This window comes from Mobula birostris, chromosome 7 (assembly GCF_030028105.1).
Source record: "Mobula birostris isolate sMobBir1 chromosome 7, sMobBir1.hap1, whole genome shotgun sequence".
Taxonomy (NCBI): domain Eukaryota; kingdom Metazoa; phylum Chordata; class Chondrichthyes; order Myliobatiformes; family Myliobatidae; genus Mobula; species Mobula birostris.
Genome location: NC_092376.1, coordinates 138316005 through 138460183, shown reverse-complemented (window position 1 = coordinate 138460183; position 144179 = coordinate 138316005). Strand labels below are relative to the sequence as shown.

The 144179-nt window shown below is 42.3% G+C and overlaps 1 protein-coding gene across 2 annotated transcripts; it reads left to right on the top strand.

The window, feature by feature from the left end:
• Positions 1-27007: 27007 nt before the first annotated feature.
• Positions 27008-76428, top strand: LOC140200452 (uncharacterized). 2 transcript variants are annotated; one of them, XM_072263800.1, is made up of 11 exons: positions 27012-27155; positions 55152-55208; positions 59717-59794; positions 59970-60050; positions 64657-64761; positions 71105-71173; positions 72724-72825; positions 73066-73102; positions 73225-73292; positions 73379-73472; positions 74594-76424. In XM_072263800.1, the coding sequence occupies exons 1-10, from the start codon at positions 27104-27106 to the stop codon at positions 73459-73461; spliced, it is 732 nt and encodes a 243-aa protein (XP_072119901.1). In that variant the 5' UTR covers positions 27012-27103; the 3' UTR covers positions 73462-73472; positions 74594-76424. The 2 variants fall into 2 exon arrangements, with proteins under 2 accessions (XP_072119902.1, XP_072119901.1); XM_072263801.1 differs by lacking the exon at positions 59970-60050 and having other exon boundaries at positions 27008-27155; positions 74594-76428.
• Positions 76429-144179: the final 67751 nt, after the last annotated feature.

Genomic DNA, 144179 nt, shown 5'->3' with positions numbered 1-144179 from the left:
TCTGTGTGGTATCTCAGTTGTACAGCAGCTGATAGGAAAGCACTTCAGTCGGTCGTCTCTAGCGCACAGAAGATCATCGGGACACAGCTCCCAGCCCTGGAGGACACCTACAGCTCTCGCTGCCTAAGGAAAGCTACAAGCATCTGTAAGGACAATACACACCCATGCAATCATCTGTTTGAACTTCTTCCATCTAGCAGATGTTATAAGATTTTCTATGTCCGCACTTTCAGACTGAAAGATAGCTTTTTCCCCAGAGCTATAATTGCTCTAAACCAATCGATCAAGCATCATCCATAAATTTGATATATTGCTACTTTAATAGTGGATTTATGGCTGTCATGCATCTGAGTTGCGCTTTTGTACTGCTGGACATTGCTTGTACTGGCTGGTTACTTGATTTTATTTATTCTTTATTTATTTTATTTGTTGTTTTATAGCATTGAGTATGAGAGTTGCAAACTCATTTTCGCTGTATTGGTGCATGACAAATTGTACTATGCAATGACAATAAAGATATTTCATTTTCATTCATTTTCATTTTCATATTTACAAAGTGTAGATGCTTTGTAAACTACAAAGTCTTTGAAACTACATGCAAAATTCACGCCTTCTGATTCACATTGTTCCAAATTAAATTCACAATACATTTTCAAGGAACAGAAGACTGGGTAGCCAAAGTCATTTGCAAAATGTAAATGACCTAAACCCAAAAATCACTCTAACACCTAGCACCAGTAAAGATAATTAACAATGCATAATTCTCCACTATGTTAAAGTCAGGATAGGATAATCTATCCTCTAATTATTCATCTGACTTGCTGTACTTCTCTAATATTCCAACATTTGTAACATCAATTGATCCTTTGTGATTTAGTTTTAGATAATGAAGTACAGTTATATATAAATATCATGTGCCTCTTCATGGATATGAAATACTGGGCATATGAGCACTGGGGAAACCAATGCACCTATTGATCAAATAATGTTGAATATTTCAAATTTTATATTTTTAACCATCAATTGAATACCCAATCCAGATACTATATGTACTTTGTGTTTAACAAAATGCTGTTGATATGTGGAGTTACAAATAATTGCAAATGCTAAATCTGGAATGAAAAACACATTGCTCAAGGAACTTAGCTAGTCAGTTGGCATCTGTAGAGCAAAGGGGTGGTCAATATTTTAGTTCAAGATCCTCTTGTGTCACAGCCTAGTGGAGGGTGTTGACGAGAAGCATTGACCATTCCTCTGACTGTAGATGCTGCCCAATCCACTGAGTTTGCAATTGATTTATAGTTGGAATAGAAAAATCTAGAAATTGTTATATATTTGATAATTATCCATTTTGATGCTAGATTTAATATGTTTTGAAAATGAAGGGTTACTAATCTGTACAGAGGTACCACAGAACATGCTAGAATTAGAAATGTTCTTTATGTGTTTGTTTTTGTTGGCTGGTCATGCACCACAAATCAAGGTTTTAATAATAAGTGTATTTTAATCTATATCGGTAAATTAAAAACTACGTCAATGGCTACCTTCTAAATTAGTAAATCATCTCTTATAAAGCCAAAATTGGCACTATTGTATAACACCAATATATCTATATCTAAAGTTTACTTTGAATTTTGATATTTTAAAATTTATGAGACTTTTGCTACTTAATCATATTTCTAATTTAATCACATCTTTCTTATAACAGGGTGACCAAAACTGTACACAGTGCTCCAAGTGCTGCCTCACCAATGACTTGGTGCAATATGATGTCATAACTCCTGTAGTCAGTGCCCTGACTGATGAAGGCTAGCTTGCTAAATGCCTTTTTCCCCCACTGTATCTACCTCTTTCAATGAACTATGCACTTATGCTTGTGGGTACCTGTATTCCAGGAGTTTAAGGAGATTTAATATGTCACCACAAACTTCCAAATATCTATAGATATACAACAGTGAGGATTTGGTTTGATTGTATCACAGCTTAGTAAGGAGCTTCCAGTGCACAGGATTTCAGGAGGCTACAGAGGGTTATAGACTTGACCAATTCCATCACGGCCACTACCCTCCTCATCATTGAGGACACTCTCAAGCAGCAGTAGCTCAAAAAGGCGACATCCATCATTAAGGACCTGCACCATCGACAATATGCCTTCTTCTTGTTACTGCCATCAGGTACAGTAGCCTAAAAACCCATAATCAATGGTTCAGGTACAGCTTCTTCCTTTCCACCATCAGATTTCTGAATGGTCCACGAACTCATGAACATATTCTCATTATCCTTTTTTATGCACTATTTAGTTTTGCAATTTATATTTTTATGTTTTTGCACTGTGCTTGCTATGTGTTTTAACTCCAAAATATAAAATTAATTCAAAGAAAACAAGGAGCCGGGATTGTGAGTCTAACTTCGTCTTTACTTTTAAGTGAGGCATACATTTATCATGTGGTAGTGCCAAGACATACGCAATTCACGTATTTTTACATAGACGATAATGAATTTTGTAAGTAAAAAATAAATGCTTAATCAAACAATATATATGTATATTTACAAACACAAGAAAGTCAGCAGATCCTGGAAATCCAAAGCAACACATACAAAATGCTGGAGGAACTCAGGTCAGGCAGCATCTATGGAAATGAATAAACAGTTAACTTTTCAGGCTGAGGCGCTTTTCCAGGACAGAGAAGGAAGGGGGAAGACACTAGAATAAAAGGGTGGAGAGGGGAAGGAGGCTAGCTAGAAGGTAATAGGTGAAACCAGGTGGGTGGGAAAGCTGAAGGGCTGGAGTGGAAGGAATCTGATAGGAGAGGCGAGTGGACCAGAGGAGATAGGGAAGGAGGAGGGGACCCAGGGGAAAGTGATATGTAGGTGAGGAGAGGTGAAATATCAGTGTGGGGAATAAAGGAAGTGGGGGGGGGCAGGTGGAAGTTTTTCTTACTGGAAGGAGAAATCAATATTCATGTCATCATGCTGGAGGCCACCTTAACAGAACATAAGGTGTTGCTCTTCCACCCTGAGTGTGGCCTCATCTTGGCAGATGAGGAAGGCTTGGAATGACATATCAGAACAGGAATAGGGATTGGAATTAAAATGTTTGACCACCGTGAATGTCCACTTCCTGCAGATGGAGTGGGGGTGTTCAGTGAAGCAGTCCCCCAAATATGATGGGTCTCACCAGTGTAGAGGAGACCACGTGAGGGGCACCTGACACAATAGAAAACACCAGAAGATTTGCAGGTGAAGAGCTGCCTCACCTGGAAGTTCTGAGGCCTTGAATGGAGGTGAGGGAGGTGGTGTAAGGACAGATATTGCACTAAGGCCGCTTGCAGTAGTAAGTGCCTGGAGGGAGATTAGTGGGGAAGGATAAATGGACAAGGGGATTATAGGAGGAGAAATCGCTGTGGAAAGCAGATGGTGGTGGTGGTGGGGGGTAAAGATATGTTTAGTGGTAGGATCCCTTAGGAGATGGTGGAAGTTGCAGAAGGTAACGTGTTGGATGTGGAGGCTGGTGGGGTGTAGGTAAGGATAAAAGGAACTCTATCGCTGATATGGTGACAGGAAGGTAAGGTGAGAACAGATGTTCAGGAAATGGAGATGATGCAGATTAGAGCAGTATCTATGATGGAGGGAGGGAGGGACACCCTCCCCCCCCCCCCCCCCGTTCTTTGAAGAAGGAGACATCTCTGATGTCCTGAAATGGAAAGTTAGTTGTTTCTGGGAATAGATGTGACAGAGGTGAAGGAACTGATGTAGATGGTCAGGAAATGGAAGGTTACAAGATTTCACAGATATTGCTGACAGTCCTTTCTGCTTAGCTATTATCTTCAACTGAATATAGAATGCACATCAACTATATACACAGTATATGATAAAGTACAACTACTATACAGACATCCACAGCATAGTAGATTTTAAATTGTCCCATTCAGGCCAAAAGATTTAATCGCTGTGGAGGATCTCTTACTCTTGTGGGATAACTTCTTTCCTCGCAAGGGAGGTCATTCTGCTTATTAGGTGAGTTTCGTGACTGGAAACAATCTCAGGTTCTGGGGCTTCATCTGCGGTAATTGTAGGAGTTGACTTCGAGCCCTCAGGAAGTGGTTATGACAGTTCTCTACACCTCTCTTTTCCTTGCTTTTTCTTCTTTTAGCTTGTGCGCCTTGATCTTGGGAAGGTGCATTTAGGTCACTGGAATATTCTCTTATTCTATTGCTCTCATTATGATCTGATCTCTACTCTTGGTTTCCACATCCACCACATCACCTGATGAATCCTCTGTTTTCGTATCTCCATTGACTCCTTTCTTCCTGGCTTTCCGTTCATCCATCTGTGCTTTGGTCTTTGTATTTACTTTTACAGTGGCTTTTGTCTGCCACTTGAAGTTCATTCAATAACTTTAATGCAGGCCCAGTAGATTCTGGTTCTTTATGCTCCCAAAGGCCGAATCCCGCAACTTTCCTGAAGCTCCTTGAACTCTTTTCTAGCTTAAAACCAAGCCACATTTTGTATGTAAATTCCTGATTAGCATATCAGAAGCTTTCTCAGATATTTCCTACAAAAATTGCTGTGGTCAGTTTACTGCTTTCGTCACTTTCACGATTTCTCTGAGCAGCATGGTCCTTCCTTGGTCCAATGTGCTTTGCAAGCAGAAGCATACCTGTCTGCCCTCTTGATGGGCAATGGTTCATGGTGTACATCACAGAGACAGTTGTGGCATCATCCAGTACCACTCTTAATTCGCTTTCAGTTGACTCTGTTGCAGGAGATGCAGCATGCAAATGGTGCATGGATCTCCAATCAAGGCACAGTTTTCTCAGCCACTCATACCCCTACAATGCTGGCCCTCCTGTTTTTACCACATACAAGTCCAACGTAGCTTAGTAGATGTTGACTTTCATTGTTAGAAATGTCATTCCCACAGGAGTTACTTTTCTCCAGTATAGGTTCTTAGTTGGATATCTTCAAGCTTCAGTTTAGTGGCTTTGAAATGCTTTTCAGACTCATTTTAGTGGAATGACTGAAACAGCTGAGCCAGTGTCTACTTCTATTTTAACTAATTTGTCATTCACTTCTTGTGTAAGCCATATTGTTTGTCTCTTAGTTTTCACATTGTGAATCATAAGGCCACTCAGTCCTCTGTCACTCTTACCATTTTCTAATTTTTCATCAACAGTATGCAGATTTGTGCTTTTTTTAAACTGCAACTTGACATTTTATCTTTTTTTCTTCCCTGTGCCGTCCATTTATTTTTGTCTGTCCGACATGCTCTTTGTATGTGTCCTACTTTATTGCATTTATTGCGAGTTTTGCCTTAAAATCTGCATTGGTCTGGTGTACTTGAGCCCCTGCGACAACAGTAACACAATTTCTTCGGCCAGGCAATCTAGACGCTGCAATTTTGTTCACGCTGATTTTCATTCTCGACTGCAACTCAATTGCGTTTCTGTCTGCTGTTTCCATTGATACAGGAAGGTCAACCCATAATGTTAATTTAAAACCACACATGAATCAGAATATGATATACCATACGATGTGGTTACAATTATTTTACAGAATAGACAGATATACCTTAAATACAGTATACAAACAATATATACACATTGTTTAAACATCCCCATTACCATGTATGGCAGGAAAGGCACAAAAAAGCCAACCCATTGTAAGAATGTACCAGGAGGAAGACGTTGAAGTACGCACATTCAGTGCAATGACATCACAATCACAAGATAATGTTTATGTCTGTGTGTAAATGAGCATATATGCAGAAAGTGTTTACCAAGTGCTCTCCATCATATCACCACCCCCTTCTCCTGCGGCGATGATGTTCACCAGCCAAGACAGGTTGTCTGCAGGAACATTTCCTTACCCTGCTTTATGACGGACACAGAACGTGATGGGTTGGAGCACCAGGTACCACTGTGTCACCCTTGCATTACAGTCCCTCATTGTCTGAATCCAAAAGGCCTACAAAGTCATGCCGGCAATGGTGCCATGAGAAAGATGCTGGTTCTCCTGCCTCTGTTGATATTTGTACAGATGAAATACCTGTTGAAGATGACTCAGAACGAGTTGTGAAGGCCTAGAACAGGTCTGGGAAGGTTGACCTCTCCCATCTCAATGGCCTTCAACCAGTGGAGCTGCAGGCAGTGTTTGCTGACTTTCCACAGCTTGTCCAGCCAAGACTAGGGTTGATGAACGTCTTAAAATATTCCATCAATATCACACCCGACCAGGGTTCAGTACGCCAACACTGCTGTAGAGCGCCAGAGCTACTTGTAGGGGCCCTGGAGGATGAAATTTGGATGGTCCAATGGCCGATGGACCAGGTGCTTCAAGGCTGTGAGGATTGCATTGCGGCCAATCTTGATGGCATGGTTGTTTACAGCCAGACATGTTCAGAGCACCTGGACCATCTGCACAAGATTCTGGGGAATATTCATGCTGCCCATCTCACTCTCAATCTACAAAAATGTGAGTGGGCAAAAAGGCAAACCATATACCTTGACTACTAGCTGGGACATGGAGAGGTTCGAGGACAAGTAGGCAAGGCAGAGGTGATCCACAACATTTCTCAAACTTGCACCAAGAAAGACGTGAAGTTCTTCCTGGATCTGGTAGGGAGGTATTGCAGGTTCATTCACCAATTCGCTGCTGTGGCCATAACAGGGTGATTTATCTTACTGAGAAGTTTGTAAGAAACCCAGTGCCTTGGATAAGTGAGTGTGAAAATGCTTTTCAAGCCCTTGAAGCTCACGTAATTTCTTCAGAGCCCAGACTTTAACAAGCAGTGATCTCTGTGTGTGTGTGTGTGTGTGTGTGTCTACTTAGGAACCCATGGACTTTTCTATTTTCTGCTTTTTTTTTAACTCAAGCACATGCTGCACTGATTTTTATTCAACCCGACTGCTTTTCGCTGTGCTTTTTCTCAAACGTCTTGCTGTGCTTCAACTGGCATGTAACCATTTCGGGTTCATTTAAGACTTCCTCGTTGCCACTGTTATATATTTTTAATTCCAAAAGATAAAATTAATTATAAGGAAATAAGGAACCAGGAATGTGAGTCTAATTTAGTCTTTACTTTTATGGGAGATACATACATATTAACAACAAAGAATGCTTAATCAAACAATGTATTTACAAGATTACTAAAATATTAAATACACAACAGTACTTCTACCTTAAAACAACCAATCTTTCATCATTTGTCTGTAATAATAAGTATGATTCTGATTCTTATAACAAACAGATTCGGATTATGGTTAAAGAAGAGGCAAATGGAACACAGTGTGGAGAAGTGAATGACCTTGCACTTCAGCAGAAGATATAAAGGCATAGACTGTTCTCTAAATGGGGAGTGAATTCAACATTTGGAGGTGACGAATTCCTTAAAGGTTACCTTGCAGTCTGAGTCAGAGGTAAGGAATTCAAGGAAGCGGATCAGAATATAAGAGCAAGAGTGTAATGCTGAAGTCTCATCGGAATTAGTCAGCACACATTTGGAGTATTACGAGCAATTTTCTCATATCTCAGAGAGGATGTGCTGGCGTTGGAGAGGGTCCAGAGGAGGTGTATGAGAATGATGCTGGAAATGAAAGGGTTAATGTATGATGTCACCAGACCTGAGCTTGCTGGAGTTACCCAGAGACCAGAGGGCAAAGCCTCAGAATAGAGGGAAATCCCTTTAAACAGAGTTGAGGGGGAATTTCATTAGCCAGAAGGTGGTCAATTTGTGAAATTCATTGCCACAGATGGGTGTGAAGGTCAAGTGATTGGATATCTTTAAATCAGAGGTTTTATAAGTTCTGATTAGTGAGGGTGTCAAAGGTTATGGGGAGAAGGCAAGAGAATGGGGTTGTGAGGGAATTAAAGCAGCCATGATTAAATGCTGGAGCATGCTCCAAGAGCCAAGTGGTCTAATTCTGCTCCTATCACTTACACTGTCCTAACACTGACCAGTGCAACATTCCGCTAGTCACTGGTCTGCATTCTAAGAAACAAGCTTCAACCAACACCCTCTGCTTTCTCCCTCTGAGCCAATTTTGTGTTCACCTATGGATTGCTCTCCATGGATTCCATAGCACCTACCTTCCAGACCAGCCTACCATGTGAGGCCTTGTCAAAGACCTTGCTAAAGTGCAAACAGATAATATCCACTGCTCTACCCTCATCTATCCTTATGCTTACCTTTTAAAAGAACTCCAAAAAAAGTTTAGATTCGAATCTCCATGCTTAAGCCACATTGTTTCCACCTAATCAGACTCTGTCTATCTAATTGCTGGTTGATTCTGTCCCTCTAAATTCACTCCAATAGTTTTCCCATCACTGATATCAGGTGACCTGTCTTTAGCTCCTTGGTTTGTCCTTGTTGGTGTACTTAAACAATGAAACAACATTAGCCACCTTCCAGTCTTTAGGAATTTCACTACTAGCTAACGATGAATCAAATACTTCGGCAAAGGCCTCTACAATTCCTTTTCTAGCTTCCTACAAAGTCTGAGGATGTACTCAGTCAGGCCCTTTGGATTTATCTACCTTAATGCATTGTTAGGCTCCAAATCATTCCATGGGCATGGATGGTTGTCTGTGTACATGTGATATCCGTAGCAACCAGTTTTTAAACTGCAAAAGTCTGTTTGTCCAGCAACACTTGGTTAATATTTAACCACTGAAAGTTATGTCTGTAAGAGTCAGATTTCTTGTGAAGTGTGATAATGCAAGGGGAGTGTATCAACATTCCAGCCATTACTATTTCCAGAAGCAGACCAAATGAATGAGTTTTAAATTTGATTTTGCCTTTCAGGTAAATTAGATAAATGTTGCAACAGTTACATTAAAGATTTGAGTTATCCGTTAGATATTAAGTAGCATTGTTAAGCACCTGTAAAATGAATTGGTTGGAATCTGCTGTACTTCAGTACCTATGATTGCACGGAGAATTAACTAGTAGCTGTTTGTGTACACAAAAAATACTCTACAGATGCTGGGGTCAAAGCAACACTCACAACACACTGGAGGAACTCAGCAGATCAGGCAGCATCCGTGGGCACGATCAGTCAACGTTTTGGGCCAGAACCCTTCGTCAGGACTGAAGAGGGAAGGGGCAGAGGCCCTATAAAGAAGGTAGAGAGAGGGTGGGAAGGAGAAGGCTGGTAGATGCCAGGTGAAAAGCCAGTAAGAGGAAAGATAAAGGGGTGAGGGAAGGGGAGCAGAGAGGGGATAGGCAGGAAAGGTGAAGAAGGAATAGGGGAAAGCTCAATGGGTAGTAGAAGGAGGTGGAAACATGAGGGAGGTGATAGGTAGCTGGGGGAGGGGGCAGAGTGAAACTGGGATGGGGAAAGGGAGGGGGAGGGATTTACCGGAAGTTGGAGAATTCTATGTTCATGACAAGGGGCTGGAGACTACCCAGACGGTATATGAGGTGTTGCTCCTCCAACCTGAGTTTAGCCTCATCATGGCAGTAGAGGAGGCCATGTATGAACATATCCAAATGGGAATGGGAAGCAGAGTTGAAGTGGGTGGCAACCGGAAGATCCTGTCTGTTGTGGCGGGTGGAGCGGAGGTGCTCGACGAAGCGTTCCCCCAATCTGCGTCGGGTTTCACCGATGTAGAGGAGGCCGCACCGGGAGCACCGGATGCAATAGATGACCCCAATAGACTCACAAGTGAGGTGTTGCTTCACCTGGAAGGACTGTTTGGGGCCCTGAATGGTGGCAAGAGAGGAGGTGTAGGGATAGGTGTAGCACTTATGCTTACAGGGACGTCCCTCCCCACGGATCCCCCATCCGGCACTTATCCCTGTAAGCGTAAGTGCTGCACCTGTCCCTACACCTCCTCTCTTGCCACCATTCAGGGCCCCAAACAGTCCTTCCAGGTGAGGCAACACTTCACTTGTGAGTCTGTTGGGGTCATCTATTGCATCCAGTGCTCCCGGTGCGGCCTCCTCTACATCGGTGAAACTGACGCAGATTGGGGGACCGCTTCGTCGAGCACCTCCACTCCGTCCACCACAACAGACAGGATCTTCCGGTTGCCACCCACTTCAACTCTGCTTCATATTCCCATTTGGATATGTCCATACATGGCCTCCTCTACTGCCATGATGAGGCTAAACTCAGGTTGGAGGAGCAACACCTCATATACCGTCTAGGTAGAGTCTCCAGCCCCTTGGCATGAATATTGAGTTCTCTAACTTCCAGTAATTCCCTCCCCCTCCCTTCCCCCATCCCAGTTTCACTCTGCCCCCTCCCCCAGCTGCCTATCACCTCCCTCATGGTTCCACCTCCTTCTACTACCCATTGTGCTTTCCCCTATTCCTTCTTCACCTTTCCTGCCTATCCCCTCTCTGCTCCCCCCCCCACCCCTTTATCTTTCCCCTTACTGGTTTTTCACCTGGCACCTACCAGTCTTCTCCCTTCCTCCCCCCCACCTTTTTTATAGGGCCTCTGCCCCTTCCCTCTACAGTCCTGACGAAGGGTTCCGGCCCGAAACGTTGACTGATTGTTTCCAGAGATGATGCCCGACCTGCTGAGTTCCTCCAGTGTGTTGTGAGTGTAGCTGTTTGTGTAAATTTGTCTACAGTAATAGAGATTTAAAAATTATTTTCCTTCTTGTTTTTCTAAAAATACCTATAAATTTTAGTTGTATCAGTTAAAGGCTTGGTCATTGGGCCCATGTGGAAAATTCTGCTAATTTGTTGATCAAATTATGAAGGATTTCTTCACATTTGTGTCTAGTCATACGCAAGGACAAGCTTCATTGTTAATGCTGAGTCAGAATCCAGAAGTAGAATAGTGAAGGGAGTGACAGGCATAGACTCATTGACATAACTTGATAAAGTGAACATTTTCCTGTGATTGCCTCAGAATATTTTAAGAGTTCAGCTTGAAGTAACAGAATCAAAAACGTGTTATGTGTAAATTGACGTTGTTTCCTTGTTCATTAGTTTATTCTATCTGGACATTGATATCATAATGGACTTAGACAGGAAATTGATTAACTTAAAAAAATGAGTTTATTTAGCTTGCCGGTACTTATTATTTCAGACAGTATGTTGTGTCTCACAGTTGTCTGGTAAGGAAATTGCATCTTTTCCGCGAGGCTAATGTAGATGGAATTTGCATTACTGATTCAAATGTTTTTTTAGTGAGTTTTATGTCGTCTTCATAGATGTAGGCACCATGGATTGATTCTCACAAATTATAATATTGTTATATAAAATACATTTTCATTGAAGTTCCTATCAGCCTAACCATCAACAAATTATTGGTCCATGGGCATACCCATATAAATTTAACAATGTTGCTTTTATTCACAAGACATTGCTCTGCAGGGCTGGGCCAAGTAATTTTTCTGTTCCCTAGTTCTTCTTTTGAAGCCTTCTACAAATGCATCGCCTACAGGAAATGTATGTCATGTTGTTAATAATATCAATAATTCTCAAATGTAATTTATTGTTAACTATTAATTAATAATATTAATTTTGAACATTTTTACAAATATTTCAACTGGCAATCTATTCACTAAGCAACAGAAGCAACACTTCTGCTATTGTATGAAACTTCCTGCCTCCTATGTCGGAAATCTCACCAACAGTCCATTGTTCTGTAAGCCTTTGTTGAATATTTGGTTTACCAGAGTTCACTAGATAGTTTGTTAATGTTAACTTAAGTAACATAGTTATTAATAATCATAAGTGTTACATTGTCTAGTATCATTAATACTTTTCACTAATGAACAGATACAACAATGTCAATATATCTCATTTATAAACCATTGAAACAGCATTAATGTCATAACGTCTATATCAATATCCTTACAAATTCATTCTAATAAATTGTATCTTTTAATTAGAAGTACAACTTTTCCAATTGATAAATTGAATTATACTTGACATTGTACCACTTCTTAATCTGAGGTATTTGCTCCCAAGTCTTACTTCTTCTCTTATAATATCAGCTTTATTACCCGTGTTTCTTCTGTACTCTATCCAATCCATTGTGTTATGTTTTTAAAGGATTAGGTATTTAAACATATTTATGATAATAGATACTGACTAATCCAGTGTCCCTTAGCTATATTAGAAATGTTCATTAATGAAAAATATTGATGTTATTAATATCTAACACTTATCTTGTGCCTAGCTGCTGCTCTGTTAAATGAAAACCTTGAAACTAATATTAAAAAAAACTTGGTCCATCACTGTGCTGAAACTTTAATCTACACTGCCATCACAAGTAAATGTTATTATTTCAATCCAGACATCATACATTATCTGAAATATAACTCACACCAGTTAAATAAACTACTGCCTTAGCTGATATTAATTGATTTCCTTTCTAAGTGTGTTAGGGTCTATTTCACATGGGGATACTACCCCGAATCAAAATCCTACAATTACACAAGAGGCAGAGACGGAAAAGACTAAGATCGAAAGTTGCACAGCAGATGGAATTTGATTCCAACAAGTGCAAAGTGATACATTTTGAGAAGCCAAATAGTTAGATCATGTACAGTAAGTATAGGCTGCAAAAGAATGTTGAGGAACATTTCTGTTTAAGATTATTGTTGCAAGATGGCACCAGTGAACAATGCAGTCAAAGCGATGTCCTGCTGACAGTTCACAAATCTACTTCTTTCATTTCTTCTTTCAAATGTGACTTTACCACTAAGCAGCATGTGGTCAGAAACTGTGATTTACATGTTGATATGGTTTGGGGACGATTGAGCAATCTAGCGATTTCCTGTCTCCAGGGGAGTTTGGTGACATTTGGAGTTAACTCTGCAGCCTGGAGAAGGAGCGCCAGCCCATGATCAACACCATTGCTTTTCTCCAGTTGTGGCATTGAGCAAGGTTGAACTTGACAAAGACAAGAGCGGAGGACAGGAAGGTGTCTAGTGCTGTCTGCCTGCGTTTGACTGGTCTTCCTCTCCTTGCACTATCGGAAGGATGTAGGTGTACTGTACACAGTGCAGAGGACATTCACAAAGTTGTTGCCTGGATTGAAGACTTGAGATATGGGCAGAGTTTGGATCGGTTGAGTTTGTTTTCCTAAGGTGGAGGAGGATGAGAATGAAAGAACATAAATCTATAAACAGTGCAGATAGGGTAGGTTCTTAGAATCTTTTTACCATGGTAGGATTTTCCAGCATAAGGTGAAAGGAAGGATATTTGGATCACAGTACAGCATGGGAGCAGTGTCTTTGGCCCTAACTGAACATGGTGACAAATTAAATTCATCTCTTCTTGTGATCGATATCCCTCCATACCCTGCATATTCACATGTCTATTTAAAAACCCCTCAAACACCACCCACATATGTTTCCATCACCACAACCCCCACCAACAGTTCACTCCAGTCCCCTACCACCCTGTCAAAAAAAAATTGCCCCATGCATAGAAAACATAGAAAATAGGTGCAGGAGTAGACCATTCGGCCCTTCGAGCCTGCTCTGCCATTCAGTATGATCATGGCTGATCATCCAACTCAGAACCCTGTACCAGTCTTCCCTCCATACCCCCTGATCCCTGTTTTAATCTTTCTCCCTGTCACCTTAAAGCCATCTCTACCTATTGGAAAAATTCTATCTACCCTATCTATGCTTCTCATAATAATGTAAGCCTATCTGATCTCCCTTCAGCCTCTCCTTATAGCTAACATCCTCCTATCTAGGCAATATCCTGATAAACCTCTTCTCCACCCCCTTCAAAGCCTCCACATCCTTCCTGTAATGGAGTAACTAAAACTGCAAGAGTACACTAAATGTAGCTGAACCAAAGTTCTCTGGAACTGCAACGTGACTTCCTAACTCTTCTATTCAATGAAGGCAAGCATGCCATATGATTTCTTTACCACTATTTACTTGTGTTGCCACTTTCAAAGAGGTATGGACTTGGATCCCAAGATCCTTCTGCACATCAGTGCTGTTAAGGGTTCTGCCATTAACTGTAAACTTTCCAGTTACATTTGTCTTCAAAGTGAATGCTTGACACTTACCCAGATTAAACTCCATCAGCCATTTCTCCATCCATATCTCCAACTGATCTATCTTCTGCTGTATCCTTTGATGACCTGCTTCACTGTCCATGACTCCACCAAGTTTTGTCACTTGTATGCTTACCAGCCAATTTATCTTCATTGTCATCCAAATTGTATAGTACAAGCAACACTGATCACAGGCCTTCAGCTAGAATAACACTCTTCCACCTCTACTCTCTTTATTCAATGGGCAAGCAAATTTTGAATCTAAAATACAAGGTTTTCATGGATCCCATGCGCTTTAATCTTTTCAATCAGCCTACGATGAGAGAACTTATCAGATGCCTTACTAAAATCTATATAGAGCATAGGCACTTCCCTAGCCGCGATCATCTTTGTGACTTCTTGAAAAAAAACACAAGTATATGTAAAACATAACATGACTTGTACAGTGCCATGCTGACTGTCCCTAGTTATCCTATGCATTTGCAAATGAAGCTAAATTGTGGGAGGTGGGAGGAAGTAATCAACAGCTTGGAAAAGTATGGATAAAGTAAAATGGAAGGAGAGTGCAGGAGAGGTTGCTGAAGCCTCCAGAATAAAGAATAAGACAAAAAGTATAGAGGGGGAAGAATTTAACTTTAGGCAACATGGAGATAAAATTGAAAAGAATGGTGTTAAATCAGGACTGAAGGTGTTATACAGGTTTCCCCCGCCATCTGAAGGTAGAGCGTTCCTATGAAACAGTTTGTAAGCTGAAATGTCGTAAAGCGAAGAAGCAATTACTATTTATTTATATGGGAAAATTTTGTGAGCGCTCGCAGACCCAAAAATAATCTACCAAATCATGCCAAATAACACATAAAATCTAAAATAACAGTAACATATAGTAGAAGCAGGAATGATATGATAAATACACAGCCTATATAAAGTAGAAATACTTTGCCACAATCAATACTGAACTGTTCGCTGAAGCAAAAGTCTCACGCAAGCGCTCCTGGCAGAAAATTTCATGCAAGCGCTGTTGGCAAAAACACGGCGCAAGCGCTCTCCAGTAACCTTTAAGCTATGAAGCTGCCAAATCATATCAAATAACACATAAAAATACACAGTGATATAAAGTAGAAATAATGTATGTACAATGTAGTATCACTTACAGGAATTGGGAAGACAGCTTGCCGAGCAAACTGATGATGGTGTGTTAGACCGAGTCGTTGCAGGTTGACTGGTGCAGTGGCCCTCACGCTCCGGGCCACCGAGCGATACATTGCCGCGAGGCACGCAGTGGTAGCCAGGAGGCACACAGCACATCTTTAAGAAAAAAGCCGAAATAAACATGCTAATTAATTAGGTGCTGCCCAGCACGTAATTGTCGGCCCAGATCAGTGCCGATTGCTGATTGCATCGCCTTTGATCTGGGCCGACATTTACATGTGGGGTGGCACCTAATTAATTAGCATGCTTATTTTGGCTTTTTTCTTAAAGATGTGCTGTGTGCCTCCCGGCTACTGCTGCATTCTCCGCAAATCGGTACAGTATCTGTCCGCGGCCTGGGTGTTGGGGTGGTGGGACACTGGGGTGTCATCTCGTTGTCTGTTTCCATTAGAGCAGGCAGCTCATCTTCTCCTATGACTGCCCGCCTCGATGTCGAAGGGCGAGGTTCGTCGTCTGCTGTGGCTGATGTGGAAGACTTGCTTGACTGCTGAGCCTCGCCCATTTTTCTATCATACAGTTCTTTGTAAGGACTCAAACCATCCTGCAAATATCCCCTAAACCGACGTACCCTTTCAAAATTAAAGTCGTACTTTATCATTGCAGCGAAAATCTCACGTAGTTGCTTCAATTTCGCTACTGCATTCGATTTCGATTGTTATCCTTTCCTCTTCCAATTGCATCAGCTCTTCATCTATCAGGTCTTGGTCATGGGATGCCAGAACCTCTTCAACGTCATCTTCATCAGCTTCCACAAGCCAAACTCACTTAGTCCTTACTTCTTTCACCATGATCAAAACGTTTAATTATGTCTAGTTCTACGCTAAGTGTAACACCCTTATGAGCTCTTTTAGGCTTTTCTGACACCATAGAACTCATCTTGCAAACGGCTGCTCACAGGCACGTGTTTAAGCAATACCGTTCCGAATCCGAGGGAGAGTGGCTGCCTTTTATTGCGCGCTGATTTTTTTTGCGTGCTGAATTTCTTTTCGCGCGCTGAATTTTTTTTCGTAACAGTGAAAACACCTTCTGAAAGCGAAAACAGGGTACTAATGTAGGTCTTTCGTAACAGTGAGGTTTCATAAAGCGAACGTTTCACGGCTTGGAGCAGCAGCAAACAGCCAGTTATACTCAACCGGACACAAGACAACAAAAACAAACAATAACAGACAATACGTATCTTGACACGGAGAAGCTCATGAAGACGGTTCCTTACTCTTGGTGGCTCGGAATGAACTTAGATGCACTGCTGAGGTGATGAACCAGCAGCGAGTAGATGTAAGCCAGAGTTTTTATGCTGCCGGTTTGAATGAGGATCAGGTGCCCTAATCAAGGAGCCCAGTGGAACACAGGGAAAAGGAAATTAACTGAAGTGAGGGGAAAATGGACCGGACCGTATCAAGATGATCTTTCAGCGCTGTTAGAGATTGGCATCACTGAGTCATGGTTGAAAGAAGATCACAGTAGGGTCTTAACAAACAAGGATACATATTGTATCAAAAGAACAGGCAAGTAGGCAGAGGGGATGGGGTGGCTCTGTTCACAAAAAAATGAAATCAAATTCTTCCTAAGAAGTGACAGAGGATTAGAAGATATAGGGCCCTTGTAGGTACATTTGAAAAAATGCAAAGGTAGAAAGACCCTGATGAGAGCTAAGTATATACTGTCCTCTGAATAGTAGCCAGGATGTGGGGTGCAAATTACAAAGGAAGATAGAAAAGGCATGTCAGAAGGGGAATGTTATGATGGACATGGGAGATTTTAAATGCAAAAAACAGATTGGGAAAATCAGGTTGGTGGTGGATCCCAAGAGAAGGAATTTGTAGAATGCCTACAAAGTGGCTTTTTAAAGCAGTTTGTGGTTGAGCCCACAAGGGAAAAGGTATCTCTGGATTGTGTCTCGTATAATGAACCAGATTTGATTAGGGAGCTTTGGGAATTCAGAAAGCAGAGGTGCAAAGGGATTTGTGAGTTCTAGTTTCTTTGAGGAGAAAGTTTTTTTTACACAAAGTGGTTGATAACTGGAGCATTGTCAGAGCAAGTGATGGAGTCAGATACAATCTCTATGTTTAAGAGACTTTTAGATAGGCAAGGCATTGAAACAGGTCTCTTAAACAAACGTCCTTTGTGCAGGTAAAGGGAATTAGCATCCATGGGCAAAAAAGGTCTGCATGCGTGTGGTGGGTCAAAGAACCTGTTTCATAGTGATAAGACCCAGTAACAGTATTTGCTTTGCCTCCTGCTTGAGTACAGTCCCTGCACAGACCAAGAGCAACGACTACTGAAATGAAATTACTTTGGTGGATTGATACAAAAATAAAGTATCTTTTCATCTTTAGCAAAGGAAAAATCTTTGGTCATTTTCCTAGGAGGGCAGCTACAGGGAATGTTGCAATCTTTACAGCATGATGATGGATGGCACAATGTAAGCTGTCAATACTCTTCTATCACACGCCTCCAGCGCAGGAAAGCACAGATCAGATACTGAGTACAGCTCTCTCTGCATTGTCCAGTTAAACACTCCCAAGGTAGGGACAACCCTGCTCTGTGATATCATTCCTAAATATGAAATCCTTTTCTCCCCTTCATTCCTTTGTGGAGATTCAGAAAAAGCTGTCAGTGAGTGAATGGAGATTTTCCTGCAGTTTGAGAAAAACAGAGTTTGTAAAGGAAGATGTGTCCTATAAAACAGCTTTAGAATCCCTAATATTTAGCGCTAATCTTTTGTTCCACAGGATGTCAGCTGGGGATAAATGTTTGAGTAGCTTTTACATCTTGACGAAGAATGGTAAGGTTCATGTAAAGGTCATGGAATGCACACTGTCCCTCGACTAGTACTTATAAAATTATATAACAGGATAACAAAAAAAGGATCAGCCATGATTGAATGGCGAAGCAGACTTGATGGGCCAAATGGCTTAATTCTGCTTCGGTGCCTTATGGTCTTATGGCCAAATCAACAAGTTAGATAACCATCTGATTCTAATGTTTGCCGATATACACCAAAATATAGTATAATCTCACTATTAGATGTGAGTACATGTTTTCTGCATCCAGAAGCTTATATATATAGTTCATAATGTGAGTTTTTTTTCACTGTCAGAGATTAAGCCATTAATAAGCTGCTGGTGAATTCCACACATTACATGGTTGAATTGTATTCTGAGAGTCAGTCAGGCTTGGAAATGCTGTAGCCAGCGGCTTTTAAAGTCCTTGTGCACCTGCAGTTGTGACCAAATGAACTGGCTTTGCTGATTCAGTGATCCGATTTCCATGTGCAATACTGGGTGTTCAAAGCCATAACTGGCTGAGAGTATGATGGTTTCAATAATTGCAGTGGGGTATTCAGTCTGTTAAAGTAATCAGTCATGTGAAGTCTCTGGAAGGCATCTTGTCAAGTTAAAAGTGATCTATAGTAAAGAAGTATAGTGTTTTATTAATATTGACTCTGAAACAGGATTTTTTGAATACTGTGACTGCAGAGCACTCTCAAATTTTTTCGCCTGAATGATGTACTTTATTTAGTTTTAATGAATTGATGCAGAAATATTTCATGTTTGTACTATCCAGCACTCAATGGGTAATCCAGCACAAAGAGTAATTCCTGGGCTTCTCCATCTACTAAAGTAAAGTACTGATACCTAAACTATCATATACTAATCGCTATATGTTGCATTTCAGGATTACACTGTTGTTGCATTACTCAATTAGAAATTCATATCACAGGTAAACATATATACTTTCACAAGCATACTTTGCAGCTTTAGCTATGTTTCTAGTTAAGTTTCAAAGAGGAAAATTCATGTGAGTAATTATAGTGGCTTTCTTCCTATCACTGAGCTTGATCTGTCAAGGTCACTCACAAATGGACGTTGCCGAATTTCTCAAGATTGGCTCAGGTAAAAATCGATAACGAGCTTTCAGGCTGCTTTGGACTTCTGTTGGGACCTCCCATCTGTCGGGAATAGAAACCTGCGCATAGTCACAACTGCAGTATGTAGACTTTGTTATAGGAAATGTGGAGTTAAGGCCATTGTTAGATAACCTTTGACCTTAAGGGTGGAGCATGGGGCTATGAGCTACTTATTTCTCATGCAAATGTTTCTCTCTCTATCCTATGATTTCCAGGGAATACATCAGGGAATAAAAGCTTAGTTTTTGTCATGGCTCCTTGCATATTATCCTTGATGTTGAATATTAATAACGTAGCAAACCCTCTCTAATCTGTTTTTTTATTGTCTTCCATGGCTCTAGCATTCCCAAGGGTGAAGATAGATGGAAGAGAAGGATTTAAAATCATGAGGAATTTGTATATACTGTATTACCAGCAAAGAACCACTGAATCCATTTCACTTCTCAGATGTTACACCACTGCCTTGATGTTGATGGCATTTAAAACACTTCCCCATGTATCTTAATAATACATTGTGTCATTTTGCCTCTCAAATTTTCAAGCTGAGTTTCAAACTCTACCACAGCCTAGATGAAATACAGTATATTAGACTAAAGTTAAAAAGAAAAACAGTCCACCAATGACTTTAATTCTGTATACTTAGTTATTTATTTACTAACATATAAAGTTTCTTTCACCCTATCACTCTATCTAACCCCTTTTGATTGTATATATCTCAATTATATCTCAGGTACACCTATAGACCTGCCCATTAATGCAAATATCTAGTCACCAATTATGTGGCAGCAACTCAATGTAGACATAGTCAGGGGGTTCAGTTGTTGTTTAGACCAAATATCGGAATGTGAAAGAAGTTTCATATAAACGACTTTGATCCAGACAGACAGAATGATTTGATTATCTCAGAAATTGGTGCCAGACAGAATGATTTGATTATCTCAGAAATTGCCGATGTTTTGGGGTTTTCATGCACAACAGTCTCTAGAGTGTACAGAGAATGGTGCGAAAACAAACAAAAATAATCCAGTGAGTAGCATTTCTGTGGGCCAAGATGCCTTGTTAATGCAAGAAGTCAGACGAGAATGGCCAGACTGGTGCAAACTGACAGGAGGGTGACAGTAACTCAAATAATCACACATTTCAACAGCAGTTTGCAGAAGAGCGTTTCTGAATGCACAACACATTAAATCTTGAAATGGATGGGCTACAGCAGCAGAAGACCAGAAACATATGGAAATACACTCAGAGATCATTTTATTATGTACCGCCTGTATCTAATAAAGTGGCCACTCAGTGTAACTTATCAATTTTTCATGATTTTGTTATGTTGATGTGCTTATTAATTTCACTTTCACTACCTCTACTTCCTTAAACTTCTTGAAGTTTTAGGGAGGACTTCCGGGTCACCAAGAGAGTGGCAGCGTAAGAAAAGGTCTCTCGACAAAAAAGAACGTAAACTGCCCCAAATTCGAAATTAGACAAATATTTAGTATTGTATAACTATATTAATAAAAGGGGCAAGGATGGAGTCTAAGTACAAGAATAAAAAGTCCGCTCAGAAGGCTGATAAATATAAAAAGACGCAGCAAAATGAGGGGCCTAGCTCCCCCCACGGCAAGCCAGGACGGAGATAATGTGGAAGAATCAGTGAATCTGACTTTGATTCTTAGAGAGATTCATGATTTCTGACAAGATATCAACTAACAGCTGGAAGATATTAAAGGAGAAATAGGAAAAACTAATCTGAGGTTAGATGAAGCCGAAGCGAGGATTGTAGGGACTGAGGAGAAGCTGCAAAACGCAGAGAAAGTGATAGCAGAAATGCTGAAGCTACGACAGCAGCTCCAGTGGAAGTTAATATACCAAGAAAGCCACTCAAGAAGGGAAAATGTGAGGATCTATGGAGTTCCCGAAGGAGCTGAAGGTAAACCCGGACTGGTGATTCCCTTCGTGGAGAAGCTGCTTAGAGAGAACCTTGAAATACCAGATGCAAAAGACCTACAGATAGAAAGGGCCCACCACGCATTGGCACCACAAACCCTGGCAGTTGCCCAGCCCAGATCGATTGTAGTCAGATTTCTCAGTTACAGAACGAAGGAAGAAGTGCTTAAACTGGCATGACAAAAGAAAGGCTTTATGTGGAACAACTGTAAAATAAGTTTAGACCACGATTACGCACCAGGGATCCTTGCCAGACGGAAGGAATATGTGGAAACACAGAGGGTCCTGATGGAAAACAACATCAGATTTCAGACCCTGTATCCAGCTCGGCTAAGAGTCTTTTGCGACGAAGGGACAAAAACCAACGCTACAGTGGAAGAGGCAACATTGGATCTGGCGGTTCAGGGACTACCCATAAAAGTTATCACCCAACTGGAGTCGTTACTGGAGAAGATTCGGCGGTGGACATGGCAGCCAGTGCGGCGAGGACACTCCACTCGAACCAGAGTGTCAAGCTATAAGGAAAAGCTGCAAGTATTCAGACATGAACATACAGAGAGTGTAGAATAATTGAGAAATGTCTGAAAAGAGTAAATCGTACTTAAAGGTAAAATGAAAGCTGATAATTGGAAATAATCTAGATGGAATAACTTGAACGATAGCAATATGGTCGAGACATAAAAAGGAGAGAATCCTCTATGGCTGTTCACACTGCGGGGAGCCCTCTAACACAGACTGGAAATGGGGGTTATCCCTCTGAACTGAGGCGGGTCAGTGCTCAGGCCTCACTGTTGGAAGTTGGGAAAATTTTTCAAATGTTCTATGTTCAAAAATGCCCAGGGTTTGGTTTTATGTTCTGGTTTACTCTTGAGAAGGGATTGCTTACTGTTGGTGTAGAAAAGGAGAGTGTTGTTTTCTAATAGAGAAAAATGCAAATTGAATTGGTAAAAATAATTTCCTATAATGTAAATGGAGCTTTGAATCCAATTAAGAGAAATAAGATTATGTCTAAATTGAAAAAAGAGAGGGCACAAATAGCTTTCCTTCAGGAAACGCACATGAGCCAATCCAAACATGCAAAATTAAAAAGAATGGGCTTCAAGCATGTATTTTATTCATCATATAAATTGGGCCACAAAAGAGGAGTAGCTACTTTAATATCAAGTGCTCTTAATTATGAACATATTTCTGAGACTAAAGACAAGAATGGACGACTTGTAAAAATTACAAGAAGAACAGAAGGTACTGAAATAACATTGTTGAATATTTATGCTCCACCAGGTTGTGAAAGGACAAATATAGACACATTTTTGACCCTAATGGTCAGCTCTCAAGGGGTGGTAATCTGCGGAGGGGATTTTAATATTAGGTTAAACCCTGCATTAGATTCTTCAAGAACAGTTATTCAGGATAAACCTCTGACTAGGAAAGTGAATTCATAGATGGAAGTGCTGGGAATTATATATGTATGGAGGGAATTACACCCCCCTAGTAAAGACTATACGCATTATTCTTTCCCTCATTCAGCGTATTCAAGGATAGACTTTTTGTTATATTTAACATAGATAGATTCAGGATAAAAGAGTGTAATATTGCAGTAATTTATCTGTCGGACCATAGTCCAGTCTCTATGTCTCTAGTTCTGGAAAGGAAAATGAGGAAAACACTATGGAGGTTAAATTCACATATACTCAATAACCCGAAAGTAATGGAGAAATTAAGGGGAGAAATCAAAGAATACTTAAACCATAATGACACGGGAGAAACATCACCAGTGATGCTACGGGATATATAGAAATCTGTACTGAGAGGGAAAATTATTTCCATTACTACCCACATGAAAAAACTCAATGCACAAAAATTAGCAGACCTTCAAGGAAAATTAAAACAACTTCAAGTTGTAAGATAGCAACAAAATTAGTTCTAATTTAAAAAAGGAAATTCCGAAAGTGAAAAGTGAAATTGATGATATATACACATTAGAAACTCAAAGAAACTTCCTTTACCTGAGACAAAGGAATTATGAAGTAGGAGGAAAATCAGCTAGATTATTAGCATATAAATTACATAAACAACAAGCAGACAATACAATAAAGAATCTAAAAACAAAGCTTGTAGAGAATACAATGGGGAATATTCAAAAGAGTTTTGAAACATATTATCGAGAGCTGTACTCTCAACCCCGGGCCTCCAATGAGCCCTATATAGACACTTTTCTGAATTCTTTAGATCTACCCAAGCTCACAGATTTACAAAACGAACGCCTATTAGAACCAGTAACTCCCAAAGAACTAAATGTGGCCATCTCTAGATTAAAGGCCGGGAAGTCTCCAGGCTCTGATGGGTTTACCTCAGAGTGGTACAAATTGATAAAGTCACAGTTAGTTCCATTATTACTTAACACCTTTAATTGGATATTACAGAGAGGAGAAATTCCACGAGAGAGGCTATTATCTCAGTTATTCCTGAAGAAGGTAAAGATAAACTAGAATGTGGTAATTACTGGCCAGTCAGTGTTCTTAATTTGGACTACAAATTATTTACATCTATATTAGCTCATAGACTGGAAAGCTTCTACCTGGCTTCATCCACTTAGACCAGACTGGATTCATTCAGCAAAGACAAACTCAGGACAACATAAGGAGAACTTTACACATACTAGAACAGGTTATTAAGAATGGGACAGAGACAATGGTGGTGGGAATAGATGCTAAGAAAGCTTTTGATTCAGTTAGATGGGTATTCCTATACATTGTATTAGGAAGGTTCAGCTTTCAAGAGAAGTTTACTTAAGTAATCCAGACTTTATATGACAACCCTACAGATCGAATTAAGATAAAATAGGGACCTCTTTGACTCTTTTATTTTAGAGAGAGGAACTAGACAGGGATGCCCAATTTCTCCTCTCCTCTTTGCACTATACATTAAACCTCTTGCCAAACTAATAAGACAGAGCAAAATTGTAAAAGGTATCAAGGTGGCAGGGATTGAACAGAAGGTGGCACTATTCACAGATGACATTTTAGTCTATCTGAGTGAACCAGAAAAATCATTTATAGGATTGTTTACACTGTTGGATGAGTTCGGGAATATATCAGGTTACAAAATTAATGTAAAGAAAACGTAGGTTTTGTACTTAAATTATACAGCATCCAAAAAACTGCAGGATACATATGATCTTAAGTGGGAAGCTAAATGATTAAAATATTTAGGAATAACCCTGCCAAAAGATCTTTCAACATTGTCACAGGTAAATTATGGGCCAGAGATAAAAGCAGATATACATAGGTGGAATCTTATCCCCTTGTTAAGTTTAAATTCAAGGATAAAAATGAATATTCTCCCTCGATTACCTTACCTTCTCCGGACTTTACCTGTGGAGGTGGACGATAATCAATTCAGGGAATGGGACAAATGGATTTCCCACTTTATCTGGCAAGGAAAGAAACCTAGAATCCGATTTAACACCTTACAGTTAGGAAAGGAAGGAGGAGGTTTGGCACTTCCTTGCTTGAGAAATTATTTTTATGCTTCACAGATAACCCCTCTGTTATATTGGTGCAATAGGGAATATAAGGCTAGATGGAAGGAAATAGAATTTGGATTGATTGACAGTTTTCCTCTGCAGGTCTCAATAGCGGACAAAGGATTAATGGCCCAATTGGAAAAGATTAAAAACAGCTGGATAAATCTCACATTAAAAGTATGGCAGAAGGTGGCTAATTCATGTGGAATCAATAACATATTAAAACTTTTCAGATGGTGTGCTTATGATGCCGAATTTCTTCCCAGCAGAGGAGATAGAAGATTTGAACTGTGGATAAAGAAAGGTCTTACAACCTACCTCTCATTCACACATAAAAGGTTATTACAAAGTTTTCAATCCCTGCAGGACAAACATGGGCTAGAACACAATGACTTTTTTTGGGTACCTTCAAGTACAACATCATGTTAACCAGAGTTGTAGATATACAGACTTATCAACAGTAGAACTAGAATTTTTCAAGATTCTGAATTCGGCTTGCAGTTCAATACCAAGTAAATCAATTTCTCGATTATATAATGCCCTCTCTCATGCCAAAAATGTAAACACATTGTATATTAAAGAGAAACGGGAGAAAGAAGCGGGGTTGGTACTTTCAGAGGAGGTTTGGGGGAAAATATGCAGCTTACAGTGGTTTTTGACTAACTCTTTGATTTGAAGAGAACATTGTTGGAAAAATATTACAAGATACTTCAAGACCCCATACCAGGAAAAATATAAAGACACAAACATGGAGTGTTGGAGAAAGTGTGGCTCCAAGGAGGCAAATCATTTCCATATTTTTTGGGATTGCCCTAAATTAAGTTTATATTGGGAAGGTATTCACAGAACATTAGTTAAGGTATTTAAGACTCAGATACCTCTGAAATTTGATTCTCTCTACTTGGGGCATGTATTGTTTTTGGAACAGAAGAAAGATATAAAGCTGCTGTAGGCCCTTTTAGCGGCAAGTAAGAAATCAATGACCAGAAAGTGGTTAAATCCAACATCACCTACATTAGAAGATTGGGATGAAATCATTTTGGAAATATTTAAAATGGAAAAGATGACCTACTCTCTGAGAATTCAAAAGGAAAAATCTTATCAAGTTTGGAATAAATGGATTGAATTTATAACTCCAGAGTGAGCAGACTTTAGATGATTCACCTAATAGTTTATACTGTTTGTCTCTCCAACGTAGTAATAGTGCTAACGTAAGCACTCTTGGCTCGAATGTTTACTGTTTTTTTTTTGGAAAATGTGGAATTAACACAAGTAAAGAAAAGATCTCAGGAAATTTTGGACCAGAAGAGATAGATGGAAATTAGTATTCAACCACTATTATTAATATTTTTTATAACAATTATTATCATTACTTAGTTTAATAGAGTGGAATTACAATTGCACATAAACATCTATTTGAGTGCCTAATTATTTTCTATATTATCTCAATGTGCACTTGTAAATCTACATTAATTTGTACATTCACTCACATAAAAAATGGAAAAGGTTATTTATGTAAAAAAAAGTTTGTCTATTGTCTATTATCTTATCCAAATAAAAATAAAATTTTAAAAAAATTGAGGTTTTGAGCACTGTCTTATGTAAACTTCCCTTTTTGACATCCTGTTGTTCATTCTTAATAGCCAGTGGCTTATGGCTTGGCAGGCAAGCACTGTTTTGTGTCATATTTGTTCTGAACCTTCGCTGTTTTTCCATGATGGCTAGAGGCAAAAAATGAGCAGCAATTTCACCACAAGGTACAGAAAATTAAAATCCTCTCTGCCTAATATATTAATATAAATGACCAAGACTTGTAGATGCCTCCTGAATTAGTTGCCAACTTTTGGGGTGTATTGGCATTTGATTGTGGTCGCAATTTTCTATTAAACTTAGGTTGCATGTTGCAAAGTAGGGTGTGATTTTTGATCTGAGCACAGTGGAGTGAAAAAAAGAATGAAGTCAGAACAATTTATAAAAGTGGAAAAAAAGAAACAGCAAAGTATTTTGAAATAAACTACCAAGAGAAATGAAGTAAAGGAAATTAGATGCTGGAGATGGAAAGAATACAAAATTGCATTTACAATATATTTTCCAAATGGTCTTGTAATGATTTGGAAACTTTCTACTGTAGATATATTGCATATTCCAGTTCAGAATATATTTAACACTTCAGTCTCTGAACAAATTATAGTCTGAAAAACGTGGAACATAATATACAGATGTCACATCTATTTTTAAAGAGTATTTTTGGAGCGGCCTTCAACAAAAACGCAAAGGGTGCCAAATCATTGTGAACCTTTAGATGTAAGATTCCCACACCCTGTGAATCAGAACATGCAGTAGCATTAAATAAGCAAGTGGTCCAGGGTGTTAAGTCCCATGTGATTTCATTCTACTTCCTCCCATTCTTTGAAAGGAAACACCAGAAATAATCAGAGCAGAGCCATGCATTTATTCAACATTTCCACTTGCAAACCATCTAGGACTTGGAAGTACACTTATGTAATGCAGAAAGCTTAAAAGCGTGAAAAAATGACAACTTTCAACATCACTATTTTCCTGTTTTTCAGCTTCTTTTTGAAAGGTAGGAATGTTTTATTCATAGACTATTCAGATTGGTAAAAAAGATAATAGTAAATGTTCTGTAAGTTAGTTTTATATCAACCAATTTTAATTAGTTCCAGCTTCAGTGCCTATTCAAAACTTACTGAAAATGTCTGGGCTTCTCCAGCAGTATTGTTACGCATGCTTGTAACATTTTCTACATTTCTTGCACCTTGAAATGAAAAATTAATTTTAGGGTTTATCTCTTCAAAATGTTTATTTGAGAGTGATCTGGAAAATTCCATTGATGAAAGAGAATTGGAAGTCTTTGCTATTTTGCTCTAAGTTTAAAATGCTTCACTTTTACAGGGTAAGGTGTCATGATTTTTTAACCTTTTTTGCATTTTCTGAACAATATTTTTATATGTCTGCAAAACATTTGTACTGAATGTGCTTCTGGTAAATTTCATTCAGCTTGATTTATTTATTAAAAATTTAATTTGTGGCATTTCTGGATTGGGTGTGTGTAATGAGCCAAGTTTCATTAGTAAGCTTAAAGGTAAAGGAACCCTTAGAAATTATTGATCATAATATGATAGAATTCACCCTGCAGTTTGAGAGGGAGACACTAAAATCAAATGTATTATAATTGAGTAAAAGTAACTACAAAGGCACGAGGGAAGCTGACCAAGGTTAATTGGAAGGGGACTAGCAGGGTTGATGGCAGAGCAGCAAGACGGAACTTGCTGAGCAACATTGCACACAAAATGCTGGAGGAACTCAGCAGGTCAGGCAGCATCTTCGGAAATGAATACACAGTCGAGGTTTTGGGCTGAGACCCTTCTTCAGGATTTCCAGCATTTGCAGAAATTCTCGTGCTTATGGATTGCTGAGTAGCATATAAGTTCAATAGAGGTATGGGCGGGGGGAGATATGTTAGACAAAAAACAATGATCATTAAATTTAAAGAAAATAGTTGCATTCATATTCCTCAATCTATCCTAAATTACTTCAAACCCAGTTTTAGGTGTAGTCACTTTGTGTGCTGAAGAGCAATTGAGTTGAATTTAGTTTGAAAATCTTGATTGCAGGAGGAATGTTGACCAGAAAATGAAAAGACCTTCCTGATCCTATTCCAATGATACCAATATCTCTTACACACACAGATAGAATGTAAGCTTTGGAATAACGTACAATGTCTGCTGGGGTTTTGTTCTCCTCTGCCATAAAATTCAAGCAATTTTATATACCTGTTCCTCACGTACAACAAAACATAAGCAGTGGGGAAAATGCACAGCCTTATTTGGTCAATTATCTTTGTACCTGCTGCCTGCCTGGCAGGCATATGTGGATGTCATCCATAAAGAGGAGGAGCCTAAGGAAATGCCATCAGCCCTTTTTTGGAAATTTCAACCCACCACAGAAGAGAATTTAAAGATCTTGAACTGTTATATCCAGACAATTTCTTTCCTCAATCAGTGCATATACCCATGACCATCCCTGCCCACCCCATCCTTTGCAGCTTGATTGAGTAGCATGATAGAATATGGGAGGTCACTGAAAGCTAACTCATTTTTCATACATTTTTTTCTGCAGTGAAAGAGCAGCTTGCTTTATGTTACAGGATGAGTAATCCAGAGACTTGGATTAATGAACTAGACACAAGTTCAAGTTGCATGAAAATTTGAATTCAGTTAATAAAATTAAAAATAAAAGGTAGTTTTAGAAAAATTGACTATGAAAAAAGTTGATTTAAAAAAAAAACATCTTACTTACTGATACTGCTCTGGAAAGTAGCATCTCTCATCTTTGTTCTGTCTGGTCTTTTGGCCATAGACCCATCATAATGGGAATTCCTCTTCTGAAATGGACTATCAATTCTGTCATTAAAACCCAATGCAGGAAATGCTGAGCGATCAGGCACTGCTTTGGACAGAGAAGTAGAGCTGATGTTAACTCTGCTTTTATTTCAGATTTCCAGTATCTGATGATTTCAATTTTGAATTTTCATTAGAACTTCGATTGTATAAAACTGATCCAAAATCAACAAAATCAATACAAGATATTGATGCATTGGCCCAAGAAATGGGTTTCTACATGGTAAAGGCATGCTGAATATAATGAATCCTGCAAAATATTCTATCATGCCCCAGTACCTTGGAAATGTGAAAGGTATGGAGGAGTTAGATACCTGCTCACTGGCCTGTTCCTCCTGCCAATGATATTAAAGTGACATTTCTGGTCAATGATGACCCCAGCTTGTTGATGGTAGGGGAGTTGGCAATCAATGTTATTTAATGCCCGAATGTTACCTAAGGCTTACTTCAAACAGCCATAGATTGCTTCATTGGCTGGGGAGTTGCCAATGGAATTTTAATATCATGTGACTGTAATAAACTGCCTCACTGCTCATCACTGGTGAAACAGCTGAAGATGGCTGGGTTTAGGGCATTGCCCTCAGGAATGGATGCAGCATGCCTTGGGGCTGAAATGATCGATGTCTGACAGTTTCAAACATCTTCCTTTTTCAGGTTGTGTCTCTGCCTACTAGTGCTTTCTCCTGCACAGCAGTTAGATTCAGATTCATTTATTTATCACACGTACATCATAACATTCAGTGAAATGTGTTGTTGCATTAACAATCAACACATTTGAATGGGAAAGAACGAGTTGCAGGACCACAGGGAAATGAGGAACAGAGAAACGGAACTAATACATGTGCTTCTTTGTGAGCTGTCATGGATCCAATAAATTGAATGGAAACTGGATGAAGCCAAACAGTTAGGCTGTTTTGCTTTTCAATAAATTCCTTGCTAATCCTATAGCTCATTCGCTTTCCCACCCAAACCCAGTATCTATTGATGAGCACAGGGTCCAAACATCTATCAATCTCAACCTGGAATATATTCAGTAATTGTACATGAACATCTCCAGGGTGAGTTTTAAAGGTTTATAACATCGCACAAAGGTATTTCTCCTCTTTCCCATCCTAAATGGATGACTTTTAGTCTGAGATTATGACCCCAATTTTAAATGCTACTACCTAAAGGAAAGTGCTGGCAGTATCTAACATGTGAATTACTTTCAGATTATTGTTTTTCAAACATCAGTAACTCAGCCAAACATTGACCAATTCTGACTGTTCTTAAATGAAAACCTCACACCAGCATTCAGTCTAGTAAATCTACATTGCATGACTTCACAGGTAAGTGTATTTTTGCCTAGGTATGAAGTGCTAAACTGCACCGTTTGCTACATCAGACCGGACAAGGTCCTAAGGAATTGCAGCATGGCATTTTAGACCATAAGACCAAAAGACATAGGAACAGAATTAGGCCATCTGGCCCATCGAGTCTGCTTTGCCATTCAATCATGGCTGATCCTTTTGTCTATCTCCTCTTCAGCCCCAGTTCCCAGCCTTCCCCCTGTAACCTCTGATGCCATTTCCAATCAAGCACTTATCAATCTCTGCCTTAAATACACCCAACAACCTGGCCTCCACCGGTGCATGTGACAACAAATTCCACAAACTCACCACTCTTTGGATAAAGAAATTTCTCCACATCTCTGTTTTGGAAGGGCACCCTTCTATCCTGAGGCTGTGCCCTCTTGTCCTAGATTCTCCCACCGTGAGAAACATCCTAACCACATCTACACTGTCTAGGCCTTTCAATATTCAAAAGGTTTCAATGAGATCCCCCCCCTTATCCTTCTGAATTCCAGTGAGTACAGGCCCAGAGCCATCAAACGTTCCCCATATGATAATTTGGCCTAGAAATTCAGACATACCGAATTGTTTTGCAATTAGCAACATAGGCACAAGTCATTCTTTTTATGAAGCACAACTTAATTATGATGATTTCTTCATTGATCATACTACATCAGAAAATCAAATGGGCACTTTTGAACCCCTTTAATGTATTTACTAGAATCCAGTCCCTGGGGCTATCCACAGTACCACTAGTCCATCCCCAAAACTCATGACCACAAAGGTGTCCATTGAGACCCAAACTTCTCTCTAGCCTCGCAGACCATGATCCAACCTATCCAAGCCATGATCTTCTGATCTACTCCCCAACAGCTGGGCCTTTCTCCCACATCATTCTGCACAAACACAGATCCAACCCAAATCATGGACTTAGCTGCCATTTTCATTTCTGTATTCCCAAACAATGTGGAGTGCAGCTAATCAATGACCCATACACTATCCTCAGTTTTCAAACTCCTGTATTTTGCCAATGAATTTCTAAACCCTTACAACTCCTTGCAATAAAAATCAAAATACTACCTGCAGTTCAGATCGCTTATTGTATTTATGCATCGACTTTGTTTCAAGAATTCAGTACACCAAGATCATCCTCACACCTACTGGTTTCTAAACATTAAAACTTACAAGGATTGTTTTATTTTCCTCTCTTCTTTTGATCAAATAAACTCCCTTTTTGCACTACTCTCTCTACCAGTTTTTTGCCCATTATTTCACCCGTCTTTCGGCTTCATGCTAAAATAATGGTCCACTGGAAGCAGTACTCATTTATACTCCTGCCCTGCCCTGCTATCTTCAATCTGATGCAGAAACTGGTAGCTCTGGGAGCTCATGATCAATTCTTGTATTTTAGCTGTGATTTGCATGGCTGGATTAGAGATAGTATGAATTTACCTCCATCATTAGAGATGAGTTAAGGGTTCCCAATTTCTACCCTGCGACAAAGGTATTCTATCTGAAAATCCTTAGTCACTTTTGTAACTCACACATTCATATGAAGAAGAACAGTGAATCTGTTTTAGGTTATTCATCCTAACATGATACAGCATTGTTTTTCTTCAATTATTTTGAGATACTTTCCTTTCCTCTATGCATCCGATGCAAGATGGAATATCCATAAATTGAATCTTCACTTTATAGATATGCAGTATATATAAAATAGTCTACTTATTTGCAGATTCATGACAATATTGATTTCCAATCTTATTTGGTAGAATACTGCAGAATTGCTGTTCCTATAAAATAGGACAATACCTCAGATGCTTCCTTGATGTCCTGTTTTTCCAACTAACTCAGAGACCTGACATCGAAGGATGGATTTTTCAAGCCTTTCGCTATGGAAAAATAACGCACTGTTGGAAGCATCAGAAAATCTTGTTTCAACTACCACAATTTCATAGCCAGTAAATTCAAGGGTAAATAATTACACCCAGTAAACTTATGAATAATCTTATGCAGAACAAATGGCAGAACATTATACTTTACAACCTTTTTGATTTTTTGTTTTGCTCTTTGCAACCCAGTATCAAAATCAAACAGGTACACATTATGCACCTCTAGCCTACCATTTTGTCTATGTGTTAAGGCTTTTCATTTAGTTTGATTATTGTACAGCTATGTTAGAATGTGACGTCGTCAATGGAGTGCCCTAGGGCGTGGTATTAAGGTGGTGATGGTGATTGTTCCCAACTTGTATCAGAAATTCAATGGAAAATTTCTAAAAATGTCACAGGCAGGGAGGGGCAATACCGGGGAAATTATCGAGCCGGGAGTTCTCTGTTGCAGCTTAAAAACAAACAGAAAAATGCCTGAAACAAAATAAAACAAAGGGAGATGAAGATTTAATACAGAGTAAATTAAATTACTGCACATAAGAAAAAATATGAAGCATATTCAAATTAACTGCTGACCAAAAATCTTGAATGAAATTAAAACTGCATTGTATATTCCAGTAGATTGAACATAGAACATAGAAATCTAAACACATTCCAGGCCCTTCAGCCCTCAATGTTGTGCCAACCATGTAACCTACTCTAGAAACTGCCTAGAATTTCCGTAGCGCACAGCCCTCTATTTTTCTAAGCTGCATGTATTTACCTAAGGGGCTCTTAAAAGACCCTATTGTATCCGCCTCCACCACCGCCACTGGCAGTACATTCCATGCACCCACCACTCCCTGTGTGAAGAACTTCTGACATCCCCTCGGTAACTGTTTCCAAGCACCTTAAAACTATGCTCCCTCATGTTAGCCATTTCAGCCCTGGGAAAAGGCCTCTTCCGATCCACACGATCAATGCCCCTCATCATCTTATACAACTCTATCAGGTGACCTCTCATCCTCTGTCACTCCAAGGAGAAAAGGCCAAGTTCACTCAAACTGTTCTCATAAGTTACGCCCTCCAATCCAGGCACCATCCTTGTAAATTTCCTCTGCATTCTCTCGATAGTATCCTTCTTTGCTCACTTCTTTCTGATGGGTTTCTATCAAACTTTAATCTACCAGCTCAAGGTACCTAAAAACAAAATTGGGAAACTTTAAGTGTTAGTACTACTACTTTCATTTGGTGTTGTGCCGTCTTTGCAGTTTAAGATTGCTTGGTTGGATCAACCAATGAAACCAGTGACTATTTTTGTTCCAAATGCCAACTGACTGTACTGATTTAGGGAAATCTTGAAATTATACTTGTGTTTTAGTTTCACAAACAGGTATTCACTTGCACAGATTTATTTATAAGGAAGTTGATTTGTGCACTGCAATAAAAGTAGTAACAGTCAATGTAGTTTTTAAAAATTATTTTATTATTTATAAATATTAATCATGTGCAAGTGATTGAACAATTTTCTTTCACAATAAACCTAAGCACAGCTGTTTGTTTCAAACAAAAATGTTGTTCTAGGTTACCTGTCTGAGAGAGATCATGGATATTTTTAAAAACAAGATAAAAAAATGTATGCTTTGGGGACTTGTGAATGTCTACACCTGCCGTGCAACATGTTAGAGGTTTCAAAACCAACAGTACAGCTGAGACGTGTGCAAGGAAAATTCTGCAAGGAAACCTGTAACTACTCCAACTAATGTCATTGTTGTGTACACACATATAAATATCCTTTAAACCTCTTCCATGGAACTACATCTGGAATTAATTTTCTAAGACAGCAAAATATTCATGAGCCTAAGTACCATGTCTTCCAGTAAGTAGCTCAGGACACACACCTCAGTCTTTGGCACTTACAGTTTACTAGTTTTAATCCAGAGAGAAGAAATACTACCTCTACAGCTGCCAGGAAAATGCAAGCTATTCAGGGAAGAGATCTGTGTGCAATACACAATAGAGATGGTGAAGCAAAGATTCCATTGTTTAAGCAGGTTTGGGAGGAGCACTTTTCAATACCATCTGATAAATGGTCTAAATATGGCTGTAATTAGCAGTTTTGAAGTCAGCTGCAGTAGTTCGATTATCCTTAAAAATCCTGGTGTAATCTTCTGCAAATCAAGGACATGCAGAGAGATGAGTAGCAGTACACACTGCATGGTGTCCAGTGCCGGGGTCCCAACCTGGCTTCCCCAGCATTTTAACAAGGGATCCACTTCTCCCATCCATGGAGGACTGCCACCCAGAAATTAAGAGAAAAAGAGTTAATTATTCAAATATTCTAATTTAATGTGTTTTTTTTCTGGTTCCAAATACAATGTTGGAAAATACATGGTCATGCACTTTGGTAGTAGAAATAAACGTGCGGATTATTTTCTAAACGGGGATAAAATCCAGGAATCTGAGATGCAGAGGGACTTGGGAATCATTGTGCAGAACACCCTGAAGGTTAACTTGCAGGTGGAGTTGGTGTTGAGGAAGGCAAATGCCATGTTAGCATTCATTTCAAGAGATCTAGAATACAAGAGCAAGGATGTGATGCTGAGGCTTTATAAGGCACTGGTGAGGCCTCACCTGGAGTATTGTGAACAGTTTTGGGCCCCCCATCTTAAAAAAGATGTGTTGCCATTGGAGAGGGTCCAGAGGAGGTTCACAAGGATGATTCCAGGAATGAAAGGGTTATCATATGAGGAATGTTTGATGGCTGTGGGTCTGTACTTGCTGGAATTCAGAAGGATGAGAGGGGGATCTCATTGAAACCTTTTGAATGTTGAAAGGCCTAGACAGAGTAGATGTGGAAAGGATGTTTTCCATAGTGGGAGAGTCTAGAACAAGAGGGCACATCCTCAGGATAGAAGGGTGCCCTTTCAAAACAGAGATGCGGAGACATTTCTTTAGCCAAAGGGTGGTGAATTTGTTGAATTTGTTGTCACATGCAACTGTCAAACATTGACTGTACCTCTTCCTAGAGATGCTGCCTGGCCTGCTGTGTTCACCAGCAATTTCAATGTGTGTTCTTATTTGATAGTCTGGTTTGCTTATATCATGGGTGAACAATCATTGTCGAAGGGCTGGTGGAAAAGTCTGAATATGTCAATATTCTGAGGTAGATAACATCACTTAGGGTATTGTTTGTCTGGCTTTGCCATCAGGCACTTGTTCACCATCAGTACGGTTCAGCATGACATCAGGGACCAATGGATGAAAAAGAATGTAAAAACATAAGGAACAATACAGCACAGTAGAGCCCCTTCGGCCTGTGATGTTGTGCCAGCCTATTAATCTACTCCAGGATCAATCTAATCCTGCCTTCCTTCATAGCCTTCCATTTTTCTTGCATCCATGTGCCTATACAAGAGTGTCTTAAATGTCCCTAATGTATCTGTGTCTACTGCCATCCTGGCATGCACCCACTACTATGTGAAAATAAAACTTCTCTACCCTATACTTTCCTCCAAAACACCTTAAAATTATTCCCTCTCATGCTAGCTATTTCTGCACTGGCTATTCATCCAATCCAAGCCACTCATCATCTTATATCCCTCTACCAAGTCACTTCTCATCCTCTCCACTTTAAAGAGAAAAGCTCCATCTCACTCAGTTTCCTCATGAAACATGTACTTTAATCCAGACAGCATCCTGGTAAATCTTCTCTGCACCTCTTTAAAGCTCCTACTTTTTACCTCTGACGAAATAACCAGAACTGGACACAATAGTTCATGTGTTGTCTAATAAGAGTCTTATTGAGCTGCATCATTACCTCATGGTTCTTGAATACAATCCCCAACCAATAAATAAAAGCCAACACACCATACATCTTCTTAACAACCCTATCAACTTGCACTATGGATATGGACTCCAAGATCCCTCCTTTCCTCTACACTCTTAAGAATCCTGTTATCAACCCCGTATTCTGCCTCCAAGATTGATCTTCCATAGTGTATTACTTCACACTTTTCCAGATTGAACTCCATCTGCCACCTCTCAGCCCAGTCTTGCTGTAACCTTCGACAACCTTCTACACTATCCACAACACTACCAACCTTTGTGTCATCTGAAAACTTACAAACTCAACCTTCCACTTCCTCGTCCAAGTCATTTGTAAAAATCTCAAAGAGCAGGGGTTCCAGTACAGGTCTCTGCAGAACCCCACTGGGCACTAACCTGCAGTGAGAAATATGCTCCATGTACTACTAACTACCCTCTGCTTTCTATGGTTTAGCCAGTACTGAACCAACATTCCTTGGTCCCATGCCTCCTTTCTTTCTGAATGAGCCTACCATGGGGAACCTTGTTGAACACCTTACCAAAATCCATATACACAACATCCATTACTCTACTTTCATCAATCTGTTTTATCACGTCCTCAAAGAATTCAGCCAGACTTGTGAGGCAAGATCTGCGGCTCACAAACCAACTGACTGTCCTTAATCAGTCCATGCTTTTCCAAATGCCGTGAGTCTAAGAATCCTTTCCAACAGTTCACCTATTATTGACATATGGCTCATTTGTCTTTTATTCCCAGGATTATCCCTATTACCTTTCTTGAACAAAGGGATAACATTTATCACCTTCCAATCTTCTGGTACTACTCCTGCAGCCAGTAAAAATGCAGAGGTCATTCCAAAGGAGCAGCAATCTCTTCCCTCGCTTCCTGTGGTAACCTAGAGTAATTCCCATCTGTCTCCACAGACTTATCTATCCTAATGTTTTTCAAAATTTCAGTACATCCTTTTTTATTGTTAGCTTTTTCTATGATAGCCTCATATTCCTCAAGGTCTCCCACACTGGTGATACTGAAAAAATATTCATTTACTTGAACCTCAGGCACATTTCCTTTTTTATCCAGATTGGCCATCATGCCCCCTTCTAGCTATCTTAAGTCACTTCTTAAGCTCCTTCCTGGTTACCTTGTAACTCTCAAAAGCCCTGTCTGATCTTTCCTTCCTAAACCTTAAGTAAGCTTCTTTCCTCCCAGTGATTAGATGTTCCACATGTCTTGTCCTCCATGGTTCCATCACCCTACCATCCTTTTCCTGGTTTAATGGGACAAACATATCCAAAACCCCATGCAAGAGCTCCTTAAACAACCTCCACATCTCCATTTGTTCATTTCTCTGAGCATTTCCAACTGTTCCCATTTTATGCTCTCAAATTCCTGTCTGATCCCTCCCATTTAAATACTTTTGCATACCATCTACTCCTATCCCTGTCCAAGGCTATGGTAAGATCAGGCAGTCGTGGTCATGGTCATCTGACCAGTTTCATTGACCATAAGACAAAGGATAATAATTAAGCCATTCAGCCCATCAAGTTTCTCCGGCATTTTATCATGGCTGATTTACTAACCCTCTCAACCCTATTGTCCTGCTTCCTCTCTTAACCCTTGACATTGTGACTAACAAAAAACCTTTCAAATTTCACTTTAAGTATGTCCAATGACTTGGCCTCCTTAGCCATTCCACAGATACACTACCGTCTGGCTAAAGAAATACCTCTTTATCTCTGTTCTAAATGGATGTCTCTCTATTCGGAGGTTGTGACCTTTGGTCCTAGACTCCCCCACAATAGGAAACATACTTTCCACATTGACTCTATCTAGGCCTTTCAATATTCAATAGGTTTCAGTGAGATTCCCCCTTCACCTAAACTCCAGTGAGTACAGACTTGAAACCATCAAACACTCATCATACATTAACCCTTTCACTCTGAAGGAGTCAGAGGAGGCTCACAAATTGTTCTTCTACCAAAGAGCATGACCATCCACTTGCCAACACTATATTCCATCTGCTTCTATATTTCCCATCCTTCCAATCTGTCTAGATCCTTCTGCAGACTCCCTGCTTCCTCAACACTATCTGCCCCACTACCTGTTTCCGTATCATCCAGAAACTTGACTATAAAGCCATCAATTCCATTTTCCAAATCACTGACATATAACTTGAAAAGAAGCAGTCCCAATAATGACCCGTGCGGAAAACCACAAGTCACTGACAGCCAACCAGAAAAGGCCTCCTTTATTTCCATTCTTTGCCTACTGTCAGTCAGCCAGTCTTCCATCCATGCTAGTATCCATTGTGCAATACCATAATCTCTTATGATGTTTAGCAGCCTTATATATGGAACCTTGTCAAAGGCCTTCTGAAAATTCAAATGAACAACATCCTGCCTGTTATTTCCTGAATGAATATCAACATATTTTTGAGGCAAGATTTTCCTTTAAGAAAACCATGCTGACTTTGGCCTCCAACTGTGCATCCATGTACCACTAAACTTCATCCTTAATAATGAACTCCAGCATATTCTCAACCACTGAAATCAGCCTAACTCTCTATAATCCCTTCTTAAATGTTTACAGTTTTCCAGTCCTTCAGAACCATTCTAGAATCTGGTGATTCGTGAAAGACCATTACTAACGCCTCTACAACCTCTTCAGTTACCTCTTTCGGAATCCTGCAGTGTAGTTCATCTGGTCAAGCTGACTTATCCACCTTCAGACCTTTCAGCTTCCCAAGCACCACCTCCTTCGTAATAACAACAACACTCACTTCTGTCCCCTGACACTCTTGAATTTCTGGCAAACAGCGAGTGTCTTTCACAGTGAAGAATGACGCAAAATACTTATCAAGTTCATCCACCATTTCTTTGTCCACCATTACTACTTCTCCAGCATCATTTTTCCAATGGTCTAATATCTACTCTTGGCACTCTTTTGCTCTTTATATATCTTTAAAAAAACTTCTAGAAGCTGCAGAAGATCGTGAACACAGCCCAGCACATCACACAAACCAATCTTCCATCCTTGAACTCACTTTACACCGCATGCTGTCGGAGCAGTGCTGCCAGGATAACCAAGGACACGACCCACCTAGCCAACACGCTTTTCGTCCCTCTTCCCTCCGGGAGAAGGCTCAGGAGCCTGAAGACTTGTACGGCCAGATTTGGGAACAGCTTCTTTCCAACTGTGATAAGACTGCTGAATGAATCCTGACCCAGATCTGGGCTGTACCCTCCAAATATCTGGACCTGCCTCTCGGTTTTTTTGCACTACTTTACTTTCCCTTTTCTATTTTCTATTTATGATTTATAATTTAAATTTTTAATATTTACTATTGATTTGTACTTCAGGGAGCACGAAAAGCAGAATCAAATATTGCTGTGATGATTGTACGCTCTAGTATCAATTGTTTGGCGACAATAAAGTATAAAGTATCCTCTTTTATATTATTGCCTAGCTTAGCTTCACGTTTCATCTTTTCTCTCCTTATGGTGTTTTTAGTTGCCTTCTGTTGTTTTCTAAAAACTTCCCAATCCTCTAACTTCCCACTAATTTTTGCTATATTATATGTCCTCTCTTGCTTTTATGCTGTGTTTGATTTCCCTTGACAGTTATGGTTGTGTCATCCCCCTTTTAGGATACTTCATCTTTGGGAAATGTCTATTGTGCACCTTCTGTATTGCTCCCAGAACCACTTGCCATTGCTGTTATTCCATCATCCCTGCTAATGTCCCCTTTCAATCAACTTTGGCCAGCCCTTCTCTCATGCCTCTGTGATTTTTACTCCACCGTAATACTGTTACATCTGACTTTAGCTTCTCCCTCTCAAGCTGCAGGGTGAAAACTCTCATCAGGGCCTTTTCATCCTTGCAGTTTCTAAACTCTGCCCACAAGGATTCTACATATTCTGATCCTATGTCACCTCTTCCTGAGGATTTGATTTCATTTTTTCCCAACAGAGCCACAGCACCCCCTCTGCCTACCTGACTGTCCTTTTGATTCAATGTGTATACTTGGATGTTAAGCTCCCAGCAATGATCTTGTATCACTGCCAAGTACTAGATCCAGCAAGACCTCTCCTCTAGTTGGCCTGTTCACATATTGTGTCAGGAATCCTTCCTGGCCACACCTAACAAATTCTGCCCATCTAAACCTTTTGCTCTAAGGAAGTACAAATCTATATTAGGAAAATTGAAGTTACCCATGACAACAACCCTGTAATTTTTTGCACTTTTCTGCGATCTGCTACCTGACCTGGTCCTCTGTGTCTCTTTTGCTATTGGCGGGGTCTATAGAATACTCCAAATAGACTGATTGCTCTATTCCTGTTTCTCACTTCCTCTTGCACTCACTCAGTAGATCATCATGTGATAGCTAACCAAAGGTTTCCCTCTTATGCAGTGCAGCCCAAAGTCCCTGAAACATATTAACCATTCAAAAAACAAGAAATGATTATCCTTAAGATTCTGCCAAACGCAAACCCACTACAGATGACCCTATATTTTTCTAGTGTCCCATATTGGATTGCAATGTTTCATTTTGTACTAATATTGCCAACCCAAAATTCTCTTAATTTACTTTGAAATGTTTGAAGGAGCACTCGTGAAAGATATGGTGTAGCATTCACTTCCAGATTATAGCAGTGAATGAATGTTATTATTTTGGATTCTGTTATCCTGATACAACCAGAACTGTGCCAGCACTCTTCTTAAAATAACGCGTTCAAAATATCTGCTGTGATTAGTACTGTTGTACAATGAGAATACCTAAGGCAGAACCTGTTACAGAGTCGTCAAATGAGTTCAAGACGAACCAACGATGGGCAGCTTAGAATTTTTTTTGCTCTTTGCTTAACTATTCTAAGGTCATGAGTTAATTTCCAAAACAGGTTGTTCTTCATCAAAAGATCAGGTGCATGGGCCAGTCTTCTTTCTTTTTAAGGATGGTTATTGGCTTAGAGGCAATTCTTCTCTCTTTTGATTGGTCTGCTTAGTATCCACTTGTCTGATCCAGACCAGAGGTGCCATTATTAATCAGCAACAACCTGTAAATGGAGCAGACTGAATATGGCATTAGATGGTGTACAAGGAATACACTAAATGGTCATTATTAGCAGCCATGCAAACAAGAAAAAATATTGTATATTATATTCATTACTGATCTTAGTATCAAATTTGACAAATAGTTTATTCACCCTGTAGGACTTGTTGCGTTCTGTGTTCATTAGTTTCTTTGTAAAGAACTTGATAAATGTAAAATCAGAGTGTGTGCTAATATTGCTCAGTCATCGCCCTACTTTAATTGGAGCTCACAACAACCATATGTGAAGGGTGTATGCAAGGAAAGAAAGATTGGAATGCTGTTTTGCTGGTCTCTTCTCCCTTTAGCCATAATTCTCTGAGAGTTATGGACTAGCAAATGAAACATGATAGTCATTAAATTTGTCACTCAGAACCACTGAGACAGTTTAGCAGTATTAAACTAATTTATGCAATACCATTACAAACATGTGCTAAACTTGCATTCATACATTGGGGAAGAAAATAATAAAGAAACACCAACATGTATTTTAGCTAAAAAAAAACACAATTGCATCTTTTGGACACCAGCTTCTTTTGCATCTAGAGTGTATATTTAGCTCGACTCAAGATATGTAGTAGTTAGATGAGAATATGCCAATTATAGAAGAGACCAAACAAAATAAAAACAAAAGAGCACATTCCTTCATGTGCTGGTATACATATTCAGATTGTGCCACAATTGTAAAATATTCAGAGCTGTGTTACTTAGGCAGGGAACACCACAAGAGTCATTTTATTCCCCTCATTAACAGAGATATACAGTTTACAAACAGATAGCTAGGAAAAATGCATCTTAATTCATTATGGGTATCTTTGTATTAAAGAAGCTTAAAGTTTGCTAGCTGTTGTGATCTTATACATTAACTGCACAATAAAACAGTTGGTTCAGCAACTTCAAGTTTAAATAGAGCAAATCTTAAAATGTCAATGGGAGTGATAGGGAATAGTAAAAGGCTAGGAGACATGGAATTCAATACATATTCAAGAGTACCACATTCATTTTTGTTTAATTTTAGACATGTACCAGAAATTCAGTAGCTCTTAATGTGGGTGGATTACGGTGGAAAAAATCTGCTGTTGGTGGGGTGGTGGAAATTTGTATTACTGCCGAGTGGGACCAGCTGGATGCTCTTGCATACAACATAGCGGATGGGCCAATTAGTTTATGTCTATCATTTAAATTCTGTTATTCAGCATTATGCCACTAGATGGCAGATGCTCCCACAAAATATAGACTATAGCAACACAACAAACTACCAAACCCTTTCTGCTTTAAGCCTTGCAATGTCTTGAGGTAAGAGAGTGAAAAGAAATAAACCATTTGCTTACTTGCGATGGCAAGGGAGGGAAGAAACACTCCATACAACCCAGAAGCTCTAAGAGGTAATAACTGCAGCACCTAATGAACCCATCTAATTCCTTAGGCTGGATATGGCTCCAAATCATTACAGGTGATCAAGGGCTATCTTAGCATGTCAAAATTCTCTGGTATTTAACAAATTACATACTTCCATAGTTTATGTTCACACTGCCTAAATCTTCACTTATCTAAATCATGCTCTATGTTTGATTCCCATTGTAATCCATAAACTGCAAGATCTTCATCCTTGTGGAATTAGCTTTCACCCATATTTTCAGGTAGAGTGAACTAGGACTTTTCAAATGAATTGTTATCTCCTAAGATAAGATGTCCTACTCTAAATCTTTTCTGATATCTAAATACTTCTCAAGTATCGCACCATTTTCCTCTGTGACTTCCATGTATTTCATTACCTCACAACCATGCATGGTGAATTCTTGGATTGTGGGAAGTAATTTCAATAGCCTGTGGAAACAGCCATGTGGTTTGTAATTGGATTTCAATATCATTGTGCAATCAGCATGCCTACTTTCCATTGCTAATTTTTTTAAATTTCAAAATATACTTTATTCAAAAATAAATATATACAATAAACCATTCAATACCTTTTCATCCTTTACATACGTTTCCATTATACTCAGTACATATCCGTATTTATAGCCACCCACGTGGCACTCCAGTAGTTCAGCTGAGCATATCATTGTTGAGGGGTATACTCCCCGCCCACCGACCCCCTCCCACTCCCACGGGTGGAGAAACCTATACTGTGGTCCTTCCCCACCGGGCCCTTGCGGTGGCTGCACCGAGTTTCAGTGCGTCCCTCAGCACGTACTCCTGCAGCCGAGAATGTGCCAGTCGGCGGCATTCTCCCACGGACGTCTCCATGTGCTGGTAGATCATCAAGTTTCGGGCCGACCAAAGAGCGTCTTTCACCGAGTTGATGATCTGCCAGCAGCACTGGATGTTGGTCTCCGTGTGCATCCCCGGGAACAGCCCGTAGATCAGAGAGTCCTCTGTTACGCAGCTGCTGGGGATGAAACGTGACACTAGCCCGTCCATCCTCCTCCACACCCTCTTTGCGAACTGACAGTGTGCAAAGAGGTGGGTCACAGACTCCTCCTCACTGCAGTCCTCCCGTGGGCAGTGGGGTGCGGAGACGACGTTCCGGGCATACAGGAGGTCTCTGACTGGGAGGGCCCCTCTCACCGCCAGCCAGGCGAGGTCTTGGTGCCTGTTGGTGAGATCTGGCGATGAGGCATTCTGCCTGATGAACTGGACAGTCTGTTCAGGGAACCACCCCACTGTGTCCATCACGTCCTTCTCCTGCAGTGCCTGCAGGACACTACGTGCCGACCACTGCCTGATGGCCCTGTGGTCAAAAGCGTTCTCCTGGAAGAACTTTGCTACGTAGGACAGGTATGCCGGCAACGACCAGCTGACTGGGGCGTTGCGCAGGAGTGGGGCCAGACCCATCCTTCGCAGCCAGGGCGACAAGTAGAACCTGGGCACATAGTGGTACTTGGTGCCCACATACCTGGGCTCTACACACAACCTGATGCAGCCACATACGAAGCTGGCCATCAGGGTGAGGGCGACATTGGGGACGTTCTTGCCCCTGTTGTCCAGGGACTTGTGCATGACGGTCTGTCTCACCCGCTCCATCTTGGATCCCCAGACGAATCTGAAGACAGCTCGGGTGATTTCCGAGCTGTAGGAGCGGGGGACGGGACAGCCCGGGTGATTTCCGAGCTGTAGGAGCAGGGGACGGGCCAGGCATGCGCCAAGTACAGCAGCCCTGAGAGCACCTCACACCTGATGACCAGGTTCTTGCCCGTTATCGACAGGGAGCACCCTCCCCACAGTCCCAGTTTCTGTTTCACCTTGGCAGTCCGCTCCTGCCAGTTCTCGCTGCACGCCTCAGCCCCTCCGAACCAGATCCCCAACACCTTCACGTGGTCAGACCTGATGGTGAAGGGGACGCTGGATCGGTCTGGCCAGTTGCCGAAGAGCATGGCTTCGTTCTTCGTGCGGTTGACCCTGGCCCCCGACGCTAGCTCGAACTGTTCGCAGGTGCCAATCAACCTGCGAACTGACCTCGGATCAGAGCAGAAGACGGTGACGTTGTCCATGTACAGGGAGGTTTTCACTTGGGTCCCTCCACTGCCTGGCAGCGTCACCCCTCTTGTGCCCTCATCCTTCCTGATGGCTTCCGCAAAGGGTTCTATGCAGCAGACAAACAAGGCAGGGGAGAGGGGACAGCCCTGCCTGACTCCAGACCTGATGGGGAAGCTGTCTGTTTCCCACCCGTTGACCTGCACTGCACTACGGATGTCTGTGTAGAGCAGTCTAATCCAATTCCGGATTCCCTCCCCAAATCCCATTTTGGAGAGCACGTCCGCCATGTACGTGTGCGATATCCTGTTGAAGGCTTTCTCCTGGTCCAAGCTGACCAGGCAGGCGTCCACCCCCCTGTCCTGCACGTAGGCGATGGTGTCCCTCAGCAGCGCGAGGCTGTCTGAGATCTTCCTGCCCGGTACAGCACAGGTTTGGTCTGGGTGGATCACCTGTCCCAGAGCAGACTTGACCCTGTTGGCGATAGCCTTGGACAGGATCTTGTAGTCCACATTCAGGAGAGAGATGGGTCTCCAATTTCTAATGTCCTCCCTTTCCCCCTTCTGCTTGTAGATGAGGGTGATGATGCCCTTCCTCATGGACTCAGACATACTGCCGGCCAGAAGCATAGCGTTGTACACTTCCATTGCTAATTGCCATGGTTAAAGTCAGAGCTAACTCTGCTGCTGAGTGCCTACGTATGTCAACAAAGGCAGATTATTGTCAGTAACACACATCAAAGTTGCTGGTGAATGCAACAGGCCAGGCAGCATCTCTAGGAAGAGGTACAGTCGACGTTTCAGGCCGAGACTCTTCGTCAGGACTAACTGAAGGAAGAGTTAGTAAGAGATTTGAAAGTGGGAGGAGGAGGGGGAGGGGAAGATCTGAAATGATAGGAGAAGACAGGAGGGGGAGGGATGGAGCCAAGAGCTGGACAGGTGATTGGCAAAAGGGATATGAGAGGATCATGGGACAGGAGGCCTAGGGAGAAGGAAAAGGGGGAGGGGGGAAAACCCACAGGATGGTCAAGGGGTATAGTGAGAGGGACAGAGGGAGAAAAAGGAGAGAGAGAGAAAGAATGTGTGTGTATAAAAAATAACGGATAGGGTACGAGGGCAAGGTGGGGCATTAGCGGAAGTTAGAGAAGTCAATGTTCATGCCATCATTTGGAGGCTACCCAGACGGAATTTAAGGTGTTGTTCCTCCAACCTGAGTGTGGCTTCATCTTTACAGTAGAGGAGGCTGTGGATAGACATATCAGAATGGGAATGGGATGTGGAATTTAAATGTGTGGCCATTGGGAGATCCTGCTTTCTCTGGCGGACAGAGCGTAGATGTTCAGCGAAATGATCTCCCAGTCTGCGTCGGGTCTCACCAATATATAGAAGGCCACATCGGGAGCACCGGACGCAGTATATCACCCCAGCTGACTCACAGGTGAAGTGTTGCCTCACCTGGAAGGACTGTCTGGGGCCCTGAATGGTGGTAAGGGAGGAAGTGTAAGGGCATGTGTAGCACTTGTTCCGCTTACAAGGATAAGTGCCAGGAGGGAGATCAGTGGGGAGGGATGGGGGGGAACGAATGGACAAAGGAGTCGCGTAGGGAGCGATGCCTGCGGAAAGCAGAGAGAGAGGGGACGGAAAGATGTGCTTAGTGGTAGGATCCCGTTGGAGGTGGCAGAAGTTACGGAGGATAATATGTTGGACCCGGAGGCTGGTGGGGTCGTAGGTGAGGACCAGGGGAACCCTATTCCTAGTGGGGTGGCAGGAGGATGGAATGAGAGCAGATGTGCGTGAAATGGGGGAGATGCGTTTGAGAGCAGGATTGATGGTGGAGGAAGGGAAGCCCCTTTCTTTAAAAAAGGAGGACATCTCCCTCGTCCTGGAATGAAAAGCCTCATCCTGAGAGCAGATGCGGTGGAGACGGAGGAATTGCGAGAAGGGGGTGGCATTTTTGCAAGAGACAGGGTGAGAAGAGGAATAGTCCAGATAGCTGTGAGAGTCAGAAGCCATATAGTATACATCAGTAGATAAGCTGTCTCCAGAGATAGAGACAGAAAGATCTAGAAAGGGGAGGGAGGTGTCGGAAATGGACCAGGTAAACTTGAGGGCAGGGTGAAAGTTGGAGGCAAAGTTAATGAAGTCAACGAGCTCAGCATGCATGCAGGAAGCAGCGCCAATGCAGTCGTCGATGTAGCGAAGGAAAAGTGGGGGACAGATACCAGAATAGGTTTGGAACATAGATTGTTCCACAAAGCCAACAAAAAGGCAGGCATAGCTAGGACACATACGGGTGCCCATAGCTACACCTTTAGTTTGAAGGAATTGGGAGGAGCCAAAGGAGAAATTATTAAGAGTAAGGACTAATTCCGCTAGACGGAGCAGAGTGGTGGTAGAGGGGAACTGATTAGGTCTGGAATCCAAAAAGAAGCGGAGGAGATCGTTTTGCTGACACCTACGCTCTGTCTGCCAGAGAAAGCAGGATCTCCCAGTGGCCACACTTTTTAATTCCACATCCTATTCCCATTCTGACATGTCTATCCACGGCCTCCTCTACTGTAAAGATGAAGCCACACTCAGGTTAGAGGAACAACACCTTATATTCTGTCTGGGTAGCCTCCAACCTGATGGCATGAACATTGACTTCTCTAACTTCCGCTAATGACCCACCTCCCCCTCGTACCCTATCCGTTATTTATTTCCATATACACATTCTTTCTCTCTCTCTCTCCTTTTTCTCCCTCTGTCCCTCTGACTATACCCCTTGCCCATCCTCTGGGTTTTTCCCCCCTCCCCCTTTTCCTTCTCCCTGGACCTCCTGTCCCTCCTGTCCCATGATCCTCTCATATCCCCTTTGCCTATCACCTGTCCAGCTCTTGGCTCCATCCCGCCCCCTCCTATCTTCTCCTATCATTTTGGATCTCCCCCTCCCCCTCTCATATCTCTTACTCACTCTTCCTTCAGTTAGTCCTGACGAAGGGTCTCGGCCTGAAACGTCGACTGTACCTCTTCCTAGAGATGCTGCCTGGCCTGCTGCGTTCACCAGCAACTTTGATGTGTGTTGCTTGAATTTCCAGCATCTGCAGAATTCCTCGTGTTATTGTCAGTAACGTTACCACTTAGAGCCAGCCTACCTATACTTTTTGAAATAGAGGTGCATTGTGGTTTCTGCAAAGTAGTAAAAATTGTTGTGGAGCTTGTACTAAATTAAAAATATATATAATAATTGCATAGCTTGAGAGAGTGCAGTCTCCAAGATTTAATGGTTCTGCACTAAATGTTTAAGTGGAAAAGCTGTGGAGGAGAAGAGATATATACAGTCTAGAGAGTCAGGAGGCTCTTCATACAGTCTCTATATGACTTGATAACTAAAGTGTCCATTGCCAGGACTCAAGCATTAGATGTTGTATCATAAAATATCTCTGACTTGAAGATCAGAAAATCCATCCTCAAACTCTATATACCAGCAATAGCACCACCAACTTTGGACTCATCCACACACACTCATCTATCAATAATGCAAATTAAATTCTTATTTGGCACTATATCAAGCCTCATACACACCTCACTGTTTGGACATTCTGCCAGATATTTAACTGGGCATTCATTACTGAAACACTCTGACTTACTTGCCACTGTTATGTTGAGCAACATGGCATTAACCTGCCAGTTCTGTAGCTGATTTTAGAGATAATCTTCTTCCTCTTCTTGCAATGTTTAATGGCCATTGGCAGACCAACCTAAGGTGCATTACCACCACGTACTGAGTTGGAGTGTGGAGCAAAGAGACAGGAAGTATACCTACTGAACTCACCACCTTAAAAATCCCTCAAATAATATCAAAAAGTCTAATAATTTTCAGAAATTCAAATACTCACGTATATACTTTTTGATGGCAGATATCCCAAAAATTTCTATGTTAAACTGAGTCTGTCCCACAGATCTCAATGAAACAATTAGATCACACATCAAAGTTGCTGGTGAACGCAGCAGGCCAGGCAGCATCTCTAGGAGGAGGTACAGACAACGTTTCAGGCCGAACCCTTTGTCAGGACTAACTGAAAGAAGAGCTAGTAAGAGATTTGAAAGTGGGAGGGGGAGGGGGAGATCTGAAATGATAGCAGAAGACAGCAGAAGGATGGAGCCAAGAGCTGGACAGTTGATTGGCAAAAGGGATACGAGAGGATCATGGGACAGGAGGCCCAGGGAGAAAGAAAAGGGGGAGGGGGGGAAAAAAGCCCAGAGGATGGGCAAGGGGTATAGTGAGAGGGACAGAGGGAGAAAAAGGAGAGAGAGAAAAACAGTGTGTGTATATAAATAAATAATGGATGGGGTACGACGGGGAGGTGGGGCATTAGCGGAAGTTAGAGAAGTCAATAATCATGCCATCAAGTTGGAGGCTACCCAGATGGAATATAAGGTGTTGTTCCTCCAACCTGAGTGTGGCTTCATCTTTACAGTAGAGGAGGCCGTGGATAGACATATCAGAAGGGAATGGGACGTGGAATTAAAATGTATGGCCACTGGGAGATCCTGCTTTCTCTGGCGGACAGAGCGTAGGTGTTCAGCGAAATCATCTCCCAGTCTGCGTTGGGTCTCGCCAATATATAGAAGGCCACATCGGGTCTCCCCCTCCCACTTTCAATTCTTTTACTCTCCCTTTCCCACTTCCATATCTCTTACTAGCTCTTCTTTCAGTTAGTCCTGACGAAGGGTCTCGGCCCAAAACATCAACTGCACCTCTTCCTACAGATGCTGCCTGGCCTGCTGCGTTCACCAGCAACTTTGATGTGTGTTGCTTGAATTTCCAACATCTGCAGATTTCCTTGTGTTTGCGTTTTTAGAAACAATTAGATGTTTCCTTTGCACCTTATAGGAACTACATTCAAACAATAAATGCTGCACCATTTTTTAACAAGTACACTCCTCACAAATGCCCATATCATGCTTATTAATTCTGAACAAGGAATTGTTCAACCTGGTATGTCCAATACGTAAATGTGTAAGTATAATTTCTTCTCTCATTAAAGGTGCATTTCCCAGTTGACTTCCCACCATCCTCTGAATTTTATATAAATACCATCCTTTCTTTTCCTTATCCCAACTTTGTCCACAGTGATCAAATGAACTTTATAATTCTGGCTTCCACTTCCCCCTTAAGCAAAGACACCACTACATCTATATCATTAATTTTAAGTGATTGCTTGGCAACCTCACTCCTTTCAATCCCAACGTTGGCAGGGACCCATAAGAAATGGATACACAAGCACACACTAGAGCTTCAACAGATGTCCAATCTCAAGGAGAATGCCTGGTCTGCAATTTGAAATATCTGTTTTAATAGATTTCAGGTCCGAAGAAGAATCAGAGCACAGAAGTACATAATCAGGCTCTATGTTTTCAACCATTGCAAGGCTAAAATAATAGCAACCATTTCAGATGTGAATACTAATACTTTCTCCGAAAACCTTTTCTTAACAGTAACCTGAAACTTTGGAACATAAACAGGAACACTTGAACAGCCTGCCATTGGATCTTTTGGACCATCTGTGTTGATGTTTAAGATCTGTATTATCTGCTTTCCATATGTTGCTGAGCTTCCTGTACTACTGATATACAGTACAATCACTCCTCATCTTGATATTTTCCTGAAGGCCCAAAGCAACCACAGGCAAAGGGAAAAACCATTACGGAGGGAAAGGAAGGGGTACACTGGGACCATATTCCACATTAAAAAAAAGGTTTTGTGCCCCTTCATTTCCCATCTACCCCAAACTAAAGTCCTTATGAACAATGCTCCCAATACTCTACTAATATTGCCAATATTGGATGATCAACTTTATGTCCTCTTACATTAATCCAATAAACCCATTGCTAACTGTAACCTACACAGATGTAAAGGCACTTCACCAATTTCTTCAGTAATATCTTTGAGATTTTCAAATGAGCAGAGTCCCTTTATATCAATACAGTAGCAATGCAGGAACATCGTACCTGGTTCTTCTAGTTCTCATCAGCCTTTTCCACATGGCCACAGTGCAGAGCTATCAGTTCCAGATCATGTTGTACTGGCTGAAACTTGTGTTTCTTGATGTTAAAGGTGTGTGGCTGATGTTAGAAAATCCCCGTGATAATTGTGGTAGCAAGTGCCTGGTTCAATTTTGCCTTGAAGTAATTGCTAATACAATTTGCTCTAGGTAGAATTAATTTTGATTCACAAGGGGCTTAAGCATCTTAACAAGATTGAATTATTAGGCAAAATGGGAAATGGCCAATGATTCAAAGGTTGATGATGGATGTAATTATCCTACAGTGGTACACTTGGTTTAAGAAATTACAAATTAAAAGATGTAACAATATAATGGTTAATAATTACTGGTTAAATTATGACCACTCACTGTCACTAGCTCTCTTGTCTTTTAAACAAAATGATATCATATCGTTTGTAGAGCCGCAATTGAACCAGAGACAATGAAAGTGAAAGCCTCCAGTAATACTGGTTATCGCTATTTGCTCATCAACTTCTGAAAAGATAAGTGGTCAAACACAGGTGCCCAATCAGATACTGAATTCAGAATGAGAGTCAAATTACTGAGCGAGGAAGACAGACAGCAGTAACCTACAGGGTCAATCCATTTCTGAAGTTAACAACTTTCATTTAGATAGTATTTTTAATGGAGCAAAGAAACATATAGAGAATTATCAAGCAAACATTACCTAACAAATACTGGTTTAGAGAGTATGCATTATGATCAGAGATTAAGGAAGCTAGGGCTTTACTCTTTGGAGAGAAGGAGGATGAGAGGAGACATGATAGAGGTGTACAAGATAATAAGAGGAATAGATAGAGTGGATAGCCAGTGCCTCTTCCCCAGGGCACCACTGCTCAATACAAGAGGACATGGCTTTAAGGTAAGGGGTGGGAAGTTCAAGGAAGGTTATTAGAGGAAGGTTTTTTTACTCAGAGAGTGGTTGGTGCGTGGAATGCACTGCCCGAGTCAGTGGTGGAGGCAGATACACTCGTGAAGTTTAAGAGATTACTAGACAGGTATATGGAGGAATTTAAAGTGGGGTATTATATGGGAGGCAGGGTCTGAGGGTCGGCACAACATTGTGGGACAAAGTACTGTGTACTATTCTATGTTCTATGTTCTAAATGCAGTTAAAATATCCACTAATCTGGATATTTTCCAGACAATTTCCAGACAATTAGATATTGTTTAAAGTTAATACTCCAACAAATTGGCAGCAGTGACCTTATCGGATAGGATAGGGTCTTTTAAGAGACTCCTGGATAGGTACATGGAGCTTAGAAAAATAGAGGGCTATGGGTAACCCTAGGTAATTTCTAAGGTCAGGACATGTTTTGCACAGCATTGTGGGCCGAAGGGCCTGTATTGTGCTGTAGGTTTTCTATATTTCTTTGTTAAAGTGATTGTGGGAACCAGGGCTGCATGGGGTAAGGAAGATCAGGAATCAGCACCTTGGTTTCTACATAATAGCCTGGCAGGATTATTGGAATGTTAAAGTAGATAATACAGCAAGACTTAATTGGAGAGGTGGATTTAAAGGAGCATTTTAATGGATGAAGGAGTGGTGGAGAAGGGATAGTGTTTAGGGAAAAGTGTCCAAACCTTAGGAAATAACAGCTGAAGGCTTAGCAAACAACTAAATTTGGGGATAAGCATTGTCTGAATTAAATCACAAACAAGAGAAGATCTGCAGATGCTGGAAATCCAAGCAACACATACAAAATGCTGGAGGAACTCAGCAGGCCAGGCAGCATCTATAGAATAAAGTACAGTTGACATTCCAGGCTGAAACCCTTTGGCAGGACTAGAGAAAAAAAAAACTGAGTAGCTTTAAAAGCTGAGGGGAGGGGAGAGAGAAACACCAAGTGATAGGTGAAACTTGAAGGTGGAGGGATGAAGTAAAGAGCTAGGAAACTGATTGGTGAAAGAGACAGAAAGCCATAGAAGAAAGAAAAGGGGGAAGGACCAGCAGAGGGAGATGATGGGTGGGCAAGAAGATAAGCTGAGAGAGGGAAGAGGGAATGGTAAATGGTAAAGGAGAAGGGGGCATTACTGGAAGTTTGAGAAATTGATGTTCATGCCATTAGGTTGGAGGATACCCAAACAGAATATAAGGTGTTGTTCCTCCAACCTAAGTGTGGCCTCATCACAACAGTGAAGGAGGCCATGGATGGACATATCAGAATGGGAATTGGAAATGGAATTAAAATGGGTGGCCACTGGGAGATTCCGCTTTTTTTGGCGCATGGAGTGTAGGTGCTCAGCAAAGCGATCTCCCAATCTAAATCGGGTCTCACCAATATATAGGAGGCCACACCAAGAGCAGCAGACACAGTAAATGACCCCAACAGACTCACAGACTCGCAGGTGAAATGTCACCTCACCTGGAAGGACTGCTTAGGGCCCTGAATGGTAGTGAGGGAGGAGGTGTAGGGACATGTGTAGCACTTGTTCCGCTTGCAAGGATAAGTGCCAAGAGGGGAAGGATGAATGGACAAGGGAGTTGTATGGGGAGCGATGTTATTGTTGGTGGAATCCCATTGGAGATGCTTAAGTCTGAATTAAAGTATATGCACATGTATCCCGCAAGAAATGGAGGCTAAAGGACTTCCTCAATAGTTGCCTTCTTGATTTTATCCCAATCTCTCTGATCCTGTGCATGTGATAGGGACACCCAAATAGTATGGTGCTTGCCAGACACCAGGGTCAGGGGTGTCTCGGATTGGGTCCACAGCGTTCTAAAGGGGGTGTGTGAGCAGCCAGAAGACTTGATACATATTGGCACCAGTGACCTAAGTAGGAAAGGTGAGGAGATCCTGAAGAGAGATTTTAGGAAACTAGGTAGAAAACTGAGAAGCAAAGCCTTAGGGGAGTAATCTCTGGGTTGCTACCTATGTTATCCACCAGTGTGGGTAAGAATAGGATGATTTTGGCAGATGAATGCATGGCTGAGGTACCGGTGCAAGAGGATGGATTTCTGGATCCTGGGGATCTCTTCTGGGCAAGGTAGAACCTGAAACCGAGTTGGACCAATACCCTTGCAGGGAGGTTTGCTAGAGCTGTTTGGGAGGGTTTAAGCTAATTTGGTGGGGGGAGGGGGGGAACCAGAATGGTCAGACTGAGGATGGAGCATTTAGTTTACCAACAGACATAATGTATAGTGAGACCGCTGGCAAGAAGAGGCTGAAAGTAGAGCAAAATTACAGTCAATGGGATGAGTTGAAATGTAAAAGGGGACAAAATCAAAACAGGTGATGAATAGAGGGCTGAAGGTGTTCTATTTGAATGCACGCAATATATGGAATGAGATAGATGAACTTGTAGCATGGTTACAGATTGGCATCTATGATGTTATATGTCAGTGTTTGGAAGACAGAATTGATGGCCTTGTGGACAAATCTGCGGATGATACGAAGACAGGTGAAGGGACAGGATGTGTTGAGGAAGTAGAGAGGCTGCAGAAGGACTTAGATTAGAAGACTGGATAAATAAGTGGCAGGTAGAACACAGTGTAGGGAAGTGTATGGTCATGCACTTTGGTGGAAGAAATAAAAGCATAGATTGTTTTCTAAATGATGAGAAAATTTAAAAATATGAGGTACTCAGGGACTTGAGAGTCCTCATGCAGGATTCCCTAAGGGTTAATTTCAGGTTGAGTCAATGGTGAGGAAGACAAATGCAATATTAACATTAATGTCAAGAGGACTAGAACGTAACAGCAAGGATGTAATGTTCAGCCTTTATAAAGCACTGGTGGGGCCTCACCTGGAGTATTGTGCACAGTTTTGGTCTCCTAATCTAAGAAAGGATGTGCTGACATTGGAGAGGGTTCAATGGAGGTTTACGAAAATTATCCTGGGATAGAAAGGCTTCTCATATGAGGAGTGTTTGATGGCTCTGGGCCTCTTCTCACTGGAGTTCAGAAGAATGAGGAGAGAATCTTATTGAAACCTATCGAATATTGAAAGGCCTTGATAGAGTGGATGTGGAGAGAATGTTTTCTATGTGGGGGAGTGGAAGATCAGAGAACACAGTCTCAGAATGGAGATGAGGAGGTACTTCTTCAGCCAGTGAGTAGTAAATCTGTGGAATTCGTTACCACTGGCAGCCCTGGAGGCCAAGTCATTGGGTATATTTAGGGCAGAGGTTGATAGATTCTTGATTAGTCTTGGCATGACGGGATATGGGAAGAAGGCAGGAGACGGGCTGAGAAGGAAATGCATCAGCCATGATGAAATGACAGAGAAGACTTGATGGGCCAAATGGCCTAATTTTTCCCCTTTATCTTATGGTCTCTTGGAGTACTCAGCTTATTTGAAATAATTGCTTTTCATGGATTTTAATTCAATTTTTTTTCTAGAAGGAGAACTTTAAATTTACTTGAACCTATTTGTTAAAGCTCTGCTAAATCTTCCGATAGGTACAGTAAAAATTCAAATTATACATTGAATGCAAAGATTAAAATTAATTATTGAAGAAATTCAGTACAGCTCTGAAATTAGTTAAAATAACTAACACTTCATTTCCTATTTCAGGTACCATCACTTCTGAAACCACAACTACTGTGACCCAGACAGATCTAACAAGCCTTGGTAACTATGACATTTTACAGTTTGTACCAGGTGGATAGAGAGCGTAGAACATAAAATGCTGCAGACAACTATAGGCCCTTTGGCCAATGATGTCATGCTGACTTTTCAAACTAGAAAAAGATCAATCTAACCCTTCCTTCCTAGATAGCGTCCATCTTCCTATCATTCTTGTGCTTATCTAAAGTTATGCTTTAGATAAATTTTAAATCTATCTAAAATAAAATAAATGTCTCTAATGTATCTGCCTCTACCATCACATTTCACACACCCACCACAGTCTGTGCAAAGTAAACTTGCCTCTGACATTCCACCTATGATTTCTTCCAATCATCCTAAAATTCTTTTTCACTTGGAAAATTTACTTTTGTAAAAATGTTGTATGGTAATTATTTCTATTACTGATCGACAGAAATTCACACTGAATAACCATGGCATGATCAGAAAATGGAACAGTTTTGTGTCAGAGTTTCCAATTCTCACAATAATTATTTTATAACATCACTTTTACCATAGAACCATAGAACCATAGAAACTACAGCACAGAAACAGGCCTTTTGGCCCTTCTTGGCTGTGCCGAACCATTTTCTGCCTAGTCCCACTGACCTGCACACGGACCATATCCCTCCATACACCTCCCATCCATGTATCTGTCCATTTTATTTTTAAGTGTTAAAAAAGAACCCGCATTTACCACCTCATCTGGCAGCTCATTCCATACTCCCACCGCTCTCTGTGTGAAGAAGCCCCCCCTAATGTTCCCTTTAAACTTTTCCCCCCTCACCCTTAACCCATGTCCTCTGGTTTTTTTCTCCCCTTGCCTCAGTGGAAAAAGCCTGCTTGCATTCACTCTATCTATACCCATCATAATTTTATATACCTCTATCAAATCTCCCCTCATTCTTCTACGCTCCAGGGAATAAAGTCCTAACCTATTCAACCTTTCTCTGTAACTGAGTTTCTCAAGTCCTGGCAACATCCTTGTAAACCTTCTCTGCACTCTTTCAACCTTATTTATATCCTTCCTGTAATTTGGTGACCAAAACTGAACACAATGCTCCAGATTCGGCCTCACCAATGCCTTATACAACCTCATCATAACATTCCAGCTCTTATACTCAATACTTTGATTAATAAAGGCCAATATACCAAAAGCTCTCTTTACGACCCTATCTACCTGTGACGCCACTTCTAGGGAATTTTGTATCTGTATTCCCAGATCCCTCTGTTCCACTGCACTCCTCAGTGCCTTACCATTAACCCTGTATGTTCTACCTTGGTTTATCCTTCCAACGTGCAATACTTCACACTTGTCTGTATTAAACTCCATCTGCCATTTTTCAGCCCATTTTTCCAGCTGGTCCATGTCCAGCTGCAGGCTTTGAAAACCTTCCTCACTGTCTACTACACCTCCAATCTTTGTATCATCATCAAATTTGCTGATCCGGTTTACCACATTATCATCCAGATCATTGATATAGATGACAAATAACAATGGACCCAGCACTGATCTCTGTGGCACACCACTAGTCACAGGCCTCCACTCGGAGAAGCAATTCTCTACTACCACTCTTCGGCTTCTTCCATTGAGCCAATGTCTAATCCAATTTACCACCTCTCCATGTATACCTAGCGACTGAATTTTCCTAACTAACCTCCCATGCGGGACCTTCTCAAAGGCCTTACTGAAGTCCATGTAGACAATATCCACTGCCTTCTCTTCATCCACTTTACTGGTAACCTCCTCGAAAAACTCCAATAGATTGGTCAAACATGATCTACCACGCACAAAGCCATGTTGACTCTCCCTAATAAGTCCCTGTCTATCCAAATGCTTGTAGATTCTGTCTCTTAGTACTCCCTCCAATAACTTACCTACTACCGACGTTAAACTTACCAACCTATAGTTTCCTGGATTACTTTTTGATCCTTTTTTAAACAACGGAACAACGTGAGCCACTCTCCAATCCTCCGGCACCTCACCTGTAGACAGCGACATCTTAAATATTTCTGCCAGGGCCCCTGCAATTTCAACACTAGTCTCGTTCAAGGTCCAAGGGAACACCCTGTCAGGTCCCGGGGATTTATCCACTTTAATTTTCCTCAAGACAGCAAGGACCTCCTCCTTTTCGATCCGTACAGTTTCCATGATCTCACCACTTGTTTCCCCTAACTCCATAGACTTCATGCCAGCTTCCTTAGTAAATACAGACGCAAAAAACCTATTTAAGATCTCCCCCATTTCCTTTGGTTCGGCACATAGCTGACCACTCTGATCTTCAAGAGGACCAATTTTATCCGTTACAATCCTTTTGCTCTTAATATACATGTAAAAGCTCTTTGGATTATCCTTCAAGCTCTTTGGATTATCCTTAATTATACGTCCAATGAAATTTCTGTTTGTTACTACCTTCAATTACTTCTCTTGGTATTAGCATTCATCCTTGGCTATATTCTGCACAATATGTTTACAGACACTCTTTTGTTTCTTTAAGCAATTAAATAAAAGTACTCACTGTTTTATCCTGTGCTCTGGCCTAAGTTACTATCTGATGCAGATTCAATAAGTTCCTCTCCAATTTGTGTTCTAAATACAGGACTAAGAGTTTCATTTCATTTTTGCATTGCTGTAGGTGTTCTGACAGCTTTCTGAGAAATGATTTGCTCTCAGGTTTTCACTGAAAATCAGACAAATTAAGCTTTTTCCACAAATATTTTGTTTCCAGAAATTTTGAAATGCATTGATGGTTATTCTCTCCATCTGACAAAACACATGTCTTTCTCATCACAATTTACTTCATCCTTGCCCAAAATTGGAAGCCTCACAAAATAAATATTACAACTTCTTAATTATGCCCAACAGCTGTATAAGAGACCATTGTGGTACTTCCAGTTTTCTTGAATTTTATTTGCTTTATTGAGATACAGAGCAGAATAGGCCCTTCCGACTTTTCAAGACACGCTGCCCAACAATCCCCCAATTTAATCCTAGCCTAATCTTGGAACAATTTACAATGACCAACTAACCTACCAAATGGTATGTCTTTGAACTGTTGGAGGAAACCGGGGCAGCCAGAGAAAACCCAAGAGGTCAAGGGGAAAGCTCCTAATTGGCAGTGAAGGGAATTGAACCTGGGTTGCTGATACTTTAAGGCATTGTGCTAACCACTATGCTGCCATGCCCAAATCCAAAGAATTTACTCTTACCCTATCTTTCCATCGCAAATTTGCAATTAAGGGGCATTCTCACTGTTGGCAGGTGCAGAGGTATACCTTCATGAATGTAGTTTGAGTAAATATATAAACATAATTATATTAATTCCATTTTTAAAATACTATTTTGATAGCCTGAATATAGAAGGGTCCTTTTAGCTCCCTATCTTCAATCCAAACGTATACATCTATTTAAAGTATTTGTACTAGAAAGCTAACAATATATTAACTTTTGCCCCCAGCTCCATCCTCATTTTATTGTCCATTTACCCCACTATTCCTTCTCTTCCACAAGTTCATCCATCAGAATCAGAATCAGAACGAGAATCAGAATCAGGTTTATTATCACCGGCATGTGACGTGAAATTTGTTAACTTAGCAGCAGCAGTTCAATGCAATGCATAATCTAGTAGAGAGAGAAAAAATAATAATAATAAATAAAATAAGACATAATAAATAAACAAGTAAATCAATTACTTATATTGAATAGATTATTAAAAAGGTGCAAAAACAGAAATACTGTATATTAAAAAAAGTGAGGTATTGTCCAAAGCTTCAAAGTCCATTTAGGAATCAGATGGCAGAGGGGAAGAAGCTGTTCCTGAATCGCTGAATGTGTGCCTTCAGGCTTCTGGTTCTCCTACCAGATGGTAACAGTGAGAAAAGGGCATGCCCTGGGTGCTGGAGGTATTTAATAATGGACACTGCCTTTCTGAGACACCGCTCCCTAAAGGTGTCCTGGGTACTTTGTAAGCTAATACCCAAGATGAAGCAGACTAGATTTACAACCTTCTTCAGTTTCTTTCAATCCTGTGCAGTAGCCCCTCCATACCAGACAGTGATGCAGCCTGTCAGAGTTTTTGAGTGTATTTGTTGACATGCCAAATCGCTTCAAACTCCTAATAAAGTATAGCCGCTGTCTTGCCTTCTTATGACTACAGCAATATGTTGGGACCAGGTTAGATCTTGACACCCAGGAACTTGAAGCTGCTCACTCTCTCCACTTCTGATCCCTCTATGAGGATTGGTATGTGTTCCTTCATCTTACCCTTCCTGAAGTCCACAATCAGCTCTTTTGTCTTACTGACGTTGAGTGCCAGGTTGTTGCTGCAGCACCATTCCACTAGTTGGCATAGCTTCCTCCAAAAGCTGAATAATTTTTCAATGCAAAACTGGTAGCCAAAAATTTTCACAAGCTGTTGGAAGTTTAAAAGTTGTCAGCTTTAAAACTAATGAGCTGGTAGTCCTGACATTGGTAAATAGTGATTGAAGTCTACTTTATATATGTTATTCATCAGGGATCACCAGTAACGGGAGTACAACAAGCAATTCAAATGCTTCCGTCAGTACTGGAGAGACACGGGTTACGACTAAAGGTAAAAAGTACTTATAAATTTCAATGTTCTACTTGAAGTGAAGCAAATGAGATCGATGAGCCTATTAGGCAGAGTCTGAATGCCTGTATAGCAAGAATTTATCCATAGAAAAATAACCTTTTTCCTGACTAATGCAAATAATTTGTTCTATATCATAAACATTTTCCATTCATAGCGCCAAACAGTTTTTCAATGACACCATCTGTACAAAGTGAAAATTCCACATCTAATGTTTCTGTGACGACTGAATCAACAGGTAAGGTTGTCACTCTATTAAATATTGCCATATTTTTATGCAGACAGATCGCAGAAATACAACATGCATGCCTACAGTATGTGCACGTAAATCAGAATGTAATTGTGTGTATAGGAAGTGATATATTACTGAAGTAAATCTGAGTGGGTATAACATAGACAGATACATCTTTAAACCTACTTTGATCATTTTTAGCATAAAAACACTTTGAGATTCTATTTGGATGTGGGCATTCAAATCACAGGTTTGAAAGGCAGTATGTTTTTAAGGGATAGGAAATGAACAAGAATGAAACCATGAGACATTGTCATCCGTGTTATGTAGTCACAAAATAAGAAGCTACTGCACACAGCATTGCTGGATAAATGCTGCAGGGTAGTGAAATGGTGAAGATAAAACACATTTTCCCAATGTGCTAACTTCAAAACTCTCAATAATAAAGTCAGCCACTACTTTTATCACTACCCTGTCCCTACAAATTATTATCGCTCTACATGGCAGCTTCCTTCTGAAACTCAACTACTTTATTACAATCTTCAGTCTCGTTAGTAAAGGCATCCGTTAGTCTTGCGAGACCATGGATCTGCGCTCTTCACTCTCCAGGGTGCAGGCCTGGGCAAGGTTGTATGGAAGACCAGCAGTTGCCCATGCTGCAAGTCTCCCCTCTCCACGACACCAATGTTGTCCAAGGGAAGGGCATTAGGACCCATACAGCTTGACACCAGTGTCATCGCAGAGCAATGTGTGATTAAGTGCCTTGCTCAAGGACACAACACGTTCCCTCGGCTGGGGCTCGAACTCATGACCTTCAGGATGCTAGTCCAATGCCTTATCCACTTGGCCACGTGCCCACCAGCGATTTCTTTACCACAGCGATATATGCTAAAGATGCAGAAGTTAGATGAATAAATGATGATGAAGAATTGAACGGAAATGTAAAATTAGAAGTAAAGGCAGTGAAATTGAGGATAGAGAGAGAGAGTATAGAAAAGAAATGGTGGAAAGTGTTGGCAGCAAAGGGAAGAGTGAGTATTAATGATTGGATCAGAAAATTGATCCCAGTGAAGGAGAAGAAAGAGCCTGAAAGAGTGAACAAATCATTGTGAAAGGCTGGTACTGACTGAAAATGACTAGACATGGATTATGGGAAGAGTGCCAATGCAAACGTGAAGAAGAGAACACATTGTCAGGTATCCCCCTTCGGCAAAATTATTGATGGGTTGTGTTGTAACGTGAGCATTATTAAAAGTAAGTTAATACTAATTAGGATAATGGGGGGTTTTACTTCTGTTCCTTTTACTCCCGGTGGGCTTTGTATATAGTGTTCCTACCATGCCGTACAGGTTGTGAAAAGCCTCTGTATATACATAATGGTTTTGACGTTCGAGATAAAGTTGTTTCTTGGGCATGAAGTTGTCGAGTGTGCCTTTTTCAAAGTAGAAGTTACTGGATATTTTTGGTGACGAGGTGAACTGGTTTTGTGAACATATCGGCGCGTTTTTCGAATGGGAGCTTCGCATTTCAGGTGGCTACGTTTGGAACTATCGGTGAATTTCTGGAAGAAAACGAGGACTGGCCGGAGTATGAGGAAAGGTTGGGACACTTTTTTTGTGCTAATGGAATTACTGAGGAGGCTAAGAAGCACTTTATTCTCCTGAGTGTGTGTGGGGCAAAGACTTACAAGCTAATAAGGAATTTAGCTGCACCGCGGAAACCAGGGGACATTCCATATGACGAACTGGTCAAGCTCGTGGGGAACCACCTGAACAATATTATGCCACAGTCACTGTCAGGGGAAAGGTCATTAAGTCTGAGATTGATTCAGGGGCTACTGCATCGGTTATTAGTGAGGAGACCTACAGGAGGACATGGGGGTCCAACCTGCCTCCCATCAGACCGTCAAAGCTCAAACTTAGGACCTAAACAGGGTAGCCCATACCTCATTTAGGGGTGTTATATGTGGACATTTCAGCCTGGGGTCAGAAGGTCGAAGCCAGGCTAGTCATAGCTAAGGGTAGGGGGCCCAGTCTTTTGGGTTGCGATTAGCTTCGCAAAATCCAGCTAAACTGGCATGAAATTAAGTATGCACACAAGACGGAGGACTGTTCAGAGAAGCCTACTGGGTTTGCTTCACGTACCCTGAAAGCTGCTGAGAAGGGATATTCACAGCTAGACAAAGAAGGTCTGGCCATTGTTTTTGCAGTCAAATGCTTTCATCAGTACCTTTATGGACGTGTATTTACAATTTATACAGACCATAAACCACTGATGAGCCTGTTCAGTGAGACTAGATGCATCCCACCGCTAGCCTCAGCCAGGATACAGCATTGGGCTCATACATTGTCAGCCTACTGGTGCACAATAGTGTACAGAGCGGGAGGGGATAATGCAAACGCCAATGCACTGAGTCGACTATTTTACCTGAGACACCTGTAAAGGTAACCCAGATCAGGCAGTGGACAGAGAAGGACCTAGTCCTGTCCCAAGTCAAGACTTTTCTTTTACAAAGTTGGCCCAAAGTCGTGGAAGGAGAGGAACTGAGGCCTTATGACAAATGCAAGATAGAACTCAATATGCAGGATGGCTGCATTTTCTGGGGGGCGAGGGTCATCGTGCCTCCCCCTGGCCATTCACAGATTGTGGAGGAAATTCAAAAGACTCACCCAGGAGTGTCTCGAATAAAAAGCCTGCAAGATCCTATGTTTGGTGGCCAGGAATGGATCAGGATCTGGAGAACAAGGTAAAATCATGCATGCAATGTCAGACTAATTAGAATATGCCACCACCAGCTCCTTTGCATCCATTGGAGTTGCTAGACCACCCCTGGTCTAGGCTACATTTGGACTTTGCTGGCCCTTTTATGGAGCAGATGTTTCTTGTAATGGTAGATGCGCATTCTAAATGGATCGAAGCTCACAGCATGAGCAACGTCACAGCCCCCTGAACCACAAACAAACTCAGGCAAGTGTTTGCAGTCCACGGGTTGCCTGACACTCTGGTCACTGATAATGGCCCGACGTTCCCCAGTGAACTGTTCAGTGAGTTCATGCAGCAGAATGGCATTCATTACATTCGAATGGCCCCTTTCCACCCAGCCTCCAATGGTTTGGCTGAGCGGGCTGTTCAGACAGTGAAGGAAGGCCTGAAGCAGATGACAGGGGACTCTGTTAGCACGCGGCTTTCACGTTTCCTGTTTAAGTACCACCTCATGCCACAGACTACACTGCACGCACTCCAGCAGAGATGCTGATGGGGCCTAGGCCCAAGTCAAGATTGGACCTGCTGCGCCCGGACATAAGGCAAAAGTGGAGAGAAAGCAGGAAAAGCAGAAGGAGGGACATGATCAGTATGTGTGAGAGAGGCAGTTAAAACCGGATGACAATGTCTATGTGAGAAGCAATCAGCAATGGCTGCCTGGGTTATTCTTAAGCAGAGTGGTCCTGTCTCCTATGTTGTTAAGCTGACTGATGGGCGTGTTTTCTGCAGACATCAGGACCATGTGCACCTGCGTCATGATACTGGCTCAGAGGCCGACAGTTCCATGGAGTTTCCATTTGTGAGACAGACTACAATGGAAGCACGTCCACCAGTGACTTTGCCAGAGGGAGAGACTCTGGCAGAGGGGTCGGGCTCCCCTGTAGAGAATGGACATTCTCACACAGTCACACAGACCCCTCTCATGCCCTCAAAACCAGATCCACCCAAAACACCCTCACCAGCAGTGCCTGCTGGGTCACTGGGGGTAGTGCGCAGATCACAGTGCACTCGTAAACCTCCTGACAGACTGAATCTTTGACGGGACAGTTCTTTTCTGTTGTTGTTAGATTGAATGTTGAATCTGTCATGTTTTTCAGATGTTTTGTATTGATAAACTGTTGCTGAGATACTAGTATAAGTTTTCAGGGGTATGCAAGTTAATAACAACATTGTTTTTATTTCCCAGTCTTTTTACATTTGGGGATGTTGGTTTTTAAAGGGGGAGAAGTGTTGTAGCGTGAGCACTATTAAAAGTAAGTTAATACTATTTAAGATAATGGGGGGTTTTACTTCTGTTCTTTTTACTTCCGGTGGGCTTTGTATATAGTGTACCTGCCATGCTGTATGGGTTGTGAAAGCCTCTGTATATACATAATGGTTTTGAAGTTCGAGATAAAGTTGTTTCTTGGGCATGAAGTTGTCGAGTGTGACTTTTTCAAAGTAGAAGTTACTACAGGTTGAAGGGCCCATTTCTGTGTTGTTCAGATCTATGCCATTCTAATGTCATATAGTGTGAATAACTTGTTAAGAAAATGTTGACTTGCAAATTCTGTGTAGGTAGCATATATTTTTATGAAAAAGTTATTTTGAAAGAATATATATATATACACACACAGACACATACATATACATACAGGTTAGGCGTTTGCTCTTGCTCAAACCTACTACTTTTGATGTGTAAGTGGTATATTATTCTTTGATATACTGTACTTCAGAAGACATTTCAGGTCAATGATACACCAATAATGAATCTGGAGAGACCGAACAACCTGAATCTGTCTTCAGGTTTGCTAGACCTATCTGATGATTGTACTATTTAATTACATTGTTATATTGATTTCATTTCTAGCTGCAATTAATGCAAGCACTGATGATAATTCAACATCTTTCTCGGTGACATCCAATGGACAGAGTACGTATTCAACGGCAGCATCCAGCACGAAGGACATAAATGGTAAAAATTCACTAAACTAACTTCAGTATTAAAATGGATAAGTTAGTGAGAATTTCAGCAAAAAACAATAATTACTGGAGATAAAACCAAATTTAAATTTGTTTTCCAAGATTTTATTTGCAATTATCAATACACAATTATCTGACCTGTAAAATGATAAAAAGTATTCATCTACATTCATGTCTCTAAACTAGATGGTAAACAAATTCTGTTTTTTGTTTATTCCTGTTGAAGCACATGATTTACAGACTTCTCCATTTTATTGCATCAAGATCTTGTCCACCATGATCTCTAACTTTCCCACTCATTTCCTCCTTCTGCTCATCCCTCTCCATCCATCCATCCTTGACCCGACCACATTCCCTTGCAATCAATGGAAGTGCAACATTTGTTATAAGACCATAAGATACGGGAGAAGATTTAGGCCATTTGGCCCATCAAGTCTGCTCAGCCATTCCATTTTGGCAGATTTATTATCCCTCTCAAGACTAATCTCCTGCCATCTCCCAGTAACCTTTGACAACCTAATCAAGAACCTACCAACCTCTGCTTTAAATATACCCAATGAGTTGGCTTCCACAGCTGTCCGTGTCAATGAATTCCACAGATTCACCACCCTCTGGCTGAAGGAATTCCTTCTCATCCCTGCATTCTGATGTGGTGCCCTCTGGCCTGGGACTCCCCTACTATTGGAAATATCCTTTCCTCATACTCTCTGGACCTTTCAATATTGGATAATCAAATTATTCCTATTCCTTAGATCAGTCTTGTGAACCTCCTCTGGACTCTCTTCAAAGCCAGCACATCTTTTCTTACATAAGGGGCCCAAAAGGGGCTCACAATACACCGACTACAGTCTGACCAATGCCTTATAAATTCTTAGCATTACATCTTGCTTTTACATTCTGGCCCACTCAGAATGAAGGCTAACATTACATTTGCCTTTCTTACAATTGACTCAGTCTGCAAGTGAACTTTTAGGGAATCCTGCACAAGGAATCCCAGATCCCTTTGCATCTCTGATTTCTGAATTTAGTCCCTGTTTCGAAAATAGTCTACCCCTTTATTCCTTCTACCAAAGTGCATGACCATACACTTCCCTACATTATGTTCCATCTGCCACGTCTTTTCCCCTCATAATTTTTCTAAATCCTTCTGCAGACTCCCTGCGTCCTCAACACTAACTGCCCATCCACCCATCGTAGTATCATGCACATTTGGCCTATTTTATCATGTACCTCCACATACCTTGAAAACTCAACCTTAATAATAGACTACAACATCTCCCAAGCACTGAAGTCTAGACAACTAGTCTATAATTTCCTGTCTTTTGCCCCCCTCTTCTTAAAAAGTGGAGTGACTTTTTTCACTTTTCCAGTCCTCCAGAACCAGTCCAGAATCTAATGATTCTCGAAAGATCATTACTAATACCTCCACAATCTCTTCAGCTACCCCTTTCAGAATCTTGGGGTGTAGTCCATCTAGTCAAGGTGACTTGTCTACCTTCAGACCTTCCAGCTTTTCAAGCTCCTATTTCTTTGTAATAGCAACTACTTTCAAATTTCTGGCACTGCTGGTGTCTTCCACAGTGAGGACTGACACAAAATACTTGTTGAGTTTGCCCACCATTTCCTTGTCCCCATTACTCCTCTCCCTGTTGTTCTTGTACCTCCTCCCTCACTGCCATCCAGGGGTCAAAGCAGCCTTTCCAGCTGAGTTAAATATTCACAGACATCTCCTGTATTCTCATCTACAGCATTCAGTGTTCCTAATATGGTGACTAAATGAAGACTGGACCGTCAATTTTTTGAGAATCTATACTGTCTGCAATGGCGATCTCAAGCTCCTTGCTTTATGGCACTTCATTTTTATTTTCCCTTTCCCACACTGACTTTGAGTTTCACTACTTCCAGGATGAGGATCACTGCAAACTAGAGGAAGAATACCTAATATTCTGTGTGGGTAGTCTATAACCCAATCGTATGAACGCTACAGTTTCCAGATTCATCTAACCCTCACCTCCTTTGCTTCTCCTCTTCCTCCGGTCACCTCAGATTCACCTACTATACCTTTACGTATGATTTAAGCTATAATGTTGGCGCGTGGCCAAGTGGTTAAGGCGTTCATCTAGTGATTTGAATGTCGCTAGTTCGAGCCTTGGCTGAGGCAGCGTGTGTGTCCTTGAGCAAGGCACTTAACCACACATTGCTCTGCGACGGCACCGGTGCCAAGCTGTATGGGTCCTAATGCCCTTCCCTTGGACAACATCGGTGGCATGGAGAGGGGAGACTTGCAGCATGGACAACTGCTGGTCTTCCATACAACCTTGCCCAGGCCTGCGCCCTGGAAACTTTCCAAGGCACAAATCCATGGTCTCATGAGACTAACGGATGCCTATAAAAAGATATGCATTTATAGATGATCATCTGCTATAACTTTCCTGTACCTTTTCTCATTTTCCTGGTTCCATTCATGTTGAAAGACTTTAAGGTTTAGTTGTTGAGGGTATTATTGTTAGCTATTTTGTCCTTTGTTAGGATAAATTAGTTATTTGACACTGAGATCAGAAGAAAAACCCTCACTAAGAGAGCAACAAACCCTGGGGAGTTCTCAGTCCGAGAGGCTATGCTGCTCATTTTCTGAATGCACTCCGTACTAAAGGAATCAATGATATGGAAAGTCTAGCCCATGGATCCCAAGCCTAAAACATATCCTATGTCTTATTTATCACAGTGCTACATACTTGAGATGTTCTTATACAGTGCTGATGTTGCTTCACATGCATACATTGATATCTTGCTTCGTAAATGTTGTTCACATTTGTACTGACTCTCTTGTACCTTATTCCAAAGGAGTTATGAAGTTGATTTATGGGATCAACAAGGGCAAACATCATTGGGACTGGTTGCATAATGTTCCACCTGCCATGTCTTTTCCCATTCTCATAATTTGTCTAAATCCTTCTACAGACTTCCTGCTTCCTCAACACTACTTGCCCATCCACCCATCTTGCCTTTGCAAATTCCCCCTTAGTTCAGGGTATCTTTCTTATAACAAAAATCAAAGGGAGAGTTGCTGGGCATGCAAGAAACTAAGTTGTAGGAGTAATTATATTGACTGGCTGATCATGGCCTGGTATGGACAGACTAAAGCCCTTGAACAAAAAATTCGACAAAAAGTGATGGATATGGTCCAGTCCATCAAAGGTAAAGTCCTCCCCACCATTGAGCACATCTGCATGAAATCCTGTTGCAAGAAAGCAGCATCTATCAACAAGGACATGCCCTCTTCTCACTGCGGCCATCAGAAAGAAGGTACTGGGGCCTCAGGAGTCACACCATCAGGTTCAGGAACAGTTATTACCCTTCAGCCATCAGGCTGGTGAACCGAAGGGGATAACTTCACTAAACTTAAATTGCCCCATCATTGAAGTGTTCCCACAAACCTATGGACTCACTTTCAAGGACTCTTCATATCATGTTCTCAATATTTATTGCTTATTTATTATTATATCTTTCTTTTTGTATTTGCACATTATAGTTTATTGTCTTTAGCAAATTTGTTTTCCAAAGAGTTATATCTTTCAAGGACTGAAAGATCTCCAAAGAGATCACCAGCTCATAACCCAGCATGAATGGAAAGCGTGCAGGGGAGCCGGCTGGAGCTGGATTCGAAATCGGGACCTCTCGTCCTGAAGTCCAACGCTGATGCCACTACGCCACCAGCTGGGTCTTAATAAGCATACCTGCAAGAAAATGAATTTCAGGGCTGTATATGGTGATATATATGTACTTTGATAAATTTACTTTAAACTTTGAAGGGAAATACAGAAAAATGGGATGAATAGGATTTCCCCCTGAGAGCTCACACAGAACCAAGGGGCTGAATGAATCCCTAAGTCATAATAAGTATAAAATAAGGAATTGAATTCTTCAAAGCCTAATCACAGGACCACAACACATTAACTTCTAGCTGGTAGTTCAATTCAGAATGATTGGCTAATTAAAGAGTGCAAGTTAACTTGATCCGGATTTTCCCTGGACATATCAACATAGAAACTGGGAAAACTGCAGATCGGAAATTAACACATCCTACCTGGACTCAGGATTGGAGAACAATTATTTCACATCTGAGAAGCTAGGTTCACTTCCCAGCCAGCCCTTAGGTAGTCACTACAGACGGCTATAGAAGAGTGCTCTTTACATTGAAAGCAGGTGCTGATTTTAATTGACACACATCAAAGTTGCTGGTGAACGCAGCAGACCAGGCAGCATCTGTAGGAAGAGGTGCAGTCGACATTTCAGGCCGAGACCCTTCGTCAGGACTAACTGAAGGAAGAGTGAGTAAAGGATTTGAAAGTTGGAGGGGGAGGGGATGATCCAAAATGATAGGAGAAGACAGGAGAGGGAGGGATAGAGCCAAGAGCTGGACAGGTGATAGGCAAAAGAGGATACGAGAGGATCATGGGACAGGAGGTCCAGGAAGAAAGACAAGGGGGGGGACCCAGAGGATGGGCAAGAGGTATATTCAGAGGGACAGAGGGAGAAAAAGGAGAGTGAGAGAAAGAATGTGTGCATAAAAATAAGTAACAGATGGGGTTCCTCCACTATCAACTCTGCTCTTAAATGCATCTCCCCCATTTCACGTACATCTGCTCTCACTCCATCCTCCCACCACCCCACTAGGAATAGGGTTCCCCTGGTCCTCACCTACCACCCCATCAGCCTCCGGGTCCAACATATTATTCTCCGTAACTTCCGCCACCTCCAACGGGATCCCACCACTAAGCACATCTTTCCCTCCCCCCCTCTCTTTGCATTCCGCAGGGATCGCTCCCTACACAACTCCCTTGTCCATTCGTCCCCCCCCATCCCTCCCCACTGATCTGCCTCCTGGCACTTATCCGTGTAAGCGGAACAAGTGCTACACATGTCCTTACACCTCCTCCCTTACCACCATTCAGGGCCCCAAACAGTCCTTCCAGGTGAGGCAACACTTCACCTGTGAGTCGACTGGGGTGATATACTGTGTCCGGTGCTCCCAATGTAGCCTTTTGGCGAGACCCGACGCAGACTGGGAGACCGCTTTGCTGAACATCTACGCTCTGTCCGCCAGAGAAAGCAGGATCTCCCAGTGGCCACACATTTTAATTCCACATCCAATTCCCATTCTGCCATGTCTATCCACGGCCTCCTCTACTGTAAAGATGAAACCACACTCAGGTTGGAGGAACAACACCTTATATTCCGTCTGGGTAGCCTCCAACCTGATGGCATGAACATCGACTTCTCTAACTTCCACTAAGGCCCCACCTCCCCCTCGTACCCCATCTGTTACTTATTTTTATGCACACATTCTTTCTCTCACTCTCCTTTTTCTCCCTCTGTCCCTCTGAATATACCTCTTGTCCATCCTCTGGGTCCCCCCCCTTGTCTTTCTTCCCGGACCTCCTGTCCCATGATCCTCTCTTATCCCCTTTTGCCTATCACCTGTCCAGCTCTTGGCTCTATCCCTCCCCCTCCTGTCTTCTCCTATCATTTTGGATCTCCCCCTCCCCCTCCAACTTTCAAATCCCTTACTCACTCTTCCTTCAGTTAGTCCTGACGAAGGGTCTCGGCCTGAAACGTCGACTGCACCTCTTCCTACAGATGCTGCCTGGCCTGCTGCGTTCACCAGCAACTTTGATGTGTGTTGCTTGAATTTCCAGCATCCGCCAGAATTCCTGTTGTTTGCTGATTTTAATTGAAAGTGTTAGGCGGTCTGCTTTTTTTAAATCATTCTATTTTTAATTAATATCTAACATTTGCAGATATGTTTAAGTATGCTTATTATTGGCAATAGGTTTTTAGTTATTGCAATCTTTTGCTTTGAAATGTCTTTGACTTTCAGAGAGTTTCAAAAAACATTTGAAATGCCTATGACAGAAATTGAATGGCCATTTGGGCTCATGGCTTCAGGGTCCACCATTTAAGGCCTAGTTGACACTTGTAGCCAACTCAAATTGGTAGGGTGGTCACGACAGCCTGGGGCCCAGTATGATGAAAGACACCACAGTGCAAAAAGTGAGACTGTTGGGACAGTGTGGGTGGTGAGATTGATTAAGTGTAGTCTGCTCATTGTTGTGACAATGATTTTTTTCAGTATTGGTGAATCATACTTTTTGTTTCTCACTGAAATCTTGGAAATAGGCTATAAAAATCACCAACAATCAGATTTGAAGGTAATTGTGCATTTACATTAATAGCTAATATTAAACTTAGACCAAGGTTTGTACATTTTTATATCAAATATGTGCAAATAATCAGCATCACATACATTTTATTACTTATTTATATTTTGACAGGTCAGATGTCTATGCCAACCCCAACTCCTGCTACAATTGGAACCAACTCGTTGTCCGTAATAGCCTTTGGTAAATATTTTGCTATCAAATACTGAGTTCTTTCGTCAATACAGCTGTGATCTTGTGACTCCACTCAGCTCTCATTAGCAATTGATTCCATAGCAGGCAGATGAGCAGTAGCAAAAATATAAAAGAAAAGTGTAAAAACGTTATTGACTATTAATATTGCCTGTTTTCTTTGCTATAGTTTAGGAATAAGTCTTGCAAGGCCTTACATCTTAAATTAAGCCTCAATGGGTGAAATACAGGCATCACAGCTCACAATGACATGAAGACTGACCCAAACCCATCCATTTTTAGGAGTTACATCGGAGGTTAATTGCAAAAGTTATAACACAAGAGCCTAATGCATTTCTATCTGCCTGCTTCTGGATTTAACAGTGAATGAACAAGAGGAAGCTACGGGTGGGCCAGTCTCTTTCTGAGATGAACACATGCAAATGCCAGAGGGTCTCAGCAGGTTAGGCAGCACCTATGGAGGAAAATGACCAGCTGACATTTCAGGCCTAAAACCTACATTGGAACAGGAAAGGAAGGAGACAGAAGCCAGAATAAAAGAGTTGGCGTAGGGGCAGGAGCACAAGCTGTAAGGAAATAAATGAATGGAGTTAAGAGAGATAAAAGGGATTGATTTCAGAAGCTAGGAGGTGGTAGGTGGGGAAGGCTAAGGCCTGAAGAGGAAGGAATCTGACAGGAGAGGAGAGTAGATCTTGGAGTAAAGAGGAGGAGGTGGAGAACCAGAGGAAGAATGGTGAAGATGATGGGCAAATCGTGAAGGTGGGGGGTGGGGATAGTGGAAGGGTAATGGGGCCACTGGTATAAGAGAAAACAGAGAGGGCAGAGCACATGGTCAGAGAGATAGAGAGCAACAAAATTTACAGCAATGATTTTGCGACTCTACTCAGCTCTCGTTAGTAATTGATTACATAGCAGGCAGATGAGTAGTAGCAAAACTATAAAAGAAATTTACAGTTCTTCCCCCAACCTCTCCTACTGAGTATATCCACAAGGAATGCTGCCACAAGAAAGCAGCACCCATGATCAAAGATCTCCACCATCCAGGCCAATCTTGCTATTACAATCGGGCAAGAGGTACAGAAGCCCTAGGTCCTACACCACTAGGTTCAGAAGATGAAAAGGGAACTGGATGGCGCTGTTCCTTTGCAAGAGATAAACAATTTCAAGAACAATCAGCCATTGACTAGTCACAGGCCTTCAGTCAGACAGGTGACCAACTACCACCACTCTCTGGTGTCTCATACCAAGCCAATGTTGAATCCACGGTACTTACTACATCCTGAACAGAACTCCTGTCTGCTCCCCTAAACAATGAATCCCCATCACTACTGCTCACTACTCTTTCCCCCTTTCCTTTCTGAGTCACAGAGCCAGACTTAATTTTTTATATCTTTTATTTTAAAATACCTAGTTTTTACACTTTTTGTTGTATTAACTTATATCTAGCACTTAGGCTTGTCTGTTGTATTGAAATATACCTTTAACGACTCATGACTTTCCTGTTGCAAAAGTAGTAACATGAACGTAACTTGTGTTTTCAGCTGTGATCATCCTGATCATAATCCTTGTGATAGTTGTGGTGATACTCGCTAGTGTCATCATCCTGAGGTTTAAATGTTGTGGCTGCCAGGAAACACCACAAGGTAGCTAAACTATCTGAATTTTTTTTTTAACTAATGCCATTTAATGTTAATCAAAAACATATCGTTGAGAAAGCAATACGTGTCGTCATTGGAAGCAGTCGCTCTACTTCCTGCAATTTCCAGAAAGAAATATATATGTTAAATATATAATAACTTTCCATTGAGCAAACTGTTTTATTGTCTGAGTATATTTTTTTATTCTTGGATACTTTTGCATTTTACTGTTTAATATCTTAATAGATACAAGTAAGGCACGAAGTGAGGGACCATCAGAAAGGTAAGCAAATATATGCAGCTAATTCAATCTCATAATTATGTACTCATTAAAGATTAAAGACTGATAACTGATATAGAGCCTAATGAATTTAAATATTTTCAACACCTGTGTTTTTCCCTCAGCTCTCATGCTAATGGAGAAAAGGAAAGCATCACTTTGGTTTCTATGCGAAGTCTTTACACAGAAGCTGGTCTGTCCTGCTTAATTTAAAGCTCACAATTTTTACTTCCAATTGTAAATACTTTGTGCAGTACTTACACTTAATCTGTACTTTAGGAGGTCAAGAATCATCAGCGCAGGGGTATCTTCAAAATGAGTCCAATGAAATTGATGAGATGATAAACAATTTTAGCAAATAGATGATATCAAGGTGAGATTTTTATGTTTCTGGGCCATTATAATCTAAGTAGCAAACGTAGGTAAAATTATTTCTTTCTAAATGACCATTTCCTTCATACTTTCCTTGTGGGAAGCAAGTAACTTAGCTTTTAAGTTACTTTATCACATGTTGTGATTCATTCTTTAATATATTATAGCATTTCCTTGCAGTGTTACTGTAGTAACAGTCTACAGTATAAAACTGCCAAAATTCCAAACTGGAGCAAAGATTCCTTCACAATAAAAAATAAGATCCGTTTTCCTCCTCCCCAAAGGTTTATAAGTTTATATGGATCCACAACAACTGTGATATAAACAATGTATACTGATAAGAAATCAAGTTATCCAATTAGACATGAATTTTTCGTTTCAAACCAAGACACAGAATAAACTTTTCTAAAAGGATTGGAGGTGCACCAATCCTGCCGGAGAAGGGAAAAAACAAACTAAATCATGTCATGTCTGTAATTCAATGTGCCTACTGGTGGGGGAGGAGGGGGGGTGATACTGACAGGATGGGTTGTGGGACAACAAAGTAAAAATAGGAGAGAATGTGGAAGAGGAACTTGGGGGCGAGCATACGTGAGAGGGAGGCAAAGTGAATAATAAAGGTAATATGATAAGGAAGGTGGATGGAGAAAAGATCATGAATTATCAGTGAGAGGAGAAAGGATAAGAAGACTGTATTGGGAACAACAAGAAAGAGGCTGCAACATAAGAATCTTTGCTAATGTGGAGAAAATGGTGTGAAGAATAGGAGATAAACATATAACTTAGAAGTGGTGGTGGAGATGTAGGGTAAAGTCTGAGGTAAATTATGATAAGAATAAGTGTTCCTGAAATCAAAATCCCTCCAAATGTAGAATGCTTGATATTTTCAAAACAGTCAGCATTTTAATGTATGATAAATAATGCTACTTTTAAAAGTATATATATTTTTAATTTTGATAGCTAGCTCTAGAATTGTCTGAAAATCCAGATTGGTGCAAAGCTGGATTGATGTTTTTAAAGCTTCCTGCTATTGATTTATTTCACTGGCTGAGATAATATATCATTGCTCGAAAACTATTATGTTGCTGTTATTTATTGATCTCTCTTTTATTGTAATTTCAGCTGGTGTAGAAGGACTGAAGTCAATGCTGTGGATTTGTACAAGATAGAGGAACACGGGAAACTTCATTGTCATCTTACGGAGTAGGGCATGGTTCTATTTGACACTTGTAATAAAGCAGCTTCTGAAAAAAAGTTCTCATGTAGTATCATAAGCTATTTTTCTAAGTGATGTAACACTTTAGGTACTGAACACTGAAAAACATCATAAAAATAACATTTGTACAACTTGTAACTTTAACTAAAGTATAAGTTATGATGATAATTTTGACATTGGATAATGGAGTCAAAATTAACTGGCATCCTGTAAATTTTAAATATAATTTACTTTTTGAATATAAATATTACAGAGGAATAACTTAAATTTGAAGATTTGAGTTGATTTCATATCAGAGCAGGAAGCAAAACTAATCTTCTGTTTTAGATTCTGTTTAGCCATCCTGGCAAAACTATTCATATAGCTGCACTGTAAGGAACATTGAATATGCATTGCAATTCAACAAATACTCACATGCCTTCAGGTAATTACATAACTAATTTACAAGTTGATTTCTTCCTTTTCTTTATGTCTTCTGCAAGTAAATGAATTCTGCAATAAAACTCCCAAATATAAAGGAGCCAAAATGTTGGTTATTCCAGGGAACTGCTGCGGTTTTCAGTTAAAAGGGCCAGAGAAGTGACTGCAAGTTTTACAAGATTCTTTTTCACTCATCATTACATTGAGTACTGTGAGAATCAGACGACCCACCAACAGCAATGCAATGAATATAGGACAGGGATGGGAATAGTTTTTGTTAAGATTTGTCAGACAACCCTGGGTATAAGCTTGGAGACTGGTACAGACCGGCCTTGGGAAAAAAAAGAAATGTAACTTTCACTGAAGAAGATCAGACCAGAGAAGACTTGTGGATCCTTGAAAGAGTATCTAAATATTTTTATTGGTATGATTCCACAAGAGATTACAGATGAATTTAAATGAAATCTCTACAAAATTATTAGTAAGGCATCAATCCCTGATAGCCATGTGTGCGAGTTTCTCGTTGTATGATGCAGAAAGGCACTAGAGTTGCATTGTCAGCTGATCCTGATAGGAAATGCTTATCTGCTCATAACTCGCAATTTTTGAGGGAACAGAAGTATAGGCTATTGGTCAGTAGTTCTCATGAATACAGCAAATTAATTTAGCTTTATCAATCATTTAAATAAGAAATTAAGGTAAACAAAGAAACAATAACATAGCAAATTATTTCACTTCTTGAAATTTATTTTCTTATTGTTCAGGACCATAAAATTTAGAAAATAACTTTCAGAGCTTTTGCATTTTGAGTTTAGCATTGTATCAAGGTGCTGCAGTGCACTAAAAACAACAGTTTTCGAAGACTCTGATGGCTAAGTTATCAATGCACATCTGCAAAATAACAGGAATCCGGAAATTATTGCTGCACCTATTAGTAGTTGCATATTTAAAAGGTTCACATGACATTCATCTGCCTGCTCTACCTGTAAAACATTCAATTGATAATTTTAAAATACTAATATTTGTCAAAATAATGTACAAATCAATCTTCCCCACACTACTTTGACTTAATTCAATCCTAGAATGTGAGATGTGAAATCTTTAGGCCAGAAGACCATTCCAATCATCTTTCCATTATAATTACTGATTGTTTTCTGAAAGACCTATCTCTGGCAACCAGTTATCCATCAATATGTTTCAGTAAGTGACACACTGATTTGGTGAGTATAATGGTTTGGGGTTCAAACTATCAAATGATTTGAATTGAATTAAATTGACTTTATTACTTACATCCTTCACATACATGAGGAATAAAAACCTTTACGTTATGTCTCTGCCTGAATGTCCAGTGTGCAATTTATAGTAATTTGTAATAAATAGTATGTACAACAGGACAGTCAATATAGCATAGGAATACAATTGTATAAGCATGAATTAATCAGTCTGATGGCTCGGTGGAAGAAGCTGTCCCGGAGCCTATTGGTCCTGGCTTTAATGCTGCGGTACCATTTCCCAGATGGTGGTAGCTGGAACAGTTTGTGGTTAGGGTGTCTTGCGTCCCCAATGATCCTTTGGGCCATTTTTAAGCATCTGTCTCTGTAAATGTCGTGAATAGTGGGAAGTTCACATCTACAGATGTGCTAGGCTGTCCGTACCACTCTCTGCAGAGTTCTGTGATTGAGAGAAGTACAGTTCCCTACCAGGCAGTGATGCAGCCGGTTAGGATGTTCTCAAGTGTGCCCCGTAGAAAGTCTTTAGGATTTGAGGACTCATGCCAAACTGTATATAATCAACATCAACAACATTTCAATGCAAGACAAAGAACGTTGAAATTAAAGATACAAAATTGCAAAGGGCATATTAATCCAAGTTCCAACTGTCTCTCCCGGAAAGGCCACCAGTGAAATGCTCCATTTGAAAAATCTTCAAGTGTCCTGTCTAGTATTTATCAAAAAAAAATCAGAACAACCAATCATGAAGCAATTTGCTACCTTTAGAAACAAACAGGCCATATAGGGCTGCTGTGTGTACTGACATAAAAAATGACTAATTTGTTTTGTGTTTCTCATGCACAGGTAAAAGTACTATTTCTCATATTGAATAGTTTCAATGTAGAAGTAAAATCTCTCCTTATCCTAGTTATTAAAATATAAGTTTGACTAGACTTCAACAAACATTTTAGAATGAATTTCTCTACTGCACTACAGTGTTCTTTATTAAAGACGTGCAAACCTGTTGCTTAAGGCTGTACATTTTTCTCAGGAGCGTAGCAAAATTACAACTTCCAAGAAAAGTTGTAATTTAAGTTACAAACAAGACATGACATTGAATGTCATCAATTTAATTTAATTTTTTTCTTGCAAACAATCTTGCCTTTCATAGGATGATAGACAAAATAAAATTTTAACAAAGCATACCTTTGGACACACTATTTGCGATTTTCTAGGTAAGCAGAAAGTAAATTGATTCTATTATATATTGAAGTCTACAGTATTTGAAGATTATAAACCACTTTCACTAGCTACTGTATATTTTAAATAAGTACAATCTGTGCCACAGTTTAGATGATTTCAAGAAAATTACATGTACTTTTTTGTTTTGGGACCCCTGCTCTTTGTGATTTTATAGATGAAATATTGGAAGGGTAGGTTAGTAAGTCTGCAGATGATATGGAGGCTGGTGGTGTTGTGCAGTGGTCCCCAACCTCCGGGCCGCGGACCGATACATTGCTGCGAAGCAGCGGTAGCCGGAGTACACCCAGCACATCTTTAAGAAAAAAGCCGAAGTGAACGAGCTAACTAATTAGGTGCCACCCGGCACGTAAATGTCAGCCCGGATCAGAGGCGATTGCTGATTTCACTTGCTCTACGCGATGTTCACTCCTCTTTCCAGGGCACTGGAGCCGTTAGCTGTTCCATTGTCTGGTCAATTTAAACGCCAGCCCAGACAGGCAGAAAAGACAGTGCTGTCAGGATCAAGGTGATGTGTTGAATCTACACAAACCTCTAATAAAGTATAGGCACTGCTGTGCTTTCTTTGTCATGACAGTTACGTGCTGGTCCCAGGACAGATGCTCTGACACTTTTCAGAGAGAGAAACGTCGATCTTTAATGCCAAAAATTTAAGGTTATTGACCCTCTCCACCTCAGTTCCTCTAATGAAGACTGGCTTCTGGGCAGCACCTGATTAACTAGCTTGTTTATTTCGGCTTTTATCTTAAATATCGCAGCTCGTAGTGGCCACTCCGCTGGTGATGCCTGTTATTTGTCAAGTAGGGTGCTGTGCACAATCCTAATTTGATGGAGACGGACGTGAGAGAATGGAGGAACATCTGGTGAAACTTCTGAAATGCCTGCTTCGCTGCTGCTGCTATTGTGTGGTCCAGAATCTCCGGAGGAGAAGACCCGAGTCCTTGGCTTTGCTTGTTGCTCAGTGGCTGGGGCGGGGTCGAAGCACTCAGCAGAGGATGGTGCTCGGCGAGGCTGTGTCGGAGGGGCTGGTTGGAGGCTCGAAGTTTTCGGACGGACTCAGAGTCTGCTGCAGTCGGTTGCTTCCAATGGTGCTGCATCGGCAAGTTGGCGGCGCTTGGAGGTTCATGGCGGGGAGAATTCCTCCCTTCTGCCGCCTGCGTGAGATGATGAGTCTATCGGGACTTTGAGACTTTTTTTTACCGTGTCCACGGTCTGCTGTTTATCAAATTATGGTATTGCTTTGCACTGTTGTAACTATATGTTTTGTCAGTTTTAGTCTTGGTTTGTCCTGTGTTTTCTTGTGATATCATTCTGGAGGAACATTGTATCATTTTTTAATGCATGCATTCCTAAATGACAATAAATGAGGACTGAGTGTCCTCATAATCTAATCAAAAAAAAAGATATGCTGGGTGCGCTCCGGCTACCGCTGCACCTCTGCATGCTTCGTGGCCCGGTATCGGTCCGCGGCCCGGAGGTTGGGACCACTGGTGTTGTGGATAGTACTGAAGATAGTAGTAGGTTACAACAGGACATTGAGAAAATGTAGAGCTGGGCTGAGAAAGTGGCAGATAGATTTCAGGTTCAAGTTTATTGTCATCTGACCGTACATATATGCAACCATCAAAATAATGTTCCTCAGGATCATGGTGCACCCACAAAACATATATCACACACAGCATATAAAACAAAATATTACCACAAATAAGTTAATAAAATATCATTCAAGATGGATGCAGTGTGCAGCACTGGTAAACAGTAAACAATTTGCTCCCTAGTGACGAGACCTTGGTAGTCGCAGGGTATTCAGTAGTTTCACAGCCTGAGGGAAGAAGCTGTTACCCAGTCTGGCAGTTCTAGTCCTGATGCTTCTGCACCTCCTTCCTGATGGTAGTGGGTCAAAGTATTCCTGGGATAGGTGGTAGGCATCCTCAAAAATGCCTTGGGCCCTTTATTTACAATGCTCCTGTAACTGGACAACGTGAGTGTACGGTTGGGAAAGCTGAACCTGAAGGTGTGACGAGAGACCTTGATGAGAACGGCTTGGACCCAAATGCTGGAGCATCCACAGCAAGGAGTGAAACTCGGTTTCAAACTGGATCGAGAATCTGAGCACAAAACAAACACGAGACAAAACCACGAGAAGGCTTACAACTAAACATCGAACCTCAGTTCAGATACTCTTCAAGCACCCAAACATGATTGCCAGTTAGCGGGACTGTCCTGAATCTTTAGAGGGGTTGTTCCAGCTGTCCATAATCAGGGGAGTTACAGCATCTAAACCTCGGAAGCTGGCGTGAATGGGTGCATGTCGTAACAAGAGGCAGAGGTAATAGTAGGATTCTTAGCTGTGTAGAGGAACAGAGGGATCTTGGGGTCCTTACCCTTAGAAACTTTAAAGTTACTGCAAGATTTTGATAGAGTTGTCAAGATAGGCCGTCATTAATTGGGAGATCAAGTTTAAGAACTGCGAGATACTATTGCAACTCTATAAAACTCTGGTTAGATCACTTGTGGAGTATTGTGTTCAGTCCTGGTTGTCTCATGATAGGAAGGATGTTTTGTATAAGCTTTGGATAGGGAGTAAAGGAGATTTTTTCTGTATTTGTCTGTATTAGGAAGCATGAGTTATGAGGAATGGTTAAGTGAGCTAGGGCTTTTCTCATTGGAGCAAAGGAGGATGAAAGACAACTTGACAGAGGTGTATGAGATGAGAAGAGCCACAGACAGGATGGACAGCCACTGTCTTTCTCCCAGGGTAGCAATGGCTAATACATGAGAACGTACTTTTAAGGTGATTGGAGGAAAGTCTGGGGGGGAAGGCAGAGGTAGGATTTTTACACAGATTGGTAAAGTGCATGGAACCCACTGCCGGCAGTGGTGGTAGAGGCAGATACATTCGGGACACTTACAGACTCCGAGATAGGCACATGAATGAGAGAGAAATGCAGGGCAATGTGGGAGGGAAGGGTTAGATTAATTTGGGAGTAGGTTAAAATATTGGCCTATACTGTTGTCTGTTCTATTTTGAGGTGCATAAAGGAAGTGAGTTATCTAAAGCTGTGGAATCTGAGAAACTACAAACGTAGAATATACCCACAAAAGATGAAATGCTATTTCTCAAACTTATGAAAGTGGAGGAAGTCACAGTCAGAATGGGGGCAGGGCAGAGAAGTGGCGGGCAGCAAGAAGCTCAGACTCATTCTTGCAGACTAAGAGCAAGTTCCCTGCAAAGCCGTCCCCTGATCTGTGTACTGTACAGGAGCCCACAGTGTGAACACTGCATACACTGAGACTGGAATTGTTTCCTCACCTGCAAGCACTGAGGGCAGGAATAGCAGCAATGCTTCCACAAAAAAGTGTATCTGTTGTTAAAATCTGATTAGCCATGGTAGTGTAGCAGTTAGTGCAATGCTATTACAGCTCAGAGCGTTCCAGAGTTCAATTCCAGCGCTCTCTCAAAGGGGTTTGTATGTTCTTCCCATGAGTGAATGGGTTTCCTCACACAGTCCAAAGACGTAAATTGTCCTGTGATTAGGCTAGTGCTAAATAGGTGAGTTGCAGCTCATTAGGTTGGAAAAGCTGTTCTATGCTGTATCCCCAGTCAAATAAATAAAACTAAATTAATAAATTGCAAAGGATGCTAAGGCTGCTGAGATGGAAAGGGAGCATTAGCAGCACACTATTCTAGTTCTACATTAGGAAAAATGAAGCTAAGAAGAAGCAGGAAATTGATGATCTACAGTCAACAGCTCTATCAGCAATGGTAGCAGAGAAGCCACAGTTTAGGAAGACACAGCTGAGGACCTCTTGTCCTCACCTAACACCCACCCAGCCTCCACGTCTAGCACATAATTCTCTGAAACTTCCACCACCTCCAATGGGATCCAACCATCAAACACATCTTTCCCTCTTCCCCACTTTCTGCTTTCCACAGGGATCTCTCCCTACACGACTCCCTTGCTCATTCATCTCTCCCCACTGATCTCCTTCCTGGCACTTATCCTGCAAGTGGAACAAGTACTGCACCTGCCCCTACGCCTCCTCCCTCACTACGATTCAGGACCCTAAACAGTCCTTCCAGGTGAGGTGACATTTCACCTGTGAGTCTGTTGGGGTCATTTACTGTGTTCGGTGCTCCCTGTGTGGCCTCCTATATATTGGTGAGACCCGATGTAGATTGGGAGACCGCTTCACCAAGCATCTACGCCCCGTCCGCCAAAAAAAGCAGGATCTCCCAGTGGTCACTCATCTTACTTCCACTTCCCATTCCCATTCCGATATGTCCATCCATGGCCTCCTCCACTGTCATGATGAGGCCACACTTAGGGTGGAGGAACAACACCTTACATTCCATTTGGGTTGTCTCCAAACTGATGGCATGAACGTCAATTTCTCAAATTTTTGGTAATGACCCCCACATCATCCCCCTTCACCAATTCCCATCTCATTTTCCTTCTCTCACCTGATCTCTTTGCCCGCCCATCACCTCCCACTGGTGCTCCTCCCCCCTTTTTCTTTCTTCCATGGCCTTCTGTCTCTTTCACCAATCAACTTCCCAGCTCTTTATTTCATCCCTCCTCCTTCAGATTTCATCTCTCACCTGGTGTTTCTCTCTCTCCCCCCTCCCCCCATCTTTTAAATCTACTCCTCAGCTTTTTCCTCTCCAGTCCTGCCGAAGGGTTTCGGCCTGAAATGTAGACTGTACTTTTTTCCATAGATGCTGCCTGGCCTGTTGATTTCCAATATTTTGTGTGTGTTACTCAGATTTCTAGCATCTGCAGATTTTCTCTTGTTTGTGAAAAGTATTGGCTTACCATTTCTCCCTTAGTGCAGCCTGAGCTGGGGATGTCCCACTGATCTGCATTTTGAAACTTCTTTAATTGTCCTTATTTCATATATATATATATCGCCCTCTCTCCCTCTTTCACCCTCTCTTGCTCCCTACCCTTGTAGGTTTTCACAAATGAAATGATGTGAGGCCTTTTATGTTTAAGAAAAGCCATAACAACTCACTTATTGTACTCCAAAACCTGATCACAAAGTGCGGTAAACAAAATTTACGCAAATCATGTAATTATGCCAACATGTTAGAGCAACCTCTTAAAGTGAACACCAACTTAATGTCGGTGGTTGTGAATTATGTGCATTTCCACCAATCACATAACCCTACACAGGCACCCCCACCCCCAGAGTTCACTAAAACCGGCATTGAGACCTGTCCAGAGTTCAGTGAGCCATGCAGCTTGAGTCCTATGTTCCATGGGTGAAGAAACAGTGAGTGCCTCTGGCTCATCCCAAGGTGTGTTGACATGCTCATGGTCATGTCGTGATGCCAGGGGCATGGTAGCGGAATCCTCCAAATCTTGGTGGGCTGGTTTAAGGTGATATACCGTAAATTTTGGTGTATAAGTCGAGAATTTGGCCCTAAATTTTGGTCCTAAAATTAGGGGGTCGGCTTATACAGAGGGTGCCAACTTTGGAAAAACGAATACACGGAAGACAGGTCGTATTTATTGGCTGTTTGAGTCAGATACAAAAGAAAATACGAACGCTTATGAAATCTACACAAAAGAAAAAGATCTACAAAACACATTCTGTTTCTCAATTTACTTGTATACACTGATGTTGTCCAACGTTCAGAGTTTGAAACTTTCACACTCTTCATTATCTGACTCTCCGAAAATCGCGTCCCATTCTTCGGCGCATGAATTCTTTGAATGGTTTGTTTAAGCTCACATCTGGTGGTTGGAGCGCGGATGTCAAACCACGGGGGATGACTGCAATGTCCGTATTTTCAGCTTTCAATGCTGCTTTTGTCTCACCTGACAAGTGCGCTGTGAATATGTCCCAGACTTTTCTTTCCTGAAACCTTTGGGATGTCGATGCCACACCTCTTTAACCTACTTCAAGCAACCCACTTTGCCCATCCAGCCATATTCTTGAACATAAACAACAACACCCCGCAGGAATTTTTCTTTCTTTCGGAATGTTTTTCTCTCAAAAATCACCATTGGTGGTAGTTTGGTCCCACCAGCCATACACGTTAACACGACAGTAAAATGTTGCTTCTCGTGTCCAGTTGTTTTGACAAGGACTGTTTTCTCTCCCTTCTGATTGACACTGCGGTTGGCAGCAAAATCAAAGAACATTGGTTTCTCGTCCATGTTACCAATCAGTGAGAGCGGGTAAGAATGTGCCTTTTGATGCTTGATTACAAATGATTGGAAGGTCGTAATCTTATTCTCAAGATCGCTCGGCAACTTCTGAGCAATCCTTGTTTTTTGTCTCAACACAAGATCACGTCTATTCATAAATCGGGTGCACCAGCTTCGCGAAGCTTTGAAATTTTCGCTGACCTCACGGGGTTTTCCTGCCCATTTCAATGCTTGAACTCGAATCATTTCTCTGGTAACAATGTATCCAGACGATCCCTGGTGATTCACCCACTCTAAAACGTTTTCTTCCAGTTCTGGCCACTGGCATGTTTTCCCACGGTTTGCACATTTCATCTTTGGCATTTCCCTCAGCGTGTCCTCTGCCTTTCTCCACTAACTCACTTGTTTCTTGTTTACACTAAACTTCTTAGCAGCTGCAGAATTATTCGTTCCTTTAGCAAAATCAACAACCTTCAGCTTGAAGCCAGCATCATATCGCATTCGTTTTAATCTTTTGTACATGGTGGTCGCAAACTCAATACTGAGTACACGTACTGATCCCACCATGCTTTAACGAGATTACGATGGGTGCCAAATGGTCTCACGGGGGTTACATTTCAGAGGATTCTTTACAATTGGGAACCTAATCCAAAGCTTCCCTCCCTGATCCAAAACCTCTACAAAAAGGGTCGGCTTATACAAAGGTAACATGAAAAAGTCACTTTTTTAACCTTGAAAATGGGGGGGGGGGTCGGCTTATACTCTGGGTGGGCTTATACACCGGAATTTACGGTACTCAGATACATTTGGGGTTATCCCTCTTATCTATGATAAAAGTCTTTTCTCTCCTTTCCAAAATGTGGAATGGGCTATCATAAGGGGTGCGGGGCTTAAGGAGATGTTGGTATGCATCATGGTGGATGAAAATAAAGGAGGATGAATGCAGGTCAAGAGGAACCCCACAGGGCTGTAAGCCATGAATCTACTGAGGAGGATGGAACGCTGTTGAGGAGCCAACCAGGCAGTCATGGCATCAGGAATAAAATCACTTGCCACTTGTAATGGCTGCCCTTATAACAGCTCAGCCGCAGATGACTGCAGGTCCTCTTTTTGAGCTGTTCTGAGCTCCAACAGGGCCTACGGGAGATGATCATGTCAACACCCATCCGTCAAGGAAGCTCTCAGAGCAGCCCTTAAGGAGCGGTGAAACCACTCACATAGGCCATTGCACTGTGGGTGATATGGTACAGCATCTAATGCTGATGTTCTGGGCCATTTTAGCCTACAGGTCTGATATGAATTGGGGACGGCGGTCAGATGAGGTGCCAAACCAAGCAACCCAGGTGCTGATAAACACCCGAGCCATGTCTGTGTCGATGCTAGCGGGATGATCTCTGGCCACCTGGTGGTACGGTCCACCATGGTAAGGAGGTGCATGAAACCGTGGGGAGAGGGCGGAACGGACCAACAAGTTCCACATTGACATCATCAGACCGTCGCTTGGGGAGCTCAAAAGGTGGCAATGGTGCCTAAACATGATGGCTAATTTTTGCCTGTTGGCACCCCACTCAGGCAGCAGTCCAATCACGCTCGTCCTTCCTAAAGCCATGCCACACAAACTTTAGTGCAACCAGTTTCTGTGAGGCCTTCTGGCTCAGATGAAAGAGGCCATGTATGGAGGTGAAAACAGTCCATCCCAGTCTGCGTGCACGATGGGCGAGGGTGACCGGTTGAGACATCGCACAGGAGAGAAACCCCAGCTTCCCTGAACTTAATGTCTGCCAACCACAGGCCTGTGATTGCTGTTTGGTAAACCTGGACCTCTGGGTCAATAACCTGGTCGGTTGCCTTGCCACATAGTCAACCCCTACATGTATGACCTCAATGGCTGGCTGCGAGAGGCAGTCAGCCGCAGTATTATGTTTCCCCTCGATAAGTTGTATATCCGCTGTGAACTCAGGTATGCAGGCCAGGTGGTGTTGCTGCTGTGCAGACCAAGTGCCTGATATTTTGGCCATCGTGCTCACGAGGGATTTGTGGTCAACGATTGCTATGAAATGGCGACTTTGTGAAAGAAAACAAAAAGTGACAGACAGCTAGATAGAGACCGGGAAGCTCGTGGTCAAACCTGCTGTACTTACTTTTGGGGGGATGCAGCTGCTAACTGAAGAGGGCAAGTGGCTGCCCCACGACTCTGAACAACTGTTGATGCACAGCACCCACAGGGTAGTCTGAAGCGGCAGTAGTAATGGCTATAGAAGTGTTAGGGGGCAGGTGCACCAGTAGTGTCATGTCAGAAAGAGCTCAATTGGTACCATTAAATGCCCTGGTTACACCCACTGACCAGTCAAGTACGTGACTCGGGTATTGCCTTTAAGCACACTATACAGTAGGTGCACAAGTTCAGCAGCTCACAGACTGAAAAGGTGACAGAAATCCACCATACCTAAAAACTCATGTAGTTTGTTCATAGTGCAGCATGGTGGGAAATACATAATAGAGGCTAGAACAACCTGTTTTATTACTCATCAAAACTGAAAAGGAATATGAACAATTCACGACTTTACATGGACAAATTTCCTCCACCTCAAATGATAGTGACCAATTCTGCTGTAAATACTGATAAATGATCAGTAAGTTGTTTTTTTTTTCATTATCTTCGAGCTTTCTATGATCGCTTTGATCACCAGAACACAGGGGAACTATTGCGCACCCCCATGTCTCCCAATGATCCTTTGGTCTTAGTATCTGAAGATGACATGCGGTCTGCCTTCAAGAGAGTGAATTCAAGGAAAGCACCCGGTCTGGACAGAGTGCCTGGCCAAGTACTGAAGACCTGTGCTGACCAGCTGGCTGGTGTGTTCACAGATATCTTCAACCTCACACTCCAGCAGTGTGTGGTACCCACCTGCTTCAAGCAGGCTTCAATCATACCAGTGCTCAAGAAGAACATGGTAACCTGTCCTAATGATTATTGCCCAGTAGCACTTACATCCACAGTAATGAAGTGTTTGAGAGGCTGGTGTTGAAACGTATCAGCTTCTGTCTGAGTGGTGACCTAGAGCTGATCCAATTTGCCTACGAAAGAAACAGGTCCACAGCAGATGCCATCTCATTGTCTCTCCACACAACCCTGGAACATCTGGATGCTCTTCATCAATTACAGCTCAGCAATTCATACCTCAAAACTGATTAACAAACTCCAAGACCTAGGCCTCAATACCCCCGTGTGAAATTGGATCCTGGATTTCCTCACTTGCAGACCCCAGTCGGTTCAAATTGGCAAAAAGATCTCCTCTACAATCTCACAGGAGCACCACAGGGATGTGTGTTCAATACCCTGTTCTACTCCTTTACCTCTATGACTATGTGGCTAAGTACAGCTCTAATATCATATTCAAGTTTGCGATGACACCACTGCTGTCGGCTGATTCAAAAGTGGTTATGAATCAGCATACAGGAGGGAGATTGACAATTTGGCTGAGTGGTGCCATAGCAACAACCTCTGACTCAATGTCAACAAGACCAAGGAACTGATTGCAAACTTCAGGAGCTGCAAACCGGAGGTCCATGAGCCAGTGGTCATCGGATGATCAGGGTGGAGAGGGTCAGTAACTTTAAGTTCCTGGTGTCACTATCTCAGAGGACCTGCCTGGAAACATCATATAAATGTAATCACAAAGGAAGCACGGCAGCCCCTCTACTTCCTCAGGAGCCTGCAGAGATTTGGCATGACATCAAAAACCTTGACAAACTTTTATAGATGTGAAGTGGAAAGTGCATTGTCTGGCTGCATTACAACCTGGTATGGGAACACCAATGCTTTCGAGCGGAAAATCCTACAAAAAGTAATGGATTCGGCCAGTAAATCAGGAGTAAATCTCTCCCAACTATACAGTCCATCTGTATGGAACCTGGCCATAGAAAAGCAGCATTCATCATCAAAGACCCAGGACATGCTCTTTTCTTGCTGCTGCTATCAGGTAGAAGGTGCAACTGCTTCAGGACTCGCACTACCAGGTTCAAGAACAGTTACTACCCCTCAACCATCAGGCTCTTGAACAAAAGTGGATAACTACACTCATCTATTGAGATGTTACCACAAACGATAATCTCACATTCAGGACTCTTTATATTGTTATTTCATGCTCTTGTAATTTATTGAGATTTATTTATATTTGCATTTGCAGAGTTTGTTGTTCATTAATTCTGTTTATAGTTACTGTTCTACAGATTTGCAAAGTATGCCTACGGGGAAAAGAATCTGAGGGTTGTCTGTGGTGACACGTATACACTCTGATCAAAAATCTTACTTTGAACTTTGATCTTCTCCCCAATTATGTTTTTTCCCTTTCACAGTTCTGACAAAGGATTTCCAACCTGAATTGTTAACTCTGTTTCCCTTTCTGAAAATGCTGCTCAACATGCTGGGGGTTTCTAGCAATTTTGGTTTTTATTTCACACTTCTACCGTCTTCATTTCCATTAAAGATGCTGAACGTGTTCGTGATACAAACTGTGGTGAAACTTTCCAAAGTGCAACTGCTTGTTCCTAGCAGAAATATGCTGCACAGAAATAAATTATGATGTAATACAATATTAAAATCACAAAGCACAATAAAAATGAATGTCAAATTCAAAGGTTTCAAAAGGTACAGAGAAACGTATACAATATGCATCCTGAATTTTTTTTCTTCGCAAACATCCATGAAAACAGAGTAGTGCCCCAAAGAATGAATGACAGTTAAAACATTAGAACCCCAAAGCCCCCCCATCAGCTCCCCCCAACCATACAAAAACAGCAGCAAGGCAATGACCCCCAAACCCCAACAGCAAAAAAGCATCAGCACCCCCACTGAGGGGTTTTACTAAAGAATTTAAATGTTGATGTTATTGGGGGTCGGTTTGTTAAACACATACACATTATACATACTATAAAGAAAAAAACTTAGAGGCAGAAGCAGCCCTATCAGACACCTTCCTCTTTCAACCCTATATCCCTCGAATCCTTCACTGCACATTATCCGATGTCAGTATATTTTTCCATCAGAAATATAGATAATAGCTTAAGATAATTCTTTACTTTACTAAAACGTCTTTACTTTTGTAATCCAATCCATTTGAATAAAAATCAACACACAGTTTGCCTTCCTGACTGCTTGCTTTATCTGAATGTTAATACCTCGTAATTTGTGTACAAGGACACCAAGGTCTGTCTAATTACCAACACTGTTCAATCTTTCATTATTTAACGATGTGGGGGAGTGATGAGGGATTGATGAGGGACAGGGCAGACTGCTGGCCCCTGAACTCTATATGCTCTTGAACAGAAAGCAACTCACAAGTGAACAAGCATAAAAACTCAAGTATGGAATCCACCTTCCATTTATTTCTAATTTACATATCAACAACTTCAATGTTAAAACTATGTTTTATAAACATTCTTATTAATTTAATGATATGTTAATTAAGTGTCATGGCCCTCGTCAGAACAAGGCAATTTTAGGAATAATTTGGTGATAAAAAAGATATAATTGACTTTAATTTCTTTTCACTCACATATTTTAAGAGATCAGTAGATAAAATTTAATTTTGAAACTGATAATACAGAATTCTTCACGTTCGTTTTTTTTTGTTGCTATAATAGTCATATAGGAACAACGATGGTTGAATGTATAAGGAACTTGACCAGTTGATTGCTGATATTAGAATCAATACTAACGATACCAAAGAAGGAAAGAATTCTCAGCCGACTTTGAAATGGGAAATGAAAACGTCAAATAGTCTTTAAACTTATACAATTTATCAGGTTAGGAATCATATATTGAATTAGGGAAAGAGGGGACTGCGAGACATGTAGCAAATCTCAACAGTCATTCAGCACACTAGCACTTTATAGCATAACATTTTTCAGTGCCAGCGATCATGATCGGAGTTTCAATCCTGCTGTTGTATTAACGGAGCTTATTAGTTCTCCCCGTGACCTTGTGGGTTTCCTCAGGGTGCTCCAGTTTTCTCCAACATTCCCAAGATATATGGGTTTGTTTTAGTAATTTGTGGGCATGCTATGTTGGTGCCAGAAGCATGGCGACACCTGTGGGCTATTTCCAGTACAATCCTCAGACTACACTGGCCATTCATGCAAATGGCGCATTTCGCTGTATGTTTCAATGTACATGTGACAAATAAAGAAAACCTTTCTCTTAAATAGCTTGTTAAGTGTCATGGCCCCTTGGAGTACTGTGTTCAGTCTGGTCACCTCACTCCAGGAAGGATGTGGATACTATAGAAAGAGTGCTGAGGAGATTAACGAGGATGTTGCCTGGATTGGAGAGCATGCCTTATGAGAATAGGTTGAGTGAACTTGGTCTATTCTCCTTGGAGCGACAGAGGTGTACAAGATGATGAGGGCATTGATCGTGCGGATAACCAGAGGCTTTTTCCCAGGGCTTAAGGCACTTGGAAGTAGGTACAGGGGGGATATCAGAGCTAAGTTCTTCACACAGGGAGTGGTGGCTGTGTGGAATGCACTGCCAACAACAGCGGTAGAGGTGAATACAATAGAGTCTTTTAAGAGACTCCTAGATAGGTACATGGAGCTCAGAAAAATTGAGGGCTATGCAGTAGGGAAATTCTAGGCAGTTTCTAGAATAGGTTACACGGTTGGCACAACATTGTGGGCCGAAGGGCCTGTAATGTGTTGTAGATTTCTACATTCCATGTTCTATATATCTTTCTTTAGCTGATTACTACAGAGCTCCTTCAGAGCGGTTATACAGTGGGAGAATATTTTAGTATGTTGTGGCCAGCTCTTTCGCATATCATATTCACATTGCAATCATCTGGATCTATTGCAGCATAATAGCTACGTTACTGAAGCACTATCTAGAGATCTAGTCTGCTGAGTTCAAATTCCGTTATACCAGTTGGAAATTTTGGATTCCAGCAATAAAATGAAACCTAGAATTTCATATCCTGTATCAGTAATAGTAGTCAAGAAATTACCCAAATGTCACTAAAAAAAGGCTATCTGATTCATCAGATCTTTTAAGGAAGGAAGTCTCCTGCCCTTAACCAGTAAGTGTAACTCCACAGTCAGCAGTGTAGTTGACTTTTAACTTCTTGGCATAGACACCGTGGGACGAAGGGCCTCTTCCTATGTTGTACTGTTCAATGTTCTATGTTCCAAACCAGTTCAGTGCAATTATTGATAGACAATAAATGTGGGATTTAACAATAGCATCCATCGCCAGTGAAAACAACATCCATCCAAATTCCTCACCATTTAATGATCTGAATATAATGCAGGTTTTCTTTTTATCTGCTAGAAATTAGATCTGTGCATAATCCTACTTAGAACAAAAAAAAGTCAAACTTCAATAAGGGAGGAACTAGATGGTGGATACAACAGTAACACTGTTATAACCAGTCAGAGATCAGTATATTATTTGCACTAGTATCATACTAGCCATAAGATAACTGAAGGCAGCTGCATTTGTGAATTCAAAGTAAGCTATCACCAGTAAAAATACCATGTTCAAAGAATATATCAGATGGAGAACTCCTAGACCTTAGCTTCTGTTCTCAATGTGTTTAAAGAAAATTATTAATGTTTAATAAATAATTAAGATTATATCTGATGTAAATGTAAAATATATGCTGTCAGTCTTGACATCATCTTCTCCCTGATAGTCAGTGCAAGCTATTGAAATGATAAGCATATAATCCTCCTTTACAGCAGGTAATAACCAGTTGCATTTCATATGGGCTGATCAAATGACTGTCAGGTGACTTGTGCTGTGAATGACTCATCCTGAGAAACTGGGACAGTGCAATTGAGAGGATGTGTTACATCAGCTGCTGTTAAATCCTTGTCCCCATCAATCAGTGTTGTTCTTCACCACAGTACAGGCCTGCATGCTTAAGTGAAATGTATCACATGCAGACTTGATGGCACTATGTGTTATTAACCTATCTTAAGAGCTGATTTACACATATTAAAATAGGTTTTAAAAAAAAAGGAATGTAGAAGGTTAAAAGAGACTGGAACTTTACTTCATGTTGAATTACAGTATTAGTAAATGACTCACCCATAACATAAATGAACTAACACTTGCAACCTAAGTGGCAATTCTAGACAAGATAGTGTTACATAACAAATATTTCTCTTTACTCTAGAAGGTGAAAAGCCTTGTTTTTAACATCCAACTTACTTAGGAACTCCCCGTGGAATTTTGCAATGTTTCTATAGTATGAGAGTGATGGCGTGTCCCATTGATACACCTCAGACCTTTACCACAGGTCCCAACCATTCAATCCACAGCCTGGTCCTGCCCTTCACAACCATGCCACAACTTCCACAAGAGACTTACTGTGCTGACATTTGAAATGAGTAATTTTCCCTTCAGACAGTTCTAAGAATCCTCTGAGATTTTCTTCTACTTATTTACATAACCCTGTCTCACACAAACGATCAGTAATATACTAAAATAAATTTATGTCAGAAGTATAGGAATCTTTGCTGCAATTAAACAAAGCTGAAGCCTCAGTGCATCTAGAATCTTCCACAATACTAAAGCTCCAGATATTCAAAGTAGTTGAATGGCCTCCCCCAAATGGACACTACTATAGTATACAAAAACAGAATAGGAAGAGGAGCTATCGGGATAAGCATTATCCAGGAAAGTTAAAGACAATACTATAGTCTATGCTGTAGCTGCCTCAACGACTATCATCCAGTAACACTTACAACTTCAGTGATGAGAGGTTGGTCATGGCTAAAATCAACACCAGTCTCAGGAAGGACCTGGACCCTCTGCAATTTGCTTATTGCCAAAATAGGTCAACAGCAGACACCATCTCAATGGCTCTTCATGCAGTCTCGGATCACCTGGACAATGCAAATACCCATGTCAGAATGCTGTCTGTTGTCTATAGCTCAGCATTTAACACCATTGTTCCTACAGTCCCGATTGAAAAGCTACAGAATCTAGGCCTCTATCTTCCTCTGCAATTGGACCCTCGATTTCCTAACTGGAAGAGCACAATCTATGTAGATTGAAAATAACATCTCCACCTTGCTGACAATTAACATTGGCACTCCACAGTGACATGTGCTTAGCCCACTGCTCTACTCTCTCCACACCCATGACTGTGGCGGGGCATAACTCAAAGAGCATCCATAAATTTGCTGATGATATAACCATTGTCTGATAGAATTTCAGATAGTGACAAAAGGGCACACAGGAGCAAGATGTACCAATTAGTTTAGTGGAGTTGCAGCAAAAACCTTGCACTCAATGTCACCAAGGCCAAAGAGCTGATTATGGACTTCAGGAATGGTAAGATGAGGGAACACAGATTAATCCTCATAGAGGTATCAGAAGTGGAGAGCACAAGCAATTTGAAAGTTCCTGGGTGTCAATATCTCTGAGGACTTAACCTGGACTCAACATTTTGATGCAGCTATAAAGAAAATTAAGACTGTGACTATATTTTATTAGGAGTTTGAGGAGATTTTGTTTGTCAATTAAAACACACAAAAACTTCTACAAATGTGCTGTGAAGAGCAATCTGACTGGCTGCATCACTGTCTGGTATGAGGGGGCTAATGCACAAGATCGAAGTAAGTTGCAGAAACTTGTGAAGTTACTCAACCCTATCATGGATATTCGCCTCAGTAGTATCCAAGACATCCTCAAGGAGCAGTGCCTTAGGAAGGCAGCGTCCAACATTAAGGATTCCCACCACCCAGGACACACCCTCTTCACATTGTTACCATTGGGAAGGAGGTACAGAAGCCTGAAGGCACACACTCAGTGGTTCAGGAACAGCTTCTTCCCCTCTGCCAATTTCTAAATGTACAGTGAACCCATGAACACTATCTCACTACTTTTTTTATTTGTTATTTTACACTCCTTATTTTAACTTACCTATTTAATAGACATATATCCCTAATGTGACTCATTTTTCCTCCATATTTAATATGTATTTCACTATGCTACCATAGAGTTAACAAATTTCACGAGTCTGTACTTACTTGCCTATGCTGCTGCAAGCAATTTTTTTTATTGTACCTTGACCTGACTGTACATGTGCACATGACAACAAACTTAACCTAACCTCTTATTTTTCCCAATCAGCCCTCAATGTTGTCAATATTTCTCATTGTTTAAGCATTGCAAATTATTTCATTGTGTTTCTTACTGTTTAACTTTCTGCTTTATTAAACTGTATGTGACAAATTTCACATCACATGCTGGTGATAATAAACCTGATTCTGATTTAATCTCTAATCCCAGGAATTTACTGTCTAAATTTTATTTCTCAAATCTGTTTCTTTATCTTCCGACTCTTTTCTCCAATCTCCATGATTATTTTTTTTTTTTTTTTTAAATTTTAGCTATCCAGATTCTTAATGAAATGGAGACTATAAATTATGATGCACAGTTCTGAAAGCAAATCATGTTATACGTTACTGAAGGGAATCTGTAGACAGTGAACTGCTCACACAAAGCAAATTTGTGGCTTGCAACTGCAACTTACTTTGAAACAATGTCTCAGCAAGATTTAAGTTCTTTTGAAAAAGATAGGAAAATGGCAGTGAAAACTGTTTATTAAACAAAAAATATATATTTTTTTTAATCAGGATAGATTTTTGTATTCAGATGGTTAAACGTCTTCTAGAATGGAAGTACAGTACTTAAATAAGGACAATCATCTTCCCCCCAGATTTCTATCCACATAGTAACAAATTAAACACAACAGCAAAACTAGACTAATCTAATAGCAGAATGCAGTTGACAATTACAAGTAGAACAAATAGTTCACTTATTTGTTTAGCAGAGTGGAAAAACCTTACCATGTAGTGCAACCATTCATCAGCAATTTTATTTCACAATTGTATTGTGGATGAAATCACCAGAGAGACAGAGTTACTGGTAGATACAAAGCAGCTTCTTTATTCGACACAATGAAATACAGCAGGCATCATATGGATGGAGATGCTTTCGGTAGAAAGGTCTGCTAGCCCAATGTGGGCTCGATATTTATTTGCTAACAAAGGACAATTCCTATTTACAAGGTTATAGACAATGCATGTTTTCTTTTGAAGCTACATACAAAACATAAAACCTTCTGACTTCATCCTTTCCTCCAGACACCCACATGTCTGGGTTGGTACTCAGAGCTTTTAGGAGTGCAAGTCAAGTCCACAATACATTTATTTGGTATTTTACATGCTAGAGGACAATTAATATTTATAATGTATGGATAAGGCTGTCTTCGAAACTACCTGTAAACTTCACATTTCCATCTGCAGTGTCTGAGCTAGTATCTCGATATTCACAGCTTTTAGGAAATACATTGTTGTGAACTCAGTCCACAGTACTTTGTCAAACAGGAGACTGGTGGCCAGAGTAATTTAAGTGTAAATGAATCATCTACCCAAAAACTCACTCTAACAGTCCAACCTCTTGGCCCTCCTGGACAAAAATAAATTTGTACCAGGAAAGGCCAACCGAGGAACAACTACTCAAATAGGACAGCAAAAAAATGCCGTCTCAAAATTTCCCCCCAATTTTGTGTGCTTCGAAATCTATCCTTGCATTCCCGAATCGCTACCTACCAAATGTTAAGCAGAGGTGCCCTCCCAATTCTTTATGAAAATGCAGCTCCTTTCATGTGCCTGTTGGCTCTTTCCCTGCAGGCTGACTGCAGGTTAATCACATTCCTGTGTCTTCAGCCCTTCATCCTCTGGTCGCTAAAACTCTCCTTCCAGGAGCACCCACAGGCCTTCTCATGGATGTACAGGAAGGGGTTGGGGTGGCCTCTACATAAATATCTGCAAGGACCTCTCCCCGGAGGCACCCCCTTCCAAACTGTCCGGTCGATCCCTGGCCCAACTGCTGAAAAGGGCCCAGCTCCTCAGACTGGGGGTGATTGCTTCCAGATGCCGAAGTGGTAGAACTTGCCGTCTCTGCTTTAACTCAAAAATCCCTTCCCATCTATTTTCCAATATTTTTTTCTATTCTATGCTGTAAAATTAATCATCTTCCTTCAGCAACCAGCTGCCTTTACAGAGTACCATCATCATCAACTTTAGCAGTCTACTCATGGTTTTCCAACACGCTCTCAGTGTTTTCTGCCTTTGCGTTTTCTCTGGGTATGTTTTCATCAGCTGTGGTCCGGTCTGGCATGTCTGGCTGGTGTTCCTCTTAGGTTCTCTGTAATTACATGGTTACTGGGTACACTTGATCCCCTGCTGTCTGTGGGAGCAACAAGGCGAGTTGTATGGTTTAACCCGAGTCCAGTGTTTCCACTGGCTGCCTCGCCAAGTCTGCACACAGACATGTATATCATTAAGAGTACCGTCCGTGCTCCTATCCACCTGGGGGCAAACCCCGGCCTTTCTGGCAGCACCCTCACCATAACTTGGTCGCCGGGCTATGGAAGGACAATCTCCTTTCCCTCTGGTTCTTTCTAATCAGCGATTCACTGCTGTTGTTTCGCTCGGTCCTTCAACACCTTAAGTTGTTTACAAAGGTCTTTCACATATTAGGTCATTCTATCCCTGTAAGCCCCAGGCTCCCTGCAACCCCTAATTACCCCATAGGGGAGTCGCATTGCTCACCCCATCAATAATTCATAGGGGCTGAGACCCAACGTGCGGTTTGGGGTTGCGCGCAATCTCATCAGGATTCCTGGTAATACATCAACCCATGTCTTTCCTGTCCCAGCTATAGCTTTGGCTAACGCATTCTTGATTGTTCGGTTCATCCTTTCTACCATCCCTGAACTCTGGAGGTGGTAGGGTACGTGGAACTGTTGTCGAATCCTGAGCAGTCGAAAAATTTCCTTCATTACTTTCCCCGTGAAATGTGCTCCCTGATCTGAATCCACCTGAACTGGGTTCCCCACCTTGGGAGGATTTCCTGAACTAGCATCCATGCAGCGGTGCGGGCAGTGTAGTCCCTTGTTGGGAAAGCCTCCACCCACCGGGTGAAGTGATCCATAATTACTAGACAGTAGCTTTTTCCCCCTGCTTTTTGGTAAGGGCCCTGTGAAGTCTATCTGGATGTTTTCCCAAGGTCCCCTCAGCAGAGGCTGATTTGCCAGCTGTAGCTTTCTGCCCTTACCAGGGTTCTGCTGGGCACAAATGATACAACGGTGGCAGAATTTCTCAACATCCCCACCCATCCCTGGCCACCACCAGTCCTGCTGGAGGGTTGTGATCATGCTCTGCCTTCCCTGATGCATCTCCCCATGATATAACTTCAGTAGTATCGGTCTAATACAGGGTGGGGCCACCGCAACTCTTTCCTCCCCATGAGTCCAGCACCCATCTGGTCCCTCCTTTGCTCCTTTGCTCCTCCAATTTTTCCTTCTCTTCTGCCTTGACCTCTTTATATAACTGCACTAAGCTGGCTTCTGTCATTTCCTCCTGCACACTTGCAATTTCAATTGCCTCTTGTTCCTCTGCTGCCTTATTCACAGCAATGTCTGCCCTCGGAGGAACCGGAACTGGGAAAACGTTATGTTCTGGAGTGGCTGCAGTGTCTGAGTATCCTCTGGTGTTTTTGTTCTTTTATTATACCCTGAACAGCGCTCAGTGTGTCAGTTGGTGTAGGGTCCTGCTTAAGGGGTTCATACAGACCCTCCTCTATTTTAACTGGGTTTATCTTTACTCAACCACAACCTTGCTTGTGTGTAAACTACACTGCTGGGAACTGCTGACAAGATAACCCATAGACTCCATCCTGGCTCCAGTCTCTAATGATCGGGGCAGCTGCAACTATACTAGCCAGGCTGTGTATCTGTTGGTTGTGCACATTCGCTGCCCCTGACCCATCCATATTATTTCTCCCTTTCCCGAATCTATAACAGCTCCTGCTTCCCTTAGGATATCTATTCCAAGGATCGTGTCCTCATTATTTGGACGTACCCAGAAATACACTGGAAGCTGCACTCCCCCAATTTCTAGTATTTGCGAATCGCTTCTTTCTGCTTTTACTGTTTTCCCTCCTACACCCCTGATATAACTGGCCTGTCCTGTTGTTGGTAAGGGTAGGTCTGTTATTGATACCAATGCCCGTGTCCACTAACATATTGCATTGCCGTCCCCCTAATAATGCCATTATGTACATCCGTGAGTCACCAGCGCTGGCAGTGCAGCCCGCTGCCACATCTTTTTCTGCCCTAAGAGGTGCTGTTACTAACTCTTATCTGATCGACAGTCAGACTGGTTGCTGATAGGGTGAGTGACTGAGTGTCTGCTGTGACCTTCGCCTGGGTTTTCCCCCTCCCTTTTGGACACTGTCTCCAGCCATGTCCTGATAGGCCACAGCTGTAGCATATCAACTCCTTCACTGTCTTATACCTGGTCTGGCAGTCCTTTGCTAGGTGCCCTGGCTGCAGGCAAGCAAAACAAACTCTCCGGGACATCAGAGCAGCTGCATCCACTATACCCACTGTACGATTTCTCTTGCCTTTTCTTTGGTCTATCTCACTGGCCCACAAAACTATCGCAGAGTAGTTGGACCCCACCGTTATACCTAAATCTAAAACTTCCTGGTGGGCTGAGCTCAGGCCTCCTTTCAGCATTTTTACGAAGAGTGGGTTGTCCCTCCGTGGATTATCCAACCCTGAATATACTCGATATTTACATTCTGTATAATCCATGGCTGTCTCGTCATCTTTTTGAATCACTGCCATTATCGTTCCCCAGCTACCCTCGCCTCCCCCCAGCCGCTGCCTCACTTCCTCTTTAAAACAGCGATATCTTCCTTCATTACTGGCGCTCCCGGTAATTGCCCATGTACCATCCCGCACCCCCTACGCCATACTGTCCCACATATTCCTTGGGCACTTTACTTTTAGCAATGCGTGTATATCATTAGGGTGCATCTGGTGAAGTTCAACCATTTCCTCGAGCTTGCGCCAGAATTCTGAATTCCCACAGGTAACTTTAAGTGAGGGCAACTCAGTCAAGATGCTCTGTTTCTCCGAGGGTGAAGGGCTTATGAATAGTCGTAATCAAGGTCAAGGGCTGGCTCAGATCATCAGGGTTCTCAACCTGGTGTTACCTGACCTCAATAGGTGCCATTCTGGCAGATCTATCTGGGTAAAACCTTTCCCTGAGATATCCCCACATTAATTCCCACACTACACAAAATATCAAAGACAGGTAGCTGTTAAACAGTACATACTTAAAACCACAGAGTATTTATTCCACAGTCTGCCACTTTTGAGTACCTGAACTCATGATGCCTGCTGTATTCCTTTGCATCACACTTGCAAACACATATACACTAAAATGCAGCTCCCTGAACAAGTATACACACCCCTACTCTGGCATCTCGAACAGTACCGTCGGTTACCACCTTTTGCAACTAGTGGCTTCGTCTCACCAAGTTAACAAAGTTTCTTCACTTATATAAACACACATGCACGCGCACACACTACTTTTATATCCACCAGTTCAGCTCTCCGCAATCGTGATACCTTGTGTTCCCGTGTACCACCGACCGAACAGATCCAAGTGAGTGTTATTTTAGAAAAATACTCAACAACTTTGACTGCTGGAACACTGGCCACACGACAGGTCATTAAGTATCTCACTCCTAACACCAAATGTCATAGTGTGGATGTAATCACCGGAGAGACAGTCACTGGGAGATACAAAGCAGCTTCTTTACTCGACACAACAAGCTACAGCAGGCATCATACAGACGGAGACACTTTCGGTAGAAAAGTCTGCTAACCCAATGTGGGCTCGATATTTATCTGCTAAATACAAAGTACAATTCCTATTTACAAGGTTATAGACAATGCATAGACAAAGTTTTCTTTTGAAGCTACGTGCAAAACATCACACCTTCTGACTTCATCCTTTCCTTCTGACACCAACATGTCTGCGTTGGTACTCACAGCCTTTAGGAGTGCAAGTCAAATCCACAGTACAGTTATTTGGTATTTTACCTGCTAACGTAGAAGACAATTAATATTTATAAAGTATGGATAAGGCTGTCTTCGAAACTACCTGTAAACTTCACACTTCCACCCGCAGCATCTGGCTAGTACTGATATTCACAGCGTTTAGGAAATGCATTGTTGTGAACTCAATCCACAGTACTTTGTCAAACAGAAGACTGGTGGCCAGAGTCACTTAATTTTAAATGAATCATCTACCTAAAAACTCACTCTAACAACAATTACTCAAAGTTTAGGCAGTCAGTTTACCATATTTCAAAAACTATTACCTTTAATAGGAGCAGCTGTAAATTAAAATGTTACTTTTCCACAAAAAATGAATTCTCAATTATTCAATGCTATTTAAAGGAAGAACCATGGAAATACTAGATATTAAGTGTACCAGAAGAAATAAGGAATCAGAGCACCTTTCACATACTTTCCCAAAGATAGCAGTAAATTACAGGCAAATTGGCTTTTGATAATTTTTAAACCAAAATTTTAAATGTACAAACACTTGTTTAGCTCAAAAACATTACTGAAAATCCATAGGTTTAGGATTAGGTGCTGGTATAGCATGCAAATATTGTTGCTTCATGTTATAAAATTGTAGATAACTAGTATAATTTATGATACAATTAGTCCTCAGGATCAAAAATGCAGAATGCTGGAAGAACTCAGAGGTCAGGCAGCATCCATGAAGACAATAGTTTAAAGCTAATGTTTTGGGTCAACATGCTATATTAGAACTGGAATGGATGAGCAAAGATTGCCAGTATATAGTAGTACAGTGCAGGGGTGGTATAGTATATAAACTGGCATATAATAGGTGGAAGCAGATGGGAGGTGATGTGCAACTAGAACTGGGTGGGGAAGGGGGAGGGAAAGATGAACACGGAGTAGATAGACAAGTGAGTGTGTGTATGGGAGAAGAACATGGGGTAGGTGTGGGAGTGGATTACCAGAAACTGTAAAATTCAATGTTTAATCCATTGGGTGGAATATGAGATGTACTTCTTCCAATTTGCATTTGTCCTCTCCACAGCAATGGGAAAGAAGGAAGACAGGTTGGTGTGGGACTAGGAGGGAGTGCAACTGAAAGCTCAAAATGGCTGTTGCTGACAGAATGCAGGTGCTCTGCAAAAGAGTTATTTAGTCTAATTTTGATTTCAGCAGAACTGAGGAAGCCACACTGAGTACTAGGTGAAGTAGGCCTAATTGGAGTGTTAGAAGAGGTGCAGGTGGATCTCTGCCCCACTAAAGTAGTGCTATTTTGATCCTAGAATGCTGGCATGGGAGGAGGTGAATGGAAAAGTGCTACACCACTGACGCTTGTAGGGGGAAGTACCTAGGGAGGAGGAGGAGATAGGCATGGAGGAATGTGCAGACCAGGAAGTCACAAAGAGAATAGTGTCTGTGGAAAGGGCAAAGAGGATGAGAAGGAAGATGTGTGATGGGATTATGCTAGAGCTTGAGGAATTGGCCACAAATGTTGAATGTGAATGAACATTGCTAGGGTATAACATGAGAATCAAGGGAGCTGTTGTTTTTTGGTCTGGGGAGAGATTGAGGGAAGGCAGTGAGAGCAGACACGTGAGAAATGAAGGAAATACATACGAGGAGTCCAACTGTAGCAGAGGGGAAACCATGTCACCAGAAATATGGGAACATTTCAGAAATCATATGGCTGAGGGCCTCCTCTTGTGAAAAGATGCAAAAAGAGTTAAAAATGAGAAAAATGGCATCTTTATAGGAGGCAAGGTGGGAGGAGATTTAGTTGAGCTAGCTGTGAGAATCATTCAATTGCAAGACATCAGTAGCAAGTTTGCCCCCTGAGATGGAGACAGAAAGGTCCAGAAAAGGAAAAGTGTCAGATAGTCCAGATGAGTTTCAGACAGTGTGGAAGTAGATTGCAAAGATAACGTAATTGATGAGTTCTGCACAAGTGCAGGAAGCAGCATCGATTTAAATGCTCTGATCTTTTTATAGGGGTTGTTCCATGGAAAAACTACCCCGTATGAATAACAGAACATAAAAAGGTCAGTTAAACAAGTAAATAGCATTTTATTTATTTATTTATTTTTATATAAAGTTGATAACGCATTTCTTTATTGATTGTGGGAAGAATTACCTGCATCATTATGAGGCCCTCTGTTGGTCGAGGTTGACCATGAGTATTGTATCCTGGCTGTCTATGTGATACGCAAGCCAGGGCAGTGCAATATGGAGACCAAGCTGTCGCCCATGCAGCAGGCTCCCCCTGTCCACGTGGACAAGGAATCCAAAGGAACAGCGGAGTGTGAAACAGTTTGGACCAGCAGCATTGTAGGAGTTGCCAGTCAGCATGGAACTCAACATTGCACTGCTTTAGGGATTCTGGCTCCGAGTTTTCCTTGGGGTTAATCCTGAAACCTTTCCCATGAATGGGTATAGCCACAAGGCAGCAGAGGTTTGAGATCAGAGTTCTCTTTCTCCAAGATGAGCACCCAACTGCAGCTGAGGAGCCCTATCTGCCCAAAGTGACCAGTTTTAAGGGGCCAGTAATCTACCTTTGCCCGATCTCCTGTCAGTAGAAATGGTTCCACTGGTCTTAGCAGCCACGTGTGAAGGCCACAAGCTGGACTTGGTTGTCAGAGGCTATTTGAGACATATCCCATTGGGAGCATTTCGTTGGTAGTGGGAGCTTATCCCCATTACCACCCCTGGCTCTACCAACCTTGAGGAACCTGTGTCATTATATTAGGAGTAAATGAAGAGATTGTTATGCAATCTCTTGCAGTGAAATGCACTTAAGCATTGACATATATCTTTTACTTTGAAGTTGTATGTTGGTAAAACAGATTGGTTACAAGAAAGAAAACAGTTATTACTACTTTACTGGTTTTACTTTGTCAATGTTCAAGTGAAACCCCACTATGATTTCAGCTGCCTTGTCTCTCCACTCAGGAACACAGTGTCCTTGCAAAACATTTGCATTCCATTCTACAGCAGACGATTCCTATCACATCCTAACATGTTGCTAGTAGTATAAATATCAGTAAATATAATCTTCTTATAGCTTGGGAGGGAGGGAACGTCAACTCAGACCACGAGAGGCCTGCGTTGGGCATTTTCATGCCTTACAAGGCGCAGGTTGTATTATGCCCTCCTCTTATAGCTTGATTTGGCTGAGGGCTTTGAATATAAATCTCACATTGTGGCAAGAAATCAAAGTTGGAAAAGCTAACAAAGACAATTCTGGCTCTTTACAGTTGAATATCCAGAACAATGTCACAAAAATGCTAATTATCTTACAAGATAATTTCTTGACTTTAAAACTAGATCACGATCACTTCCTTCATCAGTGCTAGTGTTCTTCAATTTGCTCAAAAGCTTATGAATGCCTGGTGCAAATGCTTTTGTCAGGTATGATAGCACATTTCTCATTGGATTAACAGCAGTGTCACACCACTTTACTGTAACAGTCTCGCTTTCTAACCATCACCAAAGACTTCCCAGAAATTACTGCAGTTTGGATCAGCCTGTCACACGGTTCTTTGTCACCAACCACAAAACTTCCAGTAACAACGTTGATATTTCTGAGTGGTCACAGGGTTCCTGTTTCTCAACTGGGCTTTTGCCAACTATAATGCTTACGTCAAACAATCACATGTACATGTAGAGGTAATAAAGTTTTTCATGTACTTCCTATAATGTACAACCTTTGCAATACTGTTGTGTGAAGAAGGGGACTAGGTTCTCTCACAAATAAAGAGCAGGAACTACTCAGTGGAAAACAACCGGTTGTGTATTCCTCAAACATGAAGTGGTTGTTGCTTACCTATTACTACACAGAATTGATAGTGCAAGGTTTTAATCAAATAGCAATGATGTCCAGGATGTTTGGACAGCAGGTTCTGTTGCACGGACTTAACAGACACATAAATGTGGATGCACAGAACAGCACATAAGTTGAAGCATTTAGTTCCTCAAACCTGCTCATTCAATAATTCCTAGTTCAAAGATTAAAACTACATTTATTATCAAAGTATGTATGCAGTATGCAACCTGGAGATCCGTCTTCCCCACTAAATAGAGAAAACCATGGAACCCGTTCAAAGAAAAACATCAACCACCACCAACAACCCCATGCAAAAAAAAACAATCGCACAAATGGCAACAAAAAGGAGAATAGAACACAATATAAAAGCACAAAATTGAAAGAGACCAATAAATTGAACTTTTCCCTGCACTAATCACATTATCCCTTGATTCATTCAAGGTACAAAAAAATTTGTACCTTAAGGTATCAATTTTTGCCTTGAATATGCTCAGTGACTGAGCCTGCATAACCACCTACATTCAGAGAGCCACACAACACAGAAACATTCCCTTCAGCTCAGCTGCCACATGTCAACCGAGTTCCCCACATTAGGCTCATATGCCTCTAAACCTTTCCTTTCTACATACCTGCCCAAGTGCCTTTAAATGTCGTTATTGCATGAGGCAGAGAATTCCAATCACAATATGGGTGAAGAAATTTCTGCTCAGCTAAGTGCAGAATAGCCAACCCATAACTTTGAAACTGTAAACCCTGACACTTCAGACAGATACAGGAATTCTGCACCAACCCTGTTAATCCTGCAAGAATTCTGTTTCTTTAAGATTATTTATCAATCCTCTAGAGTCTAGAGAGTATACACCCAAAGGGCTTAACATCTCCTCATAGGAGAGAACCCCACATCCCAGTAATCAGTCTGGTGAATCATTGTTGAACTTCTAGCACAAATTTAAGCTTTTCTAGATCGGAAAACCAGGCCTATACAAATTCAAGATACAGTTTCATTAACACCCAGATCATCGCAATATGACATGTTTACTCTGATACTGAAAACCTCTTGCAATAAAGGTTAACATACAGTTTAGCTTCCAGATTGCTTGCTGTACCCGCAATGTTAACTTTCAGTGATTGATAAAGATGAGAAAATCTGCAGATGCAACACACAAAATGCTGGAGGAACTCAGCAGGCCAGATAGCATCTATGGAAAACAGTACAGTTGACGTTTCAGGCCTGCCAAAAGGTCTTGGCCTGAAACACGGTGTACTTTTTTTTCCCCCCATAGATGCTGCCTGGCCTGCTGAGTTCCTTCAGCATTTTGTGTATGTTTCAGTGATGTGTGTATGATTTTACTTAGGTAACAGAACATATTGAAATCTGTGCAACACACATAAAAGTTGCTGGTGAACGCAGCAGGCCAGGCAGCATCTCAAGGAAGAGGTGCAGTCGACGTTTCAGGCCGAGACCCTTCGTCAGGACTAATTGAAGGAAGAGTGAGTAAGGGATTGCTCACTCACTCTTCCTTCAGTTAGTCCTGACGAAGGGTCTCGGCCTGAAACGTCGACTGCACCTCTTCCTAGAGATGCTGCCTGGCCTGCTACGTTCACCAGCAAATTATATGTGTTGCTTGAATTTCCAGCATCTGCAGAATTCCTGTTGTTTGCGATATTGAAATCTGTCCCTATTTAAAATATTTTATTCCATTTTTAGTGGATAATCTCACACTTTTCTTAATTATATTTTGTCTGCCATGTCCTCATTGATTTAGTGTGTCTTGATCCTCTGCTGTCTGCAACCTCCTTGCAACCAGCACTAGAAGCCAACCTTTTACCATCAGCAAATCTGGAAGTTCTGCACCAGCTCTCTCATCCAAATCAATAATATGCAGACAATGAAGAACTGAGGTTCAGTCCCTCAACCTCAGTGACCTGGTTTTTCCTGCTCTGTCTTACAGCACTTCATTCTGACTCAGGGGTTAGAATACTGCTAGCTAAACCATAACTCGCAATACCAGCTCTGACTAATCGTTAATCATCTGTACTTATTGTAACATGCATTAATTTTAAGAATAAAGGATTGCTTTGGAAAACGTTGATGAAACATGTCACTTTTTGGGTATTTCCAACATGTTGGCCATCACGTTTCACAAGTAACCAACACTATCATTGTTTTTGCTGATTCATTGTCTCGTTTTCTACAACATGAAGGTGCACTAGAAGCTCTAATCTTTTTCTGAATCAACTTTTTATTTAAGTGAACAACTTCTACACCCCATCCAATTTGATGTAAATGTATTGTAATTATTGGATACTCTCATCACTATCTTCTTTACTTTGTGTAAAATAACCTTTGATCTACTCTTTCAAGTTGAAGATTAAAGACATTAAATAGAATCAGAATCAGGTTTAATATCACTGGCATAAGTCGTGAAATTTGTTAACTTTATGGCAGGAGTGCAATGGAATAATGGCTTGGCTTCGTGAACGAAGATTTAGGAAGGGGGCTGCCCGCATTTGCTGCAGGCTCACTGGTGGCTGTTGAGGGCAATACAGGACAGGTGGGCCTGGCCACAGTGGCTGCAAGGGAAATTCTGTTCTAGGTTTGGTGCTGCTGTGTCATGGTTCTTCCTCCTCCTCCTTTTGTACTCAAAGCCAGCCCTGCGTGCATTCTCGAAGGAGGTGGTGAATGGTGCATCACCAGGCCTCGCAATCGGAGGCTAGATTAGACCACTAGCGATGGTCATTGTGACAGCCACCAAGGGATTTCTTTAGAGAGTCCTTGCACCTCTTCTTCAGTGCCCCTCTGTCACAGTGGCCAGTGGAGAGTTTGCCATACAGCACCATCTTGGGCAGGCGATGATCCTCCATCCTGGGGACGTGCCCTGCCCAGCGCAGCTGCGTCTTCACCAGCATGGTCTTGATGCTGGTGACCTCTGCCTGACTGAGGACTTCGATGTTGGTTACGAAATCGCTCCAGTGGATGTTGAGGATGGTGCGGAGGCAGCGCTGGTGGAAATGCTCAAGGAGTCGTAGGTGGTGGTGGTAGGTGACTCAACTCTGAGCCGTACAGGAGGGTGGTCAGTACAGCAGCTCTGTACAAACTGAGCTTTGTGCCTTTCTTCATATGCTTGTTCCAGACTCTTTTGTACAGCCTGTCAAATGCACTGTTTGCCTTTGCCCGTCTGTTGTCAATCTCTGTCGATCTTGGCATCTGATGAGATGGTGCACCCCAGGTAGCTGAACTGGTGGACTGTCTTCAGCTCTACCTCACCGATGGTGATGCGGGGAGGGTGGTAATCTTCCTGAGATGTGGGCTTATGGAGAACTACTGTCTTCTTCAAGCTGACTTCCAGTCTGAAAAGCTCGGCAGCCTCTGCTTAGCAGAAAGTTATACGCTGCAGGGCTGTCTCTGTGGGGGCAACAAGGACAGCATTGTCTGCGAAGAGTAGCTCTTGGATGAGTTGCTCCAGTGTCTTGGTGTGGGACTGTGATCACCTCAGGTTTAACAGGCTGCCATCAGTGTGGTATTGGATATAGACACCGTCCTCGTCATCAAGGTCTTCTGTGGCCCTTTCGAGCATCATGCTGAAGATGGTGATGAGAGTTGGCGCAAGGATGCAGCCTTGCTTTACTCCGTTGCCGATTGGGAAGGGTTCTGAGAAGGTGTTGTTGTGTCTGACTTGGCCACACCGATCTTCATGCAGCTGGATGACCATGCTGAGGAACTCTGGGGCACATCCCAGTCATTCCATTATTTGCCACAGACCTTCCCTGCTCATGGTGTCGAACACTTTGGTAAGGCTGACAAATGTCACGTACAATTCCTTGTTCTGTTCCCTACATTTCTCTTGGAGCTGCCTGAGAACAAATACCATGTCATTGGTGCTCCTGTTGGCTCTGAAGCCACACTGGCTCTCTGGGAGGTGTTCTTCTGCAATGATGGGCACCAATCCGTTCAGAAGTACCCTTGCGAGGATTTTCCTGTGACAGAGAGAAGAGTTATTCCCCGGTAGTTGGAGTAGTTGGACTTTTCTCCCTTGTTCTTACACAGAGCGATGATGACTACATCACGGGAGGTCCTGTGGTAGTTTACCTTATTCCCAGCAGCAGACAAAGAACTCAGAGTTTGGTGTGTAACACTGGGCCCCCATGCTTCCAAATATCAGGTGGGATTGCATCAACTCCCACTGCCTTGCCACTTTTCAGCTGCTTTGTTAGAGTGGATTTCCTTTTGGGTAGATGATTTGTTAACACTTAAATGACTTTAGCAACCAGACTTCTATTTTAACTGTTTGACAAAGGACTGTGGATTGAGTCCACCACAATGGGCTTCCTAAAAGGTGTAAATACCAGATGCTTCTGGTAGTTTGACCTAATGCTGTAGTTTTGAAGGCAGTATCACCTATACATTATAAATATTAATTGTCTTCTATGTTAGCACAGGAAATGCCAAATAAATGTATCGTAGACTTAACTTATATTCCTAAAGGCTGTGGATACCAACCCAGACATGTTGGCGTCAGAAGGAAAGGATGAAATCCAAAGGTGTGATGTTTGTATGTAGCTTCAAAAGGAAGCATTGTCTATAACTTTTTAAGTAGCGATTGCCTTTGTGTTTAGCATATAAATATCGAGCCCACATTTAGCTAGCAGACCTTTCTGCGGAAAGCGTCTCATCCGTTAAGATGCCTGTTGTACCTTGCGTCAAATAAAGAAGCTGCTTTGTATCTACCAGTGACTGTCTCTCTGGTAATTTCATCCACGCTACAACATGCTCTATGGCCTTGACTTCTCTTCTACGGTTGGAATCTTGTCCAGTTCTGTTTTCTCTGGCTGTTATGGGATGAGATGAATTGCTGAGTCTTGGACCATGCAGTTGGCACTGAAGAGAGTCTGGAAATGTTCCGACCACCGGTTCAGGATGGATGCCTTTTCTTTGAAGAGCACCTGACCGTCTGCACTGCGCAAGGGACTCTGGACCTGGTGCGAAGGGCCATACACCACTCTCAGGGCTTCATAAAACCCTCTGTAGTCACTGGTGTCTGCGCAAAGCTGAGTTCACTTTGCGAGGTTGGTCCACCACATGTTCTGAATCTCTCAAAACTTGCGCTGGATGTTGCTGCATACAAGGCAGAAGGCTGCTTTCTTACCAGGACAAGACAACTGATCAAGGTATGCCTGGTGGGTGGATCTCTTCTTCGCCAGCAATTCTTGGATCTCCTGGTTGTTTTCATCGAACCAGTCCTTGTTGTTCTTTGTGGACAACTCTAGGATTTCTTCAGAGGTTTGCAGGATGGTGGTTTTCAGGTATTCCCAAAGCACTTCTGGGGAGGAGTCTGTGGGGAAACTGGGATCCTGAAGCCTCAACTGAAGATTCGTCTGAAAGTCAGCTTTCACTTTAGCTGACTGGAGGTTGCCAACCTGAAACTTCTTCCTTGGAGCGCCTCCTCTCTTTGGCTTGGGTTTGAAATGGAGACTGAGCTTGCAGCGGACAAGACAATGGCCCGTATGACACTCTGCTCTGAGCATCACTTGGGTGAGTAAGACATCCCGAGGGTCTCTCTGGCACACCAAGATGTAATCTATGAGGTGCCAATGCTTGGACCGAGGATGCATTCAGGTTGTCTTCAGACTGTCTTTCTGCTGGAAAATGGTGTTAGTGATGGTGAGTTGCTGCTCTGCAACTAACAGAAAACTCTAACTGAAGGCACCCGTTGTCGTTGCAGTTTCCAACACCATGTTTGCCAAGTACTCCTTTCCAGGTTTCTGAATCTTGACCTACTCCGGCATTGAAGTCGCCAAGCATGAAGACCTTGTCGTCTGCAGGGGCGTACCATACGAGGTTGCGCAGATCAGTTCTTTGCTGCAGGATCCACTTAAAGAATGGGGGCGTACACGCCGAAGAGTGTGGCATGCAGCTTGGGTGGAAGTGGGAGGTGCATGGAGATGTGGTTAGAGCGACCCGTTGGCAGTTTTTCAGGTTTGGAGGCAATGGAGTTCCTGACCATAAAGCCAATGCCAGAAAGGCGTCTCTCAGTCTCTGGCTTGCCCGACCAGTAGAGGGTGTAGCCAGCTCCATGTTCTTGAAGGTTGCCTTCCTCTGGGAAGTGGACTTCACTGGGAGCAGCGATGTCGACATTCAGTTGAAAGTTCATGTGTAACGACAGCAGATCATCATTCTGGGTGACCACTGTCTGCTGTATCGAGCATGATTTCGATGTTCCAGCATGTGAGCTTTAGTCCTTGCACTCCTTGTGAGGCAGATGTGTACCTTTTCTTTTTTGTTGTTGTTCAACCGCATTTGAGAATGCCCGTTGACCGCTGCTAGCCAACTGGGGGAAATGGAAACGAGCTTTGGTTAGGCCACCTTTTCTAGGTCCCCTCTCCATGTGGAGCAAGCAGTGCGGTCCCTAGAGAAGACTGCTTGGTCGTTCCGGGTGCTACCGAATGATATCGTCGTCTCCGGGGTCAACATCAGACGACCCGTACACCTAAACCGCTTGCATGCAGGATCGGAACTGCGGCTTCCAGAGTCATCTTCCACCTGCCGTTTTTGCCCCTTTCCTATCGCTGCAGGGCAGGTGGAGCTAATTACTCAAATTATCAGCTGATATAAGCAAGGCTCGCTCTAGGGGAGCGGCCTTGTCGAGGGAAGTACCTTGTGAGAAAAGTGCGAGTCTTTAGCTCAGGAGTCTTCGGCGAGGAGGCTGAGAGAGGAGACTACACCACAGTTGGAAAGGGTGAGAAGTGGTGAGGAAATGACTGCTAGGCTGATTCAGTGTGCTGCATGCATGATGTGGGAGATCAGGGACACTGATAGTGCCTCTGGATCCTACACCTGCAGAAAATGTATCCAGATTCAGCTTCTGAAGGACCGTGCTGCAGCACTGGAGAGGCAACTGGATGACGTTAGGTTCATCCAGGAGAATGAGAGCTTTCTGGACAGGACCTACAATGAGGTTGTTACACCCAGGATACAGGAAGAGAGAAGGAGGACGATGATGAGCAAGGAAAGGATGTTTGAAGTACAGGAGAACCCAGGAGATGTGCCTCTCAAACAGGTTCACCTTCTTGGAAGCTGTCAGGACAGAAGATGATGCCAGTCTGAGAGGCGGACGGGTCTGCGAGTCAACAATTGGTGCTGAGGCAAAGCCGAGATGACAGATGTCAGGCAGAGCCGTGGTAGTAGGGGACTCCATAGTGAGAGGTACGGAAAGAGGTTTCTGTGGCAACAGACGAGATTTAAGGATGGTGTGTTGCCTCCCTGGTGCCGGGATCCAGGATGTCACGGACCGATTGCAGAGAATCCTCAAGAGTGAAGGTGAACATCCAGAAGTGGTGGTGCATGTCAGCACAAATAATGTGGGGAAGAAGAGGAAAGACATTTTACAGCACGACTTCAGAGAACTCAGAAGGCGGCTGAAAAGCAGGACTTCCAGGGTGGGTATCTCCGGTTTGCTTCCAGTTCCCCGTGCTGGAGTGGTCAAGAACAGGGAGATAATGGATCTGAATGTGTGGCTGAGGAACTGGTGCAGGAATCAAGGATTTACATTCTTGGACCACTGGGGTATGTTTCGGGGTAAGGATGAATGTACAAAAGGGACGGATTGCACCTTAATAAGTGGGGCACCAGCATTCTGGCAGCCAGGTTTGCCTCTGGAACATGGGTGCGTTTAAACTAAGTAGTGGAGTTGGGGGGGGGGGGGGGGAGGGGACGAACTGGAAACATAAGGATGGAGATAAAGGGAAAGTGAGAATAAGAAAAGTTAAGAAAGACAGCAGAATCAACAGAGCAGAAAGCTCAAGAGATTGTACAGTATGGCCAAGTGAAATAGGAATTGATATGGGAGGTGAGAGGAGTAATGAATTAAAAGTATTGTATATGGATGCACGGAGTATAAGAAATAAAGTGGATGGGCTTGAGGCACAGTTGGAAATTGGTAAGTGTGATGTGGTGGGAATAACAGAGACATGGCTTCAAGTGGACAGGGCCTGGGAAATGAATATTCAAGGGTATATACGTCCTATCATAAGGACAGACTGATGGGCAGAGGGGGTGGGGTGGCTCTGTTGGTGAGGAATGATATTCAGTCCCTTGCAAAGGGGGACATAGAATCAGGAGCCGTAGAGTCAGTATGGATAGAACTGAGAAATTCTAGGGGTAGAAAGACCCTAATAGGAGTTATTTACAGGCCCCCAATCAGTAGTCTGGACGTAGGGTGTAAGTTGAATCAAGAGTTAAAATTAGCATGTCGCAAAGGTAATGCTACAGTGTTTATGGGGGACTTCAACATGCAGGTAGACTGGAGGGATCAGGTTGGTACTGGACCCCAAGAAAGGGAGTTTGTGGAGACCGTCTGAGATGGATTCTTAGAACAGCTTGTACTGGAGCCTACCAGAGAGAATGCAATTCTAGATTTAGTGTTGTGCAATGAACCAGATTTGATCAGGGACATAATATGATAAGTTTTAATCTACAATTTGAGAGGGAGAAGGGAAACTCAGAAGTATCGGTGTTACAGTTGAACAAAGGGAACTGTGGTGCTATGAGGGAGGAGCTGGCCAAAGTTCGATGGAACAATACCCTAGCAGAGATGACAGTGGAACAGCAATGGCAAGTGTTTCTGGGAATAATGCAGAAGGTGCAGGATCAGTTCATTCCAAAGTGGAAGAAAGATCCTAAGGGAAGTAAGGGGAGGCCATGGCTGACAAGGGAAGTAATGGACAGTATAAAAATAAAAGAGTAGTATAACATAGCAATGACGAGTGGGCAGCTGGAGGATTGGGAAACTTTTAAAGAGCAACAGAAGGTAACTAAAAAGACAATACGTGGAGAAAAAATGAAGTACAAAGGTAAACTAGCCAAGAATATAAAGGAGGATAGTAAAAGCTTCTTTAGGTATGTGAAAAGGGAAAAAAAAAAATTAAGACCAAAATTGGGCCCTTGAAGACAGAAGTGAGTGAATTTATTATGGGGAACAAGGAAATGGCAGATGAGTTGAACAGGTACTTTGGATTTGTCTTCACTAGGGAAGACACAAACTATCTCCCAGATATAATAGTGGCCAAAGGACCTAGGGTAATGGATGAATTGAAGGAAATTTATATTAGGCAGGAAATGGTGTTGGATAGGTTGTTGGGTCTGAAGGCTGATAAGTCCCTGGGACCTGATGGTCTGCATCCCAGGGTACTTAAGGAGGTGGCTTTAGAAATTGTGGATGCATTGGTAATCATTTTCCAATGTTCTATAGATTCAGGATCAGTTCCTGTGGATTGGAGGGTGGCTAATGTTGTCCCTCTCTTCAAGAAGGGAGGAAGAGAGAAAACAGGGAATTATAGCCCGGTTAGCCTGACGTCAGTGGTGGGAAAGATGCTGGAGTCAATTATAAAAGATGAAATTACGACACATCTGGATAGCAGTAACAGGAGTGGTCTGAGTCAGCATGGATTTACAAAGGGGAAATTGTGCTTGACGAATCTTCTGGAATTTTTTGAGGATGTAACTATGAAAGTGGACAAGGGAGAGCCAGTGGATGTAGTGTACCTGGACCTTCAGAAAGCCTTTGATAAAATCCCACATAGGAGATTAGTGGGAAAAATTAGGGCACATGGTATTGGGGGCAGAGTACTGACATGGATTGAAAATTGGCTGGCTGACAGAAAACAAAGTGTAGTGATTAACGGATCCCTTTCGGAATGGCAGGCGGTGACCAGTGGGGTACCGCAGGGTTCAGTGCTGGGACCACAGCTGTTTACAATACATATTAATGATTTAGATGAGGGAATTAAAAGGAACATTAGCAAATTTGCCAATGACACAAAGCTGGGTGATAGTGAAATGTGAGGAGGATGTTATGAGAATGCAGGGTGACTTGGACAGGCTGGGTGAGTGGGCAGACGCATGGCAGGTGCAGTTTAATGTGGATAAATGTGAGGTTATCCACTTTGGTGGTAAGAACGGGAAGACAGATTATTATCTAAATGGAGTCAAGTTAGGAAAAGGGGAAGCACAATGAAATCTAGGTGTTCTTGTACATCGGTCACTGAAAGCAAGCAAGTACAGCAGGCAGTGAAGAAAGCTAATGGCTTGCTGGCCTTCATAACAAGGGGAATTGAATATAAGAGCAAAGAGGTCCTTCTGCAGCTGTACAGGGCTCTGGTGAGACCACACCTGGAGTACTGTGTGCAGTTTTGGTCTCCAAATTTGAGGAAGGACATTCTTGCTATTGAGGGAGTGCAGTGTAGGTTCTCAAGGTTAATTCCCAGGATGGTGGGACTGTCATATGTCGAAAGATTGGAGCGACTGGGCTTGTATACTCTGGAATTTAGAAGGCTGAGAGGGGATCTTATTGAAACATATAAGATTATTAAGGGATTGGACATGCTGGAGGCAGGAAGCATGTTCCCACTGATGGGTGAGTCCAGAACCAGAGGCCACAGTTTAAGAATTAGGGGTACGCCATTTAGGATGGAGTTGAGGAAAAACTTTTTCCACCCAGAGAGTGGCAGATATACGGAATGCTTCACCCCAGAAGGCTGTGGAGGCCAAGTCTGTGGATGCTTTCAAGAAAAAGATGGATAAAGCTCTTAAAGATAGTGGAATCAAAGGTTATGAGGATAAGGCAGGAACTGGATACTGAGTGGATGATCAGCCATGATCACAGTGAATGGTGGTGCTGGCTCAAAGGGCCAAATGGCCTACTCCTGCACCTATTGTCTATTAGTTGCCTCCTGTACTTAAAAAAAGTGGCCACTGTGTGTGTGTGTATGTGTGTGTGTGTATATATATATATATATATATATAGATTGAAGAAGTGAGGGAGAGGGGGGACCAGGGAGAGAAGGAGTGCAAGGGAGGGATGGTGGGAGAAAGAGAGAATAGAACCCTCTCTTCCTTCTCAAAGTGAAAGATCAATTAAATAAATCCATCCCCTTTTCATCTGAGAATGGATGATAAATGAACTAGCTCCATTACAATTTGCGTCATCAACATGGTCTACCAAAAGAGTAGACTCGTGGGGAATAGAGCAGTTTAGAGGCCAACACTTGTACATTTGATGTAAATTGATTGGCAATTACCAGTGGGAGTTCTGTACTTGAGAACTCTTCAAGGCAAAACAGATTCGTATTCACCTGAATAACAAGAAAAGCATACATACTATACACCCGAACAAGTCTATGAGCTTAAAATGAGGACTGGGTTTCACAAAAGGGGCACAAAGAATCATAATGACAGTGTTTTGTGGAAAAATCTTATAGTTAACAGATCAATGACAAAAAGGCAGGTAGAAGCCAAGCAACACATCCATGCTGGAGGAATGCAGCAGGTTGCTTGGATTTCCAGCATCAGCAGATTTTCTCTGGTTTGAGGTAGGACACGAGATATAGATTCTGAAACTCAGATAGAATAACAGGACAAGCAGCACAGAAGGGAATTATGTTAATAATACACAACTTTATATACTTGGACTGAACAAAACTATGTTGAAGAACTGAAAAACCTGTGGGCTGCTATTTAGTAGCAAATCAAGAACCCATTCACAAAAGGGAAAGGACCTGAGATTATCACAAGGTGGGGAAGTATGGGACTTTACATCCTCTAGCCCACAGTAAAGCCTGATACTCCTCCAGCAAAGAGGTGTCAAGGTCACTAGCAAACTCAATTGCAGGAATCTCAGACTTTGGCAACTGAAACAAAACAGATATGTTACAGAAATTAATCAGCAAAACTAACAGTATTCTGATGAACTTGAATCTCTCACGATACACAAAAGAACTTGGTCTGAGGTTCACCTGAGAGGGAGCCACAAAGTCCAAGCAGAGAGGGGTTGGCATGCCCTCATGCCCTGAAATAACACTCTGCAGCACATAGAAAAGCAAGACATTGAAAACACCGAGCTTATTACATTATACTCAATTGAATTAAAGTGATAAATACAAAGAGAGCCTAACAATCCCCATGATACTAAATGAGAGACCTGCAACACAATGTGGAAAACCAGAGTAAGTCCAAAAACAAACAATTAGGCATAAAAAGCTAACAATCTAATGAGCATGTGTGACACTGATAAAACACAGTCCACATACTAACTGACAAAAAAAAAATCTTTTTTTTATATATAAAAAAAAGACCCCTGGCTGTGACAGAACCTTTCCTCACCGGAGCAACCCTGTCCAGTTACCTTGTCGAAGCGAGCCTGCAACGTTTCCTCATCAAGGTGGGTCCGTCAGTTAACCCGCCGGAGAGAATCAAGAGCCACTGTCTACTGTTCCCGGGCCGAGTCGAGAGCTCAGCACTACCCAGAGGTCCCAAGCACCACGTCCTGGCTCCGGCGGCATCCAAGTACCAAGTCCAAGTCCTGGCTCCAGTGGCATCCAAGTACCATGTCAAGTCCTGTCCCTGGCAGCATTCAAGTACCACATCCTGGCTCCGGTGGCACCCAAGTACCATGTCCAGTCCTGGCCCTGGTGGCATTCAAGTACCATGTCAAGTCCTGGCCCTGGTGGTTTCCAGTTCTGAGTCTAGTCCTGGCCCTGGCAGTCTGAGATTCCTGTCCTATCCCCTTGTCTGAATCCCTTCTCTGCCCCTCTCACCTCTAGCCCTCGTCTGCTGCCCCCGCCTGCACTTCCGTCTAGTTCCATCACCGGAGCTGGATAGGTACTGTCTGGTGTTCATTCGTGTTGGTCTTGTCTTATCCTCACCTCCGTGGGGTAAGTCAGGCTATCTTGCCATTGCACCGTGGGGAGTCGTGTCTTGTCCTCACCTCCATGGGGTAAGTCTGGCCGTCTTGCCGTTGCCCCGCGGAGAGTCATGTCTTGTCTCGTCCTCGCCTCCGTGGGGCAAGTCAGGCCATCTTGCCATTGCCCCGCGGAGGGTCATGAGTCCCGGCCCTATGTCCTGTACCCAAGGAGGGGTCCCGGCTCTCTGTTGTGTGTGTGAGTCCCAGCCCTATGTCCTGTACCCTAGGAGGGGTCCTGATTCTGTGTTCTATGTGTCCATGGTTCCATGTACCTGCTCTCCCGAGACCAAGGCTCTGTTTTTCCATGTTCCTCCTCTCCCTAGTCCATGTCTTGTCCATGCCTGGTTCTGGGGTCTGAGCCCGAGGCAAGACCCAGGTTCTGGGTCCTTGCCCAGTCTCTGGCTCGGAGTCCATACCCTAGCCTCTTCATGTCTCCTCTAGTTCTGGGAGCCGATTCAGAGTCCAAGCTCAGACCTTTGGTCCCAGCCTAGTCGTAGTCTTGAGTCCTTGTCCAGTTGGCTATTTCCTGCTCGTGCCTTGCTCTTCTGGTATCGAACAATAAACTAAATCTAAGTAACCTCACAAGATGTGTCTTGCATTTGGGTCCACCCTTGCTCCCAATGCCCCCACCATTGTGACACCCAATCAACCTAATTCTGGAACTGCCCCTCAACTTGCTGGGAACACGCAATTTGTGGATAGTGTAAACAGGTGCTCCAACTAGGATTCTAGGAGGAGGGGGATATTGAGAATAGGGGCTAATAACTACAGAACAGGAGTTGAAGGTTAGACACATGAAAGGTGAGTTGGATTCAGAGAGATCTGGGAAGCTGTAATCTACCATTTACAGGATTGATCCTAAAGGGCCCAATGGAGTGAAAAGCTAGTTTCCACAATTCAATTTTAAGGGGGAGGTCTTGGGTAGATAGACAAACCCGCTGATCCATGCAAAAAGGACTCAGATGCTTTCTCCTGTTGGCATGGAACTGCTGCCTCAGCGAAACAAGTTCCAATGTCCCCTTGGCTTGAAGCCACCACTGCATTTGACAAACTGTTTAGCAGACAGAACATTGCCTTCCACTTCCTGCTTGGGAAAGAGAAGGTTTAAACTGAAACTGACATTTGTAAGGAGACATGAAAAGCAAAGAATAGTGAAGCATGTTTCAAGCTATCTCTGTCCAAATTAAATGCTTACTCCAAGAGGATGTTTACCAGAGATAAGGCAACGAAGAGTGCGTTCAAAATCTTGGTTAGTCCTCTCGATCTGACCACTCACTTATGGGTGAAAACTGGAAGCAAGGCTAGACATAGCTCCAATAAGTTAACAAAATACTTGCCAAAGTTTGGATGTAAATTGAGGGCCCATTAGTGACTGTCACATGGGGGTGCTGGGGACAGACCCAAATGCGAGACACAGACACTGAAGTACAAGGAAGAGGACTTGACTAGAATAGGGACGTGACAGGATACAGGCAAGGAGCAGGGACAAGAACACAGACTTGGGCTAGGGAAAGCAGGACCAGGACTAGGACTAGGAACCATGGACTAGGAGACAAGGCTTGGACTCCGAGCCAGAGACTGGACAAAAACCCAGAACCTGGGTCTTGCCTCAGGCTCGGACCCCAGAACCAGGCAAGGACATAACATGGCTGCAGGGTGGGGTTTTGGGTCTTGAGCTTGGCTGTAGGCTATGGTCTTGGCTCTTGAGCTTGGCTGCAGGATCCTCGAGGCTTGGGTTCTTGGAGCTCAGAGACAGACTGGGAACCGAACATCAACATAGAGCCAGGACTTATCCTTCAACAACCCAGGACTCATCTTTAACATGACACTAACATGAGACAGGACAGAACATAGACATAGAGCTAGGACTTATCCTAAGACAAGCCAGGACTCAACTTCATCTCCACACCAAGGTGGGACAGGTCTCTCCATCAGATAACATCAGAACAGCCAGACTTACCCAACAGAGGCAAGGACAAGACAGATTCCCCCACAGGGCAACAGCAAAACAGCCTGACTTACCCCACAGAGGCAAGGACAAGAGGAGACAAACACCAAAGAACAACAGACAGTTCCATCTCAGCTCCAGGGTAGCTCCAAGTCTCAGTTCAGCCAGCAGCCTCAGCTGGCTACAGAAACAGCCAGATCCCTACCTAGCTTGGAGAGTCTGGCAGCCACTCAGCTGGCCTAGGAAAGAACTGAATCCATACCACAAAGACTACTCCAACAAGCAGCAACAAGGCTCCATGAAGCAGTGGTCCTCCAACCAGGCCAAGAGATCACAAATGGTTTCACTAGCCTTCCATCAGCAGGTTGATCCAAGGGGGACAAACCAGCAGCCCACACTCAACCCCAAAACTATTTATATTCCAAGCCCCAAGACGGGAATCAGGTGCCTATGATTAACTCAATCAAGGGACAACTGAAAGACCCGGGGTCCTGAGTCCATGGACTGGACCGTGAACTGGAATGCGGACTTCACGGACTGGACCATGACAGAGACAATATCAGAAGGATATACCTGTACCCTAAACACCTGCTGCAATAAAAGATCTGCAGTTTCACGGGCTATGGGCAATATAGTGAGGGGAAAATATTTACAAGACTTGGAAAATCAATTAATATTGACTGAAGGAGTGTAAAGGGTGCAAGCCGCTGATAAAATCCAGCAAGAGATGGGACCAGGTGCAGGAAGGGATAGAGAAGACCCTGAGGAGGAGAAATGGAGTCTTTGGAATGGGCACAAACATCACAAGCTTGGACAAATGACTTGACGTCCCTATTAATACCAGCCCACCAATAACATCTTTGTATAAATTTTAAAGCCCAAGAAATCCCAGGATGGGCTGTTATCTTGGATGCATGTCTCATTTGAGGACTTCTGTCCTAAGTTCAGGTGGTACAAGAAGGCAACCTGGTGAAGCATTCCTGGGAACTAGATTACTCCACTCGAGTGCTTGCTCGACTTGGGAATCAATATTCCTAGTGACAGGAGTCAAAAATTTATTCTCCAAAAGCATTGACTCCGGCCTATCTATCAAATCGGGGGGGATCAATTTGCCAAGATAAGGTGTCAAGCTTTAGGTTATTGGAACCCGGATGATAAATAATGCCAAAATTAAAATGGTTAAAAAACAATGCCCAACAGATTTGTCGTAAGTTAAATTTCTTGGCATTCTGGATATAAGGTAAATTCTAATGATCCAGCAAAATTATAAACTATAATTCTTATGCTCTGCCACTTCCAGCCAGTGCTACCATTCTTCTAATACCAGTTTGACAACCAACAACTCCATTTTGAAAAGTAAACACAGTGATGAAACTTTTTATCAGTGGTGGAACGTTGGGACGAGACTGCCCCAACTCCAATGTCAGAAGCGTCTACCTCAACAACAAAGGGCAGATCAGGGTTTGGTGGATGCAATATGGGAGCAGTGACAAAACAATTCTTTAAGGTCGTTAAAGGGTGGCTTTGCTCCTGCCGTCCAACAGATATGACCCGACCTTTTCTTGTTCAGATTAATTAGGGGAGCAACCTCTCAGCTGAAATTCCTAAAAAATCTCCTATAAAAATTAACAAACCCCAAGAATCTCTGAATCTGCTTGACAGAAGTGGGAGTGGGCCAGTCCTGAATGGCACAAGTTTCCCTGGGAAATAGCAAATCCAAAAACGGAGACTTTAGGAACCAGGATTTCACACTTCACTAGCTTGACAAATAACTTGTTATCTAATAAACATTGAAGAACCTGACAATCATGGGATATGTATTCCTGATAAGAACTGAAAAAATCAAAATGTCATCCAGGTACACAAAAACAAAACTGTTTAACATCTTCCTCAGAGCATCATTAATGAATGCCTGAAAAAGGGCATTAACTTGGCAATCATTAAACCCTGTGGGGCATTAAATACCAGCTTTCATTCATCACCCTGATGAATGTGAATTAAATTATAGACATTCCTGAGGTGCAATTTAGTGAAAATCTTGTGCCCTTGCAGTAAGTCAAAGGCTGAGTTAATTAATGGTGAGGGGTAATAATTTTTAACAGTAATCTTGTTAAGATCCCGATATTCAATTCAGGGTCTCAGGCTGCTGTCCTTTGTGACAAAGAAAAACCCTGCCCTTGCAGGGGAAGTCAAGGGTCTGATAAACCCTGCTGCCAGTGCCTCCAGCCCATCTCTCAGGACCAGATAGGGAGAACAGTCTCCCTTGGGAAGGGCAGGAACCCGGCAATAATTCAATGGTACAATGATAATTACAGTGGGATGGCAGCAAGATAGCCTTTTTCTTGCTAAAACCTTCTAGGAGATTTTAGTACTCAGGAGGGACTCTCTTAATCTCATTAACAACTTCTTACTCAGGAAAGTCAGACATAAGTTCAGGGATCTTTGCTTTGACCTCAGGTGCTCGGGACGCATACTCGTGATTCCAGGAAACCGCTGAAAAACAAACATTTTGGCAATTAGGGGACCTATCAGTAACAACTCCCGCAGACCAGTCAAACGCAAGGACATACTGAGACACTATGGGTACCCAAGAATAAAAGGGATCCTTGTAGAATGAAGCAACCTGTTTCTATTTCAATATCAACAGGTTTTATTGCCAAATATCAGCATAAAATATCTCACTTGAGTTCATCTACAACATTTAAATATATTCATACTAGAATTTCTGAGGATCTTGCTGCAAACCAGACATTAAACCTTTGTAAAGTAAGCTTTTTCTTAAGAGGCAGAGTTGAGCAACCCAATATGATGTCAAAAAGTTATTTATTTGTCACAAAGTGAGCTCATCGCTGAACATTGACATTGCTGTCTCACTTCGATGATAAATAAACAGACAGGAACCACAGTTGGTGAATTCCTGGGGCTGCATTCTGAAATGAATATGATATACATATGAAGCACAGCCGAGATGTTTGAGGTCTTACTTGATTGCACAATGATTTTAAAACATGAAACATTTAGTGGCCAGGTGTCAAACAAATGCGATGAATATATTTCCAAAGCAATTCTTTTGATAGCAGGGTTGATGTCAAATCTTGGCAGTAAACCAAGTAAAGGGAAAACATTCTTCAGACATAACTTGTTGGATCCACGCAAGATAACAGGTTTAGTCATGTTTTGGGATATTTCCATATTATTTCCATCAGAATATTGTTTGAACTAAACCGCGTTCTCATTATTTAAAAAAAATTAGGCACACAGATACGTTATTGTTAAAATTCTAATTCTGATGTCTTTTTCTCCCAAGACAGAGAGCAAGTTATCTGTCAATTTTCTTTTGCAATTAGTAAACATCTCTAACATGTAACCCTGGGAAATGTCTGGTTCCTTGCTCTCAACAGGGGTCGTTGAGCAACTGTTTCTTCTGACTGTAAATACAATATGATAAAAACTGGAAGCACCGAAGATATCAGTCTGATTGATAAAACTAAAGGCAAACTTTGACCAGATCAGAGAATTTTAAGTCCAGTAGGATGAATCACTAGTGTACTGTGCATGGTGCGTTCATTGCTCTGTGGCGGCAAACTGCATTAACTATAATTATCATTCTGTACGTTCACACAAAAAAATGCAATAGTTAAGCAATTTGACTTAACTTAGTCAATGACTTCTCAGCACAAACTTATAAAAGAATAAAGGAATATGTATATACATATGTAAAAACCACAAAATTGAAGTTGTATTTAAAGGTACTTGCATTTTTTTGTAAGTGCCGTGGTTTAGCCGAGTTCCAAGGTTGTCAAGCTGAGGAATGGTAGTGGGAACAAGCTCCCACCACCTAAAAGTGCTCCTCACGGCATGCACCTCAAATAGCCTCTGACAACCAAGTCCAACTCCTGGCCTTCTCGTGTGGCTTAGCCTCTAAGCCCGGCGAAACTGTTTCTACTGACAGGAGAAGGGGCGAAAGTGGGTCCTGGTGCCTTTAAACCAGTGCTTTGGGTAGATGGAGCTCATCAGACTGGGAAGGCAGTCCATCTAAGAGATGGAAAACTCTGATTTCAAACCTCCTCTGCCTTGCGGCCATGTCCACTTATGGGAAAGGCTTCGGGAGTAAATCCTGAGGACAAATCCGGAGCTGGAGTCCCTAAGGCAGTCCGATGTTGCTTTCAATCTTGCTCTGGCAACTCCTGTGACGTCACTGCTGCCAAGCTGTATCGGCCCTTGCCCTTCCCTTGGACAACATCAGTGTTGTGGAGAGGGAAGACTTGCTGCTTGGGCAACTGCCAGTCTTCCATACAACCTTGCCCAGGCCTGCACCCTGGAGAGATTGAAGCAAGACTTTCCAGGCGCAGATCCATGATCTTGCGAGACTAACGGATGCCACCCAGTAGTTATTACATCCTAAACTCAGTTAATTCACTCAAACTTCTTATAGGGCTTTTCTGGATCTACATAGAGAGAAGCTTCTCCTAGGTCAGAAGTCTAGAATCAGTGGAAGAGATTGGCCCTTTCAGATTTAGAAGAAGCGAAACTTTTATCATTTGGGAGTGATTGAATATTTCAAACCCTTTACGTTGGAGGGTGTTGCAGGCTCACTCACTGGGTTCATTCAAACTAGAGACTGATTAGTTTCTGGGTGTAGTGCTTGAAAATGAGCTGTAGTAGAAAATCAGCAAAGATCTTTAGGAATGGTGAAAGAGACTTAAAGAGCCAAATGGTCTACCCTGTTCCATTTTCTAATGTTCTGATGTAAGAAACAAGAGGCTAGAAGTTTGTTTGGAAAAGCTAAAAAAAGTTCTACTCAATAATGAACTGTACTCAAATAGATTTATGCAATTGTGTGTATGTACATTTCTAGGACCTTATCACTTTGAACATCAGTTCATATATGGGTGAGATTTTTGGGTTTTTTCATTAACAACAGCACTGTTATGGCCAAAGTTTATCATTAGCAAAATTTTCACCTACATTGGTTTAAAAAAATTACAGTTCTTGTTCACTTACATAATGCTGAATTTTCAAAAAATGTTAACAGGATGATCACACCAAACCTACAATCACAGGCAAATGATTATATATGACTCATGCTCACAGCTTACTCTGTACAGTGCACCCTGTGAAGCCTGACTTTCCTCGCATTTGCTGGAACCAAAACTGATTTACAATGCCCATTATTTCTTGCCCTTACATTCCTTTATGGATGAAAGGAGGGCAAACTCCCAGGCACCACAGTTAAGGACAGGAACCAGACTATAAAAGGGCTCAGTACTTAACATATTATCCACCAAAGGTTCATTGGGAGTCACACCCTTATCTACATTCATTGGAAGAGCAATCACGAGAGATTGAGAAGCTAGCTATTCACAAACGCAAGCCTGTCTGGGAACAGATGTCCAGCAGAATGCTCACGATCTGATTAATATATGGTTGGTGGATAAAGAACAGGAGCTCAGCAACTTATTAACTGCTTTAGCACTATCAGCACCATCTATGATCCAAATATCCAAGGTTCCACCCACTGAAAGCCAAAACTTGAAGACTTATCATTACGAGAGGGAGTCCAACCCTGCTGCCCTCCTGACCAATGAGCTCAAAAAAGGTTTCAGCTCAGGCAAGAAGTCCAATTAAATTCTAAAATTTGGTAGTGAAGAAGTTTCAGTTACCAATTCATATTGTCCATGTCTACACCTGGGAAGGGGAAGTCATATCAGGGGATTTCACAAATAACACCAACCACTTGTAACTACAATTTATGATGTCATCAAACAGGAAGGAGCTTGGAGCCACTTCCTCAAATTCAGCTGCCCATGGAAATTCATCTCCATGTTATACTAATTTCATGATAGTGCGTAATCCATTATCCTAAACAATGGATCCACAACAGAGTCAATTACAGTGGAGATCAATATCAATCAAATTAGATTTTGACATTGGTCTAAAAATTCTTTCAATCATTCCACTGCAGGGTCGCACCTCACCTGCAAGAAGTTTCCCATGGATAAATTCCATTGTATAGCTTCTTCTTCTTCTTCATATGCTTTGTGCGTTACACGTTTGGGCGATCATGGCTCTCCACATTGAACGATCCCTCGCGGCATCAATGATATCTCGCACACTTAGATCTGTTAGTTTTTTCACAGTGTCCATATATTTTCTTCTTTGCCTTCCTCTACCGTGTTTCCCGGGCATACGGCCTTGTAATGTAAGGCATTCTATTTCTCCCTTTCTGATGACATGAGCCAGGAATTTAAGATTCCTCTCATTTAATGTTCTCATTAAAGATCTTTTTGTACGGGCATGTTGGAGTACTGTCTCATTTGTTACCCTATCTCTACATGACATTTTCAGCTTTCTTCTAAGAAACCACATTTCTGTTGCTTCTACGCAAGGAATTCTGCAGATGCTGGAAATTCAAGCAATACACATCAAAGTTGCTGGTGAACGCAGCAGGCCAGGCAGCACCTCTAGGAAGAGGTACTGCCTGGCCTGCTGCGTTCACCAGCAACTTTGATGTGTGTTGCCTGTTGCTTCTAAGCTTCTTTGTCTTTCTGGTGTTATAGTCCATGTTTCGGAAGCATACAACAAGATTGGCCAGATGTAACATTTTAGTAGTCTAAGCCTTGTTGTCATAGAAATGTGTTTGTTGATAAAAATGGGTTTCATTTTTGGAAGTTTGTTTTGGCAATCACAATTCTTCTTTTTATTTCTACTTTACTTCTAGCATCTTGTGACATAAAACTACCAAGGTAATTAAAGCTGGTCTTTTGTTCAATCTCTTGGTTACCAATGTACGATTGGCGGTTGTGAGTATCCTGCTGTTTTGATATTACCGTACATTTTGTTTTTTTACAGTTGATGGTTAGACCAAAATCTGCATTTGTTTGTACTACTTTGTCTAGGAGGATTTGTAGGTCTTCTGCAGCACTTGCTATTAAAGTGGTATCATCTGCATATCTTATATTGTTGATGTTAACCCCTCCAATTTTTATCCCGTCTTGGTCTTCCATTTCTCTGAGAATCATTTCACTGTAGATATTAAATAATTCCGGTGAGGCAACGTATCCCTGTCTAACTCCTCTTTGCATTTTAGTCCAACTGCTTATACTATCATCAATTTTTACCACTGTCGTTTGGTTCCAATATAAATTTTGAAGCAGTTGTTGGTCTCTTCCATCTATGTTTAGTTTAGCGAGAATTTGAAATAATTATTCATGCTGCACTTTGTCGAACGCTTTAGTGAAATCAATAAAACATAAAAAGACATTTGATATTCAATTGCCCTTTCTAAAAGCATTTGTAGTATGAAAATTGCGTACCTAGTTCCTCTAAGTTCTCGCCTTAACTTGTTTTTAATTCCACTCAGAACAATTCCCAACAAAATCTTTATTATGTGACACATAAGACTGATTGTTCTTTAATTTTTGCAGTCAATAGTTCCAGGAATTTTTGGCAGAGCTATAAATACTGATTTCAAGACATTGTCAGGCAATGCACCAGACTCATATATGCCATTAAACAGTTCAAAATGAATATCTATGCCCAGATCTTCTAGGGCTTGTATCATTTCCTTTGAAATGTCATCAGGTCCAGTGGCTTTACCATGTTTCATGCTTTTCATTGCTTTAGTTATTTCTTCTTTGGTAATAGGTGAGCCAGAATTAGGGTGTTTAATATCTGGGGGTTCCCCTCTATTATCTTCAAAAAGCTGCTCTATATATTGAATCCACCTCTCATATACTTTATCTGGATCTGTTGGTATGGGTCTGTCTGCTGATCTTATGCATTCTGTAGAGGAGGTTTTTTTAATTCCAGTAATTTCCTTAATTTTCTTGTGTATTTCCTTGCTGTTGTTAATATGGCCTTCTACTTCATTGCATCTTTAATTCAGCCATTCTTCCTTTGCAATATTCCACAATTGTCTGGTCTGTCTGTCTAGCTCTCTGTACTGCACTTCATTATTCTTCACTAACCTTCTTTGTTCCATCAGATCTAAAATTTCTTGGGTTATCCACACCTCGTTGATGTGTTGGGTTTCTTGTACTGGGATTATCTCCTCTGCTGATTGCTGTATAGCTTATTTAAGTCTGTCCCAAATAAGTGTTGTTTCGTTTCCGTTGAGGTGTTCTTCTACAGCTGTTTTGAATTGCTGCTTAAGTATGCTATCATTTTTAAGTTCTCCCAACATACACTTCTTTCTCTTTTTTCCACGCTTCAGTTTCTTTAATTTTGTTTTGATGGTACCTATTACTGGATGGTGATCTGAACCACAGTCTGCTCCTGGGTGTATGGGGTGGTTGGGTCCTGACTAAATATCAGGAAATGCCGATAGCAATTATATAGCTTCTACCACCCAAGACAACTCCACCTTCATGTAGGACTTAGGTCTGGGTGCACCCTGTCTCGCTGAAGGAGCTCTGTCTGTGGCGAGTGTTTGGCGCCAGAAAAATAACCAGACCAATGGTGGTTAAAATCACTGAAGTCTCCAGCAGCAGGGAGATGGATTCCAAGCTTTGGTGGAGGATTGTCTTTGTACAACAACAGCAAAGGTTGGGCGACGTCCAATTGGGAGCACCAGTAGAGGTCAAATGCTCTAGTTAGATGAGCACTACGGCAACAGAAGGCAACAGCAAACCACCGTTGTAATTTCTACCCAGTCAATCACAGGAAGAAACAAAAAAGGGAAACCGGACAACAGTGTGAATGGGGTTGACATTACTGTAAGGAAATGTAGGGAATTACTGTAGGGAAAGGCTAAGGGTAGCAACATGGAGCATCCGTACACTTTACCAGAAAGGAAAGTTGGACAACACATTAAATGAAATGAAAATGTTGGAAGTTGATATCTTAGGTCTGTCAGAAATTAGATGGATCAATAGTGGCAAATTCACTAAGAAAAGTATGATAATGTATTCTGGAGGTGAACAGCATATGTATGGAGTTGGAATTACTTTAAACAAACAAGTATCAAAATGTCTTCTGGGATATTGGGCGATATCCGACCAGCTACTTTTAGTTAAATTAAGGGGTAACCCTTTTAATATTAGCATAATCCAAGCCTATGCGCCAACAAATGATGCGGATGAAGAAGATATCAACAAGTTTTATGAAGATCTCGACAGTGCTTAGGAGCAATGTAAATCTCAGGATATAAAACTAGTCGTGGGAGATTTTAACTCCAAAGTTGGAAAGGAAAGGGTTGATAACATCATAGGACCTTTTGGATTGGGGGAGAAAAATGAAAATGGAGCAAGGTTTACTGATTGGTGTGTCAGAAACAACCAAGTGATCACCAATACTTGGTATAAAAACCATCCACGTAGATTGTGTACTTGGATTAGCCCTGGAGATAGAACAAGGAATCAAATAGATTTCATTACCATCAATGAATGCTTTAGAAATAATATCACAAATTCTAAAGCCTACCCAGGAGCAGACTATGGTTCAGATCACCATTGTATAGCACTGTCATTAAATATCTACAGTATGGCAACTGATATGATTACTGTATACCCAATAACCTCCTCCATGTAAAGCTATGCTATATTGTTAGAATCCAGCAACTCCAATTCACATTTTAAGTTTTGTTCACATGGATGTTTCAAATATATTTAACATTTAATAAATGCTTCCATTTGAATAGATTGTGCATTAAATAGAAAGTGATGCAGAATATACCTTGGCCAATGTTTCAACCTATGTGGGATCTATTTACCAATGTACTGAAGAATCAGCCTGAATTACAAGCTCAGAAGACGGACGAGCAGCTTAAAAAAACCATGTCGCTCTCCCCATAGAGCTGAGGTATTAACATTCATTAAGCTTTTAAAAATTGTACTATGGTGATATAGCCAGTTTCATGAAAAAGTAATATCTTACTTGGAGAGGTATTAATGAGGGACCAAGAAATGGTGGATGAACTTAAGTATTTTGCATCAGCCTTCATTGTGGACGACACTAACTGTGTGCCAGTAATCCTAGAGAGTGTTGGGGGCAGAAGTGAGAGTAGCTGCTATTACCAAGGAGAAGGAGTTTGGGTGCTTGGGAAGCTGAAAGGTCTGAAGATAGATAAGTCAGCAGAACCAATTGGACTACACCCCAGGGTTCTGAAGGAGGTAGCTGAAGAGATTATGGAGGCATTAGTAATGATTTTTCAAGAATTACTAGATTCTGGAATGATTATGAAGGACTGGAAAATTGCAAATATCACGCCTTTATTTAAGAAAGGAGAGAGGCAGAAGAAAGGAAATAATAGGCCAGGTAGCCTGATGTCAGTGATTGGGAAGATGTTGGAGTTCATTATTAAGGATGAGGTTTTGGGGTACTTTTGTTTTTAATTAGCGATACAGTGCAGAGTATGAGCCATGCTGCCCCAGCAACCCTCAACAAACCTGATTCACCCTATTCTAATCATGGGCCAACTTATAATGACCAATTAACCTACTCTATATATCCTTGGGCTGTGGAAGGAAACCAAAGGACACTGAGAAAACCCACACATTCCACAGGGAGGGAGTACAGAGACTCCTTACAGAATGGTGCTGGAATTGAACTCTGAACCCTGGAACACTGAGCTGTAACAGTGTTGCACTAACTTTTATGCTACCATGGGACCCAACTTATTGTGAAGCACTCCAAAAGATAAAAACAAAGCCAGACGTGCAGTCCTTCTTAGGTGGAGAGATGTTGCCCCACCCATTCATGCTCAATGGCTCAGAGACATTATGTCCTGCTTCGACCTTGAAAAGATTCATTATTCACTTCTTAATTCAGTCATAAGGTTCCAAAAGGTGTGGGGACTTTCTTGAATATTTTCATAATTCTGGTTTAGATTAAGGGTTCATCCCTCCTTTTTTTTTCTTTTGCATTTAAATCCCTTACTTTCAGCTTCTTTTGGTTAAGACTTGCATTTTTTTTATGTGTAAACATATTATAGCTCAGGTAGTAGCAATATACCTTTTTTTTATAAATATAGCTCTGTGGTGATAAATGTTCTGATTAACTTTTCTATATATCGTAAGGTTGGCTTGGAGTTGGGCTGTGGGAGGGTGGGGTGGTAACAAACTTTATACGATTCTACTATCGCAAACACGAGGAATTCTGCAGATGCTGGAAATTCAAGCAACACACAACAAAGTTGCTGGTGAACGCAGCAGGCCAGGCAGCATCTCTAGGAAGAGGTAAAGTTGACGCTTCGGGCCGAGACCCTTCGTCAGGACTAACTGAAGGAAGAACTAGTAACAGATTTGAAAGTGGGAGGGGGAGGGGAGATCCAAAATGATAGGAGAAGACAGGAGGAGGAGGGATGGAGCCAAGAGCTGGACAGGTGATTGGCAAAAGGGATATGAGAGGAACATGGGACAGGAGGCCTAGAGAGAAGGAAAAGGGGGAGGGGAGGAAAAAACAGAGGATGGTCAAGGGGTATACTCAGAGGGACAGAGGGAGAAAAAGGAGAGAGAGAGAAAGAATGTGTGTATAAAAATAAATAACGGATGGGGTAGGAGGGGGAGGTTGGTCTCGCGATGTGGCCTTCTATATATTGGCGAGACCTGACGCAGACTGGGAGATCGTTTTGCTGAACACCTACGCTCTGTCCGCCAGAGAAAGCGGGATCTCCCAGTGGCCACACATTTTAATTTTACATCCCATTCCCATTCTGATATGTCTGTCCACAGCCTCCTCTACTGCAAAGATGAAGCCACACTCAGGATGGGGGAACAACACCTTATATTCCACCTGGGTAGCCTCCAACCTGATGACATGAACATTGACTTCTCTAACTTCCGCTAATGCCCCACCTCTCCCTCATACCCCATCCGTTATTTATTTATATACATACATTCTTTCTCTCTTTCTCTCTTTTTTCTCCCTCTGTCCCTCTGACTATACCTCTTGCTCATCCTCTGGTTTTTTCCCCCCCTCCCCTTTTCCTTCTCCCTAGACCTCCTGTCCTATGATCCTCTCATATCCCTTTTGCCAATCAACTGTCCAGCTCTTGGCTCCATCCCTCCCCCTCCTGTCTTCTCCTATCATTTTGGATCTCCTCCTCCCCCTCCCACCTTCAAATCTCTTACTAGCTCTTCCTTCAGTTAGTCCTGACGAAGGGTCTCGGCCGGAAATGTCGACTGTACCGCTTCCTAGAGATGCTGCCTGGCCTGCTGCGTTCACCAGCAACTTTGAAGTGTGTTGCACGATTCTACTATGGGTGCTTTTCCTTAACTGTTATGAACTGTACATTTGATATGTTTGTTTTGCACTGTATAAAGCTCTTTTTTTCTGCTTTCCTTTGTTGTTGCATTGTAAAAGAAAATTATTTATAAAAAAAACAAAAACAAGAGAAAATCTGCTGATGATGGAAATCTAAGCAACACACACAAAATACTGGAGGAACTCAGTAGGCCAGGCAGCATCTATGGAAATGAGTATAGTTGATGTTTTGGGCCGAGACCCTTCATTAGGATCCTTCCTCAGGGCCTTGGCCTGAAATATCGACTGTACTCTTTTCCATAGATGCTGCCTGGTCTTCTGAGTTCTTCCAGCATTTTATGAGTGTTGCCAATTATTAAAATAATTCCCAAAATTACTTTTATATAAAAGTTTTAAGATGCGTAAATCACTGTGGTACTTAATTGCTATCGGGCCTTTTATAAAACAAAATCCTAGCTTCTTTAAAGCCACTGATATATTTCCAGTCTGTTATTGCTATCTCAGCCAAATACCTAAATTAATTTTATTTACAAGTCAGCATGTAGGGTATGAGCCATTTGATATCTCAAGAGCTAAGTGGAAAAACAAAGTAGATTTCAATTTGTAGCTATGAGTTAAGAAATATTTTTGAAGAATGTTGTGCCTTATTTTCAGTGACTTTTTATGTATTTAAAATTCATTTGTTTAGTAACAGCACAGAATAACAGATGGTATGAACATCATGTTTGTAAAAAGATCTGCAGGAAGAATTTAAGCTAGAGAGGGTGCAGAAAATTATTCATAATGATGTTGTCAGGACTGGAGAGCTCAGATTGTAAGGAGACACTGAATAAATTGGGACTGTTTTTCCCAGAGCAAAGGAGGCTGAGGGTTGATGTTATCGTGTTTTATCAAACCAAGAAGGGCATGGTAAGGTGGATAGTCAATGTCGTTTCATGAGGTATGGGAGTCTGAAACAGGAGAGTATATGTTTAAGGGTAGAGGGGAAAGTTTTAAAGGGATCATTGAGAGGGAGGATTTTCATGCAATGGATGTTGAGTATATGGAACGAGTTGTTGGAGGAATTGGTAGAGGCTAGCACAGTTATAACATGTAAAGGGCATTGGAAAGGTTGTGAAGGAGATGGGCTAAATGCAGGCGCAGGATTAGCTCAGGACTGCACCTTGACTGGACACCCTGGGCTGCGGGGCCTGTTTCCGTGCAGTTTGACTACATGATATGTGACTATATCAGAGGGCAAAGTCAAGTTCATTGTCACCTGCACATGTACATGTATGCACTGTTGAAATGAAAACTTGGTTGCAGCAGCATCACAAGCATATAGCATTTAATAAGCAGCATTCATAAGAAAAAAATAAATTATACATTTTTACAAGAACACAAATAGAAAAAGAACAGTTTAGTGCAAAATGGCAAAAGTGGTCATAGTGTTTTAGTGTTTATTGTTGTTTCAGTTAGTTCAAGAACAGAATGGTTGAAGGGGAGTAGCTGTTCTTGAACCTAGTGGTGTGGGATTTTAGTTTTTTTTAACTTCTGCCCTTTGGTGGTTGTGAGAAGATGGAGTAACTTGGATTGTGGAGGTTTTTGATGATGGATCTAGCCTTCTTGAGGCATCCTGTAGATGCTTTCAATGATGGGGAAAGTTGTGCCCATGATGAGTCCTATCTCCAGATGAAAGGAAATAATATTTAAGTTATCATTCACCAATGAAGTGATAGAATTTGGCTCCAGATGTCAGGCTTAAGGCATTCCTGGAATTATGATAATATGATATCTGATTACATATTGTCACCCGGTGCGGATATGGCCCAAGTACGGAGTGAGAGACACAGAAGCAGGCCGATAGTTCACAGACTTCAATGCCAACAGTGTTGAAGGGAAAAGAAAACAATAAATGCTAGGCCGAACAGAGACATTAACTAAAACTCTCAAATGGAAAATGAAGCCTACACTGTGGCTGAAAAGAACAAATAAGAATAAAATGAATATCACTAGTCTTCAGATTCAGTTGACTCGACAGTCCAATTTCTCAGGCAAGGCGGAATGCAAGCAGGCAGTGAAGCGTTGCTGTATCCAAGTCTTGACCAATACTACATGGAATGAATGGAGTTAAAAACTATCACGATGAAATAATAATTAGTGGACACATGCATATTCACGAGCGCAATTGCCGTATCTGCTACACTGCCGGATCCGTGGTTCTGACACATATTGTCTACAAATATCATTGGATTTGGCTTACATTAATTTGATTCCTCTTGTTATTATCTCAGGTTTCTCTCTCTCTCTTCCCCATTGCCATTAGGTACTTATATTGACCTGAAGAGCCTTAACACTTCCTTGGACTAGATTTTTCTTCTCCCTCTCAAATTTGCACTGTCATGTTTACGTTGTTGTTTACACATGCACGATATGTATAATTTATGTACTGGGAGAAAAAGCTAAAGGCAATTATACTCTGTGTCTATGGCAGCCATAAACTTGAACTTGAATTGAATCTTTAAATTCTCCAAAGTGTCAGTATCAGAGTGTTGCATGGCCTGGGAAGGAGTGAGTGAGTGTGTGTGTGTTACTGACAGTACCACCACTGAATATCCTTCATTACCCTTGAGAAAGTGGCAGCAGTGAGCTGTCTTTAGTCAATGTGATTAGGTAGTATTTTTCACGTTTTAAACCAGTGACAATGTAGCAATGACAATATATTACCAAAATCAGAATAGTTATGACTTTGAAGGGAAAATTTCAGACAATTACTTTCCATGGTCACCACCCTTGCCTTTGGTTTTATGGATATTGTTGAAAAAGCTCTAGGGAGTTGCTATGTGCATAATGTAGATGTTGCATATTGAATCCAAGGCTTTCCATGGTGAATGTTTGAAGTAAACAATAGGATAGTAATCAAACAAATTATATGGGATATTGATAGATCCGCAATCATTCAGACACTGGTCCTGTCCCAAGCTCCCAAATGTGCTCTAGCCCTCAGCTTGTTCCTGCTCCCAAGCACACATCTGCCCAAAGCTAACATCCTACCAGGGTCTTCCTCAACAGCTTTCTCGGTGGCCAAAATTCTCTAAGTCACAGTGTGGATTCTGTCCTACTAGTGATACAGTGAATATAATATTTACAGCATGATGACTATAAGAAGAATTCAGGAAACAGCACCAATCAATATACATAACCTTTTTCAACATGACTAAATTTTTTCATTCTGCCAGTTAAGAAGAGCTGAAGAGCATTTGCCTCAAATCTGTCTGCAGAAATTCCGTTCCATCTTATATTTGATTCATAACAATATACAAGCCCTGATCCTAACTGATAGCTCCAAAATATATTCATTCTCAGTGAAGATTGATGTCAACTATTATCACCGCAACATTTTTTCAAACTTCCTTGCTGCAATGCTGCACATTACCTCCCACAGGCTTCCTGATAGACGAGGGCAAATCTGAAACTGTTGCATCTATGTACATTTGGAGGCAAAATTCCAGGACATTGTATATAGTAGTCATTTACTGAAGTCTATCAATGAATGCAGTTAACAGAGCACAAAACAGAGCCCTCTACCATATTATAAATGAGAAAATCTGTAGATGCTAGAAATCTGAGCAACACGCACAAAATGCTGGAGGATCTCAGCAGGCCAGGCAGCATCTGTGGAAAATAGTACAGTTGATGTTTTGGGCGAAACCCTTCGGCAGGACTGGAGACAAAAAGCTGAGGAGTAGGTTTTAAAGGTGGGTGAGGGGAGAGAGAAACACGAGGTGATAGGTGAAACCTGAAGGGGGAGGGATGAAGTAAAGAGCTGGGAAGTTGATTGGTGAAAGAGACAGAAGGCCATGGGAGAAAGAAGAGGGGAAGAGCACCTTTTTAAATCTCACTTCGCATTCCCTTTACGATATGTCCATTCATAGCCTCCTCCACTGTTGTGATGAGGTCACACTTAGGTTGGAGGAATAACATCTTATATTCTGTTTGGGCAGGCTCCAACCTGATGGCATGAACGTCGATTTCTCAAACTCCCAGTAATGCCCCCCAACCCCACCCCCTTCTCCAATTTCCATCCCTTTTCCATCTCTCGCCTTACCTCCTTGTCCACCCATTGCCTCCCTCTGGTGCTCCTCCCCCAACTTTTCTCCCTTCCATTGGCCTTCTGTCTCTTTTACCAATCACTTCCCAGCTCTTTATCTCATTCCTCCCCCTCTAGATTTCACCTGTCACCTGTGGTTCTCTCTCCCCTCCCCCACCTTTTAAATCTACTCCTCAGCTTTTTTTCTCTCCAGACCTGCAGAAGGGTCTCGGCCCAAAACGTCAACTGTACTTTTTTCCATAGATACTCCCTGGGCTGCTGAGTTCCTCCAGCATTTTGTGTGTGTTGTCCTCTACCATATGTTCCCTCTGTACAAATCAGCAATAAAGGATAAGACTCTGGCAAACATGAATTACTTCCCATATCTTGGGAAGTAAAGGGAGTCATTGCTGATGAAATTCCCCACTACCAGCCATGTGTCAGCATACCCTTTGGCCAGCTGAAGAAGAGGCTTTTAGAGGATTATAATCGCAAACACAATGTACAGCACAAGATCAAACAGGCAGCAGTGATCCTTGCCCTGAATGCTTTGAGACATGCACCTTTGGCAGCAGGCATCTTAAAGTAGCAAATAGACACTGCCATTGCTTCCTCCACAAAACCTTCTAAATCGAACAGCAGAATAAAGACATCTATATTAGTGTCCTTGACCTGGCCATTATCTCCAGCCATGGTTCCCTAGTTCTATGTGTGAGCGTCAATACCCATGTAATAGAGCTGGGTCTTCAGCTGACTTAGTGATGCACTATCAATTACTCCAAAAGACTGGAAGTAGAGTAAATACTGAAAGGAACACACATCAAAGTTGCTGGTGAATGCAGCAGGCCAAGCAGCATTTGTAGGAAGAGGTGCAGTCGACGTTTCAGGCCGAGACCCTTCATCAGGACTAACTGAAGGAAGAGTGAGTAAGGGATTTGAAAGTTGGAGGGGGAGGGGGAGATCCAAAATGATAGGAGAAGACAGGAGGGGGAGGGATGGAGCCAAGAGCTGGACAGGTGATAGGCAAAAGAGGATACGAGAGGATCATGGGACAGGAGGTCCGGGAAGAAAGACAAGGAGGGGGGGGACCCAGAGGATGGGCAAGAGGTATATTCAGAGGGACAGAGGGAGAAAAAGGAGAGTGAGAGAAAGAATGTGTGCATAAAAATAAGTAACAGATGGGGTACGAGGGGGAGGTGGGGCCTAGCGGAAGTTAGAGAAGTCGATGTTCATGCCATCAGGTTGGAGGCTACCCAGACGGAATATAAGGTGTTATTCCTCCAACCTGAGTGTGGCTTCATCTTTACAGTAGAGGAGGCCGTGGATAGACATGTCAGAATGGGAATGGGATGTGGAATTAAAATGTGTGGCCACTGGGAGATCCTGCTTTCTCTGGTGGACAGAGTGTAGATGTTCAGCAAAGCGGTCTCCCAGTCTGCGTCGGGTCTCGCCAATATATAAAAGGCCACATCGGGAGCACCGAACGCAGTATATCACCCCAGTCGACTCACAGGTGAAGTGTTGCCTCACCTGGAAGGACTGTTTGGGGCCCTGAATGGTGGTAAGGGAGGAAGTGTAAGGGCATGTGTAGCACTTGTTCCGCTTACACGGATAAGTGCCAGGAGGGAGATCAGTGGGGAGGGATGGGGGGGACGAATGGACAAGGGAGTTGTGTAGGAAGCAATCCCTGCGGAATGCAGGGGGGGGGAGGGAAAGATGTGCTTAGTGGTGGGATCCCGTTGGAGGTGGCGGAAGTTACGGAGAATAATATGTTGGACCCGGAGGCTGGTGGGGTGGTAGGTGAGGACCAGGGGAACCCTATTCCTAGTGGGGTGGCGGGAGGATGGAGTGACAGCAGATGTACGTGAAATGGGGGAGATGCGTTTAAGAGCAGAGTTGATAGTGGAGGAAGGGAAGCCCCTTTCTTTAAAAAAGGAAGACATCTCCCTCGTCCTAGAATGAAAAGCCTCATCCTGAGAGCAGATGCGGCGGAGACGGAGGAATTGCGAGAAGGGGATGGCGTTTTTGCAAGAGACAGGGTGAGAAGAGGAATAGTCCAGATAGCTGTGAGAGTCGGTAGGCTTATAGTAGACATCAGTGGATAAGCTGTCTCCAGAGATAGAGACAGAAAGATCTAGAAAGGGGAGGGAGGTGTCGGAAATGGACCAGGTAAACTTGAGGGCAGGGTGAAAGTTGGAGGCAAAGTTAATAAAGTCAATGAGTTCTGCATGCATGCAGGAAGCAGCGCCAATGCAGTCGTCGATGTAGCGAAGGAAAAGTGGGGGACAGATACCAGAATAGGCATGGAACATAGATTGTTCCACAAACCCAACAAAAAGGCAGGCATAGCTAGGACCCATACGGGTGCCCATAGCTACACCTTTAGTTTGGAGGAAGTGGGAGGAGCCAAAGGAGAAATTATTAAGAGTAAGGACTAATTCCGCTAGTCGGAGCAGAATGGCGGTAGAGGGGAACTGATTAGGTCTGGAATCCAAAGAGAAGCGTAGAGCTTTGAGACCTTCCTGATGGGGGATGGAAGTATATAAGGACTGGACATCCATGGTGAAAATAAAGCGGTGGGGGCCAGGGAACTTAAAATCATCGAAAAGTTTAAGAGCGTGAGAAGTGTCACGAACATAGGTCGGAAGGGATTGAACAAGGGGTGATAAAACAGTGTCGAGGTATGCAGAAATGAGTTCGGTGGGGCAGGAGCAAGCTGAGACAATAGGTCGGCCAGGACAGGCAGGTTTGTGGATCTTGGGTAGGAGGTAGAAACGGGAAGTGCGGGGTGTGGGAACTATAAGGTTGGTAGCAGTGGATGGGAGATCCCCTGAGCGGATAAAGTCGGTGATGGTGTGGGAGACAATGGTCTGGTGCTCCTTAGTGGGGTCACGATCGAGGGGTAAATAAGAGGAGGTATCTGCGAGTTGTGGCTGTGCCTTGGCAAGGTAGAGGTCAATACGCCAGACTACAACAGCACCCCCCTTATCGGCGGGTTTAATAATAAGGTTAGGATTAGTGCGGAGGGAGTGGAGAGCAGAGCGTTCTGAAGGAGTGAGGTTGGAATGGGGACAAGGTGCGGTGAAGTCGAGACGGTTGATGTCCCGTCGGCAGTTAGCAATAAAGAGATCCAGAGCAGGCAGAAGACCAGAGCGGGGTGTCCATGAAGAAGAGGAGGGTTGAAGACGGGAGAAGGGGTAATCGGTGGGGGTGGAGGAGTCTTTGCCGAAGAAGTAGGCTCGGAGACGGAGACGGTGGAAGAAAAGTTCCGCACCGTGGCGAACACGGAACTCGCTGAGGTGTGGGCAAAGGGGGACAAAGGTGAGGCCCTTACTGAGGACAGAGCATTCTGCCTCAGACAGTTGAAGGTCGGAGGGGATGGTAAAGACCCGGCACGGATGAGAGCTCGGATCAGAGGGGGGAGGGGGGTGGCTGGGGGTGTCAATGGAGAGGGGAGGGTTCGGGTGAGAGGAAGATGGAGCCTCTGAGGGCCCAGGAGTTGACGGTGGGATCTGAGGAAGATGGGGCTGCGGAGTGGTGGTGGGGGAAGGGGAGACGGGAGTCACAACAGCAGCACATAAAGACCCGGCCTGGAGTTCAAGGCTGGAGTCGCAGTTGGTGGTTGCGCAATCGCTGTGAAGGTGTCCATGGTCGTTGCTGGAGTCCGGGTTTTGAATATGCCCTGAGGTGTTGGAGCCGGTGAGATCAGTGGCAGGGACCGCAATCTGAAGTTCATGCCTGCTAGCGTCGGGGCCGGCAGGCTCTGGAGTCCGTAGATGTAGGATCTTGCGATCTTTGCCTAACATGACAAAGTCAAAAAAACGGCGATTGCAGGCGTGAATCCGACGGAGGACGAAATAACGGGTAGGACCATTACAGATGGCGAAGAAAGTGTCCTGAAGGTGTGGAAGGGTCTGGGATAGGGACACCAAGTACCTCCTCATGGTGGAGAGAGTCGCCTTCAGAGCTTGACGGGAAAGGCGGCGAGAGGCAGGGTCAATAAAATGTGAGTACCTGGGATCCTCATAAGGTCCAAATTGAGAGGCTCGGAAACGAATCCTAAAGCCAACTGGAGTAAGTTGGCGATGGAGGCACGTTCCAAGAAAGGATATATGGCTGTGATAGCGAGTCTGAGTCAAGGTGTGGTCGAAAAGTTGAAGAGCCGAAGAAATTACAGATGGGGAGCAGTGAGAGATGGTTTCACTGAACTCCCGTCGAAGAGAGGATCTAAACTTCTTCGGTGTAGGCATCACCGGAAGAGGCTTCGCAGTAGTGAATTTAAGGCAAACAACAGGAATTCTGCAGATGCTGGAAATTCAAGCAACACACATCAAAGTTGCTGGTGAATGCAGCAGGCCAAGCAGCATCTGTAGGAAGAGGTGCAGTCGACATTTCAGGCCGAGACCCTTCGTCAGGACTAACTGAAGGAAGAGTGAGTAAGGGATTTGAAAGTTGGAGGGGGAGGGGGAGATCCAAAATGATAGGAGAAGACAGGAGGGGGAGGGATAGAGCCAAGAGCTGGACTGGTGATAGGCAAAAGGGGATACGAGAGGATCATGGGACAGGAGGTCCGAGAAGAAAGACAAGGTGGGGGGGGACCCAGAGGATGGGCAAGAGGTATATTCAGAGGGACAGAGGGAGAAAAAGGAGAGTGAGAGAAAGAATGTGTGCATAAAAATAAGTAACAGATGGGGTACAAGGGGGAGGTGGGCCTAGCGGAAGTTAGAGAAGTCGATGTTCATGCCATCGGGTTGGAGGCTACCCAGACGGAATATAAGGTGTTGTTCCTCCAACCTGAGTGTGGCTTCACCTTTACAGTAGAGGAGGCCGTGGATAGACACATCAGAATGGGAATGGGATGTGGAATTAAAATGTGTGGCCACTGGGAGATCCTGCTTTCTCTGGCGGACAGGGCGTAGACGTTCAGCAAAGCGGTCTCCCAGTCTGCGTCAGGTCTCGCCAATATATAAAAGGCCACATCGGGAGCACCGGACGCAGTATATCACCCCAGTCGACTCACAGGTGAAGTGTTGCCTCACCTGGAAGGACTGTTTGGGGCCCTGAATGGTGGTAAATACTGAAAGGCTTTTATTAAGAGTAAAATAGACTCACGTCCATGCTGAATATCTGTCCCGGACTGAGGGAGGAGCAGTGACACAATCGCCTTTATTCAGGGGTCTCTGGGAGGAGCCACAGGAGCAGTCAGCAGAGGGGCGTGTCCAGACAGTTAATCCAGTTACAGCATATATATATATACACATATGGTTTACCACACTTAGACTTCAGTGCTAGTGGATCAGGACCGCCTTCCTGTCATGTCATGAGGCTCAAACTTAGTTGCTTTTGAGAAAGTGATGTTGAGTCCCCTGGTCAGAGTACTGCAAGTCCTTCTGGCATATGTACAATTGCCCTGCTGTTCTGTAGGAAGTTCCAAGACTCAGCCACAGAGGCATGAAGGACTAGTAATATACTTCCATATCAGATGGTGTGAAACTTGGAGGAGAAACAGCAGTTGCTTCAATTCATCTTCTGCTTTTTTGTTGCCCTTGTCCTGTATATAAGAGAATATGTGATCAGATATCATATGGCCAGCTCTTACCCAAAACTAACAGCACCTATGAATTCTATTACTTGAAAGGTGAATTATGGCTGAACTACTATTTCCTTTCAGCTTGAGATAGGACTCAGCCCAGTATATCACAGGCACACCCCTCACCATGGTCACAGGACTGCTAAGAAGCTACGGACTTGGAAAACGCTGTCTAAGTAGCCCAGGCAAATAACTGCAGTGCATTTTATAAATTATACATTCTGAAGGTACTGTACACTGATAGTAGAAGGAATAAATCTACATATATCCCAGCAAATTAAAGGCAGTGGCTTTGGAAACAGGGTATGCATTGGTATTCATCTTCCAAAATCAGTCTCTATGGATTTGAGGGTGGCAAATGTAACCAAGGAAGTAGGGATAAACAGGATATTGCAGTTCAGTAGGCTTAATGTCAATGGTGCAGAAAACCCTAGAACCTATTATAAAAAATACAACAATAGAATAATAAGAAGCTTTTTTTTATATTCATTCAAGGAATGTGACCTTCACAGACCGAGCCAGCATGCAGTTGCCCATCCCTAGTTTCCCTTGAAAAGATGGTGGTAAGCTGTCTTCTTGAACCACTTTAGGCTTTGATGGGTGGCTATGCCCGCAATGCTTTTAGAGAACGGGTTCCAGGATTTTGACCCAGTGACGGTAAAGTGATGGTGATATATTTACAAGCCAGGATGGTGTGGGGCTTTGAGGCCAACATTCAGGTGGTAGTCTCCCATGTTTATTACTGCCCTTTCCTTCCAGCTGGTAGAGTTTGTGGATTTGAAATATAATGAATTGGACAAAGCCAGAAGGTATTTTATGAAAAGGTAACTTTCATAAATTAACTAACTGTATTTATTGCTGGGATTTTTTGAGGATGTAATCAGTAGACTACATAAGGGAGAACCAACAGATGTGGTGTACAAGTCCCTTCCTGGATGGCAAGTAATGTCTTATGGAGGACTGCTAGGATCAACAGGAGGTGCCAGCTATTTATCATGTACATCAATGACCTAGATGAAGGAAATAAATGAAAGAATTCCAAGAGATAGATATCACAAAGCTAGTGATGGTGGTACTGTGGAGAGTGGGTGGGAGGAGAGGAATAGACTTAAGCTATAAATGGTGAGGAGGATGCAAAGAAACTCAATTTAATTTACATCAGTTGAGTGAGCAGGCAACTGCACTGCAAATGCAGTTTGGCATGGATAAACATCATGTTAGCCACTCTTATTCTTGAAACAGAAACACAATTATGATCTGAATGTTGACAGATTTGGATAAATGCAGGTGCAATAAGACTTAATATCCTTGAACAGCAGTCACTGAGTATACATTCAGGTGCAGCAAGCAGGAAAATAAATAACAATTTGTCCTTCATTGCAAGTGGTCAAGTAGAGGAACAAGGATGTCTTGCTGCAGCTGTAAGGCCCAATCTGGAGTTCTGTATGTAGTTTTGTTCTGAGATGATTTTGCATATAACAAAGTAGAACTAGACTGATTCCTGGGATGGCAAGTCTGAGTTATGAGGAAAGATTGGGCTAGCATGTAGAAGAATGAGGAGCAGGAATCTCACAAAAGCCTATACAATTCCAAAAGGTGTAGTTCAGATTAGATACAGGATGATGTGCCTGATGGCTGGAGAATCTATAATCAGGGGTTACAGTCTTAGAATACAGTGTATGCTATTTGGAACAGAGACAGGGGAAATTTCTTAAACGCAAAACAATCTGCAGATGCTGGGGTCAAAGCAACATTCACAACATGCTGGGGGAACTCAGCAGGTTGGGCAGCATCCGTGGAAACGATGAGTCGACATTTCGGGCCGGAACCCTTCGTCAGGACTGTAGGGGGAAGGGGCAGAGGCCCTATAAAGAAGGTGGGGGGAGGGTGGGAAGGAGAAGGCTGGTAGGTTCCAGGTGAAAAACCAGTAAGGGGAAAGATAAAGGGGTGGGGGAGGGGAGGCAGGGAGGTGATAGGCAGGAAAGGTGAAGAAGGAATAGGGGAAAACACAATGGGTAGTAGAAGGAGGCGGAACCATGAAGGAGGTGATAGGCAGCTGGGGGAAGGGGCAGAGTGAAATAGGGATAGAGGAAGGGAGGGGGAGGGAATTACTGGAAGTTGGAAAATTCTATGTTCATACCAAGGGGCTGGAGACTACCTAGATGGTATATGAGGTGTTGCTCCTCCAACTTGAGTTTAGCCTCATCATGGCAGTAGAAGAGGCCATGTATGGACATATCTGAATGGGAGTGGGAAGCAGAGTTGAAGTGGGTGGAAACTGGGAGATCTTGTCTGTTGTGGCGGATGGAGCGGAGGTGCTCAACGAAGCGGTCCCCCAATCTGCGTCGGGTTTCACCAAAGTAGAGGAGGCCACACTGGGAGCACCAGATACAATAGACGACCCCAACAGACTCACAAGTGAAGTGTTGCCTCACTTGGAAGGACTGTTTGGGGCCCTGAATGGTGTCAAGAGAGGAGGTGTAGGGACAGGTGTAGCACTTGCGCTTACAGGGATAAGTGCCAGGTGGGAGATCCGTGGGGAGGGACGTGTAGACCAGGGAGTCGCGGAGGGACCGATCCCTGCGGAAAGCGGAGAGGGGTGGAGAGGGAAAGATGTGCTTAGTGGTGGGGTCCTGTTGAAGATGGCGGAAGTTGCGGAGGATAATGTGCTGGATCCAGAGGCTGGTGGGGTGGTAGGTGAGGACAAGGGGAACTCTGTCCCTGTTGTGGTGGCGGGAGGATGGGGTGACGGCCGAAGTGCGGGAAATGGAGGAGATGTGGGTGAGGGTATATTGATGACCACAGAAGGGAAACCACGATCCTTAAAGAAAGAGGATATTTGAGATGTCCTGGAACGGAAAACCTCATCCTCGGAGCAGATGCGGCAGAGACAGAGGAACTGGGAATAGAGAATGGCATTTTTGCATGTGGTGGGGTGGGAAGAGGTATAGTTGAGGTAGTTATGAGAGTCAGTGGGCTTGTAGAAGATGTCAGTGGACAGTCTGTCTCCAGAGATGGAGACCAAGAGATCGAGAAAGGAGAGAGAAGTGTCAGAGATAGACCAAGTGAATTTGAGGGCTGGGTGGAAGTCAGCAGTAAAGTCGATGAAATTGACGAGCTCAGCATGGGTGCAGGAAGCAGCACCAATGTAGTCGTCAATATACCGAAGGAAAAGTTGGGGAGCAGTACCAGAATAGGTTTGGAGCATAGACTGTTCCACATAACCAACGAAGAGGCAGGCATAGCTAGGGCCCATGCGAGTTCCCATAGCTACACCCTTAGTCTGAAGAAAGTGGGAAGAGCCAAAAGAGAAGATATTGAGTGTGAGAACCAGTTCCGCCAACCGGAGGAGGGTAGTGGTGGTGGGGAACTGGTGAGGTCTATTATCCAGAAAGTAGCGGAGGGCTTTGAGGCCTTCTTTATGGGGAATGGAGGTGTATAGGGATTGGACATCCATAGTGAAAATGAAGCGGTTGGGACCGGGGAACTGGAAGTTATTGAAGAGGTGGAGGGCATGGGATGTATCGCGGATGTAGGTGGGGAGAGACTGAACTATGGGTGACAAAATGGAGTCCAGCTAGGCAGATACAAGTTTGGTGGGACAGGAGCAGGCAGAAACTATGGGGAAATTTCTTTACTGAGAGGTTGGTACTCTTCGTGGAACTCTACAACAGAAAACATATAAGTCAAATTCTTAAGTATATTCAGGAAGGAGGTATTTCTTAATGCTCAAGAGGTATGTGAATGAGGCAGGAACTGTCACAACCAGGGAGTTAGTTTCAAAAAAAAGAAAAAATTGTTTTTGCAGATAGTATGTGGTTTGTGTTTTCTCAGTGTGACCTCGCGGGTTAGCAGTTTTCCTTGGATTGCTTACCTTTTATGTCTCATTGTTTGCCTTTGTACAAGCTCTGGGTTTTCACCTTGTTTTGCAGGTGTCTCATTTAGTAGCATGGTGATTGTTAAGCTCTCTTTGTATTTATTACTTTTATTCTATTTAGGGTAATTGAATTAACACAGGATTCTCAATGTCTTGCATTGTATGTGGTTGTCTTTGGGGGTGACTGCTTCGTCTAGAGACCAGGGCTGTCTGATTGTTCCTGAATTCCT

Bases quoted from the DNA above. Each gene is read 5' to 3' on its own strand.
- LOC140200452 (XM_072263800.1), top strand. From the start codon at position 27,104: ATGACAACTTTCAACATCACTATTTTCCTGTTTTTCAGCTTCTTTTTG. The intron at 59,795-59,969 runs GTAAAAAGTACT...TTCCATTCATAG, and splicing joins GACACGGGTTACGACTAAAG to CGCCAAACAGTTTTTCAATG. The intron at 73,293-73,378 runs GTCTGTCCTGCT...TCTGTACTTTAG, and splicing joins AAGTCTTTACACAGAAGCTG to GAGGTCAAGAATCATCAGCG.